This window comes from Pimephales promelas, chromosome 6 (genome assembly GCF_988280905.1).
Source record: "Pimephales promelas chromosome 6, fPimPro1.hap1.1, whole genome shotgun sequence".
Classification (NCBI taxonomy): domain Eukaryota; kingdom Metazoa; phylum Chordata; class Actinopteri; order Cypriniformes; family Leuciscidae; genus Pimephales; species Pimephales promelas.
In genome coordinates this window covers 5653550-5775445 of record NC_142774.1, presented here as the reverse complement: position 1 = coordinate 5775445, position 121896 = coordinate 5653550, and the positions used below count along the sequence as shown (strand labels likewise).

At 36.9% G+C, this 121896-nt stretch overlaps 8 protein-coding genes and 1 long non-coding RNA gene across 16 annotated transcripts in view; 3 read left to right on the top strand and 6 right to left on the bottom strand.

Moving 5' to 3' along the window:
• Positions 1–366: 366 nt before the first annotated feature.
• On the bottom strand, positions 367–20307 carry psen2 (presenilin 2). Of its 3 annotated transcripts, none has more exons than XM_089131999.1 (11): positions 20285–20307; positions 8183–8347; positions 7124–7338; positions 5831–5972; positions 5647–5714; positions 4395–4615; positions 3113–3211; positions 2954–2998; positions 2712–2837; positions 2451–2566; positions 367–975 (listed from the first exon to the last, which is right to left on the bottom strand). In XM_089131999.1, the coding sequence occupies exons 2-11, from the start codon at positions 8312–8314 to the stop codon at positions 820–822; spliced, it is 1320 nt and encodes a 439-aa protein (XP_088988125.1). In that variant the 5' UTR covers positions 8315–8347; positions 20285–20307; the 3' UTR covers positions 367–819. The 3 variants fall into 3 exon arrangements, with proteins under 3 accessions (XP_088988125.1, XP_088988123.1, XP_088988124.1); XM_089131997.1 differs by lacking the exon at positions 20285–20307 and adding an exon at positions 9134–9265; XM_089131998.1 differs by lacking the exon at positions 20285–20307 and adding an exon at positions 9134–9263 and having other exon boundaries at positions 8183–8387.
• On the top strand, positions 11836–18692 carry srd5a2a (steroid-5-alpha-reductase, alpha polypeptide 2a). The gene is made up of 5 exons (XM_039686856.2): positions 11836–12182; positions 14162–14325; positions 14994–15095; positions 16210–16360; positions 18459–18692. The coding sequence occupies exons 1-5, from the start codon at positions 11893–11895 to the stop codon at positions 18523–18525; spliced, it is 774 nt and encodes a 257-aa protein (XP_039542790.2). The 5' UTR covers positions 11836–11892; the 3' UTR covers positions 18526–18692.
• LOC120489769 (uncharacterized) lies at positions 18626–20367 on the bottom strand. The gene is made up of 3 exons (XR_005624808.2): positions 20285–20367; positions 19776–20029; positions 18626–19222 (listed from the first exon to the last, which is right to left on the bottom strand). It is a non-coding gene; the product is annotated as an uncharacterized LOC120489769 (long non-coding RNA).
• On the bottom strand, positions 18945–19187 carry LOC148978484 (uncharacterized). The gene has a single exon (XM_089132002.1). It carries the CDS (start codon positions 19185–19187, stop codon positions 19032–19034), a length of 156 nt encoding a protein of 51 aa, XP_088988128.1. The 3' UTR covers positions 18945–19031.
• A 13821-nt stretch (positions 20368–34188) lies between the features above and the next one.
• On the bottom strand, positions 34189–71676 carry jag1a (jagged canonical Notch ligand 1a). 2 transcript variants are annotated; one of them, XM_039686827.2, is made up of 26 exons: positions 71381–71676; positions 70716–71024; positions 64388–64445; positions 61806–62063; positions 60188–60248; positions 59662–59792; positions 57843–57962; positions 55516–55629; positions 52501–52614; positions 52094–52207; positions 49872–49918; positions 48111–48284; positions 47842–47992; positions 45062–45226; positions 44869–44982; positions 44648–44761; positions 43708–43821; positions 43505–43621; positions 42938–42965; positions 41957–42042; positions 41747–41860; positions 39954–40063; positions 39636–39860; positions 39377–39508; positions 38573–38726; positions 34189–37380 (listed from the first exon to the last, which is right to left on the bottom strand). In XM_039686827.2, exons 1-26 carry the CDS (start codon positions 71450–71452, stop codon positions 36845–36847), a joined length of 3732 nt encoding a protein of 1243 aa, XP_039542761.2. In that variant the 5' UTR covers positions 71453–71676; the 3' UTR covers positions 34189–36844. The 2 variants fall into 2 exon arrangements, with proteins under 2 accessions (XP_039542761.2, XP_039542771.2); XM_039686837.2 differs by having other exon boundaries at positions 34189–37377.
• Positions 71677–98627: 26951 nt separating this feature from the next.
• On the top strand, positions 98628–102235 carry btbd3a (BTB domain containing 3a). The gene is made up of 5 exons (XM_039686816.2): positions 98628–98726; positions 99238–99433; positions 99531–99621; positions 100221–100339; positions 101122–102235. The coding sequence occupies exons 2-5, from the start codon at positions 99291–99293 to the stop codon at positions 102152–102154; spliced, it is 1386 nt and encodes a 461-aa protein (XP_039542750.1). The 5' UTR covers positions 98628–98726; positions 99238–99290; the 3' UTR covers positions 102155–102235.
• A 2989-nt stretch (positions 102236–105224) lies between these two features.
• esf1 (ESF1 nucleolar pre-rRNA processing protein) lies at positions 105225–111912 on the bottom strand. Its single transcript, XM_039686804.2, has 14 exons — positions 111777–111912; positions 110793–111237; positions 110410–110627; positions 109457–109570; positions 109241–109350; positions 108231–108383; positions 108002–108116; positions 107778–107925; positions 107517–107672; positions 106288–106412; positions 106105–106201; positions 105935–106023; positions 105710–105859; positions 105225–105587 (listed from the first exon to the last, which is right to left on the bottom strand). Exons 2-14 carry the CDS (start codon positions 111199–111201, stop codon positions 105282–105284), a joined length of 2190 nt encoding a protein of 729 aa, XP_039542738.2. The 5' UTR covers positions 111202–111237; positions 111777–111912; the 3' UTR covers positions 105225–105281.
• Positions 111913–112717: 805 nt separating this feature from the next.
• Positions 112718–118208, top strand: ndufaf5 (NADH:ubiquinone oxidoreductase complex assembly factor 5). The gene is made up of 11 exons (XM_039686789.2): positions 112718–113005; positions 113098–113138; positions 113683–113746; positions 114143–114190; positions 114796–114899; positions 114976–115015; positions 115098–115295; positions 116648–116708; positions 116791–116874; positions 117780–117862; positions 117972–118208. The coding sequence occupies exons 1-11, from the start codon at positions 112838–112840 to the stop codon at positions 118071–118073; spliced, it is 993 nt and encodes a 330-aa protein (XP_039542723.2). The 5' UTR covers positions 112718–112837; the 3' UTR covers positions 118074–118208.
• kif16ba (kinesin family member 16Ba) overlaps positions 118086–121896 on the bottom strand; it is a 30231-nt gene continuing 26420 nt past the window's right edge. For 4 of the 5 annotated variants that reach the window (XM_039686742.2, XM_039686760.2, XM_039686753.2 and 1 more), the window contains 5 exons: positions 121351–121395; positions 121149–121271; positions 120920–121009; positions 119725–119808; positions 118086–119634 (listed from right to left, as the gene is read on the bottom strand). In XM_039686742.2, coding sequence (XP_039542676.2) covers positions 119473–119634; positions 119725–119808; positions 120920–121009; positions 121149–121271; positions 121351–121395 — 504 coding nt within the window. In that variant the 3' untranslated portion in view covers positions 118086–119472. The remainder of the gene's footprint in view (positions 119635–119724; positions 119809–120919; positions 121010–121148; positions 121272–121350; positions 121396–121896) is intronic. The other variant, XM_039686769.2, reaches the window with a different exon arrangement.

The following is a 121896-nucleotide window of genomic DNA, read 5'->3' as shown; positions in this document are numbered from 1 at the left end:
TTACTTAAAGAGAACGTTTCTTAAACTTTTTATTTTGGTATAAATTTGGTATTTAAATGTAACTTCTCAAAACAGCAGTTTGGTACCGATCATTTTTAGCAATTTAATTTGAGGTGTTTTCTAGAACACTAATGCAACCAAAATGCAACATAGTCAAATGTTATTGTAAATGACAAATAAGGAGCACATTTATATCACCACCAAAATTATTGGTAACATTATATATATACTGTATATATCACCTAGCCCTACTTACGACCAACTGATACGCTGATCCAGGATCACATCCTACTTGCCGAGATCATGGTAAATCTGCATTCAGGAACTTTTTACCTGGTTCAAGAAATAAAAGTATGCAGGAAAAACTCTATTTGTATCATTAGTTTATTATGCTGTAACAGGGCCACATACACAGGCTTCTGTCTTAGGGCTGAATCTAGCTGCAATTGGTTCTTCTCTATATAATATACGATGAAAAAGACACCTGTCTGGATGCTGGTCACACTCCGAAGTCATTTAACTTGTCAGAAAGTACAAAAAAAATTAGTAAAACTATGGTCAATTCCAAAGAGCTAATGTGTAGCTGCTCAATAAAAAACTAAATGCCAGTGCAAAGATGCACGACAACTCATTACTGATATCGGTTGGCTTGTTTTGATGCATTTCACACGTTCGTTCACTCACCGAAAGCGTCTCGGAAACATCAGAAACCAGCTCAGAATTATAAGAACTAAAAACAGGAGAATCCCACTTAAACATGACGACTGAAGGGCGCTCATCACGTTCTCATAAAGTCCTTCACGTGTCAGCGGGTTTCCGTCAGATGTAGTACTGGTGTGCGGCCAGGCTGTCCATGAAGGGACGAACCAGATTGTCCGTGGAGAAGTAGAAGACCAGGCCGAAGGTGATGGAGATGGGGAGAGCCGGCAGAGCCTTCTTGAAAATGGCCAGCAGGAGGAGCGTCAGGCACAGTCCCTACAAAACAACCACAGCAACTTTCTCAAGTTATCACCCAAAGGAAACTCTTAGGCTCTGTTCTAAAACCCAGTGAGCCGTCTACATCACTCGATCTAGTGCCCTACTAAGGCATCATTCACTGGTGTGGAGCATTCGAGACGGGCAGCGACTCCAAATGTTTGCACACACACACAGAATGTGTATGACAGTCAATATTTAATTAGATTAGACTTTATCATCAATAAAGTACTGATTAAATTTATGAATATAAAAAATATAATATAAATAGTGCTGTGAAATTGATTAATCGCTTCTAACATAAAAGTTTGTATATATATATATATATATATATATATATATGTGTGTGTGTGTGTATGTATGTATATTTAGGGCTGTCAAACGATTAATCGTGATTAATTGCATCCAAAATAAAAGTTTGTGTTTACATATTAATATATGTGGCTGCGCTGTGTATAATTATATATATATATATATATATATATACACACACACACACACACACACATGCTTGTATATATTTAAGAAATATTTTCATGTATATACTGTATATAGATTTATATATATAATATAAATAATATTTTTTTCTTAAAAATACATGTATGTGTGTGTATTTATATATATATATATATAGAAAATAATTATACACAGCGCAGCCACATATATTAATATGTAAACACAAACTTTTATTTTGGATGTGATTAATCACGATTAATCGTTTGACAGCCCTAATATATATACATATATATATATATATATATATGCGCTGTCAATTGATTAATCACACATTTTTCTGTAATTAATCATGATTAATCACACCTAACATTAAAGTTTTCAATATATATTTTTATATTGTAATACTTTGGCATTGAATCTGTATAGAAATAGTGTAGGAAAAAAAAACAGTCTTATTTAAAATATTTGTTCAATGGCATCTTTTTACTAACCAGCACTATAAATGAAGGCCTGTATCACTGATACTGATGTCTCTGATAAAATTGATTTTTCCCCCTAAATTTAAAACCACACTACACTAAAGTTCAAAAGATTTTTTCCATTGAGAGAAATTAAAACTTTTATTCAGCAGGGATGCTTTAAATTGGTCTAAAGTGACAGTAAATACATTTATAATGTTACTATATCTGTTCTTTTTAACTTTCAATTCATTAAACAACCTAGAATTGTTTTTCCAACAAAAATATCAACCATCAAATCAAGCACACTAAAATGATTTCTGAAGGATCATGTGACACTGAAGACTGGAGTAATGATGCTGAAAATACAGCTTTGATCACATTTTAAAAATATATTCAAATAGAAAACACTTACTTTAAATAGTAATAATGTTCCACAATATTACTGTTCATACTATATGCTTAACCAAACCAATGCAGACTTGAGACTTAAAAACATTTCAAAATCATATCAATCCCAAACTTTAGACGAGTAGTGAACGTGAGTAGTGAAATACTCACGATGAGAATGGCCACGAAACAGGCCAGCGTGGTGTTCCAGTCTCCTCCGGTGGCCGCCGCCTTTCCCACCAGGACACTGTAGAAGATGAAGTCTCCGAGACCCAGCTTTATCCCTCCTGTGCCAAAGTCAACCAACAGGCATTAGAAAGAATAATTGCTAAAGGCATTTTCTAACTAGTTCACCTCACTAGTAAGTCAGTACATATGAGCCCAATTTACATGTTTTGTAACCAAGACACTGTTGATGTAGAAACCACTTACGGTCTTCCTCGAGGTCCTCTTCTGCCGAATACCTCCGGCTCCCTCCCTGAACCACATCATCCTCTGACTCCACCCCTTCCTGCGCCCTGGCTCCGCCCTCGCCACGCTGCCGCCCTCGATCATCAGCTGGGAAGAAAACAACCCCTTATTCACCAATATCTAGGTTACAAGGTATTATACTCTAGTACTAGTCTTTTAAAACGTACAGTAAAGTGCTTGTAAAGAACTACAATGCTGCTCACCTGGATTTCTAGCATCAGCCATTCCAACCATCCAAACCATGGCAGCTGAGGAAGAGAAACTTTCATTAGTGCATGAGCCGGACTTACACATGTGGAAATAAAACTGGCTTAAATTTCAGCTCTGAGACTCAAAGCTGGAATCATTTCTATAGGACATACATGAATAGATGAGCGCAGGGAAGATCGGCTCATTTCTTTCTTGAGCGGTCTCAACCAGCATCCTCAGCGGGCCTTTCGGACACAACACCGCTATCAGATCTGGAAAAACAAACACGCTATTACTGATACTATCATGTGCGCCGATCACACAGATATGAGCATTTTCAGTGATTAAAAGTCTAGTTTGTGTCACTGTTGCGGCGTTTTGTTTATTACAGAAATTATGCTGTGTACCTTTAAAGGAGTTGTTCACTTTTTAAAAAAACTGTTGCTGATAATTTACTCACCCCCATGTCATCCAAGATGTCCATGTCTTTCTTTCTTCAGTGGAAAAGAAATTAAAGTTTTTGATGAAAACATTCCAGGATTTTTCTCCATATAATGGACTTCAATGGGAACCAAACGGATCAAGGTCCAAAAGACAGTTTCAGTGCAAACCGCAAACTGTTCAAAGGGCTTTAAACGATTCCAGACGATAAATAAGGGTCTTATCAAGCGAAACGATCACTCATTTAAAAAATAAATAACAAAGTTTAAGTTTTATAAGCACAAAGGCTCGCCTTGCTCTGTTCTGTGATGCACGTTCGTGAATCGTGACTCTCCTGTTCAAAAAACTCGTTCATCAAAATGAACAAATCTTTTTCGAGTCATGACTCGAAGGGTCCCAGATAAGACCCTTATTCATCGTCTGGCGTCGTTTAAAGCTGCACTGAAACCGTCTTTTGGACCTTGAACCGTTTGGTTCTCAATGAAGTCCATTATATGGAGAAAATCCTGAAATGTTTTCATCAAAAACTTTAATTTTTTTCGACTGAAGAAAGATGTGGACATCTTGGATTACATGGGGGTGAGTAAATAAATTATCAGCAACGTTTTTTTTTTTTAAAAGTGAACTACTCCTTTAAGAACTGAAATTTTAACATTAAAAAAATTAAAGGAACAGTCCACCCAAAAATGAAAATTTTGTCACAATTTATACACCCTCGTGTCATTCCGAACCTGTATGCATTTCTTTATCCTGCATACAAATATATATTTAGTTTGAAGAATGTTGATAGTCACATGATTTCAGTTCCCATTGATACAATGGAAGTCAATGGGAACCAAATTTATCCCAATTCTTCAAAATATTCTTTCATGTTCCACAGACGATAAAAGTAATACCGGTTAGGAACGAAATGACAAGGGTGAACTATCCCTTTAAAGAAATAATATGATATCACAGAACAGAAAGAGACGGAGAAGAACAAATGTAGAAGCAGATGGTTCGAGGCAAACGTACCATATATGGAGATGGCTCCCAGAATGACCCACGCCGACCATTCAGGCAGATATTTGATGAAGATGAGAGCCATGAGGGCGCTGATGACGATGAGGTACGCCTGCTGGAGCCGCAACGGCCCTTTCCAGTGGATGCAGATCATTCCCACGACGCCAAAGTTCCAGATGATCATCACTAACGTTGGGTAGTCCATGGCGACATTATATGTTTTGAACACCTCTCTGAAAAGCAAAGGGTTTGGCAAAAGTATTACACATTTAAATCTACTCAAACCAAACTTATGATTTTCTTCTTCCTTATTTTTCTGCCCTAAAAGTGATTGGGCGTCTCAGAGACTTTAAGTCGTAAAAGACCCCAAAACTGGCAGGATGGTCCCAATCGTGAACCGCTACTACACATGCCCATCCGACACTAGGTGGCGCTATAATACGGCAATTTGCATTTTGGATCAGAACTAGCTAGATTGAAACAAAATTCCAACCAAGATCATTGAGTCAAACCTTACAAAATATGCGCCATTTTGAATTTCCCTAAAACACAACTTTTTTTAACTTCTCCTAAGCTGTTTGTACGATCTGCCGATCTGCTACAAAATAGGCATACAGCAGCCAGGGACAGTGCTAGAAAAAAGTTTATTAAGGTTAGCAAAACCATTTAGATTCGTCTCTAAGCAGAGTTAAAAGGTAATGAATTGGTCAGGCAACCTCCATTTTTACAAGTTGACTTATAGCTATAACACAATATCCAAACGTAACGAAACTTGACATTTTCATTTCTATTATAAACGTAACGAAACTTGACTCTTGTATTTCAGACCGAAGCAGCCTCAGACCACTTGGACGTGGCTGTGGTTACAAGAGGTAAAAACGATATAAATACTGTTCGTTTTCTCACACAAACCGCTCGTTTCGTGTCTTAGGCCATCAATGTGTACTTACATTTACGAGCCATTAAATCATGTTTAATTTGGACTTCTCTGTGCATGCTCTTTGAGGTGGTGACCATAGACCTCCATTATATGACTGACAAACAAACGGTTTGACCTAAAAATATCAAAATTGAAACTACTGCGGAAACAAAGACACCTACATCTTGGATGCTCTTGAGGTAAACTAAAACCTATCAAAAATAAAAAAAAGGCTAAAAATATAGAGATTTATTTTTTGACAGCTATATTGCCAAACATCGACACATCCTGCTGTACGAGATGGGTTACATACCGTAGCAATATGATAAGAAAGCAAAATCTCACCCCAGATACATGAAGCTGAACCAGAAGAGCAACATCAGTGAAGACAGGATCAGCCAGCCTTGAATAAACTGCACACACAAAGAAAATAAACACACAATTTTTAGTGCTACAGTCTCATGAAGTCACAAGCAAAAGCACAGAACTTCATGGTGTTATAGTGTTTCAGTAATAAAGAGGATCTCACTTTATAGCAGCGATACTTGTAAAGCACCACCAGTATTATCGTCATGAAGACAATGACACTGATCATGACGATGGTGTTGAGGAACGAGTTCAGGAGCCTCTGACCGACAGAGTTCGGATCCTCTTCGAACGGAGTGTAGATGCTGCAAAACACCATTTTATTTAATAAAATTCGGCTTCATTTTAAAGGATTAGTTCAAAAATGAAAAATCGGTCCTTAATTCATCCTTAAACCTGTTTTTTCAGACATCCGTTACATTATGACAATTTAATAAGAACATCAATATTATATATTTAAAATATATATTTAATAATAAAAATAACATTTCTTCCAAATTACTTTTATACGTATTTATACGTACGTTTTTTAATGCTCACCAATAGTTATTTTACTATTTTTAATTATTATATATTATAAGTAAAATATTTCAAAATAATAATTTTTTTTTAATATTTAAAAAGAGGGAATATTTATGTTGAAATCTATTTAAACATATATATATATATATATATATATATATATATTAATTTTTTTAAATACTTTTAAAAATTGTAAAAAGAGGAAATATTACTCTGTGTTTCATTTTTTCTCTATTTTAAATATTTTAAAAAGAATTACTTTTACAAAAAATTAAAAAAAAGAGAAAAAATCCTTTTTTGAAGGATTTTGAAGGCCGATACCGATACAAATATTTTTGGGTTTTAAAATCCGATATTCCGATATTTCGGCCGATATTTTATTTTTATTTTTTTATTAAATATTGTTGGATTTCACACATGTGTAAAAGAAAAGCGAACTTTTCTGCACAAGATACGTTTGATTCTGTCTAAATGTTCACTCCTCTCAAGTATAACTTAGATTTTACAATGCAGGGACTGTAACTAGAGATATGCTAGTTATAAATACGGTAATCATTACTTTATTTAGGCAGAAAAAGTTCATTGTGGTTTCCAAGCTCATTACTGTTAACGTTAGCGGTCTTCCACTGATGATAGTGGCATTAGCTAGCTTTGTGGTTAGCTAGTCTATGATGAGCCATAATTTAGCAATAGATAACATCATACTGAAAATTGTAAAACATACATTTTCAATATAACAGGCCAGGGAGAGATGATTGAAGCGTGTTTCATCCATTTTTATTTTATTTTTGAAATATTCATTTATCGGCCATTATAACTACCGATACCGATATTATAGAAAATGCCTAATATCGGCCGATATATCGGTCTGGCTCTACGGTGAATAGACAGTTTTTTCATTTTTTGCTAAACTTTAAAGTAACAAAACCCGTACAGCCGCTGTCCGCTCTTCTCCGTGTAGAAACTGACGGACTTGATTGTTGCCACGACGACCACCATGCAGAGCGTGACGGGGATGAAGAGCATGATGACATGCTTAGCGCCATATTTAAGGGTCAGCTCCTCTTCCTCTCCTTCAGGAGTGGCCACTCTCTCTCTCTCCACTGGCACTGGCACTGGCTCGTCCAAGCCTGAGCTGACCGGCCGCCGCTTTAACAGAAAAAAATTATTTGATGATGCAGATATACACATTTGGTAGACAATAACAAAGTCCACTAAACTGCACTCGCCATGAGCATAATCATGCAAATATATCTAGTTCAGTCATGAAACTCAAGAGGGTGCAGGCTGATCCTTTACATGCAACCTGCAAGTACTGTAGGGGTAGGCGATATGGCAAAAATATCATATCACTTTTTTTTTGCATGTTGCTTTTACACACCGGTACGGAAACCGGCACCTACACGGACATGGACACAGATACAGACACCACAGCATGGGCACACGGCACAGGCACACGGACACACCGATATGGACACTGGCACCTACATGGACACAGTTTTAATGGACCAAAGCTAGCAAAGGCTTTCTGGGTTGCACTTGCAGCATAAATACCTGTAATATATTAATTATCATTGCCAAATTTCAGGATCTTGATGGATTTTGGACAGTAATTTTAATCTGAAATTTTAAGCATTTTAAATTTGAATTATAATATAATTCAAATTTAAAATGCCTAAAATTAAAGATTAAAATTACAGATAGATAGATAGATAGATAGATAGATAGATAGATAGATAGATAGATAGATAGATAGATAGATAGATAGATAGATAGATAGATAGATAGATAGATAGATAGATAGATAGATAGATAGATAGAGTCGATTATGATTCAAATGTAAATAGATAGATACGGCACAGACACCAGCATCAGACTTCCTCTGAACCCAAATAAAAATACAAATAAAAATCTTTGTCAATTTTGGCACACTTCAGTTCAAGTTTAGTTCTTAGAGCTAACATATCCACTGTAATAAAAAGCCTACACTTACTCGTTTAGTGTCTGTTTCCTCCGGCAGAGACATATCATGATCTTGGTTGTACGAGGGGATCGTTGGGCTTTCGGACTGGACCAGAGCGGACCTCTCGTTGTAAGAGTCCTCTTCACTGTCCGAGGAATTCATGTAGAGAATGTGACCGAAGCCAAATGCCCAGAGCTGAAAGATGCATCACGCCAGATTAATACCACCGACAGCCCTCATACCATAAAAACCATAGTAAGACCATAGTTTGTTGTTTTCTTGTGGAACTCAGAATTATGGTAATTCCAAACTGTGTTTAAGCATCATGGTATATGAATAAGATATAATATATTAGATGAAAGATTATACACTTTATATTATATATTAAACGAATATAGAAGATTTTTTTTTTATTTGTCATAGAGCATACACAGTTATAAACATGAAAATTGTTGTACTTTTCATTATATAACGCACAATATTTCAGTATAACAATAAAAGTATAGGCCAATATTACCATTTGGTTGTAATTGGTTATAATAGGGAACAGATACTATCAGGGCTTATTTAAAAAAAATTTTTTACAACAGACAGAGGAATATAGATTTATAATATTCATCTGTATCGGCTACATTTCTATATCGTCACATCTCTAATTATTATTTGTTTGTTATATGAAATTCCCATCACGAAAGCATCACAATACTTTTGTAAGTGGATTGTGCCTTTAAAACACCGAAAACATGGATCTTTAAAAATAGGAAGTTTATCTCTGAGACAAATACATGCGTTTCCCCCAGTTTACTCACTCCTATTCTTATTCATTAATATACTGTCATGTTTCAATAATGTTGTTAAAGCATTCATAATGATCCATGATTTTCCACCGTATCCTAATCATGTGTCTGGAAACCTAGTTCCTCCACGTATCTAAAGAACAATAACATCTGCCGATTCGTACAGGTGAGAACAATGAAATACCTTTAATGTGACGGGATTTATTATTTACATGAAGGATGATCCGGCAATGTTATTGTAGAAGGATTCCGTCAAAACATCGCGAATTCCAATGAGGAAGTGATGTCGATCAGCTGATCCCCGTGACGTCGCGTCACCTGACTCTGGTGTCAACAAGTCATTTAATATTTTTTTTTTGAGTGTGGTCGGAATTTTAGTCATCTTTATATTTGGTCCAACTAATTATTAATAGTCAGTCAATGAAATAAATTACAATACAAAAAATGACAAAACAAGAACAATAGGCTACAGGTAGGCTAGTCGTACGACGTCGTAAAATTGTCTGCCTTCAGAAACAAACATGCGCTAAATTGCCAACATAAATATAATCTGTTTTTGAATAAATGAAATGACACTTAATTAATATATATTCAATAAAGTTTGCTGATCTCTTACTTTTGTGTGTGTGTGCCGTGTGCGTATGTGCAGTGCTGTGGTGTGTGAAATAAAATATTTACTTTTAATATGTTTTACTAAAGTTTAAATGGTCATTGGAGAAGAGTCTGTTTAAAATTTTGTTAAAAAACAAAAAACAAAATTGCATTTCTAACAGGATTAAAGAGGTAGCCGGTTGTGTGGCCATATAGGCTAGGCTATAGGAATAAATAGCTAACACTTAGAATACGGTTCCTTCGTTAATGAATTACTACACAAGAACTAATGAGTAACACAATATTAACAATCTAGTAACTATTATTAACTATCAAGAAACTCTGATTAATGAACTAGTAAGTAATAGCGCACAGACGAAAGTGGTAGTTCACTATTAAGTAGGCCTAATCAATAACTACTATTTTTTTAATACTTCCCAGAGAACTACTGAAAAAGTTTATTAACAATCTAGTAACTACTATTAACTAAAATAAATTCTTATAGCGAATTAGTAAGTAATAGCTCACAGATGAAAGTGTTAGATCTGTGGGATTTACTAATTATTTGGATTCGTATTATAAAGTGAAGATCCTTGGAATTAACTAGTAATTACTCAAGTGTTACTAAAGACATTTTGTAAAAGTATACTAAAGTTCACCAAAAATCTCAAACGGTTGCACAAATCATGACTAGATCATGTAGTAACACTTGAGTATAGTTCCAATGATCTTCACTTTATAATAGGCTACGGATCCAAATAATTAGTAATTCCCACAGAAGTATCTAGTAACACTTTCATCTGTGAGCTATTGCTTACTAATTATTTGGATCCGTATTATAAAGTGAAGATCATTGGAACTAACTAGTAGCCTAATTACTCAAGTGTTACTATGATCTAGTCATGATTTGTGCAAACGTTTGAGATTTTTGGTGAACTTTAGTATACTTTTAGAAAATGTCTTTAGTAACACTTGAGTAATTACAAGTTAGTTCCAATGATCTTCACTTTATACGAATCCAAATAATTAGTAATTCCCACAGAAGCATCTAGTAACACTTTTATCTGTGAGCTATTACTTATAATTCGTTAATAAGAATTTCTTTTAGTTAATAGTAGTTACTCAACGCGTTCTCATCCCAAAGATGTTAATAAACTTTTTCAGTAGTTCTCTGGGAAGTATTAAAAAAATAGTAGGCCTAGTTATTGATTAATAGTGAACTACCACTTTCGTCTGTGCGCTATTACTTACTAGTTCGTTAATCAATAATAGTTAGATTGTTAATGTTGTGTTACTCATTAGTTCTTGTGTAGTTATTCATTAACGAAGGAACCGTATTCTAAAGTGTTACCGAATAAATTAAGGAATAGTCTGCATAATTTATCATCAATCAACCATCTAAAAGACCTTTAGCAAAAACATTCTTGCAACAACATTCAGATCTCTCTTTAGACCATTTTAACTACACATGACTGCAAATGAAGGCCTCTTTTAAAAAAGAAAAATTTGTCACTGCGATGGTACCCTTTAAAAAAGTACACATTTGCACTAGGCCTATATTTACCCCTAAACGAAGATGCATATTGGGAATATGACGATTCAAGGACCTAATGAGAGGTTGATTGCAGCTTCAAAGGGCTTTAAAACGACACCAGATGATGAAGAAGGGTCTTATATAGGACCCCATTTTGATGAACGAGTTTGAACAGGAGACTCACGAATGCTCATCACAGAACAGAGAGGGTGAGCATTTGTGCTTAAAACTTTTAACTTTTTTATTTTATTTTTTAAATAAGCGATCGTTTCACTTGATAAGACCCTTATTCATCGTCTGGTGACGTTTAAAGCCCTTTGAACAGTTTGCACCTTGAACCGTTTGGAGCATTATATGGAGAAAATCCTGGAATGTTTTTTATCAAAAACCTTCATTTCTTTTCAGCTGAAGAAAGAAAGACATGGACATCTTGGATGACATTAAGTTTTTTTTTTTTTAAAGTGAACTACTCCATTAAGCCTTGTCTGTGAAACTGGGGGTAAGAGTACTAAATTATACATGTTTTGAAAGTGTACAGTGACAGCTTTTGGACTGCTTTTTTTCTAAAAAGTGTGCCATGGATTTCATTCGCTCTTGACAAACATCCAGGAGTATTTTAGAGCAGCTCTCAGTCAGTGTTGCCATGCGATTCTTTCTTTGTGTGACTGACGTCACTTGTTGAAGATGTTTATCAGCTCTTGTACATTTCTGGCACACGGTGTACAGAGCCAATAAAACGTGGTGGGAGGAGCCCTAGAGTTTTACATGAGGGTGGTTTTTTCAAACCCACGACAATAGTGCACTGTACACCGAGGAACATGACAGGAGAAGCAATGATTTGCCAGGAAAACGCTATTCACTATTGCAGCTGGGGTTTTGTAGTCAGTGGATTGCTTTACCTCCTGCGACAATTGACCGCACACACGCCGTACGGACGTTATGTAGACACAAAATCCCCCGGAGTGATGGTCCCTGCCAGGGCGGGGTGGTTTATTCAGGAACTACCATCATTCCTTGTTCCTGTGCTCTTGTTTTTGACAACAGAAAGCTTGCCGGGGATAGGAAGACATTTACTGCTCTGGACCTTTTGCTTGCACTACTTTCAAAGGTAATAACTCACATTTCACATATTAGATTAGCAATATCTTAACAAGCCTTGCATTTTAATGCTGCCAAGTGTTTTGCCATTTGAGTTTTGCCCATGCATTCTAAACGATGCTGGGTTGTTTTAACCCAAAATTGGGTCAAATATGGACCCAAATGTACATTTCAACTGTACATTTTTTCTGTACAGTTTCAACTGTACATTTTTTAATTACATTTTTAACCCAACATTTGGGTTTGTCCATATTTGACCCAAATTTGGGTTGAAATAACCCAGCATTTTGTAGAAAAATGTGAAATCTAGACACAGGTTCAGTTAAACATGACTGTATGCATGGTTGTTGCCGGCATGCTATAGTTTTGGTTTTTAGTTTGGGAATAGGAAAGTTATTGGTGCATGTTCATCAGAGTCTTTACATCCATAACAAGTTGTATGATGTACTGAAATAATAATATATTATATATTATAATTAGGGGACACCTGCCACCTAAATTGTCAATTGTTTCAAGCAATTAAAAAAAAAAAGCAAAAAATAGCTGTTCACTCACTGCATTCACACTTGTCCAAATCCAGTAGTGACTATAATTCATATATCTTGGTCTAGTCAGTCTAATTTGATCATAATTTGACTAAAACTGGCATAACCAACTCACTAAAATTGGGCAAAAGTCATGATAGCCTGCACAAATGTACTTTGTACTACAAGTTCAAACTCTCGAACATTCATTCATTATCCCGGTGATGCAAGTTTCTATGTGTTTTTGGTGTACAGGCAGAAGTTGTTTCTTTTTCAGTTAAGGTTCAGCTCAGTTCAGTGGAATGAACAGGAAGGAAATATGCTTCGTAACAGCAAGAGCCAACCGGCTTCTTCTCATAACAGAGCGACAATGCACATCAACGAAGGCAAATATCATGTTCACATCTTTTTGTTACTCACGAAGCAACTGAACCAAGATGGACGTGGTTAAAAAAAACATTCAAAAAAAATAAAATGCGCATATCCTCATTGACTTAACCAGCTGGAAATATATATATATATATATATATATATATATATATATATTAATCCTGATTTGAGCAATTTACTCACCCCCATGTCATCCAAGATGTCCACATCTTTCTTTCTTCAGTCGAAAAGAAATTAAGGTTTTTGATGAAAACATTCCAGGATTTTCTGCATATAATGGACTTCAATGGGAACCAAACGGTTCAAGGTCCAAAAGACAGCTTCAAAGGGCTTTAAACGACACCAGACAGTGAATAAGTGTCTTATCTAGCGAAACGATCGCTCATTTAAAACATAAATAAAAAAACTTTTATAACCACAAATGGTCGCCTTGCTCTGTTCTGTGATGCGCGTTCGTGACTCTCCTGTTCAAACTTGTTCATCAAAGTGAACAAATATTTTTTTGAGTCATTTCATTCGTTGAAAAGATTTGAAAAAAGATTCGCTCATTTGAACCTTGAACCGTTTGGTTCCCATTGAAGTCCATTATATGGAGAAAAATCCTGGAATGTTTTCATCAAAAACCTTAATTTCTTTTCCACTGAAGAAAGAAAGACATGGACATCTTGGATGACATGGGGGTGAGTAAATTATCAGCAACAGTTTTTTTAAGAGTGAACTACTCCTTTAAGATACCATTGTTGTCATATTTTAGTGCTCAAACTCCAGTATGTTACTGAAACATGATCCAGACACAGTTTAAGTTTAACAGGTTTGCACTTGCTTTCAATTTAACATGAATGCATTCAGTTAAACAGGACTGTGCTCTCATGCTTACTGCAGTGCCCACATATATATTTTTAACCACATTTCTTTACAGAAACGCTTATCAAATCTCTAAACATAAGACTTATCTGTTTACTTATCCCGTAAGTCTGTGCTGATACAGCATGATACGGTCACATATCATCAGCTGAAAGAAAGAAAATAACTTTTGCTGCGACTGTTTGCTCACACACTCTTTGCTGTTCTGCAGGACCTTTGTGTTTTCCTTGCTGACCAAAGGCAGGCCGTCTCCTCTCTACATTGTGTTGAGTGCGGTCATCTTCTGCTCTGTGAATGGCTTTCTCCAGGGTCACTACATGCTCCACTGCACTCAGTACCACACCGAATGGCACAGGGACACACGCTTCATAACTGGTACATGGTGCTATTAATAGATCTTTAACTACTATGTGCTAATGTTTCAATTAGTCTTTTAATTCAAAGCTTTTATTGTGAACATATATGTTTTTATAAAAATACATGTGTGCAATTAGGTCTTATAATTACACTTTTGACCCTTCCTTTAACCCCAGCTCAAACCCAAACCTGTCACACTCACACCTCAATCGATCTTTTTGATCAACTGCGTGATTCATGTGACTGGAATCAATTATTGCTTCTGTCTTATTGGTTATAATTAGGGCTGTGCAAAAGTTAATTATGATTAATCGCATCCAAAATAAAAGTCTCTGTTTACATAATATATTTGTGTGTGCTGCATATGATTATTTTGTATATATAAATACACACACATGCATGTATATATTTAAGAAAATATGTTATTCATATATAAAATATTTATATTTATATAATATAGATTATGTATTTATAAATATATACAGAATTTAACCGCAAATAATTCTTAAATATGTACATGCATGCATAGGTATTTATATATACAAAATAATTATATACAGCACACACAAATATATTATGTGAACACAGACTTTTATTTTGGATGCGATTAATCGCAATTAACTTTTGCACAGCCCTAGTTATAATACATCATAAAAACACTCAATTGAAATGAATGTTCCTTCCAGGTGTGTTGATGTTTTTCTCGGGAATGGCCATCAACATCCACAGCGACTATATTTTACGAAACCTGAGGAAACCAGGAGAGCTCAGCTATAAAATCCCTAGAGGTCAGTGTCTGAAATTATGATTGATGAATAATTATGTGAGGGAATGTACAAAAAAAGGAAAAGAAAAAAATGTATTAAAAGTAAATAAAACTTAATTGGATGAGTTATATAATATTATAATATTTATAATTGTATAATATATATATATATATATATATAATCTATTATATAAAATAATATATAACATAATATAGTTATAAAATAATTTATTAAATTAATATTTTTTTATTTACTTTAAAACTTAATTGGATGAGCTATATATAATATTATAATATTTATAATTGTGTAATATTTTATATATATATATAATCTATTATATAAAATCATATATAATAGAATATAATTATAAAATAATTTATTATATAAAATATATATAAATTTTTTATAATCTAAAATTAATAAATTATATTATAAATAGCCTATAAATAAATATAAATATATTATAAATATAAAATAAATATAGTAATGTATTATATATATATATATATATATATATATATATATGCTATATAATTCAAAATACAGTTATAAATTAATAAATGATTTCTTATTTAAATAAATATACAGTCATGTATATATATATATATATATATATATATATATATATATAAAGAGTAGAAATATAATTGTAAAATTATATCCACTATTTTTATTATATAGTATAAAATTACATATAATATACAAACATATAATATAAATGTGTGCATATATTATATTGCATATGTGTGTATTGGTAGGTATAAATACATTACTATACTATACACTATTTTAATGTGCCTTTTTACACGTTACATGCATTTACTATAGTAATAATTATAAATTAGGAATAATTACATGCAACTAATCCTTAACCAAACCCTAATCCTATAGTAAGTACATGTACATGTATTACTCAGTACTTAAATGAATAATTCCACTGTAACATGGACATCTTAAAATAAAGTGTAACCAATATAAATTTTAGCGTAAAGACAATTAATTTTTTTTGGGGGCTAAAAAGAATCACAAAAAAATACTCTAAAAAGCTTTTGTGAGATTTATCTGAGCGGGACTGGACCTCCTTATTTCGTTATTGTACAGTGTACACTAAATATGTGCATTGTGTTATCTTTAGGAGGAATGTTTGAGTTGGTGTCCGGCGCAAACTTCTTCGGGGAGATCATTGAATGGTGTGGATACGCTGTGGCCAGCTGGTCCTTTCCTGCGTTCTCCTTCGCTCTGTTCACCATCTGCTCTATCGGGCCACGAGCCTACCATCATCACAGGTGTCCACCACCCCCAAAACTCTTCCAAAACATAGTTATCTATGATGATGATATATATAAATTATCCGCAGGCTCTTCCAAAATGTCTTCCAATCTTGAACTATTGGTTATACTATTATTTATAAACATAATTCATTCTGAACCAAAAAAAGTATTAATAAAAAGTTTAAGTATTTATACTTATTGGTGTACATGACATTATAAATGGTGACTGACTTCTTAAAGGGTTAGTTCACCCAAAAATGAAAATTATGTCAGTATTTACTCACCCTCATGTTGTTCCAACCCCGTAAGACCTTCGTTCATATTTGGAACACAAATTAACGCCTGGTTCAGATTACACGATTTTAGCCTGATTTTGGCACGATCCGTTTGACGTAGGGTGTCGTGGGGATTCGCAAACGACAACAGGCGTCGGTACGCAAGATTCGATTGTATCATCTAGTATAGTGTGTCATTATGGGCGACAACCTACGTCACGTCTGCGATGCTTCCCGACATCACGACAAAAAGACTAGCATGTTTAATTTTAATTTTTAACGGTCGTCCACGATGGTTCCGTCACATGTATGAGGTTGACCAATAGGAGCACAGAAGCTTTTCCGTACACTACTTTCAAAAATGGCGAAACAAAATTGAGACGACGGTGCTAACGTTAAAACTAAAAGTAAAAATATATAAGAAAACAATATTTTCCCTCAAGTTCTCTTTGGAGAATTGACAGTCACAGCCCATACTTCGAGCAATCCAGGAACGTGTCCATTGTCAGGTTGTCTTACTTTTTTCTGAACACAGGACAGCCAATACAACATTCACCGCTTCATCCATTGTTTGTTTACGTTCGTTTCCGCGCCATTAAAGACGGCATGATGCGATGACTGGCCAGGAAGCAAGTCTGACTGTAGTCTGACATAAGTGTCCACGACACGATTTTAGGAATCAAAATCGCATAATCTGACACAGTGACTATCGTAACAGACAAAAAAATCGTTTAATCTGAGCACCAATGTGTCTATTTAATCTATTTTTGATGAAATCTGAGAGCTGGATCACTCCATAATAGTCCATAGGCTTCTTGAGGGATTGTAACTTGCCGGCCTCGAAAACGTATTAAAGACATCGTTAAAATACTCCAAGTGACTACAGTGGCTCAATCTTAAAGGGATACTCCACTTTTTTTTGGAAATAGGCTCATTTTACAACTCCCCCAGAATTAAACAGTTGAGTTTTACGTTTTCGAATCCATTTAGTCGATTTTCTGATATTTAATAGAATATCAGTAACCAGACATTTTCTGGTCTCATTGACTTCCATAGTATATTTTTGTCCTACTATGGAAGTCAATGAGACCAGAACCTGTCTGGTTACTGATATTCTATTAAATACCAAAAAATCGACTAAATGGATTCGAAAACGGTAAAACTCAACTGTTTAACTCTGGGGGAGTGGTAAAATGAGCCTATTTCCCCAAAAAGTGGAGTATTCCTTTAACTTTATCAAACGACGAGAACACTTTTTGTGTGCAAAAAACCACAAAAATAGTGACTTTATTTCAACTATTCCTCGAGTCAGGTTACTAGTTTAACAGCGTATGATCTGTTGTTGTACGTCACACACATCACACACATGACCAGACGTCTACGCTATCACACTAGTTTAATTGACTAGAGGCGCAAAGAGAAGGAAATTAATAGTTGAAAAGTCGTTATTTATGTTCGTTTTGCGCACAAAAAGTGTTCTCACCGTTTGATAAACTAAAGATTGAGCCACTGTAGTCACTTGGACTATTTTAACGATGTCTTTAATAACTTTACGAGGCCAGCAAGTTTCAATCCCTCAAGAAGCCTATGGACTAGTATGGAGGAGTGATCCAGCTCTCAGATTTCATCAAAAATATCTTTATTCGTGTTCTGAAGGTGAACGAAGGTCTTACGGGGTTGGAACAACATGAGGGTGAGTTATACTGACAGAATTTTCATTTTTGGGTGAACTAACCCAGAATCCAGCACACAAAGTTACATTAATGGATTATAATGAAGGGTTTATGTCTTTATCTTATGATAACCTGAAAGTAAATGCCTTCTTGTCTTCCTCACAGGTATTACTTGGAGAAATTTAAAGATTACCCCAAATCAAGAAAGGCTGTGATCCCTTTCCTGCTGTAACACTCAGCGGCGGCCATAAACATTTTATAAAGTTCTCATGAAAACAAGTTTAATAAGAACCGCATGTCCTGCTCACACACACAAACAAATCACCCAAGGGGACATTTCTGAAGGTTTGTATTTATTATTTTTAAATACACCAATAAAAACTCATGTTTACATCTGTACATAGTGGAGAATGGTCATTTATATACATATTCACATTTGAGCATCGACATGTCATAAAAATATTCATCAGTCATAATTGATTATGACATCGGTCACGTGTCATTGGTGCTCAAACATGAATCATTCAAAGTCCACTGATATGAAGCATTTCTCTGAATGCGGTCGATACGCACCACTATTGTTTTCCCTTTAGTAAATGCTTCATGGCGATAGATTAGAATTAAAATTGAATAACTTTCAAATGATTTCCATATCAGAAACTAGAGTGTTTAATTTTCATTTGTCACCAGACAAACAACAACCACACGTAAACACTCAAATGCATATAGAATTTCACATCACTCCTCTGAAGGCGTCTTGCTTTTGATCTGCTGTTCTGTGCGCACCGAACTCTTCATCGCCTTCTGTAGGAGCCATGTGCTAAAATGGATGCCAGCAAACGCACCGCCGGCAACCCAAATCCAGTTCTTCCTAAGCCAGCTCTGGTTTCTCATCTTCTCTGTCCTCAAGGGGAGGTGCAGCTCAGGACCTGCGAATATTAGGAAAGAAAAAGCTTATCAATAGCGGTGTTGTTATCTTGAGAAACATTAAACTCTCATAATGGAACTGTGTGATGATGTCAAGGTAATATGGAGAGCAAAAGTGGGTCCAATTGGTACTAGCAAGGTGGACCTAATAAAAAAGAAGTGCCATCATAAAAATCGCACACTGTACACCAAAACTGTTATTATCAAGAAAATTCTGTTATCTATACAGATAAGATTAAACACACACATTTCATAAGAGGAAAGATGTGTGTGTGATATCATTTTGTAAAGTAAACAACTAGAAATAGTAGCATGAACCCAAGTGACTGTTAACAGTACACTTATCTATGAGCCAGTTAAAATGAATTATGTCATCATTTACTCACTCATTTCTTTCCAACCCCCTATGCATTTATAACTTGGATGGAAAACAAAGTCTTTGAAGAATATCTTTGCAGCACAATGACAGTTACAGCTCAAGGTTGAAGTGACAGAAACGCCTCTCAGGGTGAGTAAATAATGACAGAAAGACAGTTAAAGTAAAACCTTTCCCACCTCGAGCAGCAGCTGCAGTTACTCCTTGGCTTTGCTCTCTCTCTTTCGACTCTTCTCGGGCAGAGGAGGCAGTGGAGGCGGGGACGGGTCGATGAACGACACGATGCCCGGCTCGGGGATATATTCCTCCCTGCTCTTCTTCAGCAGTGGATTGGATTTGATCGAGTACCAACCCCAGTGAACCAAGCCAAGGCCAGAGCCCACAACAATCAAGACTTTATAGTTATCCCAAAAGCTCCGGAGCTTACTCATGGCTATAGATTTACAAAAACACATGAATAAACTAATGCCAGACCCGTGGGAAGAGATGGTTGCAAGCAGTTGACATCATCACATTCACTGCAGTTAAAAAGTGACGGGTCTCTCCTCTGTGTGAATTAATTCTCTTATACACTTAAGCAATAATATTGTCTATTTTATTACTTTGACATGTTTAGAAGTGAATACGCTGGTTGATAAATTAAATATCTCGGACGATGAAGTGATAAATAAATGTTTACATCACTCACCTTCAGCGTTGTGCTTCACGGCGCCACCATTTTGGGTCCTGACGATGGAGGCTTAGGTAGCCGATAACTGTCCTGACTAAAAACACGAGTATGAAAATATCCTGTTGAACGTAAATAAATACTGCCTATGGGAATTAAGGTAATGCAATGCAAGCATTGAAATGTTGTTTTCATTATAACAGTAATGTAAAATCTATCGATTTAGGTAATATTCCAAGGAAGCATTTCCTTACTGAAGTTGCTTTTATCGCTCATTTGGGGGTTTGCACTATTATTTGTCAAAAAAAAAAGCTACTTCAGGAGAATGATAAATTAATAAATTTTCTGAACAGGTGACTATTATTATAATACTGGGTTTGATTATTTTACAAACAAAATGTAGGCTGTGTTTGAAATCACCCCCTGTAGCCTATAGCCTACTAATTCACTATTCCCAACATTAGCATGCATGACGCAGGATTCAATTAGTGCACTCGAATAATGTTCACTAATGGCTGTTCCTTCAAAGAGGCCCTATTTAAGGGGGCAATTTCAGGCACAGCCGTAGGCCTAGATTTCTTAAAAGTCCCCATGTGGTTAAAATCAAGGTTTAATGTTTATTTTATAATATCCTTTAAGACAAATCCTCATAAGCCAACACCATTGCTGAGTATTTTCTCCTCAAAACTGCAGTGAACCAAGACAGTCTCAAAAACGCGGTTTGAAATCGCTGGTGTTTCTGACGTCACAAACTACTTTGTAACCAATCAGGTCAACGAGTGAATCTCTGAGCTTATGTGAGCAGGGCTTTGAGCCCCTTGGTTTGAGTTTATGTTCAGGCTTTACCTAGCCTCTACAAACATCATTATGGAGTAGCAAATATTACATAAAAATTTAAAAAAAGCTATTATGACCAAATAAAAGGAGCCTAATGGTAAGTCGGCCATGGGTGTGATGTGTGAGTGTGTCAAGGGAAACAATTAGGCCTATTGACTAAAAGGGGGCTAAAGAAATGCTTTAAACTCTTGAATGACAGGTCACTTTTAATTGGTTAACTTTTCATGCGGCATAATATTATTGGTTCAAAAGAATCAGTCAAATCAAATCAGTCAAATCAGTCAAAGAGTATTCATTTGAGAAAACAATGTACCGCCTATAAAGCACCAGCAGAGGGAGCAACTCACATATAGTATAGCCTCATATAAAGCGATCACAGGATTGAAAAAGTGATGAGCAAACGAGAATAGGCTACTAGAGAACTGCATACAACATGCAGTAAATAATGTGTTTCGTGTTATTGGGTGTATTATTATTTTAATTTTAATTCTGTTGCTTTGACATTACTACAATCTTATAAAGCGATCCTATAATTGCTCCACTGCATGGATGTTCCAAACACATCTATAAAATGTAATGACATTCTGACATTCATGTATTATAGTCTGTGAAGCTTCTTTTATAATGCCAGGAATGTGCAGCATCTGGGTCTTATCTGTTTAAAGACACTAATGATAGGGTGTGGAGCTGTCTGACGATTTGATACTCCGACATTAAATGCGAGATCGTTCCACACAGTTCCGTTCCAGGAATTACAGCAAAACTCAATTGCAATGGAAGCTCTTATAACATGTAGGAACATCTTCAAGCAGCTCTTTCATACAACAACAGCTGATACGAACATTTTTTTGCTTCGGTAAACATTAGTTGGTGTTCCGAACGTTCCCGGAATATTTAGAAAAGATTTACGAGAAGATTCACCATATAATCACAACGTATGTGTTTGGGAATGACGTAAGAAAATAATGACAGAATTTTCATTTTTGGGTGAACTCTTCCATTAATGCTTCCATAAATCCAATTTTCTGGAAATATCCTTCACAATATGCATTCCCACTCATTTCGACACCAGGCTTAGCCTACTCTGTAATTAGCCTGTGTGGTAAACAAGCTGTATTTGTTAAAACAGGCCAGCATCTCTGCAGTTCCCATGAGAATTTGCCCTCATATACACACTGCAACTCCACAAATAATCCCCCCAAGAGCACGCCAGGTCCCCCCACAGTGTGTGTGTGTGTCAAGAGAACTTTTAGGCCTACTAGATCACTATAAGACGCTAAATAAAGATTAATGAGAGGGAGTGTCTGTCTCAGTTTTGGTTTGCCTTTATTCATGTCTCAGATTCACAGTAAGAAATGGATCACGACAAAATCACTACACAGAAAACATGTGTCATATACTCATTCCCTGTATTAGGGTGATTGTTTATTTCCATCTCTCCTCAAACAGTTGCCAGTCTTCCCATGCAGTGAGGAGACTGGGAAAGAGAAATGGCAGGCTTTGAAGGAGTGACAGAACAGTTTAAACTGGCTAAAAAGCTCAGGGCTATATGGCACATCTATCACAAACACAAACGTAGTGTGAGAAACTTGTCTGTGTACAGTAACATGCCCAAACTACCCCCCCATACACACACACAAACACAAACACACAATCACACATGGTAATCCTCCAATCAGCACCCATTCTCTCTGGGCTTGTGGAGACACAGAGGTCTTGTTTACACCTGCTATTGACTACAATTTGCATTTTTCAATTTCAACTTTGGAAGCGCTCCATAATAATAATCTAAAAAAATCTAATGTAGCAGATACATCGTCTTGGGTCCTCGAGGTCTTTCTCACCATCAGCACCGCACCTTCTCCAATAGACCTTATTCAGAGCAGCGCCATGACAGGTATGAAAGTGAGGCTGTGAGGGACAGACTTAGTGTTTCCAATGGCATCCGCTGTAAAAAGCGGCTAGATTACTTACAATTTTCCACAGCTTACATTATCGGGAGTTTTTTGTCAACTGACATTTCTTGGAAAGATATTTTTCCAGTGTTTTAATGAGCAGAACAATTCGAAAACATATTAAATAACAGCACAGCCCATTGAAGAGATGCAAGTCTATCCCTCACAGCCTCGATTTCATTCTCATTAAAAATCAAAGATGGCGCTGCCGTGAAAAAGGCGTATGGGAGACCCGGCCGGGGTTGATCAGGCCCCAGTAACAACAGCCCACGGATCAGCTCTCTTAAAGGAGAACTCCGGTCAATTTTAACATTGAGCTCATTTTTTTGTACATTTGGAGTGCTGTCAGAGTCAGTACAGACAAAAACGACAAAAATCGGTGTTGCCTACACCGTGTTATCGTCTTTTTAAAATTCGCACCCTGTTGACTTCAATGGGGCATGTTCAAAACCTGCTTTTAACATCCTTGATTTGTCATTACGAGTGCACAGCCATGTGCGTGGTGTTATTAAGAGTGACCACGGTCAATCTGACTGCAGTAGATGTGAAAGATATGAATAAAAATGATGTTAATTCAGCCAGCTCACATACCTCTATTTGCTTCCTGTTTTCGGTCGAAGCCCAAAGTAGTCGATTGTCGAGTTCACGCGCGTGATTTTTGTCGTTTTTGTCTGTACTGACAGCACTCCAAATGTACAAAAAAATGAGCTCAATGTTCAAATTGATGTTCAGGACTAGTGATCTTGACTTAATGACACTGAAATTCATTCTTACCCTAGTGATAAGTTTCTCAGGGCCTTGTAGAAACCACCTGCTCCCCGGGACAGATGTTGTTTTAATTGTTGCTCTTATTGGATGCTGTCGTACACCAGATTTTGTCAAGGCACCCCAGCACTACCTCGGCTGACGGGTATTTTTTATTAAAAAATGCTATTATACTGTTATTATGGAAAAACATGTAATAAAACACTGTATACACAGTCAAGTCATGTGTGTTTGCAAATACATGTAGGGCCAACATGTGTTGTGGTTAGTCAGCAATGTTGGCATTTTATTACTTTACCTTCTTTTCATAAGGACAACGGCCTCCAGGCTACATCTATGGAAAAATGAAGTGTGTGTTTGTGTCTGCCTGGGTGTGTTGTGTGAGTGTAACACCTGGTCCTACAGCTTCTCCCTTATTACTTCAGGGCAATTACATAGATAACAGAACCTTATACCTATTAGTGTGAGACCTCTCTCACCCACTCTTTTCCCTTTTTTCCCCCTCTATGTCGTAACTCCCAGGAAATTTTAATAGGAAATTTGCATAAAAGGGAACACAGACACACAAGCACACACACACACACACATACATTCACATTGGATTTCCATGTTTTATGGGGATTTTCCATAAACATACTGATTTTTATACAGCACAAACTGTATATTCTATCCTTAAACTCTAATCCATCTTAACACAACCCTCAAAGAAAACATTCTGCATTATAAAAAATAATAATAATGTTAGGGACAACATTTTACTGATATTTGAATTTAAAATATGATCTATCATATACAGTCACCTAATTGATTATTAGGAACACCATACTAATACTGTGTTGACCCCCTTTCACCTTCAGAACTGCCTGAACAAGGTGCTGAAAGCATTCTAGAAATGTTGGCCCATATTGATAGGATAGCATCTTGCAGATGGAGATTTGTGGGATGCACATCCAGGGCACGAAGCTCCTGTTCCACCACATCCCAAAGATGCTCTATTGGGTTGAGATCTGGTGACTGTGGGGCCATTTTAGTGCAGTGAACTCATTGTCATGTTCAAGAAACCAATTTGAAATGATTCGAGCTTTGTGACATGATGCATTATCCTGCTGGAAGTAGCCATCAGAGGATGGGGACATGGTGGCCATAAAGGGATGGACATGGTCAGAAACAATGCTCAGGTAGGCCGTGGCATTTAAACGATGCCCGATTGGCACTAAGGGGCCTAAAGTGTGCCAAGAAAACATCCCCCACACCATTACACCACCACCGCCAGCCTGCACAGTGGTAACAAGGCATGATGGATCCATGTTCATATTCTGACTCTACCATCTGAATGTCTCAACAGAAATCGAGACTCATCAGACCAGACAACATTTTTCCAGTCTTCAACTGTCCAATTTTTGGGAGCTCTTGCAAATTGTCGCCTCTTTTTCCTATTTGTAGTGGAGATGAGTGGTACCCGGTGGGGTCTTCTGCTGTTGTAGCCCATCCGCCTCAAGGTTGTGCGTGTTGTGGCTTCACAAATGCTTTGCTGCATACCTCGGTTGTAACGAGTGGTTATTTCAGTCAAAGTTGCTCTTCTATCAGCTCGAATCAGTCGGCCCATTCTCCTCTGACCTCTCGCATCAACAAGGCATTTTCACCCACAGGACTGCCGTGCCACATACTGGATGTTTTTTCCTTTTCACACTATTCTTTGACATTCATTTTGGAGTTCGGGAGATTGTATTGACCAGTAGCGGTTCTAGGCACGGGCGAACCGGGCAGTCGCCCGGGGCGGCATCTCTTCATGTCACATGGGGGGCGGCACGAGCAGTTAAAAAAAATCCTCTGTCCCGCGAAGGTTTTCTATTTTTTATCATTTCAATTCAATTATTGGCAATGGCGCCCCTGCTTGCGGAGAAGGTGCCGTGCACAGAAGCGATATCAAGGGGGTCTCTTGATTAGTTCACGTATCGCGTCTTTTGCGCGCTTGAGGTCGTTATTTCAAATAGGCGATTAGGCGCACGGGAAACGCGCTCATTACGCGCTCGCGGGAGGCGCGCTCATAATCTTTTCAGTATGGGAGTGCACGTGCACCCAAACACTTGGTTTTTTTTTCTCTTCTCCGTAAATAACTCTTTTAGCAGAGCTTCAGCAAGCGTTTTTCTGTGGTGGAAATACATTAGCTACTAAAACTTCTTTGCCATTGTGGAGAGCGCGAGTGCATGGTTGTATAGCAACGACAGCCATGGGAAAATCGGACTGAATTTTACTATTAAAAGATCAGCTACTGTGCATTATAAATGTCAGGAATATATCTTTATTGACTCATTCTTTTTATAGAGATGATTGAATGCTGAAATATGAGGTTTATATTTTTTTAAAATCTTTTGTGTTAACCTTTTTTTTAAGTTTAGTAGGTAAGATAAAAGACACTCCTTAAAAACAAATCTTTAATGTTATTAACTTGGTGAATTGATTTCATTGTGTATTAGGCTTTTTGAACAAGATTCTGTGATCATGTTGGTCACTATATTCATGAAATGAAAATAATTTACATAATGATCAACTTTATGTGTTTTTATAGTAGCCTATAATATGCAAAGTACAATTTTCTATTTTCTAAATAATCTCTGATTCTGTCCTTTTCTCTGACATTTTAAGAGTGACATAGGGCTACAAAAGCTATTTTAGGTCTATAACAGTTTGGATAGTTGTTAATATGATAGCTGTTCAAAATTATTTAAGAGATAAGTATTGTGTTACAAAATAGGCCTAAGTGTCTCTCTGACGATTTTACTTTTAAAAACTCCATTTAGTGACAAAGTATACTTTAACAAGTCATAACTAAAAGTGTGCCATGCACATAATTCAAGGCAATAACCAATGCGCTAATGGTTACTTCCTCCCTTTAAAGTTAGATTAATCTAGCAAAAGAACTGGATTCTATTCACTGTGAATAATGAACGGAATGAGATTTTATTTTTGGGGTGGTTTTTTTTTTTTTTTGGTTGGTTGGTTGGTTTGGGGGGGGGGGGGGGGGCGCTCGAAGGGGGTCTCGCCCTGGGTGTAATTCAAAGTAGAACCGCCACTGGTATTGACCAGGACCACAAATGCATTAAAGCAACTGCCATGTGATTGGTTGATTAGATAATTGTATTAATGATAAATTGAACCGGTGTTCCTAGTAATCCTTTAGGTGAGTGTATTTTTGTCTGTCTACAGAATAGGCCAACAACACCCTAGCCAGGCAAAGAACACCCCAGCGCCCGCAGCAACAATAATACACTAGCAACAGCTTATAGAATACCCCAGCAATAGTCTAGTCACACCCCAGCAGCAGCCTAGCAACACTCTAACAACTCCCCAGCACACTGCCTATAGCAATCCAGCAGCAGTCTAGCAACACCATAGCAACAGCCTAGAATAATCCAGCAACAACCACTCCTCAACTAGCACTAGCAACAGCATAATAAAACCTTAGAAACACCCCAGACTACCCCAGCAACAGTCGAGAGATATCAACATCAACAGTTTAGAATACCAGGCAACAGCTCGAAACACCTTAGCAACTACAACAATGGTTTAATGGTTTAAAATAGTTTTTAAGCTTTCAGCCTAGGCTCTGTTTCCTTTTTTAAAGGTTTGTTTGTTTGTGAGTGTGTGTGTGTGTGTGTGTGTTTGGTGGACACACCTTAATCCAGTAGCTTCTCATACTGTATGTATGTGATGTAAGAAAGGATGCCAAAGGTGGAGGTAGTAATTGTTTGACGGGAATGAATGAATCGTCGTATATCAAAGATGACTCCAGTGTTCGGGGAACTGAACATCACTGCTTGACTAAAACGTGATTTATCATCATGTCATTTTTGCATTCGCATTACAAAAACTTGGGCTCAAACCTTTCTCCCTCACAAATACCACAGAAAATCATATACATGTGGGGGCTGGATAAGCATGTATGACAACTGCTGGGGAGAATGAGTGTGTGCTTGGCAATGGCAGTACATCTGTGAATCTGGACTTTTGTCCACTTTGTTTTTGAACTTCAGAGGGTCTGAACAGGTCAGACTTTTCGTTTTACTTGTGCCTGACCTACATTCCTCGTGCACTGCAATAGCATGCGGTTTGTCAACAGTTTGCACTGTAGGGTGATAAAATACACACAAACAGCCCAGTGGTGAGTCCACAGAGAGAGCTGGACTCTCAGCACCACATACAACACTGCAACAGGATCGGAATTATCACAAATGATGGCGGTGGAAACTTTTTTTAAACACACTGGCGGGGAAAGAGTTAATAATGTTCTTAAAATATAATTTATACAGCGTTATACAAGTGATTTTCTGAATTTAGTTGGACGTGCATCTAATGTAGGCTATTTTAAATGTTAAAAACTTCTTGTTTCAGAATGTTCAGATAACATATTCCCATAATTTTTGTAAAATTATACAATGGAATGTATAGGAGTAGTTCACTTTTAAATAAAAACTTTTACTGATAATTTACCCCCATGTCATCCAAGATGTTCATGTCTTTCTTTCTTCAGTGGAAAAGAAATGAAGGTTTTTGATGAAAACATTCCAGGATTTTTCTCCATATAATGGACTTCAATGGGAACCAAACGGTTCAAGGTCCAAAAGACACTTTCAGTACAAAGTACAAACTGTTCAAAGGGCTTTAAACGACACCAGACGACGAATAAGGGTCTTATCAAGCGAAACGATCGCTCTTTTAATAAATAAATAACAAAGTTTAAGTCTACGAATCTTTTTCCGAGTCGTTTGGTTCCTTCAACGAACGAAACAAATGAATTGACTCGGAAAAAGATTCGTTTGAACCTCTTTGTCAACGAGCCACTTTTGAAGTGTTTAAGCAGCCTTGTGTGGCTGTATGTCGAGGATATGATACTGTGGGAAATATCTACAACATCAGAGAAGCAAATCAGACTGTTATCACGCTGAAGAATAACACAGCAGTTACGCCTTGCAGATAAGCTAATCGCTAACGGCGAGGCCCTGAAATCTAGACTGTCTTACGCCGGCCGTCTGTTTGATCACACACTTCCTGACTCCGAAACCAAAGATTCAGCTTTTGTTTTCGGCTCAGATAAAAGAGACCTTAAAAACCATGACACAGGAACGCTCGTCTAGATAAAGGCCAGATTCTCTCTCGGCGGCAAGGCTGTATGTTGTTTTTATGACCTCTCTTAAACACTCTCATGTTTCAGAGTGATTAAAGGAACTAAAGAGGAAACGGGAGTGTGCCAGTGTGTTTGTGTTGTGTGTGTGATCAGATCATGGAAGAATGTGTGGTTTTGTGACTGTATATGATTATTAGCATATGCTATTAGCATTAAGCCTGCTTTTTATGTTTAGCATGTTGCTAAGCTAACAATGCACGCATATATAAAACTTGACACTTCTCCCTATTTCTTCACCATTTTAAATGGGGGTTTTCACTGATCTCATGCTATAGCAAAACAAGTGATTTCTATTTTGACTTCACAAGATGTTAGGTTATGTGTGCACACGTCTAATCAGCCCGTTCTCATCCCAAGGCGTCATATACTGATGCTTTTGACTGACGCTTTTTATACTGGCACTCTTTAGCGTCAATATGAGACGGAGATATATATGGGGCAGAAGGTGCCTCCTAGTGACTAAACCTACCCATGACCGAAGCATGTTATATTGTCGCTAAAGGGTGCGTTAGCACCCATTGTCAAAAGCGTCAGTATATAACGCCCTAGGATGAATGCGTTGGTCTAATGTAGTCTGGTCCACATTTCATGTTTGTCTGACCGAGCTGTAAAGTGACCAATAATAATAATAATCTGACCATTTAGCTTGAAACTGAATATTCAGCACTGAAAAAATGTAAGATGAACCAGGTGGTTGGAAAAAAGTGATTCATGGCATGTATATATTTTTTTATTTTATATTGGTAGGCTATAGATTATTTAGATAGAACAAACATCAATTGTTTTCTATATTTATGTATGTCTTTTTCTCTCTCATTTTTTCTTCTTTGGAACCACATGCATTGATGAATCATGCACAATAAAATCATGGACCAGTGTAGCCAAGTCTGAGGTTTCTCCGCAGAATTTTGATACTTTTTTTTACTGTTTTATTATTATTATTATTTTATTAAACAATATCAATTTACAAACCCAAGTAGGGAACAACAATGGGAATATGGAAATAGACACAAATAACATGTAATTACTTTTAAAGAGTTTTTTAGTGCACGGGTTAAGCGAACGTTGGCATTATTTTGGCTGCGATTGGGCGGGTTTTGGCTGGTTGTTATATGCAAACCTGGCAACCCTGCCAGGGACATGCATTAAAGAAAGTAAATGTCAATTATAATTTCCTATTACACTATGTTAATAGCCTGTACAACAACATCATGTGCTTGCAAATCACTATACAATCTGCAAACTGCCTATTAGTCTGTAAATAAGCAATTTGTCAATGCAACTGCAGTCTAAATTGCTGACTAAAGCCCGAGAGGTGCGGCTGCTCTCTTTCTGCTGTTATCTCCCTGTCTTTCTTCTTCCCTAATTTTATTTAGCACATTCTTCGCCCTAAAAGAAAGTTGACATCATCATCTGAGGACACATGAGTTCCCACGCAGTCTTGTGTCTCTGTTTCACACACACACTCATTCGTAGGCTGAGTCATGATACGGGCCTAATCACTGACTCTGCTCGGGGTGTGGCTGCGCTCGCTGGGAAAGTGTTTCTCCTCATGGTGCGTGTGTACTGAGTTGTCTGTCGAGAGACCTGTGTTGGTTAGCGTTTAGGACGATGCGTGAGTGTATATAGGACGTCTGATATTCAATGGCTCTGTTCTGAAAGCACGTACTCTCTCATACCATTGGAGCACTTCACAGGAAACTGACAGTTGATTTCAAAATAGCTTGATCACTAGCATGTTGCTAAGCTAACAACGCCACAAAAATAGACAATATTTGTATATTTCTTTTGATACCTTAGGTATTTATAATTCGCAGTTCTCCCGCTTTTTCCTCCATCTTGAATTGTTGGATGATTTCACCCATGGATATCCACAATAAAGGCTAGATATCTCGTCCACGCTGCTGGCCGACGTGGTCGACGTCTGCACGTGGCGGCCATCTTGTCACAGGCAACTCGCTCCCTCTTAACATTGTGTTTTAATGATGAATGTACTTTTAAATAACCATAACTTGCTTTGAACTTTGAACGTTCTATTAATATTACTGGAAGAATGTTTGTTCATAACTTTGAGAGAACCTTTCCAGAACAATAGCCAAATAATGTTCCCTGTTGCTGGGATGTTATCTTAAAAAACACTACTTGTGCAGGCATCTCACTAGGTTTTGGAACAGAGCTAGCCTAATGGTTTTCTGGCTAAAATCGAGCGCAAGTGTCTCTTAGCATTAAATGCGTTGTACTTTCCAACCCTCGGCTCTGGAATAACTCTCCTAACAGTACAAACACACAGAGATCAGTTTCTAATACGCTTTTATAGAACAAATGACGATAAAACTCCTTCTGGAAGCTCATGTTTCATCACCTCAGCCCTGGCAGTGTTCTAAAGCAGACACTGAGTCCAGTTACCGTGACAAATTTGTTAACGTGACGGAGCCATTAGCGTTGGAGATTGTGGCCAAGTCAAGTTTCAGAGAGACTTTCCTTCAGCCTGACCCAGTTCTTAGGCTTTGAAGTCAAATTAAATGAAGTGAAATGGTCAAATTTTCTGTTCGGATGACCAGGAAACGAAGGGTCAGTTGGATTAATAGTCAGAATTTGTCTACGTCTTCAGACAACTGTGGGACTTTCACAGCATATGTTCATACTACTTTTGCTTGCTATACACCTGTTAAAATGAAAAAAATTAGTGGCCCCTGAAAGCATTTGTATATATATATATATATATATATATAATGAAGCAACTGATGTATGAAGTGTAGTTCTCACAGATGAACACGTTCCACTAATGATAGCCAAGAAAGATTCGAAACACTTTTTGAACAGCATATCTGTGTGTTTTATTGCTAAATGACCATGTGAAATTGCTTGACGTGCGCAGTTGTTTCCAGTGTTGACATTTCCTAAGGGCTCATCCCATTTTAACAGTTATTTTACTTCATAACTGAGCACATGATTTGCTACTTGCTATTGCTAGTCAGAAGTATTAGTGGGAGGGGCCTGTTTATTCCAGAGAGTATTTGATTGGACAAAAATTTTTAGTTCAAGATGAGTCATCAATATAATGAGTCTGGATTATAATTGTGTATATATAAAACACACATATATGCTGTTCAAAAAGTTTTTCACATTAGATTTTAAAGGGATAGTTCACTTTGAAATGAATTTTTGGTATGTTCTAGCTTAACTCAAGGGCATCCAAGATGTAGGTCTTTGTTTCTGCAGTATTTTCAATTTTGATATTTCTAGGTCAAACTGTTCTTGTTTGTCAGTCATATAATGGAGGTCTATGGTCACCACCTCAAAGAGCATGCACAGAGAAGTCAAAATTAACCATGATTTAATGACTCGTAAATGTAAGTACACATTGATGGCCTAAGACACGAAACGAGCGGTTTGTGTGAGAAAAAGTATTTTTACCTCGTTACCACAGACCGAAGCGCCCGCACCCTCAGATCACTTGGACGTGGCTGTGGTTACAAGAGTTAAAACTATATAAATACTGTTCGTTTTCTCACATAAACCGCTCGTTTCGTGTCTTAGGTCATCAACGTGTACTTAAATTTACGAGTCATAAAATCATGTTTAATTTGGACTTCTCTGTGCATGCTCTTTGAGGTGGTGACCATAGACCTCCATTTTATGACTGACAGACAAGAACGGTTTGACCTAAAAATATCAAAATTGAAAATACTGCGGAAACAAAGACACCTACATCTTGGATGCCCTTGAGGTAAGCTAAAACATACCAAAAATTCATTTCAAAGTGAACTATCCTTTTAAATGTGCATATTTGCTAAAAGTGAATTTTGTCAACATGGGGTGTTTAATACCTTTAGCAAACTAGTGTTTATGCTTTAAAAGTGTGATTGTGCTTTAATAAATAGTAATACATTGTGGTTTGACATTTTTAAATGTGATAAATGTCCAAATACTTTCTCAGCGTGTCATGATTTCAGTGACACGAGTAATGATCCGTGCATGTCGGTAACTTAAGCTCCAGATAAACAGTTTCGCACATGTTCAGGGCTTCAGTGAATCAGGCCTGTTGAGAAAGGGTCATCGCGCGGTTTCCAAAGAAAAGCTGATTGAAGCTGAAAAGCTAGAAGAAGACGCTCTTTGTGCGATGGCTCTGCAAACACGTTAGGCAAACGCATCTCATGCCATCTATTTTGGTGTGCATCTTCAGCTTTCCCACGACAGCAGAGAGAGATAGTGTGATGGCCTTTCATAACCTGTCTCACATGGTCGCCCACCCGCCGCGCTCAGCTGAACGTCTAGCCACACACAATGTGGACCCTGTTGGGATGGTAACGTCTGTGTCCACCATCTCAGACCTGCAATTCAGAACCTGGATTACATTAAATCTGCTTTAATAAGGAAACATTTGCAATATTCGTAGAACTATATATATATTAGGGCTGGGCAATGATTAATCACGATTAATCGCATCCAAAATCGTATCCTGTGTATTTATATATACAAAATAATTATACACAGTACGCACACATATATTATGTAAACACAAACTTTTATTTTGGATGCGATTAATCGTTGCCCGATCCTAATATATATATATATATATATATATATATATTCATGCTGTCAAATCGATTAATCACATCTAATATAAAAGTTTGTAAATCAATTAATCGTGATAATTCGCATCTAACATAAAAGTAAATATACATGTGTGTGTATACAATACATACACACACACACATATATATATATACACACACACATTTATTTACAAACCTTTATGTTAGGTGCGATAATCTGCAATTAATCAATTTACAAAGTTTAATATGCGATTAATCGATTTGATAGCACTAATAAAGATGTATGTTGTATTATCAGCGTTTGAAGAGTCCTACACTTTTTTATGAATTATATTTATTTAATTAATCATTCAGGCCAATTTGTGAACCCATTCAACTGATTCATTTAAATGAACTGACTCAAATGACTCACTCACAAATCAGGCCTCACTACGCAACACAAGCCAAATATTTATCCAGTGCAATATTTTACAATGTAAAATATATATTTTTTTGGCATAATGGACAGTTTAGGATTAGTATTTACACCATAGAGTTTCCTTTAAATTATTATACAGATTATTTGATGAAAATAAGGTTTTTCACAACTCGTTTGGGTCAAAAAAGAAAGATCAAATTCTTAAATTCAAAACATTCAAGTGAAATTTTATTTGATTTAAGGATCCAAATGTCAACAACTGAATGAAAATATGAAAATGGAAAAGAAATGTTTTGACAAACCCCAGGGTGATTTGTTTTCATGGCTCTGCTTTTTCATAGACAAACAATCAAAGGAACAAACTCAACAAATGAACTAGACAACATGGCAGTAGTAACACAGATTGGCACTGAAGCAGAAACACATCAATTCATAAAAGCGGTCTACGAAAATTATTTTGATTTCATGTTTGTCTCGCTTAATAACATTCAGTTCTGTTCTCTTCATATTTCATATTACATTGCACTTCTAATACTGTTCGTTCCCTTTAGACGTTTTGGTTCACGTTCATTTTAATACTGTTATAAAAAAAAGTAGACCAGCATTGTTTGATATCCTGGGCTGCCAAATTCATTTAACACAGTTATGAGCTGAAAACATGCTAAACATGTTCAGGAATGGTTTTAGAAAAGTGTATCTGCATCAACACTAGACGGAAACCCCATCTAGCCTACGTCTCAGGACAGTACAAACACAAGCCATGCGCGTTTTCTTAACATTGCACATTGTATTCTGGATTTAGACACAAGTAAACAAGCTATTCTTCAAAAATAAACTATTATTTTGGCATTTCAGAAACAAGAGACAATATTTTCCATCCAAAAATACAAAGATTGGACACATTATCAAACCTAAACAATGTATATAAATAAAAACAAAACGATAGGCTCTCGATTATTAAGTTAATAAATCAAATATACACAATGATTAATTCGAAAATATGTACAAAGTCATCTATACAACATCTAAATTGACGGTGAATTTCATATCGACAGCAACTTCTAGGCATGACTGTACACATGTAAAAAAGAAAAGGAAAAAAAGAGCAGAATAAATAAAAATGAACTGCTGGAAAGAGCGGGAAAATAAAATCCAGTCAAAAACCCAATAAATGGGCGTTAAATACAATCTTCAAGCACATGATACACCAGTAATAATTGATTTACAAGCTATTTCTGGTGCATTAAGTTTTAAAACTGAATCCAGTCTGCATGTGCCGTTCAGTTCACGAAACCCTCAGCAACATTTCCATGGCTAATTTCATCCCAAAGTCATTAGAAAGTAAAAAGACACTATATTTTATGTTTAGCGCTATAAAGTTTAAGCACATTACCCTGTAATTCTCATTTCCGCGATGCAAAAACAGCATAATTCAAGCATAATTCGAAAAAAGAAAATAATGGTATATTATTTTTATTGTAGAATTTATTGTACTGCCTTTGGGGGGCGTTTACACGAGAGCAACTAAAAACAGAAAACCTTTTGGCTGCTCATTTACGCGACAGTTGCGTTTTTGGGGCGTGAAAACTTTTGAAAACAGGTTTGTTTTTGAAGAACGATACCATTATCGTCTCAGTGTAAACTACAACGCTTGTGTGTTTTTAGTCAATAGGCACGTAGTGTTTCTTTACAACGTGGCATCGCCATCTACTGGCCTGGCATGAATAATACAGCACTTCTTTTAATTGTTTTCGTGGATCTGTGCGAACAGAAACTTTTCAAAAATGCGAAGGAAAAACGTTGCCATTCCTAGTACATTACACCCCAAATTTATGCTTATTTGCAAAAAAAAAAAAAAAATCCTAGTATTACAGTATTTGTTACTGTATAAAACTGCAGTATTTATAGATTTATAGAAAGTAAACGCATGTGTAACAGTGTAATGGATCCGTGCGTCAGGTCTTAAAGTGACAGCAGCCTAATTAAAAATATCGATATAGCCGTTTATAGCAGTTGTAGAATTAATTGTACTGCCTTTGGGGGGCGTTTACACGAGATCAATTAAAAATTGAAAACCTTTTGGCTGCTCATTTACGCGACAGTTGCGTTTTTTGGGGCGTGAAAACTTTTGGAAACAGGTTTCAAGGTGCATGTTTTTGAAAAATGATACCATTATCGTCTCAGTGTAAACTACAACGCTTGTGCGTTACGTTTTTAATCAATAGGCACGTAGTGTTTCTTTACAACGTGGCATCGCCATCTACTGGCCTGGCATGAATAATACAGCACATCTTTTCATTGTTATCGTGGATCCATGCGAACATAAAATTTTCAAAAATGCGAAGGAAAAACTTTGCCATTTCTAGTACATTGTCATGTAAATGTACCCCAAATTTATGCTGATTTGCAAAAAAAAAAAAAAAAGAAAAATCCTAGTATTACAGTATTTGTTACTGTACAAAACTGCAGTATTTCACTTTTGAGGAAATTACAAAAAAAAAAAAAAACAAGATAATAATGAGAATTTGGGAGACAAATGTGCTTAATTGTCATCTACTAATGTCTATGATTTCTAGGGTGAAATGTGACCCGGACATGTTTTTAGTGAGATCCGTAGCAGATTCTGGCCAATTACATTCACGTTCAGGTTTCGTCATCGAGGCTCTACGTTCCGCACAGGCTAATGTCTCCAGGCCCTACAGACACTGACTGACGCACAGCCACAGACACGGACCAGCCTGTGGTCCACACTGCAGCGCAACGCCTGAACAAATACTGCCCGGACTTGTCGTCACAGTCAACAATAAGCTTTTTGATTCACTGGCTATTCTTTGACCTTTTTCGAGACGTCGTCAATGATTGTTATACGATAAACTCCATTTTGCGCGAGCTGTGTTGCGTGTCCGGGTCTCTTTGCTGTGAATCCGGAGCTCTGTGTTGCGACTCCAGGTCTCTGTTGTCGCGTTTGTTAGTCCAGAGCGGGGCTTTACCGTCCGTGTCGTCTCGGTCCACCAGCATGTAGGCCGGCTGATGCGGGAAGCGTGTCTTCTGCAACCGCGTGTTGGGGTCGTCCTGCGTCAGCCTGGTGGACTCGGAGAAATGCGTCCTGATTTTGGCGTTAACAGTGTTCTTGACGTCACAGAGGTGCTCTTTTCCTGGCAGGCTGCCGTTAGACGCGTTCTTCTCGATGTGGTTCTTGATCTGGTTGAGCTGCTCACGGGCATTGTTCACCGTGTTTTCCTCTGCGGTTCCTGTGGAGAACGGGGTGGCGGGGTTGATGGCGGTGGGGCTGGAGCTTTGTTTGCGGCGATGGCGCACACACCACAGGAACACCGACGCCAGGGCCAAAACCCAGATCGCCGTCACGATGGAAACCAGCAGTGGCACCAAGTAGTCTACTGAACGAGAACCAACGCATTAATAAAAACAAGCTGGCAAAATATGACATGCATTCATCGTGTGCAAAGCATTTAGTATTTTACTCTATTCATTCGTTATTAAATCGAATAGCAACAAAATCTTAATATTGTATATACACTCACTATCATTTTAAGGTTTGGAGTTGGCAAGATTTTTTGCTCACCAAAGCTGCATTTATTTAACCAAGAAAATACAGTAAAAACAGTAATATTGTAAAATTACAATTTAAAAGAACTATTTTTCTATTTTAATTAGTGCTGTCAAATGATTAATCGCATCCAAAATAAAAGTTTGTGTTCACATAATATATGTGGGTGCACTGTGTATAATTATTTTATATATAAATACACACACATTCTTGTATACATTTAAGAAATATTTTTATGTATATACTGTACATAGTATATAATTAATATAAATATATTATATAAATAATATTTTTTTATTAAATATACGTGTGACGAAATTTTTTTTTTTATTAAATATATATATGACTTAAATTTATACCAAATAAATATTTGGATATATATATATATATATATATATATATACACAAAATAATTATACAAAGTGCACCCACATGTATTATGTAAACACAAACTTTTATTTTGGATGCAATTAATCGCGATTAATCATGATTAAATCGTGATTAATCGTTTGACAGCCCTAATTTTAATATATTCTAAAATATAATTTATTAAAATATAATATAAAATAAAATAATAATATTATAATATATAATATAATAAAATATAATAATATAAAATATAATTCGTGATCAAAGCTGAATTTTCAACATCATTACTCACATGATCCTTCAGCCAACTCCCTCACCCAAAGTTTTGAACGGTACTTCAAATATTAATGTATTTGCTCTGAAATAGTAATTATAATTTCCAATCAGAGGATCCATCGTTTTGACCTACGGCTACTTCCTGTGAGGTTCAAGAACTTCCTGTGGCGTATGGGGTGGTGATGGCACAGTGGATAAGACACATGCCTTTGGTGTGAGAGACCCATGTTCGAATCCACTGTGAGACACCAATGTGTCCCTGAGCAAGACACCTAACCCCTAGTTGCTCCAGGGGCGTGCGACCTCTGACATATATAGCAATTGTGAGTCGCTTTGGATAAAAACGTCCGCTAAATGAATAAATGTAAATGTCTCACCGTTGGGGTTTTGCGGTTGCCTGCGCTGCACGCGGACCTCAGCGATGGAGCCGATGATGGTGCTGTTCGCGCTGTGTTTGCTCACCAGATCGATGATGCTGTCCGTGATCTCTTTAACTGGAACTCGGCCGTGGATGCCATCCTCAGTCACATGCTGGAAAACACAATATTTCCTTTAAAATGCAACTTTAAAAACAATTCGGACCTAGCTAGATCTAGAAAATTACAGTAGCGTTAACTGTATGCCCTTTGTACATGGCAACTGTGTATATATGTATATATACAGGGCTTGACATTAACACCTGCCAAATGTGGGTGGATTTCAGCTTGATTGAAAATCACTCGTCGCGAATCGATTTTGTGCTCACACCAAAAGTGTGAGCCTCTAAGAACTAAATTGAGTTATTTTTCGTTGCTTATTGCGCTTAAACAGTCAAATACACACAAAATAATGTCAAAATGCCAGTCTTAGCGAGTATTCATGTAAACACAGTCAGTTATGTTAAGTGAATGTAATCAGTTGAGAAAGAAAACGCATGTGTAACAGTGTAATGGATCCGTGCGTCAGGTCTTAAAGTGACAGCAGCCTAATATTCCTGCTGCCACATTATGAGATCATATTAAAAATATCGATATAGCAGTTTTTCCCTGTGGTTTCGATGTCAAAACAGTGTCTGGTGAGTAAAAAAGTTACCGTCTAGCCCTGTAATTCAATCATTTTTCAAGTCGTTCTTTATAAATATAAGGATATTATAGAAACTGGAGCCATTTCTAGCCAATTAAATGGCGGGTTAGATCACTTACGATGGCCACATGGATCTCATTATTGGCGGCAGTAGAGAGTTCACAGGTCATAGAGATGGAGAACTCAGTCGAAACATTCTTAGTCACATACAGATGTCTCAGCTCACGACACACCTGCTCCACCGTCACTCCCTGAGAGCCAAAGTACATACACCCATTAAAGACATCATAGACTAAGAACGCATTTTAATATGCATGTATTAATTAAGTATATGCAACCCTATCACCAAACTTTGACTATCAGTCTGAGTGGCCTCACCTGTGGCATGGTGTCCTTGTTGAAGGTGAAGGTGACGTTGGCGCAGTCGCTCTCGGGGTGACAGCGCGCGCGTATGGCCGGCCGGTGAGCAGACATGCACTCGCCCTGAGACGAGCAGGGCTTTACGAAACACTGCTCGTCACGCAGCGACACACACAGCTGACCCAGCGGACAGTCACCTCGCCCCGAGCCGAGCATACGGCAGGGTTTAGGGCCACACCACAGCTGACCACAAGAGGAAGGAAGCGCAAGTATTGTAAACCATAACGCATCACTATTAACTTCTGTCAACAGTTAAACAACAGCTACAACACACACCTTAGTACAGCTCACGATGCCCTTGTGACAGTAACAGGTGTTGCAGTCTTCGGCCCACTTCGCTCCGTCCACAGCGATCCGACCTCCAGCCACACACGGATGTCCGGTGACTAAGAGAAAAACAAGTCACTTTAAAAATCACGTGACATTTACACTTTTTATTTTTTAATTAGGGCCACTTTTGGCTATTTGAAATCTTGAATTATGGTTAATTTAATTTGTGAGGGTAATGACGTTTATGTTTTTGGAGGAAAAAAAATAAGCCTTGATCTTATTGAGCTAATACACTAAGTAAGCTAGAATTTACAAAGAAAAATTAAAAAGGGTTAAAATACTAAGGGTTTCGGTAATGACACCTAATAAACCTATTCTGAGATCATGATACAAAAAATAATAATAATAACAACACAATATAATAACACAATAGTCACAGTACAACGTTTAAAAGGTAATATTATATATCCTTTAAGACTAGTACTTTTTTTTTACAATTAAAATCCTAAGGGTTTCGGTAATGACATCTAACAAACCTATTCTGAGATCATGATACAAAAAAAAAATAATAATAACAACAACACAATATATTAACACAATAGTCACAGTACAACATTTAAAAGGTAATATTAAATATCCTTTAAGACTAGTACAATTTTTTTTACAATTAAAATCCTAAGGGTTTCGGTAATGACATCTAACAAACCTATTCTGAAATCATGATTAAAATGAAAAAATTAACACCCTCCACCCACCACAATAATATTAATACAATAGTCAGTAAAAAAAATAAAAGGTATTATAATATATCCTTTAAATCTAGAACAAAATTAATTAATTAATATTAAAACAATAATGGTTTCGTTAACAACATCTAACAAACCTACTCTTAGATCATGACTAAAAATAATAATATTAAAACAATAATCACAGTAAAAAGTGTAAAAGCCATTATAATATATTTTTTCAATCTATAATGACAAAATAATTCAAATTAAAATACTAAGGGTTTCGGTAATGACACCTAATAAACCTATCCTGAGATCATGATACAAAAAAAAAAATAACAACACAATATATTAACACAATAGTCACAGTAAAACATTTAAAAGGTAATATTATATATCCTTTAAGACTAGTACAATTTTTTTTTTACAATTAAAATACTAAGGGTTTCGGTAATGACATCTAACAAACCTATTCTGAAATCATGATTAAAATGAAAAAATGAATACCCTCCTCCCACCACAATAATATTAATACAATAGTCAGTAAAAAAAAAGTATTATAATATATCCTTTAAATCTAGAACAACATTTATTAATTAATATTAAAACAATAAGGGTTTCCTTAACAACATCTAACAAACCTACTCCTAGATCATGACTAAAAATAATAATATTAAAACAATAATCACAGTAAAAAATGTAAAAGTCATTATAATATACCTTTTGAATCCATAAATAACTAAAATTAAAACACTAAGGGTTTTGTTAAACGGCATGATTGAATATCATGTTAATATTATTGTGTTATTGTTTAGTCAAAATTTGAGATCATGATTTAAAAAATAAAAAATGAACAATAGATATTAGATATTATAATACATCCTTTAAATCTAGAACAAAAAAATAAATAAATACATTTAAATGATTTCCCAGGGGACAGAAAAGTCCCTCTAATAAATGCTTGATTTGAGGTTTACATCTCAAGATAAGGGATTTGAAGAACCTCAAACTCTGTATAAACAATAGCAACCATGACTAATAATATTCACGTTAATTAAACAGCGAGCATACCTTCCTGACACCTGGACCCGGTCCTGCCGGGGGGACACAAGCAGCGGTAGCCATTAATCTCGTCCACACACGTGGACCCGAATGCACAGGGAGACGACTGGCACTCATTGATGTCTGAAGGGCGAGACGCACGTTTAGATCACTGTAAAATCACCATCTTATGTGTCGATATGACTATATATATTAGACAAAGCGTCATTGATCACTCACTGATGCGACAGTCCGGCCCTGCGAATCCACTGGCGCACTCACAGCGGTACCAGTTATCCCCGTCCACACACGTACCGCTGTTATAGCTGCACAAAGATCACACACGTGATGAGATATGGGGTCAAAGTTCAACAGGACACATGCTGCCAAGTCCTCGGGGATATTTCTACAAGTGTGGACGTTAAACACGTGGTGATGTGCATAAGTTTTGTCAGAATAATTTTTTTTCACATTCTTTTTCAACAAAAAAAAAATAAATAAAAATTAATTATTATTAATTTATAATGAATATTTTAAAATATGTATTATTTTGTATAAAAATATCAATTTAATTCATTTAAGTATTTATTTTATTAATCGGATGCTTTGTGTATTTTTCTCCATGCTTGTGCACACAGAGAATGATGGGAAATGTAGTTGTCACGCAAGTCTCCTGACAAACAGGCTAAATTTGCAGTATTTTCTGGTAATTCACAATTTTTCATTAACAATACACCAAGTACATATAAACTAAATTGTACAGTTAATTCTCACAATTAAAGCTAGGTTATAATCAATACCAATTTAAAACTTAATTAAGTTCGAAACGTAAAAGTAAAAATATACGTGGGTTAATATTGCTGTTGATCACAATGTATTGTTATTAGAGCTGTCAAATCGATTAATCGTGATTATATATACAAATATATACACACACACTCACACAGACACAATATATAGAGTATATACACGTGTATATATATATACACACACACACATATTTTACATAAACTTGTATGTTAGATGGGATTAATCGCGATTAATCGATTTGACAGCACTAATTTATATTTTATTATTACATATTGTTATAAAAAATTAAATACATTTTTAAAGATTAAAATTAAAATCAAGCTATTAAATTAGATTAAATAAAAATGTAATCCAACTTGATTTGAAGGCAGCAACAAAAAAAAAGTAATGTTGACGTAGAATTAAGCTTACCATGGTTGTGGGTTGCAATCGTTGGAATCTGTAAAACGAAACAAACATTTTGTTATTACAGATTGAATACAGATATTAAAACAGCAATCATCCAAAAACTCTTCTTGTTAGAATGAAATCAACAAGTTAGCAGTTAGTTAACATAGTTACATACTAGCTCATAATCCCACCTGACCAATCATTCATCAAAGTTACGTCTGCTAATGAAATTTGAGCTGAAACGCATTTTCTAGGTATATTTAGGGCACTTTGTGTTTGTCATGGAAAACCTGGAGTTCTGCAGTGCAGATTCGGCATGGGTCCGTAAATAAAGGTAAAGGTGACGTGTCATTTTTCTAAATTTAAATAATTGCTTCTATCCCAGTGTAACATACACACACAAGTAATTCGTAGATAAGGTCAGTCATTATTTTGGGACGAGGCGCAGAACTGACACACTTCAGCTTTAAGGAACTATCCAATTAGTATATAGTTTGGAAGAGAACCTTAAGCAGCAGTAGGTGAGAGTTGGAAACAGGAGTCAAGACAGGAAGTAGTAAGGAAGTGGAACAGGAAGTTATGCCGTACTCTGGCTGCAGGTGAGCCCTTCCCAGCCTTCTTTGCAGACACAGGTGAAGCCGTCACCTGTCACGACACACGTGGCTCCGTTCTCACAGGGGTTCGGCAGGCAGCTGCTGTTCTTCGCTGTAGACGACGAGAAACGTTCATTATAACGGTTGGATTCAGAGCCCAGCTCACAGAAATGCTCCTTCAGGTTATTAGCAGCTCACCTATATTACAGGTGGCGCCTTCCCATCCAGGAGCACACATGCACTTGAACGAGTCGCCTTCGTCTGAGCACGTGCCGCCGTTGTTGCAAGTAGCCTCGTCACACTGGCTCTCGCCTACAAACCAGAAGAAATCAGCGGTCAGACAAGAGAAATATCATGCAATATCACAGTTTTAGACTAGTTCTGCGATCCTGGGACGTCTTGAAGCTATGGAGAATGTCAGATAAAAGTGACTCGGATTTTTACTTCATATATATATATATATATTTTGTATGTATTACTTAAATACATTAAATTGTTATATAAAATAATAGAAATATTGTTATTTAAATGAAAAAGAATAAATATCATTATTAAAGGTTATATTAAATTAAAAATGTTATTAAAATTAATAAGAAAAATTCTATTCTTAAAGATTGGATGAAATTTTATATTAAAAAGTTTAAATATCACTATTTTTTGAGAGAAAAACAGGGTTATTTTAGCAAACTAAAAGTAAAATCATTAAAATAAATGTTAGCTGAAACAGAATAAAATAAAATAAAAAACTGATTTTACTTCAGCTATTAGCAAAGGCAACATTTTTCATTTCATTTAGTTTAACTTGATGTGCTCAAATAATAATAGTAATAAAATAATAAAATATATATTTTTTGATAATAAAAACTATATAGACATTTTTTTAAGTAAAATGACAAAAACACAAAATAACTAATACTTAAAATAAAATTAAAATAACAGAAAATACTAAAATAAAAACAACAACAAAAACAAAAAATAACACTAAACAAAACATGCCAGGTTTTAACTGTATTTTAGTTCTTAAAATAAACATTTTGAATCGACCTGACAACAAAATCTCTCTTTTTAATTTTATTTTTGTATATTAAGATGATCTAGCCCAAAGTCAACGGTATGCAAATGAGGAGGTGTGGCTTACGTGAATGACAGGTCTTTCCCTTCCAGCCGTTTTCGCACTCGCAGTAAAAGTCATTGACCAGATCCCGGCACACTCCTCGGTCCCGACAGGGGTTCATGCTGCAGTCGTCAATGTCTGTTTTGGAAACAAATAACGTTTCTTAATATATATTACGATTGCATTACAATTTCCAAATAACTGAATTCCATTTCCAGTGACATTAAAGAGAGCGATGCACTCACTGGTCTCACAGTTGGGTCCCTCCCATCCATCAGCACAGATACACTGGTAAGTGTTGATTTTATCAATGCAAGTACCACCATTGCGGCAGGGACTACTTTCGCAGTCATTGATGTCTGAGCGCAAAGAGTGAGACACATGATGTTAAGAAGATCCTATGTTTCGATGACTTATAGCCCTGAACATGGCACTTACTCTCATGGCAGTACGTCCCTGTGAATCCCTCCTGACACTCGCAGCTGAAATGCCCACCGGCGTGGCTTCGACAGCGGCCGTGAGGACCACACACACTGGAGGAGAGGAGGCGTGTGCCGCCTGGAGTGCTGTTAGACGCCACGGCAACCGTGCAACTGTCAATCACTGGGGACAAATATGGACAGAGTTATCAAGAGTCCTTCTGGTAGAAACTAGACTAGACGCATGAATGGACGACTACAAATGTCTGTGTGAAAATGGTAGCTTGTGCCATCTTGAAAGGTTATGCAGCAGAGGTTTTTGGAGTTGGTTGGTGCAGGTTTCTAGGTGGTCTAGTCTAACTAGATCTAAATGGGTGGTCTAGTTTAACCAGATCTAACAAGGTGGTCTAGATCTAACTAGGTGGTCTAGTTTAACCAGATCTAACTAGGTGGTTTAGATCTAACTAGGTGGTCTAGTTTAACCGGATCTAACTAGGTGGTCTAGTTTAACCAGGTCTAACTAGGTGGTCTAGCTCTAACTAGGTGGTCTATATCCAACTAGGTGTTCTAGTTTAACCAGACCTAACTATGTGGTATAGATCTAACTAGGTGGTCTAGTTTAACCAGATCTAACTAGGTGGATTAATTCTCAATAGGTGGTATAGTTTAAACAGATCTAACTAGGTGGTTTAGATCTAACTAGGTGGTCTAGTTTAACCGGATCTAACTAGGTGGTCTAGTTTAACCAGGTCTAACTAGGTGGTCTAGCTCCAACTAGGTGGTCTATATCCAACTAGGTGTTCTAGTTTAACCAGACCTAACTATGTGGTATAGATCTAACTAGGTGGTCTAGTTTAACCAGATCTAACTAGGTGGATTAATTCTCAATAGGTGGTATAGTTTAAACAGATCTAACTAGGTGGTCTAGATCTAACTACATGGTCTAGTTTAACCAGATCTAACTAGGTGATTTAGCTCTAACCAGATCTAACTAGGTGGTCTAGATCTGACTAGGAAGGCTATTTTAACCAGATCTAACTAGGTGGTCTAGTTTAACCAGATCTAACTAGGTGGTCTAGTTTAACCAGATCTAACTAGGTGGTCTAGATCTAACTAGGTAGGCTATTTTAACCAGATCTAACAAGGTGGTCTAGTTTAACCAGATCTAACTAGGTAGGCTATTTTAACCAGATCCAACTAGGTGGTCTAGTTTAAACAGATCTAACTAGGTGGTTTAGATCTAACTAGGTGGTCTAGTTTAACCAGATCTAACAAGGTGGTCTAGTTCTAACCTGAATTAACTAGGTGGTCTAGCTCTAACCAGATCTAACTAGGTGGTTTAGATCTAACTAGGTGGTCTAGTTTAACCAGATCTAACAAGGTGGTCTAGATCTAACCTGAATTAACTAGGTGGTCTAGCTCTAACCAGATCTAACAAGGTGGTCTATATCTAACTAGGTGGTCTAGTTTAACCAGATCTAGGTGGTCTAGTTGACCAAAATGGTCTACCAGAACAAAATCAGGTCCAACGACTGGCAGACCAGATGATCAACAATTTAGACCAGCTAAAAACCAAATAAAAACATCAGAAACTGTTTTTTTTGTTGCTATATTAATCAGCAGGTAATCTCAGCAGTGAAAGCAGTATACTTAATTTTATTTTTTACATTATTGTTGTTATTATTATTAGCAGTAGGAGTATCATTATTATTACATACGGATTAAAATAGTACTAAATAATAATTGTAGACATTAAAAACAATAACAGTTATTACTTTTAGTAAGAATAATAATATTGTTGACAGTAATTATTTAAATGTTCTTGGAATGTTTACTTGTTAAATTAATAATTATTATTAAAAATTATTAATTGTTGATATTATTAATTAATAATCATTATTCAATAATAATATAATTTAATAAGTATTTTGCTATTTAAAAAAAAAATAAAAAAAAAATCGAAAAAAGATAAATTCATTAAAAAAAAAAAATTCCAGCCATTTGTGCAATTTGAAATATTTTATAACTACAAAAATGACAAAACTAGAAACTTAGAAAACTAGAAATGTGACTTTTCCAGACCTGGAAAATCAAATGCAAATATTTTTTTTTAAACCGTGGGAACCCTGTCTACTTCAAAATATCTCTTTCACACTGACACATATGATGAAAGCATTTAGCGGCATGCTAAGAATTAGCAAAGTCGTCATGTAGTCTGACTAGCGGGGGGTTTTCCCCTATCTCTAAGCTCACTTCGGGTTAGCATACGCATCGTGTAATGATATTTAGCTGCTACCATGGTGAAACGGGCCGGGGGACCAATAGACTGGAGTTAGCAATCGCCAACGCTACAGCGTAAACAATGGCACGGCATCAAACGCAGCGAAGCCTTGAGATGGGGATAGTCTTACGGCCGCGTGGACTAAAAAAGACTCGACTTCTATTTCCAGTGCCCATTAAAACCTCAGTATGTGCCCAACCAGATAATCTTACAACCCTACACATGAGAGCCGGGATCTGGAGTCTGAGAGCGCCGATTAGCACTCAATAAAGCGGGAGACATCAGGACTCCTAGAGTACACTATCATGGATATCTTTCATTGACAATAAACCAACTCTCTCAGGTTTACGAGTCGTGACTCTACGGTTACTGCTGGTTCTCTTCAAACACTAATAAAGTGTCATTCCTGTGTGTAATTTCTGCACCTCATCCCCAAAATAAACAGTTTCAAACAGGTTTCCTTATCTACGAATGCCTATTAAATGGTATGGCCATCTCTTCTGGTAGTGGTAACCTACCTTGGCATGGTGTGATGAGGCAGTGGTCTTTGAGTTGAGAGCAGTTTTTGCCTTCGTAATCTTCTGGACATTTACAGTAGTAATCCGAGGCCAGGCTAAAACACTGCGCTCCGTTCTGACACGGGCCGCTCTCACAGTAGTCTATGTCCAGCTGAAGACAAAATCACATACACACACGATGACTCAAGAGTCTGTTTATTCAATATCACCATTGATCAGAAGTGGTTAAGACATGAGAAGGTGTTCTGGCATGAGTGTGTTTTGCTCACCTGACACGTGACACCTGAGAAACCAGGTGGACACAAGCACTGGAATCCGTTGGCAGCGTCCTGGCAGCGTCCGCCGTTCAGACAGGGTCGACTAGCGCACTCGTCCACGTCCCGCTCGCAGTGTTCCCCTGCGAAGCCCGGTGCGCACACACACCGATATCCACTGACCAGATCCTGAGGGGACGAGACAGACACATTAGCACTGCGCGGCATATTCACTGGGGGAACAATAGTGTTAAATAATAAAAAAATAATAATAATTAATAATACCGTTAATAATAACAGTAATAATTTATTTTAAAATTGAATAATATTTCTTAATATTATTAATCATAATAATGATGATGTTGACAATCATCTTAATTATTACTTTTTATACAGTAAAATAATACTAATAATTTGTAAAATTGAATAATAACAAAGTTAGTAAAATAGTAATAATTATTAATAATATTAGTATTTAACAATTATTTATATATTTTTGCAATTCATATCTGTTACCATAAAATAATAATAATAATAATTTGTAAAATTGAATAATAACAAAATTATTATTATTTTATATACAGATTAAGATAATTATTGTCAACATTAACAATAATTGAATAATATAATATATTAATAATATGTACAGTATTATCTTAATATAATTACCTGTTACAGTAAAATAATAATAATTTGTAAAATAAAAATCATAATTATTACTATTCAAAATAATGTTGATAATATATTAATATTATTACTTAATTATTTATTTATCTTCTTCAACTTGTTAAAAAGTAAAAGAATAGTAATAATTCTTAATAATATTATTATTTAACAATTATTTATATATTTTCTTAATTCTTACCCGTTACAGAAAAATATTAATAATAATTTGTAAAATTGAATAATAATTATTATTTAATACATATTAAGATGATAAATAATAATTATTGTCAACATTAATAATGATATTGATGTTGGCAATGATGTATATAATAATTTAATAATTATTATTATATATCAATAATAAAAGTATTAGTATTTCACACAGATTAAGATGGTGCATAATAGTTAGTAATATTATTTAATAAGTGACTGAATTATTACTTTATAAACATTATTATTAATATTAATAATTCTTACTTGGTATACAGTAAAATAATTATTAATTGTATCATTTTAATAAGTATGTTCTTCTTTAGTCTTGTTTTTAAAAAGACATTTTCATATATTTTTCTAACTAGTGTTTTTTTTTTAAGCCCAAATCAAACATATATTGATGGACAAAACAAAAACAATATCCCCCACCCCTAGAAAGAATACTTTCTCTCAGTCTACGGGACTAATATCCTAAAGTCCATTACAACATGTTGAATCTGATCAAATCAAACACGGGATTGTCAGAACTGATTAGGACTTTACTCCCTGTGTTTTTACAGCTAACTGGCTCAGACAATGTCCTAATGCACTCCAGCTGTACAAGTATCCGCACCGAGAGCGAGTGAAGAAAGTACACAAAAAGAGCAAAAAACAATGAATAGGAGACAAGGGCAGGAGACAAGAATGTTTATGGTAATCTGATCGTTTTACAAACTCACTCTGTCTTTTTGACCACTTTGACTCTTTATGTACATTCTCCAAAGCATGACTCAGCTTCTACTATTTTAAAACAGGAATGGATGGGGGTGATAGAAACAGAACAGCGGAGGACGGAGAAAGAGAGTCTGGGGGGGCTTTTACATTCGCCAAAACCAATGGAAACATTCGAGGACTTACCTTACACAGCCCTCCGTTAAGACACTGTCCATGGCAGTCGTTGAAATCTGCGGGGGGTAATCCATCAAAATATCAGTTCACATTTCAGAAATCGTGCCAAGAAAGCAACATTAGGCTCCATATCAATGCACACTTTTTTGCATTTCCTGCACACTGATTTTAGGGTGTAAAATCCTGGGTTAAAGGGGTAGTTCACTTTTGCTGATAATTTACTCACCCCCATGTCATCCAAGATGTCCATGTCTTTCTTTCTTCAGTCGAAAAGAGATTAAGGTTTTTGATGAAAACGTTCCAGGATTTTTCTCCATATAATGGACTTCAATGGGAACCAAACGGTTCAAGGTCCAAAAGACAGTTTCAGTGCAAACTGTTCAAAGGGCTTTAAACGATTCTAGACGATGAATAAGGGTCTTATCAAGCGAAACGATCGCTCATTTAAAGTGATACTCCACTTTTTTTGGAATTAGGCTCATTTTACAACTTCCCCAGAGTTAAACAGTTGGGTTTTACCGTTTTCGAATCCATTCAGCCGATTTTCTGATATTTAGAAGAATATCGGTAACCAGACAGTTTCTGGTCTCATTGACTTCCATAGTAGGAAAAAAATATACTATGGAAGTCAATGAGACCAGAAACTGTCTGGTTACCAATAAAAAAATGAGCCTATTTCCAAAAAAAAAGTGGAGTATCCCTTTAATAAATAAACAACAAAGTTTAAGTTTTATAAGCTCAAATGCTCGCCTTGCTCTGTTCTGTGTGACTCTCCTGTTCGAACTCGTTCATCAAAATGAACAGATGTTTTTTTTGAGTCGATTCGTTCAAATAACTCAAAAAAAGATTTGTTCATTTTGATGAACTGTCTTTTGGACCTTGAACCGTTTGGTTCCCATTGAAGTCCATTATATGGAGAAAAATCCTGGAATGTTTTCGTCAAAAACCTTAATTTTTTTTCCACTGAAGAAAGAAAGACGTGGACATCTTGGATGACATGGGGGTGAGTAAATTATCAGCAAAAGTTTTTTAAAATCTTTAAATCAAGGTAAAACATGTGAAAGAGAAGCAGCTGAAATCTAAAAGAAATTGCCATAATATTGAATAAACATCTTCTAAACAATACTTCTAACCCACCTGCATGATTTGAGGTACTATCATGCATGTCTGTACTAGAGGAGTTCGCTCAAATGCCATGCGGGGATTTGTAGGAAAACTAGAATGATGACTCAAATGATTAGGTGAATCGTTTTTCTTGGAACTGATTCATTTCAATAAACTTACGTAATGAAACCATTACTCGGTGGGAAAAACAGGACAAAAATCTTGGACAAGCTAGACAGTTTTTGACAACTTCGGTCATGTTTCTAAATTCACAAAAAGATTTCAGCAATATTAAGTGTTATTTTGCATAATTTATATACTATTATAGTATTTAAGATTTTGAATTAGCTTTTATTTATTTTATATTTGCAGTTTTCATTTTTAAGTTTAGTTTAGTTTAAATATTTTTGTGCTTTTGTCTTTTAAAAAAAAAGTATTTATCTTTAATTGATTTTAGTCATTTTTAGGGCTGTGAAACGATTAATCGCATCCAAAATAAAAGTTTGTGTTTACATAATATATGTGTGTGAACTGTGTATAATTATTTTGTATATATAAATACACACACATACATGTATATATTTAATAAAAATGTGTTATTTATATATAAATTATTTATGTATAGTACAAATTACTATATATATATATATATACACAGTATATTTAAGCAAATATTTCTTAAATATATACATGCGTGTGTGAGTGTGTGTATTTATTTATACAAAATAATTATACACAGTTCACACACATGTATTATGTAAACACAAACTTTTATTTTGGATGCGATTGATCGCGACTAATCGTTTCACAGCCCTATTCATTTTAGTACTTATTTCATCGTTTCAAGTTCATCTAATATTTTTATTTTATTTTAGTATTTTTTCCAATTAAAATATTTGTAATAGTTTTTATTTTAAAACTACACTGAGTAATATCACAACTTTTAGTTCATTACTTCCCAACACTCCTATATGAACTGAATTTTTTTTTTAAACTTTTAAAAATCGCGTCTCAATACAGGTACCTTGTGGGTTTTTTGCTCCACTGATCTGCGTTTCGCATTTAAAGCAGCAAAAACGCATTCTGTGTGAACTCTGACTGCTTTAATTCGAACTTAAATTACTTACTGATGTCGCAATTCTGTCCAATCCAACCGGGGAGGCACTCGCAAAAGTATCCGCCAATCAGATTCCGGCAGGAGTGGGCATTGATGCATGGGCTTTCCTCACACTCATTAGCATCTGGGCCAAAAATGACAAAAGAAATCAGCACGAGCGTAGTCTAAATTACAATCAGACAGATACACATACAGCCAAATGTCCCTGAAGAATTGTGTGTGTGTGTGTGTGTGTTAATGGACTGTAAATGCACTCTAGTATGAAACAGCGGTGGGGTCTCATGGTGGTCTGTAACTTAAATTCTTCCAAAGCGGACTCGGTTTCCACGGAAATTGTATTTTTGAACAAACACACCCTGACTGAAAGAAAGAGAGGGGAAGCGGAGGCACAGAGTGGGGTAAAGAAGAGACACCCACCAATGAGACACGTCTTCCCGCTCCACTGCACGGGGCAGATGCATTTAAAAGCGTCCACCAGGTCCACACACACACCGCTGTGATTGCACGGGTTCGGACTGCAGTCATCTTTGTCTGAGGGAAAACCCAGAGGAGATTTGCATCATATTTCTTCTGAGGTTCTGAGTTGTGTTTCATTTAAGGATCACATCTTTTTCTTTAGGGAAAAAAGGGAATTGGCATAAAATCATATTTTTACATTTTCTGACATAAATAAGTGTGGTGCTCGTCACTAGTTACGTTTCCATCCACTTTCTTTTTGGGATATCGCATAAAAAACTGCTGGATGGAAACAGCAAGATGCACAGAAATTCAAAAAAAAGTCGCATTAAAAAAAAAACAACGCGCAAAAACCATGATGGAAACATTGATTTGATTCGAATCATGTGACTTTGTGCGATGGGACGGCATTCACTGGCAAACGCTCTTTTTGCACAGCATCTGAAATGCCTGAGGAAAGTCTGACGTCAAAGTGGTTCGTCTTCCACGACAGCGTTCCGAAACAGCAGGTATCCGCCTCCGAAATGCGTTTATTGATTTTCGTCACTTCATTAAGCAATTTATTACGTGCATATATAGTGGCTTCTCCTACTTTTTTTAGGGATATTTAGCCCCAGGATGTCAAGAAGTGACGATTTTGTTCTCCTGGACTCTGGATGGAAACACTGCTTTATTCACAAATTTTCACAACATTTTCTGCGAAATTCCCATTTTTAACTAAATTTGCAACTTTAGATGGAAGCATAGCTACTGTTATGTTAAAAGAGTGTTGTGAGTGGTATAAATTAGGTCTGGGAAAAAAATTGATTTGATTTAAAAATTGAGTTGGTAGGTCAAATCGATTCATGTTTTCCGAAAATCGATTTAAAAAAAAAAATTCTCGCCATTATAAATAATTTGGATGTTTTATGGTGCGGCGCGTCAGACGCGAGTGATTTCAATGTTAAGTTATTGCAAAGACGTGTTACGCACGTAAAAAATTCCTGCGGTGTGAATGGGGCGTAGAGCGCGGCGCGGTAGACGCGAATACGCCTCATTCGCACGTCAAGTCTGCGCGAACTGAGCGTCTGGCGCGTTAATAGCGAACGATTTAGTTAGTGCTATTTGTGCATTCACGCGTTTGACGCGAATTCGCAACTTCTGAAAAAAAATCTGAACTTTGGTGTCAATTCGCGCCGCGTTAACCAATCAGGAGCCTATCTGGTCCGTTGGACACAAATACGGCGACGATGCCCCACACCACTGTTCTGCTCTCCAGAGCAAATACAGAGTGGCGACTTTCTTCATGAATGCTTGAATAACATAAAAAAGATGGCCGCCAACGGGTTTCGATTCTGACGCACGTAAATTTTGCTTCAAACTTTTGTTTTTAAACACGTCAATTCTGCTCATGACGTGCGAATGGATTAAAAATGTTCAAGCGTATAACTACACGCGGTAGGCGCGAATTTGATGCGCACAGTGACTTTTCAGTTAGAGAAAGGGTTTGCCTTTGCAATTTTGTTTATGTTGATGCACGTTAATTAAATACAATAAATATATATTTATAAAATATATTCACAGTTCACAGTTATTTTGTTGTAAATGGGGGGGGGGAGATATAATCGAATATCAAAAATTTTTATTTAAAAAAAAAAAATCACAGATGTTACAGGCCCGAGTCAAACGAGCCCACCTCCAAGCGTCTATGACATTCTGGTTTCTATATACGCCTTGGCGCTGTCTTTCAATGTCAATTCGGGGTTTTTTTAACGTATGAAAACTGCTGACTAGGGATGCACCGAATATTCGGCCACCGAAAATTTTCGGCCGAAAATGGCCCAAAAGTGCATTTTCGGTTTTCGGCCGAAAGACTTTTATCACCGAAACAATACGGCCGAAATGTTGTGATGACGCAAACAGAAACCGCGACCTGCACGTGCTTGTCTGAAGCAACATGTTTGCGGTGCGGACGTATTTCAGTGAATCTGAACCCGCGAGGAGACGGAAGCCTTGTTTATCCACCTATATCTGCTCTAAACAATGCGCGCCGCCATGACAACGACTCCGGATGCGAGCGGGTCAAGTATAAACTGTGGAGACTCGCGCTGCGGAGGCAGGCGAAAGTATGCGCAAGTCTCCTCAGACAGCGCGCGCACCGCTCCAAACGGTCGAGGCGTTTTACTGGACCCGCTCTCCGTTGTACTATTCCTTGAAACGACAGGGGACGACTCAAGTAACTGTCCTCTAACCATTAGGAATCGGTGAGAAGAAGAAAGATAAACACATGACAATGTTTATTTTTTAGTATACCACCACCAATACAAAAATAATCATGTAAAACCCAGTAAACCCTGAGATTATTACTTGTGTGACATTACAAAAAAATATATATGGGAACATGTATGTATAGAACTAAATGCTCTCTTAAATATTTTCTACATTCACTAAACATGTTTTGTTAAGTTTCATGTACATTTGTATTAATCATGGACCTTTGTTCATTTAAAAAGGCTTTTTATGCTATTGTATGCTAAATTTTTAAAATGTAAGAAACTAATTTAGACGTGCAAATGGTGCTGGTGTGATGAGAAGAAGTTTGCACTCGGCTTTGTTTTTGAGAGAACATTTAATTTTAAAACCTTTCTGCAGGCCATTAGATTATTATTTAATGTACACGAGTGGGGTCAAAAACATTTTAGTTTGAATTTTATTTTATACTGTGCATTGTGCTAAATAAATATTTGCATAATTTGTAATTTATTTATTTATATTAATTTATGCAATTGCAATGCCTTGATTTTAGTAACGTTTGTACACAGTCATAGCCATAAATGCAATGATACTGATAATTGGCATAATTTCTTTCGGTGTTTCGGTTTTCAGTTTTCGGCCTTGGTTTCCTCTTTTTCGGTTTCGGCCAAGAATTTTCATTTCGGTGCATCCCTACTGCTGACCTATGACTGGGCAGTTTGAGACAGTGTAGAGAAGGCTTACTGATATTGCAGGACGGTCCTGTCCAGCCCGGTGCACACTGGCACTCAAACCCCTGACTGGACTCCACACAACTCCCTCCGTTCAAGCAGGGCTCAGACAGACAGGCATTATCCGCTACAGAGAACCAGAGGGAGAGATGTTATAATGTTGTGCTCACACACACAATCAAAGCACGACTGAGACAGAACAGTGTTTTCTGAAGGAATGCACGAAATACAGACATTCAACCCCAAAATTAAACACACGGACCACACATTTGCCAAACAATGACAAACTCTCCTTCTGTCCAAGCAGCCTCTGCCAGTTTCATGTCATTTTATGGCTGCATTAACAATAGTATTCTCTTCTACTCACGTAACAGAGTCATTTAAACTCAAATCAATATTTCATTGTGCTATTTATTTAATCACTTAGTAGTTTCAGTTGTTGTTCCAGCAGCACTAAGCTAAAACTACAAATCTTTTTTGTTCATGTAAAAAAAAGCTTATGAACGCGCATCACAGAACAGAGCAAGGCGAGCATTTGAGCTTATAAAACTTAAACTTTTTTATTTATTTATTAAATGAGCGATCGTTTCACTTGATAAGACCCTTATTCATCGCCTGGAATCATTTAAAGCCCTTTCAACAGTTTGCAGTTTGCACTGAAACTGTTTTTTTGACCTTGAACCGTTTGGTTCCCATTGAAGTCCATTATATAGAGAAAAATCCTGGAATGTTTTCATCAAAAACCTTAATTTCTTTTCAACTGAAGAAAGAAAGACATGGACATCTTGGATGACATGGGGGTGAGTAAATTATCAGCAAAAGTTTTTTTTCATACTTGCTCTTCAGCTGCAATAATCAACAGTATCACCAGTGTAGCAGATCTAATCCACCAAGACTAACTACATTAACTTTGGCATATTCAATAACATGCTAAAACTATTCAGAGACTCGTCAAGATTGAACTAACATTTTATATATATCCGCCACAAAAAAAATCAACACAGTATCCACAGTAAGGATCAGTATCGGTTTTGTTGCATCAAAATCTTATTAAGTGTTCACTTCATAGGCAGGGTCACGTCTTGGTTTTCCCCCTTTCAATCTCCCAGTCACTCCCTCTCTCCGGTCGACCGCTCTTTATCAGATCAGTCAGTGGACGGGAAAGCCCCTTTGGCCTTTCTCACACCGAACAGAGACCACCAACAAAAACAGAGGAGTGCAGCAAGAGGCTGTGGGCATTTATTTCCACTAAGACATGACAAGAAAAAAGGATAAAAAAAAAAAAACGACGCAAACCACACCAGAATAAACTGAAAACAGCAGAGCAAGAAAATATCTCTATTATTGCGTCCTGTGATTTTTCCAACACACATTTGTGATAGAGCGTGCACACGATGTGATGGACTTTCTGCTCAAATCATATTAATGTACACTGCATTCTTTGGCTTGGCCAGGACATTGAATGCTTGATTGGTATTTCAAGTGTATGTGTGCATGTTTTTGGCAGGGCATCTTCCCTCTTTTACTGACAGCAGAAATCTCAGATGGAGAGAAATATGGGCAAGCACTGACAAGCAGGATCCGAAATGAACCCTCACCAAGTGCCAAATGGGAGTAAAAACTGGCTTTGGCAAGTAAATAAAATGGAGTTTCTCGCCAGTTGGACGGTATGAACGGCAACATGATACATGCTTAATTTGACGAGTCGCTGATAAGCAACACGAGCGATTCAGATCGAAAACATACAAATCGTGCACTCTAGAAAACATCTGTCAAAGCAGCTTTCTTCTCTTTGGAAAATTCGATTTCGAATCAATCAGTATTTTATCCAGGACAGTTTTTTCCAGATCTTCCATGAATGTGGAATATTCCTCAAATCAAACACATACACTACTAGAGTATAAAAAAAAGTTTTGAGTTAGTTTTTTCTCTCTCAAAAGAATCAATACTTTTGTTTAGCAAGGTGAACAGAAAGTTCAAAAAAACAACACTTTGTTACGACTTTACTGTCATTTTTGATAATTGACAATTGAAACTAACATTTTACTGCATTTTTGATCAAATGATTGCAGCCTTAGTGAGCAGAAGAGTCAAAATCTTATGGACTTAAACCTTAGTATTAATATGGAGAAATCATGGTGTATCGCAACTTTGTGTTTCACAACACTGTAAAAGAAGGAATCTGAGCTCATGATACAAGTTCAATCAGGAGTGGATGCCCCTCCCTGTCCTCCACCCTCCGCCCACGGCATCCTTTACTCTTTTTATATGAAAGAGGTGTTTGCAGTGGACATCACTCATGCGAGGAGGTGTGTGTGTGTGTGTGTGTGAGAGACCCACCTCTCTCGCAGTTCTGCCCAGAGTAGCCATCAGGACAGGCACAGTGGTATTTGTCTGGTCCGGTGTTACTGCAGGTGCCGCCATTGAGACAGGGCTGCCGCGTGGCACAGGTGTTCAAATCTAAATCAGATGAAACAATTCAACAAATGAGCCAAGCTGAACAGAACAGAACAAAGCAGAACAGAATAAAATAGGACAGAACGGAGCAGAACACAACAGAACAAAATTGAATAGAACATAACAAAACAAAAGAGCATAGGGGAAAACAGAATAGAATAGAACAGGATAGAACAAAACAAAATAAAACAGAACAGAACAGAATACGACAACAAAACAGAATAGAATAGAACAGGACAGAACAGAACAGAACAAAACCCAAAACAGAACAGAAGAGAACAGAATACGACAGACCAGAACAAGATAGACTAAGATAGACTTGTATGTATTAACTATTTATTTCTTATGTGTTTATTATGTGGTTTGTAACGTGATTGTTGTGCAAGTGTCAAAGATGAATTTCTGTCCAGTACATCTGAACAGACAATAAAGTTAATCAAATCAAAACACAACAAAACAAAACAGAACAGAACAGAATAGAAGAAGAATACGACAGAACAGAATATGACAGAACAGAACAGAACACGACAGAACAGAAGAACAGAATACGACAGAACAGAACAGAAGAACAGAATATGACAGAACAGAACAGAATAGAATAAAACAGAATACGACAGAACAGAACAGAATACAATAGAAAAGAATACGACAGAACAGAACAGAATACGACAGAATAGAACAGAATAGAACAGAATACGACAAAATAGAACAGAATATAATACGACAGAATAGAACAGAATACGACAGAACAGAATAGAACAGAAAATAACAGAATAGAACAGAACACGACAGAATAGAACAGAATAGAAGAAGAATACAACAGAAAGGAACAGAAGAACAGAACAGAAGAACAGAATATGACAGAACAGAACAGAATACAATAGAAAAGAATACGACAGAACAGAACAGAATACGACAGAATAGAACAGAATAGAATAGACCAGAACAGAATACGACAAAATAGAACAGAATAGAATAGACCAGAACAAAATACGACAGAATAGAACAGAACAGAACACGACAGAATAGAACAGAATAGAATACGACAGAATAAGACAGAACAGAATAGAATATGACAGAAAACAAAAGAACAGAACAGAATTCGACAGAAAACAACAGAACACAACAGAACTGAACAGAATACGACAGAATAGAATAGAATTCGACAGAACAGAATAGAACAGAACAGAATAGAATACGACAGAAAAGAACAGAATAGAACAGAATAGAATACGACAGAATAAAACATTACAGAAAACAACAGAACAGAACAGAACAGAACTGAACAGAATACGACAGAATAGAATAGAATTCGACAGAACAGAATAGAACAGAACAGAATAGAATACGACAGAAAAGAACAGAATAGAACAGAATAGAATACGACAGAATAAAACATTACAGAAAACAACAGAACAGAACAGAACAGAACTGAACAGAATATGACAGACTAGAATAGAACAGAACAGAATATGACAGAAAAGAATTCAACAGAACAGAATACAACATGACAGAAAACAACAGAACAGAACAGAATACGACAACAGAACAGAATTGAGCAGAAAACTACATAACAGAAAAGAATAGAATGGAACAGAATACGACAGAACAGAACAAAACAAAACAGAATAGGACAGAATAGAATAGAACAGAATACCATAGAACAGAATATGACAGAACAGAACAGAATAGAACAGAATACCTTTGTCGCAGAGCTGCCCTCCCCAGTTTGTGTCACACAGGCATTGCCAGGGTTCGACGCATGTGCCGTGCACACAACCGGGATGTGGAATACACTGGTCACAATACTCGCCCTGCCAGCCGTACTGACACCTGTGAAGGGCACAACATCACCTCTCAATATAAGACACACTTTTTGTAACATGAAGTCACTGCCGTAATGCAGCTCTGTTGCAATTCCCAGTGAGCTGCCAATCTAGACAGGGTTTCAGAAATTATATTTCAATGCTTTTGCATTCGCTCGCAAACGTTCACGTTCCCCCGAGAAACTTTTTTTTACAGATTTTTTTTCATATTTTTTCCATCAGTGGGCTTCGGGAACATCCCCACTAATGAATGAGTAGCCCAGTGCAGAAAATGCTAAAAAAGCCTTTGTTTAGCCAGCTGCCTTTGCTGTCTAATCCGACAGTAGACGGTGAGTCAGCTCACCTGGTTTTGGGACAGAGTCATTTAAACCATTTTCTGTGCAAATAAATGGTATGCGTTACCTGCAGTCTCCAGGCACTTTACAGGAGCCATGCTCTGTGCTGCAGCCCTGCTTACAGATCGCTAAGAAAACAAGAGAGAAAGAGGAATATTGTTACCGCTATCAGCTCCATCTGTGTGATCTCAGCACTTCTCTCTCATCAGGCCATTTCAGCCGCTCATCACACACACTCTGCCAACATGATGTCATTTCTCCACCCCTCCACTCATGTTTCTTCATGCGGGAATGAATGAGGGAATAAACACTATTACAGAGACAAAATCCACCCTAATACTGTCGCAAACCCACACCGTATCAAACACTAACACACACTAGCTGTCAGACAGGATGATGATATGTGTGTGAGAAAGCTTTGTTGTGATAGTGACAATCTCAAATAACAATATCCCCATGAGGTCAACGATACAGAGCCATTATAAGTCCAGCCTGACCGAGTCTGAATCCACTTAACACACTTTTCAACAATGAATTTCCATGACATTTCCAGTATTTTGTGATTTCTCTTGAAAATAAGAAAAATTTGCAACTGATTAGAAAGTAAAAAATGTTCTAAAATGTACATTTAGTGCATAAATGTACATTACTTTTAAAACTGTATTAATTTTCGGTAACGCTTCCTTTTACAGTCCAGTTACCCATGTAAATACTATGTACTAGTAACTACAATTACTAATTACTACCCCTAAACCTACCCCTGTTCCATGTACTTACCTTATATTAGCCAGTACTTTCTAGGTAAGTACACTGTAAGTAGTGTACTGTAAAAGGAAGCGTTACCTAATTTCCATGAGTATTTCAGGTTTGGAAATTGTAGTAAAAGAAAAGTCATTTATAATGTCACAAAAGGTTTCCATTTAAAACACATGTTGCTCTTTTAAACTTTCTATTCATCAAAAAATCCTGAGGAAGAAATGCATTAAGGCTACCACAAAAATATGAAGCAGCACAACTCATTTCAATATTGATTATAATCAGAAATATTTCTTGAGAATCAAATCATCATATTAGAGTGATTTCTGAAGGATCATGGAGTAATGATGCTTTGATCACAGGAATTAATTACATTTAACAATTTATTCAAATAGAAACCAGTTATTTAAAAATGTAATAATTAGGGCTGTCAAACGATTCATCGCGATTAATCGCATCCAAATATAAAAGTTTGTGTTTACATAATATATGTGGGTGCACTGTGTATAATTATTTTATATATATAAATACACACACATGCATGTATATATTTAAAAAATATTTTCATGTATACACAGTACTGTATATAGATTTGGGTGCACTGTGTATAATTATTTTATATATAAATAATATTTTTTTCTTAAATATACATGCATGTATGTGTATTTATATATATATATATATGAAATAATTATACACAGTGCACCCACATATATTATGTAAACACAAACTTTTATTTTGGATGCGATTAATCGCTTGACAGCCCTAGTAATTATAACTATTAAATCAAAATAAACATAAACATTAAAAATTCTTCCTGCACATCCCAAATGTTTTAACGGTAGCGCACCTCTAGCGTAATCCATAAATCCACGCACAACAGCAGTATAAATATGTCAAAAGGCCACCATCAAGGCCCCGCCCCTCACCAGTGTTGCATTCTGGGCCAGCCCATCCCTCCAAGCAGGTCTTGTTGCCATTGTGATCGCAGGTATAGTGGCCGAAGAAGTCATCTCTGGGCCGACAGAACTTATTGCAGCCGAAGCCAAAGTAATGCTCGTCGCAGGTCACCCGAATCTGGTACTGGAACTGAGCCACGGGGCCGTTGTGCTTCAGAGGCTGCCACTGAGGGTCCGGGTTGATCATGCCCGACTGGACCGCTTTCTCGATCACTTGTCCATTAATGCCTGCGGAAGAGGGGGAGAAACAGGGAGGTTTGGAGCAGCTGTGGTTTAATTACACTTGTGTTCGGCGTGACTGTGAAACTATGCCACTATAGCTTACACAACTCTGACACACACACATAGTCTGATTATTTGTGTACTGGCTTTGAGGTGAAAGGTTTTCTGATAGGGTATGAACCCTTTAATCACAAATGTAGATGATTTATAGCCCCCAAAATAACAAAGCATAATTTAAGCATCATAAATGTTCCCTTATATGATTTGCACTCTATCTTCCAAGCCTTTTAGCATGACAAATATATTATCTAAAAATCACTATCTAATTTTGTTGAGTGGAAATATAGCTCGGACATTCTGCTTAAAGACTTATTATGTGGCCAGGCTGTGAAACGATTAATCACATCCGAAATAAAAGTTTGTGTTTACATAATATATGTGTATATATACAGGCAGGAGCCATCTTTGGAAAATAGTCTCGACAAGTTGAACCACGAACTTCTGAACTGTATGGACGCTCGTGGTTCGACTAGTCGAGGCTGTTTTACAAAGATGGCTCCTGTCTCTATACACGAAGTGAACTGTCTTTATAAAATATCTTCTTAATAAACGGTCTGCACACTTACAAAGGTTTGCATGCAGGGAACCTCATTATGTTACTGTGTTAGTGTGGGGCTATTTTGAGCCTTATTAGTGGTATTAACTAGCGATTTCTTTTTACTTATTATTTGCCCCCATATACTAGTATACTAAACAGTTTTTAGAGATAAAACTCTTTACATTCAATTACCATGAAAACGGTCTACTAGTTATCAATGTGTTATTAGACCAAAGGTTCATTTTGCGCCAGAGTTGTCCTTTAAAAATCTTTCAGTGTGTTTGTTGTGTTTTAAAGCTACACTGTGTAACTCTTTTAGTTTATTCTTAGCTAAAAACACTTAGTTCTTTCAAAAATATATGTGCTCATTTACTTCGTTCAAGTAATAAAATATTCTCGTGAGTGTATAATATGCCATTGAAAATACATACGGGTAAGGGGTTCTAATGTCGGTCGCCATGTTGACTCTCCATCTTGAAAGTACATTAGCCAAAGAGGGACACACCCGTTAATTCAAGCTTCGCCTTTCGTGTTTATGTTTGAGTTAACACTCATGGACGAGGTCAAACTGGAAGCCATGTTAATCTTGGACTACATTGGCCACCGTAGGAGTTAAAACGAAATCGGAATTGATATTCACTGGATGATATATATTTTTACACCACTAGATGGGGGTAAAAATCACATAGTGTAGCTTTAAAGTTGCGTTTAGAATGACATAAATGATGACAGATATTTCATTTTTGGGTACTGTCCCTTTAAGAGCAATATACTTTGTTTACACTTGTTCTTATGTGCAGAGAAATGCCGTAGTAATTTTTTTCAGGGCAGGCCAGTATCCAGCACAGCGGTGAGGTATTTGGTCGAAGGGCTATAAATTGTGAGAGGTGCGTGTGAAGTGTGTGCGGCTCGCTCGTGGTTCAGGAGAACTAAGCGTCCCGACCCAAACCTGTCCTTCAGAAATACAGGAGGAAGGGCATCAGTCAGTGTCAGGCCGCCAAACCTGAGACCCCACTGTTACCTCTCCTCGCTGTTTACCTGACAGCGAGACAGAGAATTAAATTACAGAAAATATTTGTTTTTATTTTTATTAATTATGCACAGTACACTACATACTGCAGTAGAATACGTATTATTATTAGTATGAGAATTAGTATAAATACAACACTTTGAAAACATAGTTAAATTGCAGATAAAATTGCATTTACGTGTGTGTGTGTGTGTGTGTGTGTGTGTGTGTGTGTGTAAATGAACGATGCACTACAGAAGCTGGACCCGTGCTAAAGACTACTTGACATGTTGGTGTTAAATACAAGTCAATATTTGCACTCCTGTTCATGTTTGGCTGGCACACACACACACACACACACACACACACACCTGAACCATTTTAATCACCTTCTTTTCTATACAAAACTATTGCACATTTCCGACTTTTTCACTGCCGTGTGTGTGTGAGTGTTGTTTCATGCTTATAAAAATGTGTTTAAAAGAATGATGAATGCAAGCAGGTGCAGGCAGCGGTTTAGTAACAGGATGTGTTTGCCAGCCATTTACACACACACACACACACACACACAGAGAGAAATGCACGCAAATACACACAAACAGCATGCTGCATTTACACACTCTTTATCACATTGTAACTCTTTGACTGTACGTACTCTCTTCAAACATACAGAACAAAGTGTGTGTGTGTGTGTGTGTGTGTGTGAGAGCGAGAGAGACTTACTGCCAGTGCTTGAGTCATTATTGAAGTCCAAAGCCTCCACAATCAATGTATATGACCTCTGAAAGAAAGAAAAAATACATATGAAAACATCAATACACACACCACACACACTCGAGAATCACCTTAAATTGCCGAATCTTATTTTCATTCACAATGTGCCAGTGAAATACAATAAGGACGACTCGCTGGCCCGCAGCTGTCAGTAAATATCACTTTTCCACCACTAATTCAATCACAATTCAAAATGCAAATAATACGATGATACCATTGATGTCCATTACATTTCAGAATCATCTATGGGAGGTTTTAAACTTAAACGTGGTATTTTAAAGTAACATGTTTTAAAAGGAAAAGAAAAAACAGTTACGATAACAGTAAGATATATTATTGTGTCTCATTTGCTCAGCAAGGCTGCATTTATTTAATCAAAAATACAAAATATGTGAAATATTAAAATAATTGGTTTAATTTAAAAAATGTCAGCAACATGTGAGTTTTATTTCATGTGAGTTACTCCAGTTTTCAATGTCACATGATCCTTCAGAAATCATTTCAATATGACAAGAAACACTTCTGATTATTATCAATGTGGAAACAGCTGTTTCTTCATTTCATTACAAAAGAAATTTACTGACCCCAAATTTTTGAACGATTTAAGACTGAAATTAGGGATGCACGATATATCGGCCAGCATATCGGTATCGGCCGATATATGTTCATTTTTAATGTTATTGTTATCGGCCTGGTAAGAAAATGTGGCCGATATATTAAAGCCGATAAATAATGTATTATTCCCTTCAGCTGAGACACTTGTTGAGCACTGTTTATGTTTTTGAAATTCTTGAAATATGATTGAAATCTCTTCAAAAAAATGAAAATCTGGTATATCGAATATCGACTGAGAACATAATTATAATTGTGTGCTTGGGACATGGATTTAATTGTGAGACTTAAATCCAAATTAGATAAAAAAATTGGGATTTAAGTTTATCGGCCGATATATCGGTTATTGGCTTTCAAATACAAAGAATTATCGGTTATCGGTATCGGCCAAAATGTTCATATCGGTGCATCCCTAACTGAAATATCTATAAAACATAGTTTGAATGCACTGGATAAACACGTTTAAGCGGATTAGTCTGAATTAACGCAGAGCTTTCATACACGAGGATCATCATTAATAATACACACAGTCAGGATTGATCACTCTTTGCTTTATCAGCAGACATCACTGAACTACTTTCACGATCTCGATTAAAGATAAGTAACAGGACAGACAGGAGGAGAGTGAAAGAATGCGTGAGAAAATCCGCAACAAGACGTTAGATGATGTTTGAGGGAGAAAAAAAAATGAAACTAACAGAAAAGATTCTCAGAATACGAGTCTGATTCTGAGAACAGAAACATTCACTCTCAGTGAGATGATGATGACCTCACGTCACACACAAACACACACTCACACAATGCCACTCTTCCTGCCTCTGCAGTCTGAGGGATCTATGGGTCTTTATGAGCTTTAATCCATCCACACACACACACACACGAAGGCAAATTCAGACGAGTGTGTGTAGCTTGGGCTGAAGCTACACGCACACACAGGCCATTCACAGTTGGAACACACACACACACACACACACACTGTAAGAAGGGCTACAGGATTCAGCTGCAAGTGACACCTCAGTGAGACGGTGTGAGAAAGACATGAAGAACCTCTCGGACAGCACTCACTTCACACACTCACAGAGATGTTTGTTTGACCATATATTCAATATTTAAAGCTCAATATTTATGCATTTTCTCTGTGATGGCTTCAGTTAGAAAAAACACAAGTCATTGAAACCAGTGAGATGTTTAAAAATCTAGTTAAAGAAAATAGCAGAATTAAAGAATATTTATGTTTCATTCTTGTACCAACATAAATAGCAATATTTGAACTACATATTTCCCCCCACAAATTGAATCATTGAAACGGACAGTTTGATTCACAAAGAGTCAAACTTTCCAACACCAGATATGAATTTATATTTTCAAAAAAATCATAGCAAAAACATTCTGAATGTTATTATATTGTGCAGCCCAAATCAAAACCTTTATAGTCCCACTGTGGTGAAAATCCAGATTTTAATAATATTTCCTATATGTCTATGTGGTGTTTTTAAAGGAGTAGTTCACTTTTCAAAAAAACTTTTGCTGATAATTTACTCACCCCTATGTCATCCAAGATGTCCATGTCTTTCTTTCTTCAGTCGAAAAGAAATTAAGGTTTTTGATGAAAACATTCCAGAATTTTTATCCATATAATGGACTTCAACGGGAACCAAACGGTTTGTTCAAAGGGCTTTAAACGATTCCAGACGACGAATAAGGGTCTTGTCAATCAAAACCGAGTCAATTCGTTCATTTCGTTTGTTGAATGAACCAAAAAAGTCGAAAAAAGATTTGTTCATTTTGATGAACAGGAGAGTCACGAACGCACATCACAGAACAGAGCAAGGCGACCATTTGAGCTTATAAAACTTAAACTTTGTTGTTGTTTTTTTTAAAATGAGCGATCGTTTCGCTTGATAAGACCCTTATTCATCGACTGGAATCATTTTTTTAAAGCCCTTTGAACAGTTTGCACTGAAACCGTCTTTTGGACCTTGAACCGTTTGGACCGCATTGAAGTCCATTATATGGAGAAAAATCCTGGAATGTTTTCATCAAAAACTTTAATTTCTTTTCGACTGAAGAAAGAAAGACATGGAAATCTTGGATGACATGGGGGTGAGTAAATTATCAGCAAAAGTTTTTTGAAAAGTGAACTTCTCCTTTAAGGGATAAAGCTATTGACTACAAGGCGACTTTAACTTTTAAAACGTAAAGGTTCGCACATAGAGATTGAACTAAAGCCAATCAGGATTTAATGTGTCACATGAACGAGAAGGATGTTATTATGACTGAGAGATCAATATATGGATCCAAAAACATAAAATATAACAAAGAACCTTTTTTTTTAAACTACCAAAGAACCAGAGAGCAACTCAACAACCCTATACAGTGAAAATGGTTCTTGATAAGATGTTTTTTTGCTAAATTTTCAGAACCATTAAAGACAATAGTGAAGCATGAAATATCTACAGTGCATATCTAAGCTTTCAGCGTCTCCAAGTTCACTAACAGCAGGACGCTGGTTTCCAAGACACCGTCCTAAACATCCATACACACACCCTGAATTTTCATCTGACCACTGCTGATGGTGCAAAAAACGAACAAAAGACAGATCAGAACACACACACACGCACTCGTGCAAAGACCCCCTGTGTTTCTTTGTAAACCGGCTTTGTTGAACCGCCTTCCCACAATCCAGCATCCAGTTCAATTGCTAGGTAGACTTGTGATGGAAAAGAAAGCATGCAAGATGACAATGTCTAATTAATCTCCATTCAGGGCGGCTGTGAGGCGGGTCTAGACCGCTCTGATCGACGTGGGCAGGGGGTGAGATGTTTGAGCACGGCTGCCACGGAAACTGGCCCTAATTGGACTATCAGACTGACTCGCTTTGACCTCGTATTGACGGCTCGGTCTCATGAGTTGTGAAAGTAAACATGGGCTTCAGCAAAAACAACTCCACCATTCACATCTCGAATGGAATCAGATCGAGTCTTGGGAGACGTTCTAAAAAAACATAAGAGGCTTTCAGGGGTTGAGCAATATGGATTTTTTGATGAACGATGCCAATATCTTAGAGAGCAGGTGTCTGATATAAAGCTGATTTAGGCATATAGGATATCACACTTTTAATAGTCGTTAATATTTAGTCAATTAATCCCCACCAATTTCTGAAACAATCTGTTATTGGAAAAAAAATCATTTTTCCATGTTTCGTCCATTGCTGGAGCCATAGATATCCATAATAAAGGCTAGATGTCTTACGGCGGAGTCTCTATCGTCATCACCGGCGGCCATCTTGTCACAGGCAAGCTTTCTGGCGGGCTCTGATGTAAGATGAGTGATCAGCACGAACACAAATACCCTTATCTTGGTGAAATCTTGACGGATTTACAAACAGTTTGGTTTCTTCACAGCGTTACGAGTGAGCGAGCTGCCTGTGACAAGATGGCCGCCAGATGCGGACGTCGACCTCCATTGGCCAGCAGCGCGGATGAGATATCTAGCCTTTATTGTGGATATCTATGGCTGGAGTGGCAGAGAAGGGTCTGCTGTGTGTAAACCGCACGAGAGCGGCCTCTAGAGGTGAAATAAAACCATCACCGATGCCTCGTGGAGTTTGTTTTGACACGCGAGGCTGCGCGCGGCACAGAGCGGGACACTTCAGATGCACATATAAACTAGACGATGGTATGTATACAGTACACTACTGTGCATGCTTTATTAGGTTATTAATTTGTTTGCAGTATGTTTGACGTCAAGGCTCAAAGGACACTAACACTAACTCAAGCAATTGGATTTAAATGAAATGTTAACACTTTACAAATAGAGTCATTTGTAAAATTAACTAAGGTTATTAAAGGTATTGTTCATTTGAACATTTACCAGTACATTTTTACATTTTAAAGTTGTATCTCTTAACCGTAGTTAATGAACTAACATGAATGATCATGGTATAATTAATATAGCCTATTATTTTTTATATTTTATTTATTATTTATGGTTGTAATAATGTTCAATTGTGTGTTTTTTTTATATATAGAATCATTATCCATTTTGAAGGTGCAATGTATGAGTGTCTATTAACAGAAATGCAATGACATATTCTCCCGCTAAAAACACTGCACACACTGCACCTTTAAAAAACGTAGTTATCGTACAACATAGTAAAACGTAGTAAAATCTACTGTCGGTCGACCTCTATGTTTAATTTGAACAATTTCTGCAATTAAACTTGTATTTATTTGTATGTAATATTTACTAAACTAATTAAATAATTAATTTGGGGGGGGGGTCAGTCAATTAAATAGATACACTTTCTTGAATCTGAAATCTTGAAAATGAATCATTTAAACCTAAATATGTAAAATATACAGATAGTTAGAAACTTATTTCAGAATCATATTTTTCACAAATAAAGAAGCTGTAATAGTTAGACTACAAATTGGTCAATATATATCAAATGTGACACAAAATTACTGAAATAAACACTTATTTTGCACAATCTTTCCTCAAATTCACCCCCCAAAAAAGGTGTATTATTCATTGACAAGGCTGTCCGCAGATTTAGGAACTGACACGAGAGGGAACGAACACTTGGTTATGTGCAGAGCACACATGGTTATCTATCTGCCAATCGCAATAATCTGCAAAACGACTGTATATTGGTCAATCACGAGCTAAAAGTAGCCTATTTATAGACTAATAAATCAGCTTGGGTGGTCAATTTGCCTATATCTGTATATCAGCATGAGCCAATAACAATGTTTTCTTGAGATTTTGTAGTATTGATTTGAACATTTGCTATGATTGAATTGTAGGCTATTTCATTATTTCCTCATACAGCATTATATAGTCCACTCTATCCATCCATATCAGAATTGGCCACCTTATATGTGAATGCATTCTTTGTAGGTTGAATTACTGAATGTGTTTCAAAATCATTAATTGACAAGTATTCATAGGCAGGATTTTGACAAGGTGCCCAGAAATGCTGTAGGTATAGGCAGCTCACTTTGGTTTCATTACGAGATTCAGAGATTGAAAGATAACCCCCTTAAATGATCAATGGTGCCTCGATATCTAAAGCAGTTTCCTGTGGCCTTTGTGTGCAAAACAGCCTCTGATTGTCCATCAGTAGGTGCAGGAGATAAACTCAGGTGTTTAATAACGCATTGTCTTGCTATTTTGAGAGGATACTGGTGGAGTGGGCCGGCTAGGGTGGAGTAACACAAGACCCCTGTCCAACCCGAGCGTCATCATACAGGAATGCCATGGCACAGAGCACGTGAACGGGGCCAGAACCGGCTCTCACAAAACAACAGCTTGTAATCAGAGTCCTGGGAAATGTCGAGTGTGTGTTTACAAACAGAATGTGATGCTGGATGCCTCATGGAAACGGTAAGGCGTAGGGAAGACCGGGGCAAGTTGTCACAGCGAGTTTCATGACTGGACTTTGTCATTTTTGTGACCAATAACAGTGTGGACGTTCAATGGCTGTTCTTCTGTTGTAAATAGTCTAACTTATACACAAACTGACTTTCAAACTGACCGTGATAAATATTTAGGCTACTGCACTTAAGAGTGTGACGACTAGCCCCGGTGTCATGTAATCCTATGTTTAGCCGTCTTGTTTAAATCATATGGTTTGCTAACAAAAACAGCATTTTCAACTCACCGGCCACGCGAAACTGAAGGGCAGCACAATCCTGGATTTATCGTTCGTGTTGTCGAGGGGCTTGACAGAAAAAGTATTCCCACCGATAACGGGCGTAGATCCGCTTCCGTAACTGCACGGGCCTCCCGAAGTTACCCGCGACTGATACTCCTTCAAACACACGCGGAAAAACGTATCGCACTCGTCCGCCGTGCATGTGCGGTCCAACGCGGCGCGTGCACCGTCACAGCACGCGCCGCTCTGCAGCTCCCCGTTCACGTTCTGCACGGACAGAACCTGCATCTCAAAATGTCCCGATGCCTCACATACCTGGAACAAAGAATACGGAAAACAGTTAATATTAGTTTTAAAAAAAAATCTTTGACATTGTGGATTAAATCTATCTATCTATCTATCTATCTATCTATCTATCTATCTATCTATCTATCTATCTATCTATCTAGTAAAGTGCCAAAAAAGTATTTTTCCCCACTGTTATGTGCATAAACAATCAAAAATCTGTCAAAAAAGTTTTTTTTAAAACCTTAAAAGTTTGAAACAAAATGTGAGATCTAATAAAAACTGCGAAATTTAAATGAGAACTCCTACAGGACATCATCTATTTCAGTGCAAATGTTCTAATAGCATCATCACATGTCACATATGAATAGCCAAACCGCACGTACCCGCATCCACAGGCACCGCAAAAGCACATGAACGGACAGCACCGCAAAACTTGGACTCCGTCTCAGAATCATGCCTCCTCTGTCTGTCTGTTCGCTCTGAAACTACACGTTCATCCGACACACGGCTCTCATATAGTGCCTCATGCACGAGGACTGAGCCGCTCAGATCCAATAGACAGATTCCCTGATGCCCCTTTAGAGGCTCTATTATCCTCCACTCTATTCTTGTATTGTCCTTCTGTTTTTACAACAATGCCCACGGGCTGGAGAGGAAAAGCTGCGAATGCGACTGAGCGAACGCTCCATCTATACAGCGCGTTCACGCAGGAGGGGCGGGGCCGGGACTTGAGACGCGTTACATATTCATGAGTGGGCGGGGCCGTGAGTGGAAATAACATCCACCTTGTTTTCAAAGCAGTTTTTGTCACCCAATTATTTTGAGAGAGAAAAAAAAATCTGTAAAATATTACATCGAAAACAAATGGTATGAGGATTCAAAAATAATATAAAACGTGTATTTTGTATTTGCTATGTCATAATTTTTGCAGCCCATGTTTTATCTCCCGCCAAAAAATTGTCCTTTTTTTTAACAGATTTACACATTCCAAATAAAATTCCATCAAATTGAATACATACATTTAGTCACTTAGCAGACGCTTTTATCCAAAATAAACTAAATTAAAGCGAGTTATCGTGAAAGAGGCAAAAACAATGCAAGAAGTGCTCAAAGTGCAGACAAGGGAGCATGAGGTTACATATGAATAATCCTTGCATGTTATTCATATGATGAATTAAGAATATTAAATGAGCAAAAAAAACTAGAGCTTAATAAAACATATTGCTTTAATCTTAAACTTAAATTTAAGCATATTTTTTTGTACATTTATGAATAGGAATCACATCCACTAAATGGTCACTTCCCTTTCCATTAATATTAAAATAATTTATTTAGATAATTTTGCAACCTTTTTTTTATTCTCAACTATCAACTGACTGTACGTCTATCCACCCAAGTGTCATCTTCATTCACATAAAATCAAAACTAGTGTGTGTCCTATCCAGGTACACACCACTCAGACAGCATACTCATGATTTCTGACAGTTTATTCCCATGAGCCTGCATAGACGTTATCAGAGACTGTCAGTCTGAATCGTATTAGGCATCGCTCTCTGACCTTCCTTCCTGGTGTCTCTGCATGCCTTATCGCATTAAAGGCCTTCCTTCACTTGATTGCATTCTAACGAGGTTCATTCGCTACACATTTTGGCACAAGTTGCCATTGTGACAGTCCTGTTATTATGCATATGTTATTCATGAGCAAGAACCATGAATATCAGCACACAGGAGCGCTTGCTAGTTCTCCATTGTTTTGGCCACAGAAACAGCCTCAGTCTTTTCATCCCTGTAATGGCAGCTGGTCGGAGACGGCTCTTTCTCGGGACGACAAACTGCTCTTTTCAAAGCTAAACGTGAAGCGGTTAATCATCTCCCAGTCCGTGCTTGAGGAGTCCCTAATGAAAAGGACATGACAGGAATGGGGGGGGGGGGTGGAGAAGAAAAGGGAAATCTCCTGTGAAATAGAGATGGAGGAAGGTGGGGGTCTTTATTTTTAAATTAGAGCAGCTGGGTCTCACTCTCCTTAAAGAGCGGTCATGAATAGATTATAGCACAGGCCTAAACAGGAGCCGCCCACCCCCTTCCTCTGGGACACGCCCCCTCCCATTAGGACACGCCCCATCCTCTGGATGGAATGAACTGCATTCCGTTGACAATGAAGAGAACAGGTATGATTCATATTCAACACATTTTCTCAAGCTGGATTTTCTCACGAACAAGTAAACTCAGTAGCCTACCGTTCAAAAGTTCATTAAAGGAGTAGTTCACTTTAAAAAAAACAACTTTTGCTGATAATTTACTCACCCCCATGTTGTCATCCAAGATGTCCATGTCTTTCTTTCTTCAGTCGAAAAGAAATTAAGGTTTTTGATGAAAACATTCCAGGATTTTCTCCATTTAATGGACTTCAGTGGGAACCAAACGGTTCAAGGTCCAAAAGATTTATTTGATCAAAAATAATAATATTGTGGAAAGTTTTTTATTAGAATATATTGTAAAATGAAATTTATTCCTGTGATCAAAGCTGAATTTTCAGCATCATTACTCCAGTCTTCAGTGTCACATGATCCTTCAGAAATCACTCTAATATGATGATTTGATTTCTGATTATTATCAATGTTGGAAACAGTTTTTGTAGAAACTGATTTTTTTTTCAGGATTCTTTGATGAACAGAAAATTCAAAATTAACCCTATTTCAAAGATGTCGTTACATTTTTTTAATAAAACTTTAAAATAACAACATGAAATCATGACTTTTGCGTAAACATATACGCCACTTTCGAGTCAGGTGGCGTGTTATCTCCACGCATTTTGTGTTATCCGCGTGTATCCGCGTGTATGCGTATATGTCTACGCCATTAACGTCCGCGTCATTCCGCGTGTCTGAACACGCAGTCAAATCTCCAGTCATAAATGCCATTAACCCCAGTGACGGTTAAGTTTAGGGATGGGGTTGAGGTAAGTCATATCTTTTTTTTACCTAGGATGGTAAGGGAACAGTCATAAATGCCATTAACCCCAGTGACGGTTAGGTTTAGGGACGGGGTTGAGGTAAGTCATATATTTATATAACGTTAAGTCAACGGCGTTCATAAACACGCTGAAAGGCGATTATGCGTCTTGATAGCACGCCAAAAATGGAAATACGAATTGGCGTGTCATACACGCGCTACTTCATGAGATCCGTCTGAAAATAAAGTGTATTACATGTGAAGATTTTATTGAAATCTGTTCCATTCCCCTTTGTGGTCAAGAAACAATTGAGCTGTGATACTCCATTGTGTTGACACTCACAAACCTCCTCAAAAAAAGGGAAGAAAATCCAGGTGTCTGTTATCGAGGAATCTCAGACTCTCCCAATTCCTCAGAACCCATAAATTCAGTGACATCTTTGCATCTCAACCACGATTTCCCAAGCCTGACATGAGCATCCCATCAGGCCTGAAGCCTCAGGCAGTGATACGCTGTCAAGCCGCCAGTATGCTATCTTTCCCTTTACACTTCACGTGGCAACCAGTTTCACTTTCCTGTATCTTCACGCCTTGTCTATTCATGCGCGACTGATGGCAAGGGTTTCCACGCCCACGTGAGAAAGACCTTTTCAGTCTGTGTTTTTGTTGATTTGCATGTTTGTTTACTTATCTCTTTACCTTTGACTTAGTTTTCAGAGATTGATCGTTCATAACTGGGATGTTTTACAGTAACGCCGTGCTCGGTTTGTGTGTGTGTTTGTGTACGAGCAGAGGTTCCCACAGCCTCTCCTCTCCTTTCTTGCTCTGACCTGTGTGTCCTTTCCCTGCAGGAGCGACGTTGCGAAACTTGTCAGTGAGAAAAAAAAGAAGAAGACTTAATGAGCAACTATATTAGATCTACAATGCCTCATCTGTCCTTTTAGGTTTTTGTGGAAGCTTGTTTCCGCCACAGAATGAAAAATAAAAAAGGTAATTGCGACTATTTATCTCACAATTCTGACTTTTTTTCTCATAATTGCAAATTTACATCTAGCAATTCTGACTTTATTTCACACAATTGCGAGATATAAAGTCACAATTGCATGATATAAAGTAAAAATTGCGAGATATAAAGTCAGAATTGCGTGTTATAAAGTCACAATTGCATGTTAAATTCAGAATTGTGTGATATAAAGTTGCAAATGCGTGTTATAAAGTCAGAATTTTGAGATATAAAGTCAGAATTGCGTGATATAAAAGTCAGAATTGCGAGATATAAAGTCAGAATTGCGAGATATAAAGTCAGAATTGCGTGATATAAAAGTCAGAATTGTGAGATGTAAAGTCAGAATTTTGAGATATAAAGTCAGAATTGCGAGATATAAAGTCAGAATTGTGTGATATAGTCAGAATTGCGAGATATGAAGTCAGAATTGGGAGATATAAAGTCAGAATTGTGAGATATAAAGTTGCAAATGCGTGATATGAAGTCAGAATTGCGCGATATAGTCAGAATTTCGTTATAAAGTCAGAAATGCACGATATTAAGTCAAAATTGTGTGTTGTAAAGTCAGAATTTTGAGATATAAACTATTCTGAGGGGGAATAAAGTATTTTTCCCCTTAGAATTGGCCTGATAACTTGCAATTCTCGATGTCAGAATTTCGCGATATAAACTCGCAATTATGTGTTATAAATATAAATAAAATATATTTTTATGTAGATATATAAAATATCCATGCTTTAAATTACTTTCAATTTCTTGTATATTGCACAAATACGAGCATGAGGAATACGTTTCTGGCTGCAGTTCACTTAATGGCCACTGGTGTCGCTAATAACAAGCGTTTCTGAATTCTACATATAGCCCCTTTAAATGAACATGGTTGAGTTTCATCAGCTCTCAGACAATATGTATAAGAATCTGTATAGGGCCTGATGGAAATGACAAGTCTTCCACTCATCTGTTTAGCAATGTTGCATCTTGGTCTGAAAAAAATAGAAAGATTGTCAATGTTTGTGCGTGTGCTGAGGAAAAGCTTTGAGGAAAGAGCTTGTTTGAAGGGAAAACGCAGCTAATTGTAACTCTTTCTTTGTTTTCTGAAGATTAAATAGCTCAACACAAGCCAGACTCTGTAAATACTTACAACCGGACCACATGATGAACACATTTCAAATCTCTCCGAGTTTAGCCAGATGTTGCTAAGATTCACAAGAACAAGAACCTGGCTAAGCTGAGAAATGTAACGTTGTAAATTTTCCACAAAAGACATTTGAAAACAAAAGAAAAATGGTTGACAAAAGATTACAATTACAGATACAGCTCAAAGTTTACACATTTGGCAAAACTTTGAAAACAAGAAGTTTTTTTTCTGGAACACACATTTTACTCACTTTTTAATTGATCTCTACACATTACCTGTTTAATTTCTTCATTTAAATATATACGTACATCTTATTATACATGACTCATCAATATTGCATTGCTCCACCTCTAACACAATCTTTCTTTTTGGCTGACATCACAGATCCATTACGTTTTAACCCATTATTGTTCAACCTCCCCCCATAGACCCACTGACTCCATTCTGGAATGTACCGTCCACCTTTCGAAAATTCCTAATGGATAAATAATGTCCCACCCTACATTTTTTATCATAAAATATCTCAAATATGTCAAATTACAGAATGAAGACAGTACGTAGTGTGATTTTGATCCACACAGAGCTTGTTCTTTTCACTCTAAACAAATGCTGGGTTGTTTTAACCCAAATTTGGGTCCAATATGGACAAACCCATTTGTTGGGTTAAAAACAGTTGAAAGTGAAAGATTTAAAATTTTTAACCCAACATTTGGGTTGAAACAACCCAGCATTTTTTAGAGTGTATGACCATGTTGAGGTGGAATGGGTTGTTATCAATGATCAAGAGTCATTGGAAAAGTATGAGTGAGATCTCAAGTGTGTGTGTGCGTGTGCGTTTAGTGATTACTCAGAAGAAAAGAGATCAAGGCTGTGTGTTAGATAATAAACTATACATCCCATAAAGCAATGCAAGTGATGTAATAAAGTCAAAAACAATAGATATTTTTGGTATAGTACAAAATATTCAGATACCGGTATATAGAAATATGGAGACTTGATTACATCATTAAGCTAGTAATATTTTAATAATGCTAATAGCTTTTTGACGCTAATTAATAATGCTTATAGCTTTTTTGATGCTAATGAGTGATCTTTAGACCCTTATTCATCGTCTGGAATCGTTTTAAGCCCTTTGCACAGTTTGCAGTCTGCACTGAAAGTTGCAGTTTGTGTCTTTTGGACCTTTTTGGTTCCCATTGAAGTCCATAATATGGAGAAAAATCTGGAATGTTTTCATAAAAAACCTTAATTTCTTTTCGACTAAAGAAAGAAAGACATGGACATCTTGGATGACATGGGGCTGAGTAAATTATCAGCAAAAGTTTTTTGAAAAATGAACTACTCCTTTAATTATTTTGAAATACATTTCATTTTTAATCGTATTCCTATAATCAAAAATATTGAGTTATGAATTTCTGAAAAATATATATTTTCGCCGTATGAATTGTGTTCATTGGGCCGATCACTCTTGGCCGTGAGCTCTCTGTGTCTGTGTCACAACAGGTGTCGTTCCCATGAGACTTTGCTGAATCTGTGACCTGGTAAAAAGACATCATGCGGCGAAGGCCATGTTTTGTTTTAAGATGTTTTGGTGCAATTCTCCCATCCGTTCCCTGAGAAGCGGGACACGGGCCCAGCTCGAGCCGAGACCCTGCACCACGGGCCGTGCAGCTGCGCTCCGTGGGACGCATCCACCAGCTTTTCCTGATTACACAGTAACGAGCGGAGAAAAGAACAGGAACGCTATCATTTACTTGCAGAACAGTCACATGACATTTGTGAGCGCATAGTCAATCTGAAAATAAGCTGAGGTCCAGCTCACAAATGTCTCACAGATAGATGTAAAGTGTAATCGGTCGACCACTGTTTTGTGAGCTGGAACTCATTATTTGAACGTTTTGCTTTAAATCAGCAGGTTTGTGTGAGGTTTAAGTTTAGGGGTAGAGTTTAGACAACAAATTTCATTAGCTTAGTATTAAAACCATTGCGCTTAGGAGGTATTCGGTACTATTAAGGGTCTTTTGTGTGTGTCTATCTATCTATCTATCTATCTTTGTATCTATCTATCTATCTATCTATGTAGCTATCTATCTATCTATACACACTTAGAAGAAAAGGTTCTATATAGAACCTTAAAAGTTTCTATCAGCGCTACATATTTGGAACCCTTAAAAGTTTCTATACTCTCTTAAAAAAAGGGTTTCTCTGGGTTCTATATAGAACCATGGGGTTCCGTACTTGGCCAATAGAACCTTTTCCAAAAAAAATGGTTCTATATAGAACCATTTTGGAGTTCCATATATGAAGCGGGGGATGGAACCATTTCTGGTTCTAAATAGAACCATTTCTTCTAAGAGTGTAGGTCTATCTATCTATAGGTCTATCTATCTGAGACTCAACAGCTGTGACAAACGTGTGTTTATGAAGCTGAAATCTAGTGTTTGTGGCCACCACTTTGTTAATAGATTGTGTGTTTGAGTTTTTTGTAAATCGTCCCATAATTCAGTTTGCATGAGAAAACTAAAAGCTGTTTTCGATTGCACACACACACACTGGATTTTACAGCATATTCCTAAGAAGAACATTGTGCTGTTCTTGTTTGATAGTCTTGTTGAAACACATCCAACTGAATCATTCCACCCCTGAAATTCCTCACAATTATTCAAATTGTTTTGCTTTGATCTTCAAATGATATATCTGTGTGAAAAAATATCATTTATGGAGACTAAGTGACTAATGTTAAATGGTAAAGTGAAATTTGCGCAGCACTAGGGGCACCAAAAGTTTGTTTGAGAAGCCATACTGGGTCAGACACACCAGTTTATAGCACAACCGGACCTACCTGTTCAACAAATGCCGGAAATGTCTGAAAACAGACTGCATTTTTGTGGTTCTGTTAGGGGCTTCTAATGGCACAGAAATTACACACTTTACAAAGTGAGAGATATTCTAGAGAGATTAAAGGAGTAGTTTATTTTTTTTAAAAACTTTTGCTGATAATTTACTCACCCCCATGTCATCCAAGATGCCCATGTCTTCAGTCGAAAAGAAATGAAGGTTTTTGATGAAAACATTCCAGGATTTTCTCCATATAATGCACCTTAATGGTAACCAAACGGTTCAAGGTCCAAAAGACAGTTTCAGTGCAAACCGCAAACTGTTCAAAAGGCTTTAAACGATTCCAGACGATGAATAACGATCGCTCATTTAATAAATAAATAACAAAGTTTAAGTTTTATAAGCTCAAATGGTCGCCTTGCTCTGTTCTGTGATGCGCGTTCGTGACTCTCCTCTCTTCGAACTTGTTAATCAAAATGAACAAATCTTTTTCCGAGTCAATTTGTTCATTTCGTTTGTTGAATGAACCAAATGACTCGAAAAAGATTCATTGTCTTTTTCGAGTCATTTTTTTTGTGACCTTTAAGATAGTTATCCATTACAAATATATCCTGTGAAATCATGCATTAGCAGTTTACTTTTATATTGTCACTCAGAACTGGGCAGGAAACTGTCCAAATAACTTGTCAGAGGCATGCCTTGTTTGTCTTTGTTTCACTCAGTTTTACTTTCATGTCACAGGACACACACATTGATCATCAAAAATATGCTGCGACGATGACCCTCAGGGTTTTATTGGTAGTGCTGGCGAAGGCTAGAAGCACTATAATATTGCTCAACAACAACTGTAGGTATACTGTAAACTCTGGAGCATAAATTACACAAATTATCATTATAATAAATTATCATTATAAAATAAATGATAATAACAATACACGCTTTGGGGTGACGGGTGTCTTTTTTTAAAATAAATGCATGTAATGTGATTTATGGTGACTTGATCAATGTTATCAAGATAATTATCCATGTTTATTTACATTCATTTGGTTTTCCTGAAGGTGAATATCGTTCACTAACAAAACCCAACCTTTCTGACCCTGTGTGTGTGAGTGTGTGTGTACTGGCCAGCTGCCACCTCAGATTGGCTCTCAGCAGGGATGCAGGACATGGATCATGGACCTTACTTTTATTACACACACACACACACACACACACACTCAATCGCTTGGACAGACACATTCATACATTCCCAGTTGCCCTCATGAGAGTCTGACACAACACACACCAATCACAGTGGATGTGCCAGAGTCAGAGCGTTTCTGAGAGCTTTGATTGGGTGGAGGTATACGGTCTCTGGAGAGGGCGTCTGAAGAGCTCTTGGCTTCAGCGTTTTGTTGCATATTATAGTCAATAAAAATAATTGCGAGTTCTCCTCTCCATTTTGTGTAATTTCCCTTCACTGAAATGCCATTCGTTCTCAGTAAATCTAAAATGTCATTTCTCGGCGCCCCACCCTGTGCTAAAGGTTCAGTCACTGTACCCATTTCCTGTAAATGAATTATGGCTATACAAATATGAATCATGTCAATCATGTGTCTTTTTCACTTCAACTTTACCCTGAGATTTGCCATAATTTAATAATTCAGTTGGGCTTCTGTTTACCATATTTGAGCGCTGTAATTATGCACGTCTCTCTTCGTAAAACTTGGATTAAACCGCTTGATTCATATGGATTTATTTTACGATCTCTTTATGGAAGTTTCGGCAGTTTTGGGTGAATAGACTTTCAATGGAGAGAATTAAATCTCTCAGATTTTATTTTATCAGATTTCATTTTGTGTTTTAAGATGAACGAAAGATTTACGGGTTTGGAACGACATGAGGATGAGTAAATGATGACAGAATTTTCATTTTCGGCTGAACTATGCCTTTAATTTACTGAATAATTCTTTAGCGTGAGTTTCCGAGTTGTTTTGATTGATTCACTTAAACGAATCATGACATGAGGGTGAGTAAATGATGATAGAGTTGGTCTTTTTCTTGTCCCATATGTTGTTGTTTTTTTCAGCCGACAAATTTTCCCGCCTTTAATTTACTGAATAATTCTTTAGCGTGAGTTTTCGAGTTGTTTTGATTGATTCACTTAAACGAATCAGCTCAGCTCACGATTAAATCACATATCCTTTTGTTTTCCACAGAGAAAGGATTTCACAGGGGTTTGGAACGACATGAGGGTGAGTAAATGATGACAGAATTGGTATTTTTCTTGTCCCTTATGTTTTTTGTTTTTCAGGCGACAAATTTTCCCGCGGTTTCACTTTGGTCAATGTAAACAACAGATCTGCTGTAGTAGCGGACCAGTGATGGCGCAGGCTTCAGCTTCAAACCCTCCGTGCGCTAATAATGGCTGTTTACACACACACACACACACACACACACACACACACACACACACACACACAAAGAGAGAGAGAGAGAGAGAGAGAGAGAGAGAGAGAGAGAGAGCCTCGATTCTAGTAATTTCCCCAAGAAACCACAGTTCTTCCTCCACAGTTTACACACACATAAGCACAAGCGTTTAGGAATGTCTAACCACATTATCATGGCTTGTAATGTAACACATATCAAACAAGTCTTATGTGGCTGTTACGGCGTTAGGCGTAATTTTACGTACGGCGTCATTTTTTTTATGCGCTCGCGATTGTGTTTTGTTTATGGGCGCCTGAGAGAAAAGCCAAAACGAGGAGAAAAAAAACGGAGCGATATTGAGACCGACAGACAAAAAACAACAACGCAAACCTCGCTAACTAATCTAACACAACTGTGTTTACGAGCGTGGTGGAAACGCGCGGTGCGTCGCTCGATGCGAGAGCGCGATGTCTTGTGATGATGACTGACGACTTGATCTCCATGGCAACCTCGTTCATTCACTCTCTGCGATGGAAATCGGAGCCCTGGAACCTAGAGCGATGACATCATCATTTGAAATGTCACAGAACTCAAACTCAAAAACCCCTTTCTTGAAAATTACAACACACAGATGAACTGTTGATGGTTATAAGAGCAAGTTGAACATGAGCTCTGTACCAATACTCAGTGAGCTGCCTTGCTACATTTTAAGGGTGCTCAACTGAAACAGAACATAAATGACTGATTTACTACTTTGACGACAGCATGTTTCAGTTTTAATGTGAACAACTTTTTAAAGTTATGTTTTATTTTCTATTTATATGAGTGTGGATGTGGATTTGGAAAGAGCAACTGAATGAAAATCCCACACGGAGAACTGAGGCGAATAATTACGACCACAAACCCATGAGAGGAAACCAAACGAAACCATTAATCCAAACAATCATCTATCTGGGTTGTGATATCACTGTATAACATCTCGTGAGACCCAAATGAGGGGCTTTCAGATGCTTATGACGCAAAACAAGAAAAAAAATAATATAATTCAGATTCAGAACGTGTTCTTGTCATAATGCAGATACAGCATAATTATTTGCAGTGCTAGACAAGACCTGAAGGCGCGTTGAGTTTGAAAGGACATTATTAGGGGCATTCCTGTCTGCGTGCATCTTGTGTGTACAGATATCAGTCAGTGCAAACTCTGGCCTCATTTCACAGTGTGCATGGAAAACACACACAGGTACGCCTGGCCAAACTGAGAAGCCCTTTCACAGTGTGCAGAGAAAGACGCAGGCACTAACATACACCTTGCTGGCCATACAGAGTCATTTGGTCTTTGCAGTGTAAACTGTCCATTCTGCAAGCCCCATTAGCAAATGCATGAGGAAAATTTCTGACATTGTCTCCATCCACACACACACACACACTTACACAGGTATGCTTTGTAAAGCACTTTATTCATTCACAGTATGTAGAGAAAAGCACACACATTTCAGGACAGACAGAATAACCAGAAACTACGTTCCAATCGGAATGAATTCAGTTAGATTGAAACAAAAGCTGTGCATGTAAACAATGAATGGCGACCGCAGAAAGCAAAATCCGGACATCGACGGCCGGACATGTCCGTGAAAAAGAGGATGGTAACCCCTACTGCTCAGCTTTCTCCACAGAACAAGAGCCTGCTAGCTTAGCTTCCCAAAAAAAAAAGATGGCCGACACTATTGGCGTTTTCCACTGCTGGTACGGCGCGGCACAGTTCGGCTCGCTTCGCTTTTCCTCTGCGCGGTACGACTCGCTTTAGCTCGATTTGCTTTTCCACTGCAGTTAGTACCGCTTCAAAGTGGGTGGGATTATAGTCGGACCGTAACAGTTTATCCGCTCCTCGGCAACCAACGAGAGGAACGTCTGCACTTCGTCCACTGACCACGATTCAGCAATTTCTTTTTTGGAAGTTTTCTTTCTTTCTTTTTTCTTCAAGCAAGTCAAGCAAGTAGTTTTAAAACGGGTGCTACAGCGGTGGCTGTTTCTGGCTATTTAAATCTAGCGGGTTTGATGTCTCGCAAATACAATGACGCTGGTAGTGATGCTTCTGTCTGACTGACCAATCAGTGATCTGCGGTGTGTTCACGTCACATTTTAGAATCGGTACGGTACGCTTGGAACCTCAACAGAGGTGGTACCATTTAAAGCAAGCCGTACCGTACCGTATCATGCAGTGGAAAAGCACCATACGTGTAATCCCAATCCTCTGCGTATTCAGTACCTTTGTCCATATTTTCAAAAAGTTTCTGCCGGTGAAATCAAACATCTGTGATTGGTCTGTTAGCGCATTAGGTCCAAACCCCTATGGGCGGGTATGAAAGGGTGGGGACTAGTGCAAATCCCCCTCTCTTACACTTCCTCCAACAATGGTAAATGGACTGCATTTTTATAGCGCTTTAATTGACCTAATGGCCACCAAAGCGCTTTACATATTGCCTCACATTCACCTATTCACACACTGACGGCGGTGTCAGCCATACATGGCGCCATCCAGCTCGTCGGGAGCAGCTGGGGTTAGGTGTCTTGCTCATGGACACCTCGACACTTGGTCAGGTGGAACCGGGGATTGAACCACCAACCTTTCGGTTTGTAGGGAACCTACGTGAACCACTGAGCCACTGCCGCCCCTACAGTGACGTAACAATGACGTAAAATGACGATGTTTGCGTCATTGTAGGAGGAAGTGAAAAAGGTAAATAGCAGATTTCTCTCGTCTCAGGGGAAAATGACAGTGTTGCATGACCATTCAATAGTATGACTGGATTTCTAACAATGGAAATCTTAAAGGTGCTCTAAGTGATGTCGGGTGATGTGACTTCTTGTTGATGTTTAAAGTATTTTCAAACAAAACAGAGGCTAGATAGACCCTCCCTCCTCCTCATCTGCACCCTATATGTGACAAAAAAAAGTTTGGGCCTAAAAAACCTGTGACATCACTTAGAGCACCTTTAATGCAAATGGATGGCGTGTCCCTTTAATGTAGGATTTATATGATTTTGTTTTTTTACCTGTGTGAACTTAGGAGGGGAAATTAGTTCATTTATTCACTGTCACAGTAGTTGTTTAGTTGATTAAAAGTCTTTTATATATATATATATATATATATATATATATATATATGGCTCAGAAGTTGTTTGTGGATGCCACTAGGCTACTATCTAAAGTAAAGTTTGGGGTCTGTAATTTTAAAAAAAGGTATTTTCAAATTAGGCTCTTATGCTCACCAAGGCTGTATTTATTTGATACAATAAAACAGTAATATTGTGAAATATTATTGCACCTTTAAATAACTGTTTTATATTTTAACACATAAAAAAGCTGACTTTTCAGCATCAATATTCACTGTCACATGACCCTTCAGAAATCACTCTAATATGATTTGATGCTCAAGAATTGCTTTTCTGATTATTATCAATGTTGCTAACAGTTGTGCTGCTTCATATTTTTACGTAAACCATGATAATATTCTTCTTTTTTTTGGATTCTTTGATTAATGGAAAGCTCAAAAGGACAGCATTTATTTGAAGTATAAATCATTTTTGTAACATTATAGTAAATGACCCGAAGCATGTGCTCATGCATCTCACGAGTCTAAAAGCTCTTCAGAGTCTGAAAGATCAGCTCACTGTATGGTGATGGTCCAAACATCTGTCACAGCAAATGACGATAAACTGCTGGAAGTGACTTCACATTGGTTGGAAACATTTGTTCATGTGAATCTCAATGTTTTTCGACAAGTTATTATGGGTCTTTCACTGTAAACTGGCTTTTTCGGCCACTAAACGGCTCATTTATAAGCAGTGTTGTGCAAGTTACTTCCAAACTGTAATACATTAGGTATTACTTGTTACTGTTATTTAAAAGTAATTCATTACCTTACAATATTACTGTCTCAGAATTGGGTCCCACTTTATATTAAGTGGCTTTAAGTACTATGTACTTACATTGAAGTTACTACTTTGATACATTGGACTTATTGTGTACATACATGTATTTACATTGTACTTATATTTTGAAAATACCTGAATGTAATTACAACTGTAATTAATTCATGTAATTACATTTGTAATTACACAGTTGATCCTTCCCTTACACCTCAGCCCACCATGATACCTACCCATACCACCACACCTGTCCCTAACCTTACCCATATCACACCTCAATAGCAGCAAAAGTGTTTTACAATACAACCTGAACACAATAAGTACATTGTACTTATTTTCATATGTAAGTACATAGTACTTAAAGCCACTTAATATAAAGTGGGACCCAGAATTGTAATGCGTTACATTACTCATGTATTACTTTTGAGTTACTTTCACCAAAATAACTAAGTAGAACTTAACTTTGGGGCTGTAACGATATGCAATATGAAATCGAAATCGCAATTCGCCACACGACTCAGATCCACGAACCTACAGAATCGCGACACACCTCTTCCAACTCCAGCGTTATTCTCCTTACCGTCCATATCCAATGCTGCCTTATCTTTAAATTAGGCTATTAGTATTATTTGAAGTTAACATTATAAAATACGTAGACCTACACTACAAAACTAGTTGAGGATAAATTATTTAAAATTGGGGAAGTCCAGCATTATGGACATGACATTTGCAGTCAAAACTTGAAATAAAAATTCTCAGAAAATACATGTATTGAAACGTATATAGGCTACTTCCTTAAAGGACTCCAGACATTAGACAAATATCAGTCTATGTTTTATTTTTAATATTAGGGAAAAGACACACATTCATGCGTGACAAAAAAATAGGAGGCAAAATCGATTTTTTGTAATTCTGTTAATTACACTGCGCAAATCGGATGAGGAAGGGTTGGCTCTGCAGTCTCCATAGAACTTAAAATATTCATTTTATTTTAGTTTTCATGTTCGCATTTATGAGGAAAAAACAATGTTACAGACGCGACCGCTCTGAACTGGCACTAAAAGACTGCTTTAAAACTTTCACATAGTCTGTTGCCTTTCAGAAGTAAAAGCAGACAACACACTGTAATACAGCTGTAATACAAGCCTCACTGAACATGTAACGAGTAAAATATTACTGAAAATTGATTAGTAATGCCTTACACTACTGCGTTACAGCAAAAAGTAATATGTTACTGTAATGTATTACTTTTGTAATGCATTACTCCCAACACTGTTTATAAGCAAAGAGGAAGGAACATATCAAACCCTCTCTTCCCCTACACACACACACACACACACACACACGACTACATTAAAACAACACAGGGCCCTGAAGAACACAAACGTGAAGTATTTCTCTGCTTGTTTGCAGTCACTGAGGCTTGTCTAATCCTTCTACTGATGAGTGATGCTGTTTCCTCTGATTTCAGAGCTTTGGAGTTTTTCTTTTGCTATCAAACAAGTAAACCTGCAGATGAATCTCTCAAAGCCTGTCAAGAATTTATCATATTTTATCATAAGTCATATTACATCCCAAAATATATTTAGAATAAAGAATTCAAAGTCTATTTTTGGAGCCATTAACATTTTTGGCCCTTGTGACATTTAGTGTTTTTAACAATTACGCACATTTCCATCTTGGATTCTCATTACCGGAATGTGAATATTTAGTTCATGGTAGTATTTGTTGTATAGAGCCTTGAAATTGAAATTAATATCATGTGGAATTTTGTATTATATTTTACAGGTTTTTTTTTTTTTTGCATATTTATCTCCCGTATTAGATGATTTACTAATTTTATACCATTTAATATTAATTTTATTTGACTTTTATAGTATGACCAATTTAAAACAGGATAAATTGAATGAAGTAAAACTAAATACCATTGAAATGTATAAATGCAGTACAATTTAAATAATGGATTTTTTTGGTTCATTTTTTTGAGTCATTTGGTTCATTCAACGAACGAAACGAATGAATTGACTCGGAAAAAGATTCGTTATTTATAAACTTTGTTATTTATTTATTAAATGACCGATCGTTTCGCTTGATAAGACCCTTATTCATCGTCTGGAATCGTTTAAAGCCCTTTGAAGCTGCACTGAAACTGTCTTTTGGACCTTGAACCGTTTGGACCCCACTGAAGTCCATTATATGGAGAAAAATGCTGGAATGTTTTAATCAAAAACCTTAATTTCTTTTCGACTGAAGAAAGAAAGACATGGACATCTTGGATGACATGGGGGTGAGTAAATTATCAGCAAAAGTTTTTTTCAAAAGTGAACAACTCTTTTAATGCCTTTTACAAAGAAAGAGTGGATTCAAAATACAACAAATCTTATAAATTAACATTGATGTAATTGGTTTTGATTTAGCTGTGAAAACTTTCTTTTTTAAATAGCAAAAATTTATTTAAAAGGTCTATTTAATAAGCCTTCTTATTAAATTAGTTAGCTAGCGACAAATTTGGGGAGAGGAAAAATAATTCCACAACTTTCAGAAAATAGATAATTAACTGCACAATTACTAGAAATGTGTACCTTGGATATTATACAATTTGCATACATACAAATTTTGTGAAAAAATACAAAAAAAATTCAAGATGAACCAATTCTGTAGGATGGCCCATATAATGAAAATATAATAGAGTATAGTGAGTGACCTAGACGAAGGGAGCCCATCACTGGTGCTGTAATGTAGCAAAGCATGCTGTGAAAACAGCCTATCTCTACCTCAGCCACGAGCATGGAGACGAAACAATGAAAAGAGATAGGGGAACTGATGGAAAGAGGGATTGAGAAAGGAAGAGAGAGCCGCATTAGAGAGAGGGATTAGATGAGAAAGCCTGAGGCTGTGGATGGACTGAACGCGCTGAGGCCACTTCCTCTCCTGACGCTCTGTTTGAGCCACAGAAAGGATTGGACATTCCTCCTATTGTCCTAAAGCAGGGGACACCAAGAGCTCAGGATCCCATGGGCCTCAGGGAAGAGAGAGACACACACAGAGAAAGAGTGAGATTGCAACTTTTGTGCACGTGCAAAGAACTGATGCTCCTGCGGAAAGCTCACAGCTTGTATAGTTAAAGGGTTGATGATGATTTCACTTTTCTAACTTTAGTTTAGTGTGTAATGTGGCCGTTTGAGCGTAAACAACATCTGCAAAGTTACAACACTCGAAGTTCAAAGCACACGGAGATATTGCTTTTAAAGAAACAAACGACTGGTATGACACAACATTCATCATCAGCAACCTTAAAATTAGGGATGCACCGTTATTAACATTTTGGCCGATACCGATAACCGATAATTCGTTATATTTGAAAGCCGATAACCGATATATCGGCCGATAAATCTAAATCCAATTTTTATATAATTTTTGAAAGCCTGATTGCAAAAACAAAAGTCTCACAATTAAAATCCGTCCCCTAACACAATTATAATGTTCTCATTATAATTTCATGTACAGCACATTTTGCACTTAATTATATATTTCCTTTTTGATTCCAATCATATTTCAAGCAATTAAGATCAATTATCTTGAACAGTGCGCATCTTAAGTGTCTCAGGTGTCAAGTGTTGAAGGAAATAATTCATTATTTATCAGCTTTAATATATCAGCCAAATTTTATTATCGGGCCGATAACGATAACATCAAAATGAGCAAATATAGATACCGATATGGTGGCCGATATATCGTGCACCCCTACTTAAAATGTACATAAACCCTGCCCCCTGATCACGATTTATAGATTATCAAGACAGAATATGCTAATCAATGACTAGAAGATAACTACACATAAGCTACACATAAATTCATGTAGTCACGTCTTCTTGAGTCTCTCTATCATGGTCTGACTTCGTTTTGAACATAAAAAGCTAAAGGTTTTTAACATTTTTTCAGTGCGTTTCTGTATGAGGTGCTGTTGTAGCCCCGCCCCCTGTGCTGAGAGTGGGAGCTCATTTGCATTTAAAGGGACAGACACAAAAACTGCGTTTTTGCTCACCCTCAAAAAATGACAATTTTAACATGCTACATAAAATATCCGTGTTGTATTTTGAGCTTAAACTTCACATACACACTCTGGGAACATCAAAGACTTATTTTACTTCTAGCATTACACCACCCCTTTAAATAGCAAGACTGATTGGTTGGAAAAGTAAAACATACACCTCTTCTCAGCAGCTTTCCTCTCTGAGGATCTCATTAATGCCACTTTTTGATATATAAAAGGCAAAATTAATATATTATACTCCAACCAGCATGTGCTCAGAGATTCTTTGTCCAGTCCAAACCACATTAATATGTCAAAGTAAGAGGAAGTCCCAAAGTAAGACAGGAAGTTTCGGATCTGTTCTCTATTAACCCCTGAAAAACAAATCACCTGTGATTCCTGAAACAGTGAAGTGCATGCAACGACGCTTTTCACATCCTCTGCACGCCTTCAGTATCCGCTATCCGATTCAACACACAGTTAAAGAAGAGAAAACGTCTCTACACTGATTGAATAATGGATGGAGCTGTTTCCCATGGCTCTGTGGTAATGGTTTAGCGCTGCAGTGAATGCATAGTTTCCAGCCAATGTGCCATGCACCGTCTCCGCACGGGCCAGAGTTCAGGCCCTCCGGTGAGTGATGGCTCGCTTCAGCGCTTTTTTCAAAACCTCTCTCAAAATTTCATTTTTATTCTCTCTTTTCCTTGCTCTCTCGCAACTTTAGTGCTTCCCACCAGAGGAAAATAAGTTCGAATATCGTATTTCAGAAACATTTTCCATTTCTTTAGTTTTCCCAATGGGCCTTTAGTGCTGGTTTTAAGGGTCAAAACCACTTTGTAAGCAGATCAGGTTCTCCAAAGTAAAATACTCACATTTAGATGATATAATGAAACAATATAGACATAGTGCTGTTTGGTACAAGTGTATGACAATCAATCAACAATAAAACAATCAACTGACAGAAATGTGACCCACAAGAACAGGGACAGGGAATACACACACAATCTGAATGCCAATGTCTTGCTTTGTCTTGTTTTAGTGTTTGATGTCCACTATTAAAGGTTTTCATGTTTGAATGTTCAAAAACACATCTCTTCTCTTTCAGTAACGCTCTGTTTAGTTCCAGAAACTCTGCGGAAAAGCACACTGTTCTCTGATTGGCTGGCTGGACCAGTGTGTTGTGATTGGTCAATCGCTTTGAGCGCGTTTCTGAAATGTCACGCCCCTTACCATAACCGCGAGTTTCAACACACTTCTAACGAACTCAACCAAGCCCCTTTATTTGCATATTCTAAGGGTGAGAATGATTTAAATGAGGAATATTGTGTAGTGTTTGTTCCCATAAAAAACTCAAGACTACAATCGAGGCGTTTCAGGGAGTTCAGAAACAGTACGCACTTATATAGATAATAACTTTGTGCAGTCTAGAGAGAGTTAAAAAAAAGTATAATAGGAGCCCTTTAAACAAAGTAACTGATCACTCAGGACCGTTGTACTCACATTCTCATTAAAGGGATAGTTTACTTTGAAATTAATTTTTGGTATGTTTTAGCTTACCTCAAGGGCATCCAAGATGTAGGTGTCTTTGTTTCCACAGTAGTTTCAATTTTTGGTATTTTTAGGTCAAACCGTTCTTGTCTGTCAGTCATATAATGGAGGTCTATGGTCACCACCTCAAAGAGCATGCACAGGGAAGTCCAAATTAAACACGATTTAATGACTCGTAAATGTAAGTACACATTGATGACCTAAGACACGAAACGAGCGGTTTGTGTGAGAAAACGAACAGTATTTATATCGTTTTTACCTCTTGTAATCACAAGCATGCTCTTTGAGGTGGTGACCATAGACCTCCATTACATGACTGACAGACAAGAACGGTTTGACCTAAAAATATAAAAAATGTAAAATACTGTGGAAACAAAGACACCTACATCTTGGATGCCCTTGAGGTAAGCTAAAACATACCAAAAATTAATTTCAAAGTGAACTATTTTTTCTATCAAAATAGCAACCAACCTTTTATGAAGGGATAGATCACTCATTAATTAAAACTCTGTCATCACTCTGTTTCAAATCTGTGTGACTGTGAACCATAAGGAGTCTAATCAAAAACATTTAAAACATTCTTCAAAATATCTTCTTGTTATTTTTCACAGAAGAAAGAAATTGGATGACAACAGTGTGAATAAATGTCGAGATAATTTAACTATTGCTTTATGGCAAATAAAGTTTGCCAAACTTTCCTTTCTCCAAATAGTCATGTTACAAATCTATTCAAATGCTTGCTGCTATACTGCAACATCGTCACATGTAGCCCGACCAAACAAAATTGCGATTAGATCTGGCTGGTTTGGTTCAGTGCCTCTTTACTGAAGAATTTCCTGAAATCCACATGGAGAAAATTAAAAACACTTCATATATAGGCCTGCGTATTCTCCAGACACGTTTGAGCCATCCCTCCTCTTTTTCTATAACGAAAATGAACATTCAACATGTGTGTGTTCATTTCTGTGAGTCACATTTGCATAATGGCCTCATTTAACCCCATTTAAAGTCATTAGCGCCTGTAACATTGGTCCAGAGAGTGATGGCATGTGTGTCTGGCTGCTCTTTCTATGTCAGGGGGCCCTTATGAGCCAAAGGGCCTCTAAATGCCCACGAATGCTACACTAATTAAAACAACACCTGTTTGAAACCATTGACACGACGGCGAGCAACGCAGAAGCAGATTATCAGCAGCTGTTCCAGCGCTAACACGGCTCCTCTGAATGGAAGAAGTGAGGGAAGGGCCCTCATCCGTCCCTATTGTGTGGCCATTTCTCATTGGCTCTGTTGTTGCTAATGGAGTTTATAGTGGTTTAATTGAGTGGACTAAATACACGGAGCACATCAATGGAGTGGCAAGCAGATGCTGGCAGAGATAATAAGGGACGGTCTATTCTCAAGTATTCAAAACTTATTCAAGACTCTATTATCCCTTTCAACCACGCGCAGGAGGGCGGAGAACCGCAGCACAGATGGCAGGGGTGACGGTTTGGGCCGGAGAAGAGCTTTCTGAGGTGCTTTTCTTTCAAGCAAATGCAGCGGAAAGTGATGGGCTCTTTATTGACTATTCATTGGTGGTGAACACAGGTCCTTAATGCTGTATGAATGACCACTGGTGGACAGAAGGAGAGACTGAGAGAAAGAGAGTGATATGGTAATGGACAGGTAGACAATGAGCCATTGGAAACATCTATCATCTACCTATCTATCTATCTATCTATCTATCTATCTATCTATCTATCTATCTATCTATCTATCTATCTATCTATCTATCTATCTATCTATCTACCTACCTACCTACCTACCTACCTACCTATCTATCTATCTATCTATCTATCTATCTATCTATCTATCTATCTACCTACCTACCTACCTACCTACCTACCTATCTATCTATCTATCTATCTATCTATCTATCTATCTATCTATCTATCTATCAGGAATTTACAGTTACTTTTACTGTTGAATTTGATCTATCAAAAATGTATAGTACAATGTCAATGTGATAAACACTGTTTTTCCCGCCTTTTTGTTTTTCAAATCTGTAACTGTCGAAGCCTCCTTTTTACTGTTTTTCTGGAGCTAGTAATATCAACTGCAGTGACTGCACAGACGGGCAACAGGTAAATGAATTATTTCTTAAAATGTCTATAAATTATAACTTTAAAAATTTTCTAACGATCACGTCTTGTTCTCTTTAGTTCAACAGAACATGTGAGTCTGTTCAAGGATACTCATCTTCTCTTCTCCACAAAGTAACAGAGATATGTAATTATGATCCATTTTGTTAGATTTCTTTTTTTAATCGTGAGTTTATGCCTAAACATTTCCAGTCACAAAAAAAAAAACATTAAAGCTATACAATGACTTTATATCACTTTTTCCTTTAAACATGGTAAAGGGCTCATTCTGTCCATTTTTGCTAATTTTGGCCTTCATGAAGATAATTGACTTTATATAATCAAATGAAAGAGACACAATGTAACTCTAAACTTAATTGTATATTTCAGATGCTGTCACATATCATAACCTCATCGTCTGCGGAGAGAAACTGCTCAGAATACACACATAATGAAGGACGGAAAGACATCATAGAGGACTGTGAAGCTATTTCACTGGAAATCGGTCTTCAGTATATCTATATATCGTGTTTAATGTCAGTTGTTATTTATTAATGTTTTCAGTTAACAACTGTTCGAGCACTTTCGTCATTTTTGCTACAATCTGCCATGTCAATAAAAAATAAAAATACATGAAAAATAATGCTGTTTTTTTAACCCAAATAGAGGCAACAATATATAAGACCAGGCAGATAGAGGGCTAAAAAAACAATATTAATAAATAATTTATAAAAAAAATAAAACAAAGATAATATACTTATAGTAATTAGAGCCCAACCGATATATCGGCTGGCCGATATTATCGGCCGATATTATGTATTTTCCTAACTATCTGTATCGGCATTTATAATGGCGATAAATTAATATTTTTTTAAAATGTGGGTGCGGTGATTCATGTAAGGGTGGCGATGCCAATAAAACACATAAAAGCCGTCACAAAGAACTGGCAAAACTAATGATTGTGAATACATCCAATAGAGCAAAGACACATTTTAATTGTTTATTAATAAACAAGTGTTTTCAGTCAGTGTAGCTGCAAAGTTGACGACACTGACTCGCGATCTTCAGTGAACACGCCAGAGAGAAATGCACATTTCATACGGATTACAGCAGAAAGAAGTCTGTCTTTTGTTTTGAATTGTTCTGTTTAAAAATAGACATTTCAATATAGATATATTTCTATAGGGTCTATACACTGAGTTTCGGTTCATTTATGAGACGAGTTGCAGTTCACGACGTGCCAACCCATCGAAAGTTTGTACACACCAACAGGAAAGTGTGTCCAAACTTTTGACTGGTACTGTACTATAATACACATACATAATATTGCTACTGTAATATAATATACACATAAATAATATCGGCCGATATATCGGTATCGATATAAATAAATGATTAAAATTATTAATAATAAAAGATAAACAAGAAATTAAAATAATAAAAAGAAATACAAATTGATCTAAAGATATTAAAATTAATTGTATGCTACACATAAAAACATAGGCTATATTATATTATAATAGCCTACAAACAATATTAAAGTCTTTTATGTGTTAAATATTCTGACGTCACTTGCTCCTGGTTGAATTTTTTGGACCAGAACTCTGTCGGATATGCTCTGGCACTCGACTGTCGACTGTCTATGAGATACACACACACCGCTTGAGATCATGACAATGGGTGATGTGTGAAAGGAGGGGTTGAATCAAGATACACAGGATCCCAAAATGCACCTGGGATGTGCAGCCCAGCCGTCTGTTCCTCACACTCGCATCCAGAATGAACAATAAGAGCCCTCGCTAAGAAATACTACAATACGCTTCACGAAACACTGTTACTTCTCCACAACACACACACACACACACACTGATCCCTGAGAAAGCCAGCGCACAATACGAGGGGCAGGAACTGACCAGCCTATGAATACAGTGCCCCCTATTATCGCACCATGTGTTCAGTCCAAACGCAGCGGTTCCCAGGCATGAGACGTATTATTCAATTCAGTGAATGCCACTTGACAGAAAAAGAGAAAGAGAGAGGCTGTGAATGAAGAGAGTTAGTACGGCTAATTCATCCTTTATCTCCATAAACAGCATTTCATTGTAATAGACTTCTAATTGACTTTGGCCAATCTGCTCACTCGAGGATCTGAAAAGGATCTTGGGGGGTTTGGGCTTGAATGCATGCGCCATCAAAACAACCATAAAATGTGACACCATGACAGGACTCTCAGGGAAAGAGAAGTAGGGCTGAGATTTTTTTTAAAAAAAGAAGCAAGTGCACACTTTTCAATGGTCAAATATATGTAATATGCTCAACACCTATTCAGTAGTGGCTTAAAGTGATATCCAGGCTAGGGAAATTGCCATCTTCACCATGTATTTTAATATATTATTAAAAATGTGTTTCAGATTTTGTAAGCATATTGTGCAGTTGTGCTTGGAGTCAGTTGTTTTAATTGGCATAATGCAAACATGCAGATTTATGCAGATGTTTTGGCCAGACTGCATGGCATATACAAAGAAATTATGAATATGAACACATACAAAAACATAGTTTTTGCCAAATAATTTAGTCAGAACCAAGTTTAGTGTTTTGTTCTTCCCTCATATTTAAACTATTTAAAAATATTAAATATTTTCTTCATATTTTGATAGTTTAATCAAACTTGTAGGGTCGTTAGAAACCAACATCCACTCTGCACATCACTCTGTATAGCCTATATATATATATATATGGCAATGAAATATTTCTTACATTGTGGGCTGAAATGATAAGGGTCAAACCAATATGAGTAGGAAAAGTCTTACCAACCCCGTGTTCAGAGACTCTTGATGATATCCCACAATACACTTGAGGCATAAATCAGCGCCGCTCACTATACAGAGGAAAAAGAGAACATCGGATTTTATTAGCAGCTGACATTCATCAAAAATTATAAAATGTCTGTACAGATATTTGCAGATATTATGTTATATTTAAAACATTATTTATACATTCTTAATGGAACATTTAAAAAAGTTACTAATTGATTCATATGGAGCCCCTAAAGGGACATGGTGAAGGAAAAAAAATAGGAGATTGGAGGAAAATTTTGTCAATGTTTTTGCATTCTCTCACAAAATGTTTTGCGTTCGATCACAAGAGCGAATGCAGTTTCTCAGGGGGCATTTTGTGAGGGAACATAAAGGTTTTTGCAAAGATGTGGCTTTGTGTGCATATTTGTGCTAATGTTTTGAGAACATTAGCGTTGACCAAATAACTTCTAATGAACATTCTATTAACGTACCTAGAAGTCAAAGTCCCTTTAAGACATTTCACTCGGCGGAGTCGGCGGCCATTTTTGAAATGGGAAAACATCAAATTCTTCCAAACTATTCACCACGCTTACGATTAAATTTCATATATGAAATCCCCAATCAAATCTGACAACAACTGTCTCATACATTTTGTTTCTAAACGCTCGAAAAAAACAATTTTTTTTTCCAGGATGGACCATGCTAATGCGCATGCGCAGTTCTAAACGCACGGCACGAACCAGAGAGGCAGCTGCAGTGACGCAATGACTTTACCAATCGGCGATTGGCTCTTTTTTATTTAGAAGGCGGGACTTAGAGGCTTTTGTAATTTTAGAGACTAGTTTATCTGGGCTAGTCTGTTATCAAGTTTGTAATTAGTTCATCACATTGAGAGAACCTTAATGCCAGAACATTCGACAAAGTTCTAAGAACATTTCCTGTTAACTAGGTATACTGTTATGAAAATCAAGATGTTACAGGAATATTTGGTAAAATATTAATGGGAAAATGTTTATAGTTTGAGGTTGCTGATTGGTAACCTGTATGAACTGACTTCAGATTCACCAAAATTATGTCTGAAAAGTAAAATAAGTTCTGAGAAACTGTAGCATCTGTTTGCAAATGAAATACAGGCAAGTGTGGTGTCCAAATACTTCCCATTCTGGTTTGCATAATGTTTCAGTGTCTGCCATAGCCAAATCAACCATTCCCATCCTATAAAAGCAAAGTGATATTTTAATAAACTGATATTTCAGTAGGACATTTTACAAGCTTTACCACAGAAGCTTAATTTCAGACTTTATGGAGAACAAAAAGTTTTGTCTTCAAATGGATTTATGAAAGAGTAAACGGAGCAAGACTCCACACGAACAATTTTGCATTCAACCCGACCATAACTACTGTAGATGGGCAAACAATGGTCATTTCCTGTGTTTAAAACCCTCTAAATAGCTTTTAAATGGTAAAGAATAGGTCTGAGAGATACAAATCATTGTCCAGACAATAAAAGTGCTTGTTTACGGGCCCCTTCCATTAGGTCGGTGCCTGCCGGTGTCTAACCGAGAGACCCGTTGCAGCATCCCCCGTGGTCGAGGCCTCTATAGTGTAATTAGTAAATCATTACGTAAAGCCTTTGCATCAGTGCAACAAGGGCAGCGTTGCATTCCTGTGACTGTTTTTGCTGTTAAGCTCTAGTCAAGCTGCTTTTCAGGGTCAATGTTCAGTCAGAGGTTTGCTGGCCGTGGGATTCCAGTAATGCGTCTGAATATTTGTTATTTTATCGCTAATAAGAGAGATTCTTTGCGGTCTGCGAATTTTCGCGACCTGACCTCTGTTTAAGGTTGAGGATGGTTAGGATAGATGTCTCTGTGTAGGCTAAATAAAGGTGCAAAAATCCAATAACCTTTTTTGTAAATGATGGCAAGAGAGTCTAGATTCAAACATGCAAGTTTACAATTATTTGCAACTGTACTTTAAAAACATTATTAGAAAGCCTTGCCCATTCAATATGAGCTAGCTTAATTCTTGTGTTAGAATTATCCATAAATTCCCTCGTTACAGTTGGCAAACTGTAAAAAAAATTGCAACAAATATCAAAACTCTTACATCGATGTAAGAAGACCAACTGAGGACATATATATATATATTTATATATAATGTATTTTTAGCTTGATTTTCTTCATCAACAATTAAATTTAAAGTGGGCTAAAAAAATAATGCAGAATATGTGTATATATACAAAATATTACATTAAAATAGAGTAATTATAATATGACAAATATATATATATATATATATATATATATATATAATACAATGAACTAAAACAAAACAAAAAAATTTATGTATACCTCAATTTGGACATATAGGGGACATACGTCATTATAACACAGACGTCATTATAACGAGGACAGACGTCATTATAACACAGACGTCATTAAAACGAGGAAATTATAAATATATAAATAAAAAAAGGTTATCAAATATTCTTAGACCTTGCATCGAGTGCCACCTGCTGGACTTCATTCGCTCTATCAGCAGCAATATAAAATCATATTTTATTTTCTTAATTTTATTCTTTGGTAAGTAAACCAAACCGAATTGGGAAGCAATTCAACACATGTTATGGTGTGGGAACCAATTTTTTAGTCAACTACCACTTTTAGTATCTAAATATTAACGTGCCTCCAATAAAACATTCAAATTATTCTTGAATGGTCAAGAATGAATTAATAATTGAATAAATGTATGAATAAAAGAATAAAGCATGAAAAGTTAGTAGTACCTACTGATAACGCCAATGGCTCTGGTATTTACTACTTCTTGCTCTTTTATTTGGCGAATTTGGCGCATGCGCAGTCCGTCAGGCGGATCCTCCGATCATGGAGGATGTTGATGTGCAAACCAGCTGCAAACTTTCTTCACTCTCACGAAACCTGCGGCATTAATACGCCTCTGGTAATTACACTATTAAACTGTTATTGTTTGAAGAGCGTTATCATTTCGTGATGGTGTTTTAGTTTGATGTTTTGTGTGGGGTTATTTTAGGTTTGTTTGTGAGCCCGGGTAGCTGTTTTTGTTTATTTCATGTTGCTTGCATCTGAATTCAGATCAGCATCTGTGACTGAACGATATCAAAGTATTTTACTAAATGCATTTGCTTCTGGATCATTGAAACCCTCGTTTAATAATGTTTACTGCTGTTCTGTGTGTATTTGGATGATTATCGCAGCTTTAGCTGTGATTGCTAACTGTGTTTATGTGAGTCTAGCAATGAGATAATGACAGTCAATAATGAAATTGGTTGCTACAGTCATAGCCTGTACATGAGAGAAGTAAATGTCAAAAAATAATATTAGATTGCTAGTATTTTTATAAGTTGTATTAATAACATAAATTATGTTATAGTAAAACATCATGTTATGGTATATTAATTCTGTATTAATATGTTCTATCTAATCGTTTCCAGGTTGCCAGATCCTCCACCATGAAATCCTCCTGATTAATTGACGTGTTGGTAAAATGGCCGCTGAGCTGTTTCCTGCCAAAAAACTGCCTGCGGTCACAGCCAACGCTGTCCAACAGTACCATCAGCAGAACGTCAGCAACAACAACACCATTCAGGGATGTAACTGGCAAGGCTTGTATCCCACGATCAGAGAGAGGTAATTCACTCTTTCTCTTCCATTGCCTACCATAGACAGCATGTGATGTTGCACCGATGGCTAAAGGGTCTTTTCATTATTCATTTGTCCCGTGCAGAAACTCAGTCATGTTCAACAACGAGCTGATGGCCGATATTCATTTCGTGGTGGGGCCTCCTGGAGGAACCCAGAGAGTACCGGGACACAAGGTACAGGATTACCACCGTTCAGCCATGCAACAAAAATATGTGCGTCCTATCACTCCAGTTGGTTGCAGAGTAGTGAATCATCGCTCTGTAATCTCTCCAACAGCAATCACACACAAAACCCGCATCTCTTCACTCACTCATTTCATTTGCTCTGGATGAATATTGATGGTGTTACAAGGCTTGAATTTCAGCATGGGATTGTGCATAATTTTACTCATTACTGCAGATTTTTTTGCTCTCACCCAAAGTGAGGCACATAAAGCTGTCTTTCAGTACTAATTTTAGTTATTATTTGCTGCTTATCGCGCTAAAACAATCCAATACACCCAAAATAATGTCAAAATGCCGGTCTTGGTGAGTATTCACGTAATACAATCAGTTAAGTTTTAAGTGAACACAAACAATTGAGAAAGAAAACTTATATGTAACAGTATAATGGATCCATCTTAAAGTGACAGCACACATTTTTATTTTTGGACAGGGACATGTTGGTAATAAGCTTCATGAGATTCACTATTAGCAAATGCAGGAATAAGTAAAACTGAAAATGAGTGATGCTCAAAATCTCTATTTGCATCCATTTTCTCTCTCTCTTTCAGTATGTCCTGGCTGTGGGCAGTTCGGTATTTCACGCCATGTTCTACGGAGAACTGGCCGAAGATAAGGATGAGATCCGGATCCCTGATGTGGAGCCACCTTCTTTCCTTGCCATGCTAAAGTATGACTTTCAGTCTCTAGCATATACTGTACATGGCCACAAAGCTAATAAACATCAATTAAAAGACGCAAAACTTAAATTTTGATGTCATGGGGTTTTAAAGAAAACACTCGAGAATTAATTTTTCTTATATATTGTATAAATTTAAATAAAATTAATTATATTAAAAAAATTAATCAAATAAATATATTTGAAAGTCTTTAAAGAGAAAAATATACTATGGAGACCACTAGTGAATATTTATTTAAATTGTATTAAACTATAACATTTTACATTTTTGTATATATTTTTAATAGAATAAATAATATCGGTATAATACTATACTTTTTTCCATTACAAAAAGAACAATGGGTTTTTAAAGATGAAGATAGTCTGAAACCAATAGTGAATATTTATATATTTTTATTTTTATTGAAAATTATTTATTAATTTAATTATTGACCTTCCAAATAAAATAAATGTAACTTTTTTATTTCTCTTATTTTATTACAAAAACTCATAAATATAAATATTTCCTACAAAAAATGTTAACATGTAATGTTACGGTGTCTTTAAGGGTAAAGATATATAATAGGGTCCTAAATGGAGAAAAAATATATATATATATATATATGTATAAAATGTATAATATAATTTTGCAATAACTACATTTATTTATTTATAAATCTAATATGGCATTACAAATTATATTTACATTAGCATAACATTTATAGTGAATTAACATGAATTTCAGAATGTCATTCAGCATTAAGTAGGATAATAATTTTGCTGTCTGTTGTCAGGTATATCTACTGTGACGAGATCGACCTGTGTGCAGACACCGTCCTCGCCACACTGTACGCCGCCAAAAAATACATCGTTCCCCACTTGGCCCGCGCTTGCGTCAACTTCCTGGAGACCAGCCTCAGCGCTCGAAACGCCTGCGTCCTGCTGTCTCAGAGCTGCCTTTTCGAGGAGCCCGACCTCACTCAGCGCTGCTGGGAGGTCATCGACGCGCAGGCCGAACTCGCCCTCCGCTCCGAGGGATTCTGCGACATCGACACTCAGACTTTAGAGAGCATCCTTCGGCGTGAGACGCTCAACGCAAAGGAGATGGTGGTGTTCGACGCGGCGTTGAGCTGGGCGGAGGCCGAGTGTCAACGACAGGAGCTCCAGCCCACCATCGAGAACAAACGGCTTGTTTTGGGAAAGTCCATCTATCTGATACGGATCCCGGCGATGGCGCTCGATGATTTCGCTAACGGCGTTGCGCAGTCGGGCGTGTTGACGCTCACCGAGACCAATGATATTTTCCTGTGGTACACGGCGGCCAAGAAACCAGAGCTGAAGTTCGTCTGCAAACCACGGAAAGGCTTGACGCCGCAGAAGTGCCACCGCTTTCAGTCGTGCGCGTACCGTAGCAACCAGTGGCGGTACCGCGGGCGCTGCGACAGCATCCAGTTTGCCGTGGACAAGCGCGTCTTCATCGCCGGGTTCGGGTTGTACGGCTCCAGCTGCGGTTCGGCCGAGTACCAGGCCAAGATCGAGCTGAAGCGCCAAGGCGTGACGCTCGGCGTCGCCATCATCAAATACTTCTCCGACGGCTCCAGCAACACCTTCCCCGTGTTCTTCGAGTACCCGGTGCAGATCGAACCCGACACGTTCTACACGGCCAGCGTGGTTCTGGACGGGAACGAGCTGAGTTACTTCGGCCAGGAGGGAATGACGGAGGTCCAGTGCGGGAAGGTGACCTTCCAGTTCCAGTGCTCCTCGGACAGCACCAACGGGACGGGTGTGCAAGGGGGGCAGATACCTGAACTCATATTTTATGCTTGAGAGAGCGTCCTGTTCACAACTGATTAATCAGAAAGCAACGTGTTTTTGTTTTTTTAAAGTGCTGCTCAGATTTTGCACAAAGGCTGCAAAAAGAATTTGATTCCAGACAATCCTTATAGACTTTATATGATAAGTATTAGTGCACCCGAAAAAGAAAATTCAGTCATTTACTCACCCTCATGTCCTTGGAAATGTGAACGTCTGCATTACTGAACTCAAACTTTTGAACAGTTTATTTTTCTTGGTCAGTTGAGGCTCTCAAATCTAGTTTCCAATCTCGCAAATTTGTTGTCAAGACGTGTCTTGCAATGTTTGACGTTGTTGAAGGCAATTGGTTTTTCAAGTAAATATGATGCCAAGTTTAAATATGCAAATTAAATTGTAGGGAATGATTTTCAATTAATAGTGAATTTCCTCATAGAAAGCTATCATACAATTTCAGATCAAACAAAAAGATGACATGAGCTTGAGATAATGACTTAATTTTCATTTTTGTGTGACATATTTTGCTGAGAGCCGTGATTTAGGGGCCGTTTACACAACACCAGATAGCACGCGTACATCTGCATGTCTGATAAAGATCACTTCATCTGCAAAGCATCTGCCGTTTACTAACATCTGATAGACATCTTTGAGATGTTCGTTTAGGACACATTCTAAATCATTACATCTCAAAGAAATCTTCTAAACGTCTATTTGACATCTGACAGGATACGTCCTACCCAGATAGCACAAGTCTATTTGAAGTGATGTTTACATCTGGAAGACGTATTTTTAAGAGTCTTTGCTCATCTGCAATACGTCTATAGGACGTTTCCTGTCAGATGCGAAATAGACGTTTAGAAGATGTCTTTAAGATGTAATGAATTAGAATACATGTTAAACTGACATCTTCTAAACGTCTATGTGACATCTGACAAGAAACGTACTATAGACGTATTGCAGATGAGCAAACACTCTAAAAAATACGTCTTCCAGATGTAAACACATGCATCAAGCGAATGTTTCTGTGATGTACGTGCCCAGATAGCACTCCTACGTCTGCTAGATGTCTGTTAAAGATCACTTCATCTGGAAAGCATCTGCCATTTACTAACATCTGATAGACATCTTTAAGTCAGTTTAACACACATTCTGAATCATTACATCTTAAAGACATCTTCTAAACGTCTATTTGACATCTGACACTCTACCCAGATAGCACAAGTCTATTTGATGTGATTTTTACATCTGGAAGACGTATTTTTAAGAGTGTTTGTTCATCTGCAATACGTCTATAGGACGTTTCCTGTCAGATGTCAAATAGACGTTTAAAAGATGTCAGTTTAACAGGCCTGGCAGCAGAATACAGCGTGGTCATCTGTGCAAAGAAAAACTTTCCGTTTTTAGTACATCGCGGTCGTGTAAACGTACCCTCAAAGTGCAAGTTTAGCATTAAAGGATGTCTTATTTTAGACAGGTAACCATTATTAAAATGACCGTTATTCCTAGTGAAGTGTAAATTGTTGTAATTTCTTTCTGACTTTGGAATGTAGTGGTCCGTTTACTGAAACGAAGCTGCGTTTTTAGTCGTTTTACCGTATCCGTGTGAACGAAGATCGTTTGATAATATTGTCATTTGACGAATCCACGGATTTAGCTGGATAGATCATAGATCTTTGTCTCAAAGCATTCATGTTGAAAATGACTTCAGTAAGAACGACTCTGCTAAAAAAAAATACATGTAAATCTTAACAGTTAAACACAAATAACATCTAGATCACGTAAATCCTCATGAAGACACGGGTTCTCCTTTGGGTTTACAGGTCACGTGATTGATTATCTCGTGACTGGCTGCGTTTAAGCTGAATCATCATTCCGTTGTTTACCGTCTGCTCTGACTAACAGCTGACGTGTTGTGATTCTTTGTGAGAAAGATAATTTAATATCTATTTGCGAAGTCACACGCTTGATTTATTCTATAAAATCATATTTGTATCACTTTGTGCGTTGTATCGTAATGAAACTGTATTTTACTGAACTCTATTTGTCTAATTTTTTTACTCGACGCGTGAAGCACAATTTGTCCTGAAGCGTTTCGCTAAGAGCTTATTTTCTCTTAATATTCATGTGATCCTATATTTTATAGGATTTTGGTGCAACACAATATTGTATGTTAGTGGCATGAAGTTAAAAGGGGTTTTACCAAAAGACTAGGAGAGAGATAGTGGGGCCGGTTAAGACAACTGATTTTATTAAAGTATTAAACTTTAGTGCACAACTCGAGGTGTTTTGACACTTTTCCGAACAATTTTTGCCATAAAATGGGAAGAAACAAACCCAACCTGAAACACTAAACTCCCCTCAAGCTCTTTCAGATGACGTACATGTAGATGTCAAACTTTAATTGCACTATATCTCATCAAGTAGTTATTGTTTAACACGGGCACAATCTATAATCATTTCATTCTGTCTAGTTTCTCTCTTGAAATGCTCCAATGTGATCCAGACTGGAGTTTCACATTATTTGGTCAAATCAAACTTAAAATCTGCAATTTGTGCCTTTTCTGGATTGGGTTTAATGGTCCCAAGCCGTTCTTACGTGTACACTTTATATTCCTGGACCATGTATTCAGATGTTTTTACATGCTCCGAACACTGGTCACGTTCACTGGAAATATAAGTGTGATAAGAGGTTTTCATTCATTCATTCACTCACAGCTTAGACTTTATACTGCACACGAGACAAGCCTGTTACTTCGGTTATATTGAAAATAAGGTGCCTGTGAAAGTGCCAACAGACTTATTTGAATGTGTGGGAAGCGTTTTGTGTCATAATGAATAAAGCTAACTTTAACTCCAATTTTAACTGTCTTGTCTTTCAGTAAAAGTGTCACTCTGACGTATTTTTTGCCTTTGTTCAAACAGGCAGCAAAAAACATTAAAAAAAAGTAACATCTCATTACTTTAAATAAAAAGTAACTAAGTAACTCAATTAGTTACTTTGGAGGGGGTAAGATTAAACTATAAGATGTTTTAATGATTTTGAACTAGGAGATGATTTTATAGCAGCACTAATAATATTGCAAAGTGCAAACCAAATATGAAGTTTATTATCAAACAGCTTTACATCACTCTGGCTCTCAGTCTACTTTGTCTTTTGTCTCTTACGCTCTTGAAACTGTTGAGTTTTGCTCTTGATGGATTTGACGAGCAGTGATAAACTGGGGTCCATGACTTTAGAGGAGGATGAAGTCTCTGCTGTGGTCTTCTCCCGTGTGGCTCTGCTCTTCAGCGTCTCCTCCTGACTCTGGAGCTCCTCCTCTCTGCGCCGCAGTTTCTCCTCTAAGATGCTCTGCGTTGCTTTGGTCTTCTTGTAGGCCGGGTCGGACGGGTCCAGGTTGTAAAGATGGGACGTGAACATAGACTGGAAGCGCGGGTCGTGAACGTCCACCTGGAGAACCATGGCAGAGTTAGTTTGATTCATTTGACAGAATCAGTTCAGAGAATCGATTCAAAACACACGTCACACACATCCACAAATCTCTCCTGAAAATCTAAAAGACTGAAATTGACCTTGAAGTCGTCGTCGTCCAGTGGCGTGTCGCTCTTCAGGAGCTTCTTCCTCTTCTTCTTGCTCAGGTTCTGGTGCTCTACGATCTTGTCGTAGTTGAAATGTTTGTGCTTGTCATCTTCGTCGTCAGCCATCAGCAGCTCCATCTCAGCCTGGAGATCAGGACACAGTTGTTAATCATGACACATCACCCAGAAACAGAAACACACGTCGTGACAGAAACGTACCCTCCGTCTCTCCAGCTCTTCCCGTTCTTCGGGCGTCCTCTCCTCATCCTTCTTCCTGCTCTTCTTGTTCTTTTTGTTTTCCAGGGACGCTGCAATAGAAGTGACCTCATCGTTTAATCTCCCTCACGTTGAAAGTGTTGAAGTGTGAGGGGAATAAAGCGCAGGCTAACCTGTCGCGCCGAGCTCCTCTCTGAAGAAGGGGTCGTTGATGTCAACATCAGCAGGAAGTTCATCATCACTGATCCCAGGCTCCGCCTCCAGCGTGTCCTGCACCAGAAAGACGGTGTGCGAGTGAGTCAGAGGCCCAGACATGAAGGGCAAACGGAAGGATTATTTCTCAGCAACACGTTTACCTTCTTTCCTTTCCTCTTCTCTTTCTTTTTCTCCTTTTTCTTCTGCAGATATTCCTCCCACGGAGAAAGCACATCTTTGCCCAACATTTTCTTCTTCACAAGCTTCTCGGTTGTTTCTTTCAGTCCTAAAAACAATCAAATAACATAAACATTAACATATAAAATATGTATATATATATATATATATATATTTTTTTTTTTTTTAATAGTTTATATTTACTTTAAAATATATTAGGGCTGTCAAATGATTAATCGCGATTAATCGCATCCAAAATAAAAGTTTGTGTTTACATAATATATGTGGGTGCACTGTGTATAATTATTTTGTATATATAAATACACACACATGCATGTATATTTAAGAAAAAAAATATTTATATATAATAAATTTATATACAGTATATACATTAAAATATTTCTTAAATATATACATGCATGTGTGTGTGTTAATATATATATATATATATATATATATATAAAATAATTATACACAATGCACCCACATGTATTATGTAAACACAAACTTTTATTTTGGATGCGATTAATCGTTTGACAGTTTAAAAAATATATGTATTTATATATTAATATATGTATTATATATATATATATATATATATATATATATATTATATATATATATATATAATTTTTTAAATATATATATTATATAATAATATAATTATAAACAATTATAATATATATATAATTAATACTATAAAATAAATATATATATATTTTTTTTTTGGTAATAGTGTATATATATATATATATATATATATATATATATATATATATATACATTTATATATATTTATATATACAATTAAAAACATAAAAATGCTTAGTCATAAAGCATTTTTATAAATGTATACATTATGTTCATTTTACATTATATATTTTATTCACACATTCATGTCCATATTTATTATATTTACTTAAAATATATATTATAAATAATATAATTATAAACAATTATATATATAATTAATACTATAATAATATATAATTGTATTAAACGTAAAACAAAATACTTGTATATAATACTATGCTTATATATAATTGAATAGTTTTCTGCAATCATTAAAACAATAATTGATATATATTTTGCATTTTATTAAATAAAGCATATTTATTATAATATTAATAGGTGTAAAATAATGTAACAAATGTAATGTTAAAAAGCATAACACTAAATCAACTTTTTCGGTGAGGAGGAGAGCATCTGATACCTGGTACCCATGTGATCTCCATGTCCATGGCGTCATCATTCCCCTTCTCTTTGTCCTGAATGCTCTTCAGTAGATCTCTGTATTTGGCGATCTGCTCTGCGCTCTTCTTCCCCTTACTGGCCTTCTCCTCAGGAAGAGGCTGAGCCGGCTCCTCAGCTGAACATTCAAGACGACAGAACATTTCAAAGACATCAAGACTTACAAGGAGACGTTTAACAGGACTCTTTCCCATATGACAGATGAGATTTAGTCCTCGCTAACCTTCCGTCTGTTTCTCCTCCTCCTCCTCTTCCTCACTGGAGGAGGCCAGGTAAGCCTTGAAGTCCATGTCCAACAGCTCGTCCTTGTTGAACTTCCGGCAGAGAGCAGTGACCCGGTCGTGATCCGTTTCATCCCACGTCAGCTCGACCTGATGACGCACAGCAGACGTTACAGCACACCGAGTTCAGGCGCTCGGATCTCGTGTGGTGTTCAGTGTGACAGACCTTGGCTGTGGTGGTGGCCGCCGACGTGAAGAGCTTGGGCTTGTAGGAACCGTAATCCACATCGGTCGCTCTGTCCTTCGGCTCATCGTCAAATGTCTCGTCATCAGGGATGAACCTGGAAAATGACACCAACATGAACCAATGACAACTGACAACAAATGACAACAATCAGATTTGCATTCTTGATGGTCTGAGTTTTAAACTCCGAGGTTTTGATCGAGTGTCTCACCGCAGGTCGATCATGGAGCAGCTGCTCTCGTACTCGAGGCCGTCACACTCCTCGTAAATCTTCACCGCCGTTTCCACGGACTCACACTCCACCACGGCGTAGTAATACCTCAGACGCTTGAACTGATAGTCACGCACTTTCTCCCGGCAGATCCTGAAAAAACACACGGAAGACCTTCATCGTAAAACACTGAGCTGAAATGGTTCAAATGAGGGTTCCTCTTAATGGAAAAATATAATACTATCCATAAAAACCATTCAGAAGACATGAAATATTATCAAACCTACAGTAATATACACTGCCATTCAACTGTCTTATACTCAAAACAGTTAAAAAAACAGTAATATTGTGAAATATTATAACTTATAATGTGAATATGTTGTAAATTGTTGTTTATTGCAGTGATCAAAGCTGAATTTTCAGCATAATTACTCCAGTCTACAGTGTCACATGATAAATGTATTCATTTCAAGATAGTTCACTTTGAAATTAATTTTTGGTATGTTTTTAGCTTACCTCAAGGGCATCCAAGATGTAGGTGTCTTTGTTTCCGTAGTAGTTTCAATTTTTATATTTTTAGGTCAAACCGTTTGTCTGTCAGTCATATAATGGAGGTCTATGGTCACCACCTCAAAGAGCATGCACAGAGAAGTCCAAATTAAACATGATTTAATAACTCGTAAATGTAAGTACACATTGATGGCCTAAGACACGAAACGAGCGGTTTGTGTGAGAAAATGAACAGTATTTATATCGTTTTACCTCTTGCCCTCGGCCTCAGAGTACTTGGATGTGGCTGTGGTTACAAGAGGTAAAAACGATCTAAACACTGTTCGTTTTCTCACACAAACCGCTCGTTTCGTGTCTTAGGCCATCAATGTGTACTTACATTTACGAGTCATTAAATCATGTTTAATTTGGACTTCTCTGTGCATGCTCGTTGAGGTGGTGACCATAGACCTCCATTACTGCTCTCTGTAGTGTACTGTAAACCCCAATAAGAGCGGTACCTTTGCTCCTCTGTGTCTGCGTCGGGGTCGTCCGGGAGGCTGGTGAGCTCCAGCGGACCCTGGGTCTGCTCTGCCCTCATTCTCTCCTTCCCAAACTCAGACGGGTAGATCTGACAAATGCATGATGACAACCATTCAGACTCACAGATGCAGCACAAACAGAAATCATCATGGGATTGTGGGAGGAGCCAGAGCAGGAAGAGAAGGGACAGTTACCGTTACAGACAGCACTACGCCTTCTTTGGGCTTAAACGAATTAAAGAGAGCCAGCAGATCTTTAGCTTTCAGTCTGTCCCAGTCAATGTTACAAACTGCCAACCGCCTCGAAGTCTAAACACAGAAATTGTATAAATACATTTTTAATATAATAAAAAAGTTACATACATATGATATATATATATATATATATATATATATATATATATATATGTGTGTGTGTGTGTGTAAAATTAACATTATATTATATTTAAATTGATAATGAAAATAACAAAAATAAAATATTACATATTTTTTCCAGTAGTTTTTTTTTAATAATTCAATTAAAATAATTACATTTTTGAAGTAATTCTTTTAATTTGCATTATTCTAAAAAAAAAAAAAAAAATAATAATAATAATTATTGGGGAAAATGTGTTATTTTTTATTTTTGTTATTTTATTATTAATTTTAATATAACACAATGTTAATGTTACATATATTATATATAACATAAAAAATATTAAATATAATTTTCATTTAATAAATAAACTAAAATTCAAATTATGATATCAGTAAGATATTTCTTTTAAAAAAAGTAATACTTTTATTTAATAAGGATGCAAGAAATTGATCAAAATTGACAGTAAAGACTGAAATTTACATTTACTTTTACACAAATGAAGCAGCACAACTGTTTTAAACATTGATAATAATCATAAATGTTTCTTGAGCATCATATCATATTATACTGATTTCTGAAGGATCATTTGACAGTAATGATGCTGAAAATTCAGCTTTGATCACGGGAATAAATTACATTTTAAATATATTCAAATAGAAAACAATTATTTATAATTATAACAATATTAATCACAGTTTTTAATCAAATAAATGCAGCCCTGGTGAGAAGAAGAGACTAAAAAATGTGTACGGTAGTATTATTATTAATAAAGTGTGTTATGAAAGCTCACATTGTCACCACGTGGAGCATCTTTACACATCTCTCCCCAGTCATGCTCAATCTCCTCTTCCGCCAAATCATCTTCATCATCGTCATCTTCATCAGAGCTGGTCTCAATGTTACCCTTCCCTCTGGCCAGATCAGGTCCTTCCTCGTCATCTTCATCTGACTCGCTCTCATCATCCTCATCCTCTTCACCTTCAGAAGAACCACCTTCTTCATCTTCATCTGATAAAACCAATAAAAGTGGTCTCAATCCATAAATAACATAAACGAAACACCCCTCAAGAATATATAAACAAAGCTATATAAACATAGTACTTATCAAAATGACATTATAATTGATCCAAAACAAACAAAAACACTTGCATAAATTCATTAAATCAGCAGTACCTTCTTCAAACACTCTCACTCCCTTTATCAACGGCTCTTTGGTTTTCTTCGCCTTTTGTGTCTTCAGGAGCTTCTCGGCTTCTTCCTCCTCTTCAGATTCATCACTCTCATCTTCATCCTCAACCTGAGGTTCTTCTTCAGCTTTCTCTGTGTTTTCCGTCTCCTCGTCCTCCTCTTCGGAGTCAGAGAGCTTGTAGAAGCGCTTGAGGTCCTCGGTGGTCGTGTGGTTGACGGGTCGTCCGCGTTTATCCACTGTGTACTTCAGCTTAAAGCGCTGGTCGTGGAACATGGACTGGAAACGCTCGTCGATCTTGACCTTGCGCTCTCTGTTGGGCATCTCCCAGAAGCGAGGGTCCTTTTTAACCTTGGAGAAGCGGTCGTCGCCGCTCGCAGTGTTTTTGGAAGCCATGGTGATTATTTGGAGGAGCCGAGTGAAAGTATTAACCTGTGGAGAAACACACAAAAGAGGTTCACTTCTGGTTCATGTGAAACCAGTTGCCTAGAATTATATGAACTACCTGTCAATGTATATCCATTGAAAGAAATTTCACAAAATAATTCTTATGCAGAGAGCCCAAAATAATGTGGTTCTTGAGTGTTTTCTTTATAGTGAAATAAACTAAGTCAACTGATTTTAACAAGTGAGGTTACAGCAAAAACAAACGGATAAATAAGGAAAAATAGGGTAGAGTGGGGCAAGTTGTCACAATGTTTACTGCAGTTAGTTAGTGTACATTTATTCGAGCATTGTATTTTATAATGTATACTTGTCGATATGCTATATGGATGCTCTTTTTTTGGTTTTGTATTTATTTGTTTACAGTGTGTGTGTGTGTGATTTACACAGCACACATTTTGTTCCATTGTGTAGGACTGTAATGACAAACTAAAACATTGAGCATGCCGTTTATTTCCAGCACAGGACACGAGACAAAAATTCGGCACAAAAACAAATAAAACTGTTATTTAAAGGCCAATACTGACCTATTCTGGCTTTTCGAGCGATGTCGCGTAGCTCCACACGTGTTTTCCCGTGATGCTTCACTGCTTCATTACTTCCGTGACCTCGTTGAAACCCCGCCTTCTTTTTTCTACGGCGCGTCGAAAAGTTCAAAACACACCAAACGCGAGCACTGTGTGGGAAGCTGGGGAAGGGTTATTGTACTTCATTTTAAACAGTTAACAATAATAATATAAATTAATTAATTAATAAAAAGTAAGAATTTTCGTTATTTGAAATAATAATATGTATATAATAATATATATATATATAACTTTATTGACATATTTAGAAAAACTAACAACAAAAACACAAAAACTTTAAACAAAATTGAAATACAAACCTAAACTATAAAAAATTTAATTGATTCAAAATATTAATAAAACTACAATAGATAAGCTACTGAAATAACACTGATTTGTCTAATCGAGCTTGAAGCTGGAAATATATAAATAAGTGTACAAATAAGAAAATCTTAGGTCAATTCCACTATTCATCATCAGTTTTAAATCACAAAATATGAACACAACTCTTAGCATTAGCACTGTTGGTATTATAACTTTTAAAGACTAACAAATTTAGTTTGAAATAAAGTCACACTTTTTATTAGTCATATACACTTTTATAATACTTTTTTATTTTTTTGTTATTTTTTAAAGTCACACATTTTGTAAATTGTTCTGTATATTTAGACGTTTTCCTTTTGCTTGTCATTGTAGAATAGGATATGATAAAACTATATATAATATAATATAATATAATATAATATAATATAATATAATATAATATAATAGAATAGAATAGAATAGAATAGAATAGAATAGAATAGAATAGAAATTGTTGGTTAAACAATCGCTTAAACTGACTCCGGTCCACGTTCCAGTCCAGTATGATGTCTGATCCATTCCACACTTTACCTCATATCTCCCTGTTGTGTGACGCGAGGCTGAACATTGTTTTTAGAGGTACAAAGATGAAACGTGTGTGACTTAGTGTTATGAAATGTGTCTGAAAATGGTGTTGAAATGAGAATGAATTAGGAATCATGAATACGAGTGTGAAAATCCTCCGATGTGTGTCGAGAGGATGGCGGTGTTTCTCCTCCATGCAGGGCGGCGCGATGAACGTGTTTGACAGGAACATGAAGCGCAAGCAGAAGGAATGGGCTTCATCTTTACTGGACAGCGACAAATACGATTACCTTCGAGACGAGGTGAGATAGATGCATTTCTGATACCTATGTTTGTTTCTACGAGAAGTCAAACTGTGTGTGTGAACTTCTGCTCTCATGGATTGTGTTTGCAGGTGGCGAGCAGAGTGGCAGATAGAGTTTATGACATCTCAAGGTCACTCTCCACATATTAAACGCATGATAAATGGATAGTTCACCCAAAAATTAAAAGTCTGTCATCATTTAGTCACCCTCATGTTGTTCCAAACCTCTGCTGAACACACATTTCGAAGTAACCAAACAGTTGATGGTCATCATTGATCAAGTCAATGGGTCCCATCAACCAACATTCTTCAAAATATCTTCTTCTGTTCTTTTTTTCTAACAGAATAAAGAAACTTAAAGGAATAGTTCAGCCAAAAAATTAAGTGTCGTTCAAGACCCGTTTGACTTTATTCTGTTTGTGGGATAGAAAGGAGATGTTGAGTAGTGAATGGGGACTGGGGTTGTTGACCTCCATATGACTTTTGTGCTCTGTAACATTTTTTATTACATTATGGGAGCTCAAGAAATCCAGTCCCCATCCACTTTATTTGAAACAGCAATGTCTAATAATTTTTTGTTAATCAGAAAAAAAATTTAGTCATGCGGGATTTGAATAACATGAGGGTGAGGAAACAACAAAATATACGTTTTTGATCCCCTAATTGTCATCGCAGGACGTTCCCTCTGGCTTTGGATGTAGGATGTGGGAAGAGTCACATCGCAGAGCATTTGAGTAAGGTAGAACTGTTCCTAATGTTACACTGAATGGATGTGTAGATTTGCTATGTGTAATTCATGTCTGCTATATTTTACAGCAACAGCATAGCAGAGCTATTTTGGCAAGACCAAACATATCAACACGATCATGTCCATTACCATCCCAAACACTCAGAGAGTTGTCATGACAGAAATATAATGAAAGTGAATTGAGACTAGGGCTGTCGAGTGTGCTATATTGGTTTTGAGACACTAGAAGCTTGACATTCCCTCATCACTATGTATTTTTATTGCATGGAAATGAGCAGAATGAACATCTCCTTTTGTATTCTGGAAAAGAAAGTCACAGGTTTTGGAACAACATGAAGGCAAGTCAATTATTCCTTTCTGTGTAAATTATTCTCTCTCTCTTCTTAGGAGGTTGTTGAACGTCTCTTCTTAACAGACGTCTCAGACTCTTCCCTGGTAAGAGATTGCACACATCTTTATTTCACTGATGTGATAAAGACATATAGTGTTACTTAAAGGAGTAGTTCACTTTAAAAAACTTTTGCTGATAATTTACTCACCCCCATGTCATCCAATATGTCCATGTCTTTCTTTCTTCAGTCGAAAAGAAATTAAGGTTTTTGATGAAAACATTCCAGGATTTTTCTCCATATAATGGACTTCAATGGGGTCCAAACGGTTCAAGGCCCAAATGAGAGTTTCAGTGCAGATTCAAAGGGCTTTAAACGACACCAGACGATGAATAAGGGTCTTATCTAGCGAAACGAACGGTCATTTCAAAAATAAATAAAAAAGTTTAAGTTTTATAAGCACAAATGCTCGCCTTGCTCTGTTCTGTGATGCACGTTCATGACTCTCCTGTTTGAACACGTTCATCAAAATGAACAAATCTTTTTCCGAGTCATTTGGTTCATTCAATAAACAAAATGAACGAAATGACTCGGAAAAAGATTAATATAATATTTCACAATATTATAGTTTTATTTGATCAAATAAATACTGTAGAATGAAAACATTTACATTTACATTCTTTCTTCTTTTTTCTCCTGCTTGTTTTTCAGAGGAACAGGAGGGAATGTGAGATTCCTACTCACTGTGTTGTGGCAGACGAGGAGTTCCTGCCCTTTCAAGAAAACACATTTGACCTAGTGCTCAGCAGCCTGAGGTACTGTACCACCCCAGTGCATGATGGGAAATTTAAAGATGAACTCTCATTCATAAACCCATTTTCGTCTCCTCAGTCTGCACTGGGTCAACGACCTTCCTGGAGCTTTGAGACAGGTACGAGGATCTAGGCAAGTGTGCGTTGCGTTCCTGTGGTGCGCGAGTACTAAATAAACCGAAATTCCCTCTTTTTGTTCAGATCCACCATGTGTTGAAGCCGGACGGCGTGTTCATTGGAGCGATGGTTGGCGGTGAGACGCTCTACGAGCTGCGGTGTTCCCTGCAGTTAGCCGAGCTGGAGAGGGAGGGCGGGTTTGCACCCCATATCTCCCCCTACACAGCCGTCACTGACCTGGGCAACCTGCTGGGACAGGCCCGATTCAACATGCTCACTGTGGTACGGGTACTCAAATATCTCTATTCAAAGATTCAGCAACAGTAGTGGCCAAAATTGAGGTCCGACATCTCATTTATTCAAATGTTTTTGTAAGCGTGTTGTGTAGTCGTTTTATTTTTGAGTCAAGCTAGTACTTTGTCAGAACCATGTTTTATGTTTTATTCATCCCTCATATTTAAAAATCATATTTTGATGGTTTAATCAAATTGTATGTTCGTTAAAAATAAATATCCCCTCGGGACATCACTTTTGGCCACTACTGTACTTAATCCAGAGAGCTTTATGGCAGTCATTGCATTTTAAAGGGATAGTTCACTTTAAAATACATTTTTGGTATGTTTTAGCTTACCACAAGGGCATCCAATATGCAGTAGTTTCAATTTTGATATTTTTAGGTCAAACCGTTTGTGTCTGTCAGTCATATAATGGAGGTCTATGGTCACCACCTCAAAGAGCATGCACAGAGAAGTCCAGATTAAACATGATTTAATGACTCGTAAATGTAAGTACACGTTGATGGCCTAAGACACGAAACGAGCGGCTTGTGTGAGAAAACGAAGAGTATTTATATCGTTTTACCTCTTGTAACCACAGCCACATATATGAAAAACACCAAAGAACTTTTATAACATTTTTGATTTGTGGTTACAAGAGGTAAAAACGATATAAATACTGTTCGTTTTCTCACACAAACCGCTCGTTTCGTGTCTTAGGCCATCAATGTGTACTTTCACAGGTGGTGAGGTGGTGACCATAGACCTCCATTATATGACTGACAGACAAGAACGGTTTGACTTAAAAATATCAAAATTGAAACTACTGCATATTGGATGCCCTTGAGGTAAGCTAAAACATACCAAAAAGTAATTTCAAAGTGAACTATCCCTTTAAGGGATCTGTTTGATTTGAATTATGAGTGATTATATAGAGTGCCGAAGTTATGACGTCACCCTCGGTCGAAAAGCTATGCATTTTACCCATGGACTTTTGGAAAATAGCAAAAAATAAGATCTGTGTTCAATAAAGAGTTGAAGACCCTTACACGTTTTGTCTTGTCAAGATAATCTTTACAAGTTAATCCAAAATGTATACATTTTGAAGCCTATATAAAGTTTAAAAAAACACAAGCAGGTTATTCTGTGTGATCTATGTCATAGATAAAAACGTGAAAATATTTAGAGGCTTTGTTCACCTTCAGGCGATTTAGCAAAAAACCCATTTAAAAATCCCATAGACTTTAGAGCGAGGGAACCGGGAGTGCTAAAATGCTAACTCACGTCCGCGTTTTGGCCTACAAAGTGACTTCATAACTTCGGCACTCTATTGAGGCTCATTATTGTGTTGTAATCCAGGACATTGATGAAGTTCAGGTCCATTACCCTGGTATGCTGGAGGTCATGAGTGATTTACAAGGTAAATTCTGCGTCTTATAAATTTGGTGATTAGTTGTAGAAATTGAAGGAGAATGCGTTTAACGTTTATTCCTCCACTTCAGGTATGGGCGAGAGCAACTGTGCGTGGAACAGGAAGTCACTCCTGCAAAGAGACACTATACTGGCGGCGGCTGCCATTTATAAAGGTGAGGACGCAAACCGTGAACTGCAGGATTAACTCGAATGTAACTATAGTTATGTTTAAGGTTTGGGATATCGCATAAATACGCTGAACATTTTGCATAAATGCGCATCAAAAACATATGCACTCAATTGAGGCGGACTCTTTATTACAGATATTTTCCGACCAATTTATTTTCCACGGAAGTGACGGTTTTGTTCTCTTGAACACATGGTATTGAAACAGATTTTTTCGTAAATGATATGATACTCCAACCCTGCGTTAAATTTAAGTTAAGTTTTTGTTAAGCTAAATTAAACGTAACTAATATTATGTAATATTACTGTTATTATTTAATTTAAATTAACATTGTAATGGCATATAAATGTTATTTATTATTTTAATGCTTATAATTCTATGTAGAATAGTGGTTGTCAACCAGTACAGTAGGCAGAAATATTGATGAATTAAAATGATTTATAATAAGATAAAACCATGGGATGTAAGACGTAATCTTGTAATTCTCATGATTTTGGACAACCTATGGGGAAATTTTTCAAAAGTGTGATTTTATAGATCTGGAAAAGTGTATAATGAATATAATTTATATTTGCATATTAATATAAATTTAGTCAAGCCATAACAAATTGATGTTTAACCAGGAAATAATGTAAATTTTATGAGTAATAAAAAGTGTAAACTATGAAAAAAATTCCGTAATTATGTTATTTAGTTATATTATATTGCCACTCCTAGATACGGTGGAAAAAAAATAATAAAAAATTAGCAGTTTTGTCATTATAGCACCTTTGCCAATGGATTCAATAAGGTTAGGAACCACTGATTTTGAACGCTAAATTATTTTCTTTACCTAAATGAGATTGATGACCCCTAGATAGTGTGTAATTCTATTAACGTCATTTCTTTTAGAGATGTACGGCAGTGAAGACGGCTCAGTTCCGGCCACGTTTCAGATCCTCTACATGATTGGCTGGAAGCCTCATGATTCTCAGGTCTGTTGCATTTTCATTGGTCAGAATGGAACAAACAGCCAATCACATTCCTCCAAAAGTAGAACTGAAGTCAGATTCTGATTTTGCCATCTTTCTGATGAATTTACAGGCGAAACCAGCAAAACGGGGTACGGCGAATGTCTCGTTCGCGGATTTATCAAAAATTGACAAACTTCAGGCCGACCACCAGAAAACCAATGACAAGTCCTAGGACTCCCTCAAGTCGACTTTGAAGGATCTGCTTTACTTATATGAACATGATTACACTGAAATGTTGCATCAACAAACTGTATTTTTTGCAAAAGCTCGTACTCCAACATAAATAAACCATGAATATAGTGCTAAACAGTTTGCCTTACTCTCTAAAACTGAGTTACCAAATCATGTTACTCACAAATGATTACATTCAGTTTCAGGAATAAAAAAGCAAATGAAAATATTGTTTTAAAAATGTATACATCTTGCACTCTTTTAAACTAGCTCAAGAAAATCCTAACGGCTAATATAGCAGTACTATCCCTTTCCTTCAAACATCACGAGAACAAGCTCCTCTGTACAGATCAAGTGTACAATACACATATGGCTTCATATCTTCTTTCTTCAAATTCATACAGCATATTCTACATTAAAAGCCCTTTAACTGCGTCCAGGGCAGTGAGAAGGACAATCGTTTCCAATCTAAGGTTCTGGAAGACGTTGGCTCACAGTACATGTGGCATTTTGTGAGCTTTGACCCTAAAACGCATATCTGCTAAATGTTAGCATGACTATAATGGATGATAATGAGTATACATGAATTGGAGCCAATCAGAGGCCTCCGTTCTCATCAATGGCAGTTTCAACAAAGTAAAGTAGTGGCGATTCATTATATCCAGCAACTTAAACATCAATCACAAGTGAATCACAAACCCAAGTAGCAGCTACAGGACGTCCTGTTTGTCCACAGAAAAAGGCTTCATGGTCCTCGATGTAAACACAAGATGTACGAATCATGTTAATGGTGACCAGCGGTTGTCATGTTAACATATTTCATTTTCTTTGATGCATTTTAAAGCTCGATTACAGCCGACAAGGCACTAACAAAACTATTTACATCTACTTTGGAATCCTTTCAATCTTTTCCACCTGATTTCCAACTTTCCTGAGTGTGTTCGTGAGAATATACGAGTGAATCCAGATCATATTTCCCCAAAAAAAGGGGAAAAAAAGCGTTTTTTTATTATTAGCATTGTTTCCATTATGATATTATTTGCATGACAATATGAAGAAAATGTATATATATAAAGTATGGTAGGATTGGTGGTGGTTTTTTTTAATAATAAAAAATATTTTAGTCATTTTTAACGTGACTAACAAACAGACAGTAGGATAACAAACAACAAAAAACCCTCAGTGTAATTAGAAGGTTAATTAAAACGTGCTTAATTGTCATGCAAATAAAGTTTTAAATGGAGAATCTAATTTCTTATTTTTTTTCCCTTTGATTTTAGGGTAAAATGTTTTGGTTTGTGAGTGAATCAGTTTGTATTAATGTGTGTGTGTGTGTGTATCAGAGAGCTGCATAAAGTGCAAATAAATTAGTGTGTGTGTTTTATTGGTGTGTGTGTGTGTCAGCCCGTCCCGTGACTGCTGTAGTCGAATACTCCCTTCTTAAAGAAAGGAGAGATGTCGCACACGGCGTGTTTGGAGAGTTGTAATCCACACTCGTCCGTTCTCAGAGGGGAGGCGGATGATGATGTCATCATCACATGGAAGAAGTTGCGCAGGTATTGCTGGGAATACACAAAGGCATCTTAGATTAGATTAGATTAGAAAAACACCTTATCATTTAAATGTGAATGACAGTAAACACGTCCGATTACCTCCAACTGGCTCCGGCGCTCCGCAATCATTCTTTCGTCCCTGTTTCCAAAAATCTTTTTGGGAGGGAAGGCCAAAGCCGCGAGCTACAACAAGACATTCACCAATTAAAATATATCTAATATGGCATAGTTGGGTGAATCTTATGAAAATACCACATATTTAAATAAAATCAAGTGGGAATTATTTTTTTATATATATATTTCCTTATATTTTGTTTGAGCAAAATATTTAAGTATTTTTATGTTATATAGTATATATATATTTATAGGAATGATGCATTTAAAAAAAAAATTAAAATAATGATAAAAGAATAAAAAATTGACAGGTTACATGAATAAATTTGATCTAAAAATCAATTTAATCTTTTGCATTTATCCAGAACAACTTGTTGTAATGCATTAAGCTTATTGCATGAAAATAATGCATAGATAAATATAAATACATGTATACTATGGTCCTAAAAATGTGCTTTTCTTTAAGCATAATATTAAATTATTTTGGGTCGAAAATACATTTATTCAAATAATAAGATACATACTAGAATTTAATCTGAAATGAATTGAATCTTTTATGTTTATGCATTTATCCAAAGCAACTTATGATGTATTCCAGACAGGGTTAGACAGTGACATTTTTGGTTAGTGTCTAAGTCTAAACTTATTAGCCACTCTGCATTTTCACTGCATTTTTCCACAAAGCACCCGCAGCCTCAGATCACTTGGATGTGGCTGTGGTAAAAACGATATAAATACTGTTTGTTTTCTCACACAAACCGCTCGTTTCGTGTCTTAGGCCATCAATCTGTACTTACATTTATGAGTCATTAAATCATGTTTAATCTGGACTTCTCTGTGCATGCTCTTTGAGGTGGTGACCATAGACCTCCATTATATGACTGATAGACAAGAACGGTTTGACCTAAAAATATCAAAATTGAAAATACTGCGGAAACAAAGACACCTACATCTTGGATGCCCTTGAGGTAAGCTAAAACATACCAAAAATTAATTTCAAAGTGAACTATACCTTAAAAAGGATCTTTCATAGTTATTCATTGAAAAATGAATGTATTATATATCAAATTCAACCCGCCAACTGCGTTACAGGTGTTCATGTCAAGCCAAGATTCCGGGTTTGTATTTCATCAGTACGTGCACTCTCTGAGGATCAAACCCGCTAGCGTCATGCTCGTACCTCTGGATATTTCAGCTTCAGAGACTTGTGCATCTCCCGAAAACGACTGTATCTTCTAAACACCGTCCACGTTTCATCCAAAACAGTGATCTGAACACAGACGTAAAACACCAAGTCATCAAAGATTTTCATGTAGAGATTTTTTCACTCAGCGGAGGTCGCCGGATGGTCAATTCCACAATTCTCATAGATAACGCACTGACCGAGACTGTATAAAACGCAGACAAACCTTGACTTCAAACTCGTAGTGTTCGTCCTTGCCTTGTCCGCACAGGACGTGACGTGGGATACTGATCTTCACGGGATCTTTGAGATTCTCTGGACTCGGATCCAGGGGAATCGACACTAGTCGCTGTGGAGAGACGGCCAGTGGCGGTCAGAAAACATGCTGATGAAATATCATTCCCTAAACACATACAGTAAGATCATACCTCATATTTCAGTTTGCGTGGATCCAAGCGTTTTTTATCGTTGTCCTGAGAGATTGAAATTTGAGTTTATTAGGGTCACAAAATTACACACACGACTCAACAGAGGTGATTTCAGGGGTCAAGCAAGTACGAATAGCTATGTATCCAGCCAATGTTGCAAATTTAACATGGAATATCGCAATTAAACTGAATCATTCTGACGACAGACTTTGGCTCAGGGGTTTCAGATCGAACAAACCAGATCTGTCCAGTTATCCAATCACATCCTCTGTTGAGGCAAAGTCAGATTAGTTTTTTGTTTGTGCATCAAAGGATAAAATGCATTTATTTATTTTAAAGTGATTTCATCGTAGTTTAGTTCTTATCGGATAATTATTTTTTATCTGACTCAATTGAGCACGTACGTTTTTATGCCCATGTTTAGATTGCAAGCGCATCTTGGCATTTCCATCCAGTGTTTTTATGCAATATCCCAAAATTTCCATAATAATAGTAGAGCATGTTCTTAGATCAACATCTTTGTTGATCCTGGATCAAGATTCCAAT

What these genes read in the sequence shown, in the direction of transcription:
- esf1 (XM_039686804.2), bottom strand. Translation starts at nt 111,201, where the DNA reads ATGGCTTCCAAAAACACTGCGAGCGGCGACGACCGCTTCTCCAAGGTT. An exon ending in ATGCTCCACGTGGTGACAAT is followed by an intron (nt 109,571 to 110,409) that starts GTGAGCTTTCAT and finishes TTCTGTGTTTAG; the next exon opens with ACTTCGAGGCGGTTGGCAGT. An exon ending in GCAGACACAGAGGAGCAAAG is followed by an intron (nt 108,384 to 109,240) that starts GTACCGCTCTTA and finishes GTGTTTTTTCAG; the next exon opens with GATCTGCCGGGAGAAAGTGC.
- LOC148978484 (XM_089132002.1), bottom strand. Translation starts at nt 19,187, where the DNA reads ATGAGAAACCAGAGCTGGCTTAGGAAGAACTGGATTTGGGTTGCCGGC.
- srd5a2a (XM_039686856.2), top strand. Translation starts at nt 11,893, where the DNA reads ATGACAGGAGAAGCAATGATTTGCCAGGAAAACGCTATTCACTATTGC. An exon ending in TGCTTGCACTACTTTCAAAG is followed by an intron (nt 12,183 to 14,161) that starts GTAATAACTCAC and finishes GCTGTTCTGCAG; the next exon opens with GACCTTTGTGTTTTCCTTGC. An exon ending in CGAGCCTACCATCATCACAG is followed by an intron (nt 16,361 to 18,458) that starts GTGTCCACCACC and finishes TCTTCCTCACAG; the next exon opens with GTATTACTTGGAGAAATTTA.
- ndufaf5 (XM_039686789.2), top strand. Translation starts at nt 112,838, where the DNA reads ATGAATACGAGTGTGAAAATCCTCCGATGTGTGTCGAGAGGATGGCGG. An exon ending in ACGTCTCAGACTCTTCCCTG is followed by an intron (nt 114,191 to 114,795) that starts GTAAGAGATTGC and finishes CTTGTTTTTCAG; the next exon opens with AGGAACAGGAGGGAATGTGA. An exon ending in TTCCTGGAGCTTTGAGACAG is followed by an intron (nt 115,016 to 115,097) that starts GTACGAGGATCT and finishes CTTTTTGTTCAG; the next exon opens with ATCCACCATGTGTTGAAGCC.
- psen2 (XM_089131999.1), bottom strand. Translation starts at nt 8,314, where the DNA reads ATGAATTCCTCGGACAGTGAAGAGGACTCTTACAACGAGAGGTCCGCT. An exon ending in AGGAAACAGACACTAAACGA is followed by an intron (nt 7,339 to 8,182) that starts GTAAGTGTAGGC and finishes TTTCTGTTAAAG; the next exon opens with CGGCGGCCGGTCAGCTCAGG. An exon ending in TTCAGCTTCATGTATCTGGG is followed by an intron (nt 4,616 to 5,646) that starts GTGAGATTTTGC and finishes TTTGCTTTTCAG; the next exon opens with AGAGGTGTTCAAAACATATA.
- btbd3a (XM_039686816.2), top strand. Translation starts at nt 99,291, where the DNA reads ATGGCCGCTGAGCTGTTTCCTGCCAAAAAACTGCCTGCGGTCACAGCC. An exon ending in TATCCCACGATCAGAGAGAG is followed by an intron (nt 99,434 to 99,530) that starts GTAATTCACTCT and finishes TGTCCCGTGCAG; the next exon opens with AAACTCAGTCATGTTCAACA. An exon ending in TCTTTCCTTGCCATGCTAAA is followed by an intron (nt 100,340 to 101,121) that starts GTATGACTTTCA and finishes GTCTGTTGTCAG; the next exon opens with GTATATCTACTGTGACGAGA.
- jag1a (XM_039686827.2), bottom strand. Translation starts at nt 71,452, where the DNA reads ATGATTCTGAGACGGAGTCCAAGTTTTGCGGTGCTGTCCGTTCATGTG. An exon ending in TGGGCAGAACTGCGAGAGAG is followed by an intron (nt 55,630 to 57,842) that starts GTGGGTCTCTCA and finishes GGTTCTCTGTAG; the next exon opens with CGGATAATGCCTGTCTGTCT. An exon ending in GCATCGTGAGCTGTACTAAG is followed by an intron (nt 39,861 to 39,953) that starts GTGTGTGTTGTA and finishes TCTTGTGGTCAG; the next exon opens with CTGTGGTGTGGCCCTAAACC.